The sequence below is a fragment of the Mandrillus leucophaeus genome, unplaced genomic scaffold (genome assembly GCF_000951045.1).
Source record: "Mandrillus leucophaeus isolate KB7577 unplaced genomic scaffold, Mleu.le_1.0 Scaffold938, whole genome shotgun sequence".
Lineage (NCBI taxonomy): Eukaryota > Metazoa > Chordata > Mammalia > Primates > Cercopithecidae > Mandrillus > Mandrillus leucophaeus.
In genome coordinates this window covers 517,195-640,304 of record NW_012110230.1, presented here as the reverse complement: position 1 = coordinate 640,304, position 123,110 = coordinate 517,195, and the positions used below count along the sequence as shown (strand labels likewise).

General features: G+C 34.5%; 1 protein-coding gene across 1 annotated transcript; it reads right to left on the bottom strand.

Annotated features, from left to right (window-relative positions):
* Positions 1 to 2,970: 2,970 nt before the first annotated feature.
* Positions 2,971 to 99,156, bottom strand: NEK7 (NIMA-related kinase 7). Its single transcript, XM_011970250.1, has 10 exons — positions 98,560 to 99,156; positions 78,208 to 78,292; positions 66,681 to 66,821; positions 56,823 to 56,885; positions 55,253 to 55,363; positions 41,581 to 41,689; positions 40,589 to 40,696; positions 26,229 to 26,323; positions 22,071 to 22,184; positions 2,971 to 5,972 (listed from the first exon to the last, which is right to left on the bottom strand). Exons 2-10 carry the CDS (start codon positions 78,262 to 78,264, stop codon positions 5,862 to 5,864), a joined length of 909 nt encoding a protein of 302 aa, XP_011825640.1. The 5' UTR covers positions 78,265 to 78,292; positions 98,560 to 99,156; the 3' UTR covers positions 2,971 to 5,861.
* Positions 99,157 to 123,110: the final 23,954 nt, after the last annotated feature.

The following is a 123,110-nucleotide window of genomic DNA, read 5'->3' as shown; positions in this document are numbered from 1 at the left end:
AAAAAAAAAAAAAAAGTGGGAATCAGATTGATACTGCAATACTAATATTATATAATGCTTGATATTTGTATTAATCTTCCCATTCAAGAACATCATCTCTTTCTCTATTTGTTCAGGATTTGCTTTGTGTCCTTCAACAAGATTTTATAATTTTATTCATAGAAGTCTTACACCTTTCTTGATCATTTTTCTAAGCATTTTATAATTTTAACTATCACGATTTCCCCCCATTTAAATTACTGATCATTGCAAGTAGAGAGGAAAGGTACACCTCCAAACTTACCTTGCATTACTCCACCCACTGCCCACCCACTTTCATCTTCTTTTGCATCTCAGATAGCAGAGTTACTGCTCACCCCAAGATGTTCACAGGTCTTCTTCCTCTACCTGGCACGATCTTCCCCTTGTTCGTTCTTTGGCTGAGTCCTTTTAGGAATCTTAAATTTAAATGTCACTTTCTCGGTCTCTCTCTTCCTTTATAGCACTCATCAAAATTTGTTTATACATTTATATTTCTGTTACATGTGTTTCTTCCTGACTTGATTTTTAAGTCCATAAAAACAGAGTCATTCTGCTTGAGACTGCACATGTTGGTCTAGTAGACAGGTTACTCGATAATTGTTTGTGGTTAATAGACCAATCCCTTCTGTGCATCCCATTCTTTACCATCTTTTGCACTCCCTCTCTAAAACCTTCAATTTCTTCTCCATTTGCTAATTCTCTTAACTTTTAAACTTTATTATTTAAAAAATGATCAGCTACCACTTCTGATTATCATCTGATTTTTCTCCATATGCCATCATTCCTGTTTTTACCCCAATGTTTCCTATTCTCGTCTCCTGATATTGCTGCTCTGCAGATGTTATGATGTGTTTCTCATTAAGTCCAGGGGCCTAATCTCAGTCCTTATCACTTTTAATTTCCTTGCAACCCATGACAATGATAACTTCAAAATTTTCTTTTGGTTTAGCTTGTTTTTGTATCTCTTACCTCTTTGTCCCAGTTTTTCCTGATTTTTGATGTTTTGCATCTATGTTCAGCACTCTGTGGTGCTTGGATAATGCTCATTAATTCAGCAAAAATAAACTATCAGGCACTGTGTTATTAAGTGTCGAACACCCTAGTGAACAATGCAGGACGTATTTTTCGTTCTATCATCTATCTATCAGGGAGATTGAAATTAAAGAATCACACAAGTAATCATTTGGCTACAGTTGGGGTAAGCACTAACGGAAAAGTACAGAATGTAGTCTTGGTGGCTCCTGAAAAAGGGTATTTAAAGTCAGCTTTGAAAGATTAGTTGGATTCTTTTGCTAGCAAAAAGGGAAGAGCCATTTAAGCTACACTGTTTCTAAAGTGAGAAAGAGCTTGGGGCCTTTGAAAAACTAGGCCAGTGGGACTAATGGAGAGAACAAGGCAAAAGTAGATGGAAGTATAGCGAGAGAAGTAACACACATATTCTCTTCTACATTCGTGTATGAAGAGCTACATTTATCACTATTAGTGCTTGATAAATGTAGCTCTTATTATGCGAGTGTAGAAGAGAATATGCAGCATTGCATTTAGTCATTATAAATTGTATTACAATTATCCTGTAGAGTTAGGGAATGATATCCCTATAATATATGTGACAAAGTGAGGATTCAAGCAATTAAATAATTTATACACAGGATTTCACTTTGAGAAAGGAGTGAAAAAATGATTTCCTATGCATTGTAACACTCATAGTAAAAACAAGGTACTCGCACCCCCGGTTACAAATCCTAACTTTTAATTTCCTTCGACTTTTTCTTTTTTTAAGGTTTAAAAATAGATTTAGGTACCCAAGCGAACACTGAAATTGGTATTTAAGACGACCAGAAGGAAAACTCCCTCAAATAAATCTCAATTAAATATAAATTTGAAAACATTCACGTCTTTGTCTGTTAACCATCATTAATTTTCCAGAAATTCACATGTAGTTAAAAAGAACGCAACAACTTCATGGAAGTCATTTGATAACTCAAGGGATTCACTGCAGTTGTCTTTGTTAATAATGTCGTCATTCTGATTTTAAAAATTGCATCAATTTAGTGGTACTTACAGCTGTAACAATACATTTAAACATAAATGCCTAAAAACAAGTATACTTTTTTGAAATAAAAATTCATAACTAGCCCCACTGTCTTGTGACTAAAATTATTACAAAATGGGCCATTCTTCATGATGGTATATTTGGAATATACTTCTGATGTGTAAGGTATATCCACTCACTCTACCACCAGTCTGGTAGGTTTCATCCCGCTAAGATCTTTCAGACTCACATTTTCAGGTATAGTAACCTTCATTTATTATGTGAAGATAACACTCAACATAAATCGTCTGTAACATTCTTAGCAGCCCATTACAATGACAGGAATTGAACCTGTCATGTAAATTTTAGACTCTAAAGCAAGCTTGTCCAACCCACAGCCCATGAGTCACATGTGGCCCAGAATGGCTTTTAATGCAGTCTAATACAAATTTGTAAACTTTTAAAAAACATTATGGGATTTTTTTTGCGATTTCTTTTTCTTTAGCTCATCAGCTATTGTTAGTCTTAGCAAATTTTATGTGTGGCCCAAGACAATTCTTCTTCTTCCAATGTGGCCCAGGGAAGCCAAAAGATTGGACACCCTTGCTGTAAAGATTCAAACAGTAAGATTAATATTCCTTTTTTTTTTTTTTTTTTTTTACCTTTTAGAAAACTTTTCTCATTCAAAAACAGAAAATGATGTCCTGAAGAGAACATGAAGATGTGCCTTAATTTAATGCATGTTGATAAAACTACTTTTTAGGATTCGTGTAATCTCTGTTATCATCCTCGTCTATTCCAATTCTTACGCTTCTCCAAAATGGCAAAGTTATGAAAATGTGTAAGAACTGTTTCTGTACATTAAGTAAAATAAAAAATGGAAAACTTCAGGGGAAAAAATCATAGTTACCCAGACATTTTACTGTATTCATTTTTATTTTTATGTTTTTGTTTATATTAGGATATTGTACAATTTTCAAAGCTAATGACAGAAATTCTTTTTGTATGTATATTTAAAGCATAACAAAATAAAAGTATTTCACAAAAGATGTCCATATTACAGTACTATTGAAATATGAGGCATAGGGTAAGTATGCATTTGTGGGTTAAAAACATAATACATTCATTTTAAAGAATAAACATTTAATGTGAATAACATTTTGGTTAAAATAAATATCATAGTAAATGTTAACAGCAACACCTGAAGTATATGGATACAAGAAAGGTGTTTTGTAATAGATACTATGTTGAATGGTAAAGCATTCATGAAATGGCTGTAATGTCTTACTAAATTTACAATCATTGCACATTGTTGAGCACTTTATTTATATAGAGATACCCTTCATCCACCATTCCTAAACCTTACCACACAAAATAAAGTTACTCCATATTTTCACCTGGGTAACTGGTACCAATGTCTAAATAAGGTTTAGAATAGATATAGCTTTCATTTTACTGCTCCTCAAATCAATTCAAAAGTTTAACTTAATCAATATAAAATTTACTTATGAACACATATAAAGAACATTTTACAGGTGACTATATAAATTAGAGCTTCAAATCATCTTCATAATTCTTTGAAATTATTCCATTCAAAATTAAAATTTGATTTTTACACAGTGGTTTCTTCAGGAAAAATATGAACATTTAGATTTAAAAAGATACAATATTTGAAGCAAAAAGTTTCCACATGTAGAAATAATGAATTTCCCTGATCATTAAATTCTTCCCAGCTATTTCCTTCTAGCAGATACATTCATTGAGAAGAAAAGCTTAAATCTTAGTCACTTTGAGGGGTCAAGCTAATCAATTTCAGATCCATGTATTCTTAAAGATTGCAAGAAAAAAGAGTATCTGTTCCAACCAGAGAACATTTCATCCCAATTATATTACATTAAAATGAACATGACATTAATGGTCAATAAGAATAATTCTTCTCATACTTCTAGGAATATATCTATGGATGCTCAGTATAAATGTTAAAAGTCACTAAGAGTGTGAGAAAAACAATGCATCTAGCCCTCAGGAAAAAAACAAACAAACAACAGATTTCCTTTACCTATTCCAAAATAAAATTACCCTTCAGAAACCATACATAACTGATTAGATTTCAAAAAACAAGAGTTTAGACTTTTTGCCCTTTATACATTTTTTAAGTTTACAAATACTTGAAAGCATTCAAATGAGTGTAAGAAAAACACATATGAAAAACAAAACCAGCAGTTACATCGGCTAAAGGGAAGTGTTCTTTGAACATGAGGTTTTCGCGTTGGCAGGATAATTCATCCAAGGTTGTAAGGTGGCACAGAGTCCTTTAACAGTGACTTCCTCTTGGCCTTTAGGCTTCACAATTCTGTGAGAAACTGGTCGCCCCTAATATGAAAACATTCAAGGAAAACACATCTGCACAATAGCATTTACGAAATTCTGCCCATTTCCTTAAGCTACACCAAGTGTTACCATCTCAGTCATCTTCATCAACAAATACAGTACTTTACTCAAAAGCTTCTCAATAGAAATGTTAATCTTATAACAATTCTGGCTGTAGTCATGGCCAGTTTTCATTTTATTAAGCATATTCTAGAATTACAACCTTGTCAAATGAATTGTAACTGTATCAACATTCACAGGTACAGTATAACACACATCCTTTCTTCCTCTTTAACATGACCAAACACATGCATACAGGGTGGCCCAAATTTTAAAAAGTTAAAAAAAAAGTTTTCAATCCAGGAAAAGTGTTGATACACCAAATATCTTTTAAAAGGGTATTATACTCTCAGAAAGTATGAAACATTAATGGATAAAATGCACATACAATATAAATAAGAAAGTAACTTGAATAATAATATAAAAAAATTTCTGAAGGGGACCAATCAGAACTTCAATAAAACTTATGAATAAAAACTTAGGCTTATATTATAGTGTACAATCATGAGTATAATACACTTAAATTTATAAAGAAATTGAAATATAGTACTGCAAGGTTATTCAAAGAATATTTTTCAAATGTACAAACAATAATAAAAACACACACAAAAAAGCCTTAGGCAATGTGCAACTTTAAAAATTATTATCACACCAGCCAAACAAATCCTTAACCACTTTTTAAATGGATTCATTTATACCATTTCGATGCAAAGAGAATATCAAAAATATTAAAACAAAACAAAAACTCTTCAGTGTCTGACTCACATTTTGTCCCCCAATCTTCACATTTAATAGTTGCATTTTGAATGTATAAGCTAAGAGTTTTAAATGTTTCTCAAATAGTTTGTGTCTACATTTATCATAAGAATCATATTTGAAAATTACTCTGCTAAGAACTAAAACTAGTACTTCAAAGGTTTAAAAATAAAATCATCACAAAAGTTCACAATTGTGTTCATCTCAATGTCCATAAATTACTAAAAAAGAAACAAGTCACATGTTCAGATACTTTTTCTCAGATTTGAGCCTATCCTGATGTGTGCCAAGCTGCACCTTAAATATTTGGCACTGACAGTCTATCTAAACACAATTTATCAGCAGAAAAGTGTAAGAAATTCTATAAACCTTTAGCCATTCAAAACCATCATGTTTCATTTTCTCTCCTAACATGCAATTCAATTATTCCAAAGTCATTTGGGGGTTGCAAGGAGGTGATTTAGGTGACTGGTACAAAATGAAGCTTATATGAAAACTGGTTAAGGATTCAAAGCACACTAGCTCTGAAATATTAATCTTAACACCAGACATAAATGGGGAGGTATGACTTGCACAGAATACTTTCAATTACTTTGGTTACACTCTTCATGATCTTGCATGTTTAGCTGCTTGCAGTGCACGCATGCATCCTCTTTGCTACGTCATAAACATAGGCGACGTCTGGTCGCTTCTCTGGATCTGGGTTGATGCACATATTAACTAACTGTCGGAGCTGTGAAGAAGGAAAAACAAAACCTGATTAAGACAACCATTTTTGGTTAGCTTACCGAAAGGAAGAAATTATGAATAGCTATAGATTTACAAGGAAAGTACATTTTCTGACTAAACATTTACTGTACTAGAAATATATATAAGACTGCTGCCAATGATTTTACAATAAGTAAAACGTTCTATGAAGTTCATTGAATGGACAGTATTAATGACAACCAAGAAGTATTTTCCACAATCAGAGGCTTTAAAATGGACTTTGTTTTGTTTTTTTTCAGAGTTTAATCAGAAGATAGCAGTCACTGAGGACACTAGGTTTGTAATTGTAAGTCTCCAAGTTAACTGTAAATACACACATACATATTTAGTATGTATGTGCTACATACATGTAGTAGATTTTATCAAGAATCTACTACAACAGACTTAATTCTAAGTTTAAATAGAAGGCAATTAGAGTAGACATACATTTATAATGAACCATTTTGTACAAATATAGATTAAAAGTTTTATGTTAAATTTTGTATTAGAGAAAAAAACACTCCTTTAAACTAAGTATAATAAATTATAAGGGAAGTTATAAGTATTATCCCAATCTTCAATTGTGTATAGAGTATTTAAATGTTGTCACTTTATAGATGAGAGTTGATGTTTACTATTTTATACTACTTATATCATAGAATAAAAGCAGATTTCAATAAATTAAGAAAGTACCCTCCTATATGGTCCTCAATCCATCGGGTAGAAGAATACAGGATTTTATTCTCAATTCTAATTTCCATCAGTTTACGAAACTATGTGTTATAACATTGTATATGATCTTCCACAGACAATAAACTAAGAGGAAAAACTAGATTATTTTGCTTTGTAGGACTGTCTTTAGGAACGATTTAGACATTTTCAAAAATTTACATTAACTCTTTCTGGCCACTTAGTAAATTTTAGCACTTAGTAAATTTTCAAATTAGCACAATTTCTTCATAGTTCTCCATTTCTATCATAAAACAACTCTCCACCAGAGGAAACACAAGTGGTGATTAAAAAGTGTGGGCTGAATATGTTGCTAGTGCTATGGAGAAGGCTAATGGCATTGAGAAATGTCATTCTGAAAGAGGAGGTGGATAAAAGAGTCTACCAGATGAAGGGTCAGGGTTTGGTAAAGAGTACAGTGAAATGGAAACCAGTCTTGTTGAAGGCACTTTGTAACCCTGTGCCCTTGGGTAAGTCACTGTCTCTGGAGGTTCATTTCTTCATCTATTAAATAGCGAGGTTGCAGTGTATGACCTATAAGGGCTGTTCTCGTCCTAATCTCTTACATTTTATGATTCTAGCAGAATGAAATTTAATGAATCAATTTTAGCTACACTTGGAAATTCAACAATGTTTCATGGTAATGTTACACCCACTGGGAGAGCCTGAAGATTTTAATTTATATTTCTTGCAAAAGAGCAGAGAACAGCATTAAAAACCCTTAAGGGGTACAGCAATACATACAAGGCATTTTATTATGGTGATCTAAGAGAAATTTACAACAGAAAGTGAATGGCATTTTACCAGGTTACAAAAAAACAAACAAAAATAAATATATCCAGTCATACACAATGCAGAAGAAAGTGGAAAAAGCACTTATATAATGACACATATTTTAAAAGATAATGTGTTCTAATGGGTCATCTAGCTGTCAGATATTTTCTTCAGAGATAAAAACAAGAAAGAAAGCAGAAAAGAATGGCAGGAAAAGAAAATCGTGGTACAAAAAAATTCATTATATTTAGCTAAAATACAAGTAGATGCAAGCAGTAACAATTTTCTGACTTCCTAACACTGCCACATCCTTCAAGCTGGTTCAGAAACCTTACTTTTCCTGTGTAATAATTCAGAACAGGGTAGAACATCCACTGAGAATGAATGACTGGCCCTTAAGTTCTCCTGGCACAAGGAAAAACCAAGATTAGAGATATAATGATGCAACTTTAGTTGAAGAAGACAGTGATTCTCTAGTTCACCAAAGTAAAAAGACAAGAATTGGGAATAATAAAAAGGGAGAAAGACAAAGAATAAGGTAAATAGGTAGTGGGAGTGCCAGTGAGCAGTTGCTTCTTAACTGCTCCTTTAAGGATGGCCTTTCAAAGGGATGACAGGTCAATTGAAGACCTAGGGGTAGGCAGAGCGAAAGCACCGTGGAGTCTGTTTTGCCCTCCCCCACTTATTGATTCAATCTCCACCAAATACGAAGTGTATTTTGTCATGAAGAGTTTCCTTTTCCAGAAGAATCAACAGAGATATCACCATATAAAATCAGATATGTGAAATATAGAACATGCATAATTTATGAATCAAATAATCTGTTGATAACTTTTCAATTATTTGCTACATTTAAAAATTATTAAAATATAAAAAGAAAGAAAATCTATGAAATTAAAATATGCTTTGGGAATGCTCCCACTTACCCACTCCAGTCACATTTCTAGATGGTCTACTCTGCAAGAGACACTATGCTGGTGGCACCAGATAAGACAAAGGACCTGTCCACAATGGAAGGCTTGCGGTCCAGGATGAGAAGTGAGAGAATGAATCATTTTCCTTTCTAACCACCTGACTGTTTCGTTCTTTCTTTTTGCCCCTCTCTTCCATTTTCATCCTTTCATTCAATTGTTCATTCAATAGTTTCCCCTAATGGAGTATTTATTATGTACCAGACACTTTGTTAGGTGGTAAAGATAAAGCAATAATGAAAAATATACAGCACAGGGCCTTAAACAGCTTACAATCTAGCAGAAGATAGAAGGAACAAAGAAACAAATGTGACTGTAGGAAATCATAGAAATAATTCTATTATAAACTACAAATTGATAGGTATCTCATGAGATATCTGTGAGATAAAGGTAAAAGATTACGTGTAGCTGCCCAGAGGAGGAAAATAATTACCTTTCTTTTTCTAAAATCTGTTTAACTATGAGTTGTTGTACCTCGTTCACGGAGGTATTGATACCCACACAGCTGACAGTATCTTTCTCCATTCCAAGTAATGCAACCCTCATCTTGGGTCACTTTCACGTTTATTTTATGTGAATCAATACAAATCTCTTTGATTATCTGGTTGTAATCTTCACTTTCATACCAATTTAGTCTCTGTCTTCCAAGGACACAGCCTGTTTCTTAAAATGCTGTGTCACATCAGAAATGTAAGCACACGCTCCTGTCCTTATGGGTCTCTCCCTCCCTTCCTCCAATACGGTTGTGTTTGATTTGGCTAGGACCATTTCCAAACCCCTTCATCCTGGTCAGTCCTATCCTTTTGGATTTACATCATTCAGTTCCGGCCTAGACCTTAACTTCTGTGACGTTTTCTTCCTAGTTTCTTTTGTAGGTTTATCTTCCTTTGAAAAATCTACCAAATGTTGATATGCCCTGAATATTTTCCTTTTCTTAACTCTTTTCCCGTTTCACTCTTCCTTCTTATCTTCAACAACTGCACTTATTCCCACACCTTCAATAACCACCAACATGCTGAGGAACACAGATATTTGTCTCCAGCCTAGACCTCTTTGCAGGCTCTGTTCCCATACCTCCAACTGCCTTCTGAGTACAGCTGCACGTAAATATTCACATTAAACATGTTGAAAACTGAAATCTTAGTTTTTTTTTCTCCCCTAACCAGCTCTTCCTAACAGCACCTCCAACTTCTTAAGTCAAAAATTTGGAATTCATACCAAACATCTCATCATATTTCCTTCCTACCTGCCTAACCGTCAGCAACCAGTCCTATTGGTCCCAGGCTCCTTAAATCTTGTGTTTGTTTTTGCCACACCACCTCCACTGCCACACTCTTGGAACGTCTTCCAACTGACCGCGTTGCTTTTGGTTGTCTTCCAATTTCCCTAGCACTGCCTAACTAGCCAGGTGATGCTTCAACTTTAAGCATTTCAATGGCTCCCCATACCTCTTAGAAAAGCTAAGGCCCTTAGCATGGCATAATATGAGCCACTAAAATCAGTCTCCTGCTTCCCTTTCCAGGCTCCTATTTAGCCCCAAATTCCTCCTCCCTTCCCCCACCCCACTTTATTTTCTAACCATAATAAAGCACTTGTAGTTCTGTGCTTGCCAAACTGCTTCGTGCCCCTACATCTTTGTGTACGCTGCTCCTCTGCTTATAACACCTCCCTCAAATCCCCTAACTCTCTCACCTGTCTGCCTGACCCATGCATCTCCTCGCTGAGTATCTCTTCTCTAAAGTCCTTCCTCATTACTGTATTTGCTACGTGGAACTTACTCTATTCTACTTGGCCCCCAGTGTACCCTTTACATACTCGTATTAAAGTCCTTGTAACACTATATTGAACTTCATTAAATGTCTGTTTTCTTCTATTAAACTGCAAGATCTAGAGGATGGATACTGGATGAACAGTAAGTACTCACTGGCTTGCCGAATGAATGAAAGAATGAATAGGTAACTTCTGGCTGAGGAAAAAAGAAAAGGTTTTGTGGAGGTGGCATCTGAGCTGAGGTTTGAAGCAAGACCATAATCTTAATATATAAAAGGGGTGGAGAGAATTCTAAGCAGAGGTAACAGAATGAACCTTGATTCTTGGCCAAAGAAAGTATGATGTGTGTGAAAGCATGGCAAGTACTTCTGCATGACTGCGGAGCAACAGAGATGAAATGATAAGCTGAGGTCAAAGAAAAGACCCAAGGGATTTCAAATCTATTCACATAGACAATGGGAAATCAGTATTTAAGGCAAGAGGGAGAGATCATTAGAGTTGTGCTTCAGCACATATTTTCTTGGTATAAAGACAGGCAAAAAGAGAACAATGCCAGCAGAATGCTCAATTAAGTTCCTCTAAGATTTCAGGCAAGAAACAGCATTCATCAGAAGTATTCACCAGGGTATCTGAAATGGGATAACAGAAGTGGTAACGCTAAAAGAGGTGTGGCCTGGAGAGGGCAAGAAGGACACTTTGAGTTTTTGAAGTCATCACATTTGAGATACTGACACACTGGGATTTGGGCAGAAATATGAATTCCTGAATTTTGGGTTTAATTCTGCATTCATATCGAGATAACTGAATTGTATACATTAAATAACTTTTGTGACTCTACCAGATCTAGATTATGAAGATAAAGGAGACAGCTCAAGTAAAAAGTTGTTAACATACATTAAACAATCATTTTTAATTGTATGGTTCTCTTAATACTCATGTGTTGATTTAGTCTTGCTTAATGGCAGGTATCATTCTGTATTATACCATATTTATATAGAACTTATCATTTTACAAAATCTTCCATATAATTTTAACAGCTATTTTTAAAGCACTGTAATCTCCCACAACAGTCTCATTTTATAGATGAAAAATCCAAGAATGATTTAAAAAATTAATGGTGGAACTTGAGTTGGAACCCAAGGTATTTGATTTTTTTCATGCAGGTCTTTTGCCACTTGCCATTGTTGATAGCTTGTTTATTTTTACTTTTACCTACTTGGTCTTTTGGTTTGAATTTCTCATGATGCTTAATATAGCTATATATACATGATGATTATTAGTAACACTAATTTCAAATCATTTCCATTATAAAAGGATGCCACTTGATTTAAGGTATCATCTGAGTTCCAGTCAGGAGACATGAGTGACTAGATATCAACAGGTCATCACAGAATGGAGAAAGTAACATAGTTAGTTTATTCCACTGAGAGATTGGTATGACTTTTATTCAGTGAACACAGAGGTAAGATGGCTCAAATTTCACTAAGGGTGTCCACCTGACATGTTGTTTGTTTTCCCTTAAGCAAATCAGCAGAGTAGAACCCAGGTTCTTGTCAAAGAGTATATAACCTTAAATAGTGTGCCATGTAGTGGGTCCTATCAAATTCTTCTTGAGAATTTACATTTAGGGAAGACTCTGTAATGAATAAAAGTCATCTTTACAACTTTGGATAATCTAAGTTCTATCCTTTAACTAAATTAGACCACCAGAAAGCTGCATCCTGGGAGCACATTTGTTTATCCTGCTGACAAAGTGCCTTTCCAAAACTGTGCTTTGATACTTGCTTTTGGATTTTATCAAATATCACTTAGGTATTTGCGGCAATGTACTAAGCAGTGTCTTCAACATTACTCACAGATCTTCATACGAGATATTTATACCATAACTTAGTAGGAGAAAACTTGTCTTCTGTGAGGTACTATTAATAGTATATTTCCCCGTTATAAGCAGAAACTAATTTGCTTACTATGTTTCCCTTTGTGCCATGAGATAAAGGAAGCAATAACTAAATGAGAACCTCAATCACAGCAAGTCTGTTGGTCATAACAGGTACACATTTACATTCCCTTCTATCCCTGGTTCTGAATTTTACTTAAATATCCTTTTTAACAACAGGTAAGTCAAGTCCATTGCAATAAATTATCTCAAATATTTTTAAAGAAAAGTGGATTGTAAATTACATAATAGGAGATTTATATAGGCTGAATTCTGAATCTGATGTAATTTTCCTCGGTATTTATGAGATAATGATTTATTGTTCTAAAGATACACTTAAATAGACCTGTTACTCTAGTGGGGGGAAAATAAGTTGAAAAACTCTTTTGGTATCATAAGGGGAAAAATCACAAGTAACCTACTTTTATGTTATAAACAACCACAGACTAAGTTTCATGCCTTTAATGTTAATAATTTGGTTTAAAAATGTAAATTCATATGGATCCATGAACAGTCTCCTGTAAGACTAAATAACAATTATAAACAAGGTCACATCTCACCCCTTCCTCTTTCAATGAATACAAAATTATAATACCACTTGAAGATGGTAGAGTTATTTGTGCCCCTGCCATCATGAATAGGAGGATAAAATAGTCACCTGTGTATTATAAACCAGGAATTGTATTAAGAGCTAGGGTTTAAAATTCATTAATTGGAAGAAGAGAAAAACCCATTTTTACGATGTTAAATACACGTAATAGGTTGACTCGTGGTTACTAAGGGCTCACTTTTTGCAGCTAGTGAACATATCTGGGGTTATAGTACTTAGATATTCCACGGAATTATTAGTTTTTCTAAGACTCCAATGGAAAACGGAAAATACAGTCCCCTGAACATTTTCAGATCAAAAGATATCTCCTTATGCTGAGATAACTCTAGGGTTTCAACTAAATGCTAGTTCCAGTGCTCGAGTAAAGAAAAACTATTTCCTAAAAGCTAATGTTTAATATTTATGAACCATTCTATGCATTTTACATGATTTAATTTACTCAACCTTCATAAAAACTCTATGGGGTGGACACTACTGGTATGTACAATTTTAGAGAGTAGTAACATTCCTAAGGCCACAAAGGCATAAGAGGCAAAGCCTAGATTTGAACCAAAGCAGTCTAGCTCCAGCGCCCAAGCTTTTATATACAGTACTATATTATACTGCTGGGGAAAATTCTAACTTGATCTGCAGGGCCCCTCACGGCCACCTCTGCACAAAGGTGGGGTGACCTTCCACACAGTCAAAGATAGATTGTTGGGCTATTAGATTTTCAAAAGAATGTTAGCTCTAACACCAGAGTTCCTCGGGTTTCTAAAATTAATGGATCTGCCTTCACATTTCATAGGCCAATTCTGATCAAAAAACAAACCAAAAAATTTTCTCTAGAGTTCTGCAAAACTCCCAATAAGATACAGGCCCACTTTATCTGTGAGAGATACATTTAAATGATGACACTAAAATATTCAGATATTATGACTAGAGGGATAATTTTAATGTTATTTCTAATCTGACTCATGAAAATGCCAGTAAACTCTCTCCAAATGAAATATACTTGATTTTTGTCACAGAACAATTTCTTTACTCTCGATTTTAAACTTACATAGTGACCTGATGAACATAAGAAATGCCTCTAAGTTTTTTTTTTTTTTTTTCCAGATGTCAAATAATCAAAATGAGACAAAGATCTTAGACATCTCCCTCAGTGTTTATTTTACATTTTTAAAAAGTTTCTGTTAACCTCTGGAAGGAATAAAGTTATTTTAAAAACTTTTAACATTTATCCAATACTGTGCAATGATTCTAAGTACTACATTATTAACCATGTTCAAGGACAATGTGATCAGATAATAACATTAAGAATTTCCTATCTATTCCTTCACGTCAGGTTTCAATTTCTAATAATATTAGTCAATCACGTGTTCAAAACATTTCTTGTCCTTAAATCAAGGGAGTTAGTTTTCCATTTATTGCTTTAAATTTTAGAAATAATTCCAATATCAGTAGATATTACAACATTAATAAGAATAAATACAACTAAGTAAGCATTTCATGGTTTATGTTATCTCAGAAAATTTAGTTTGCATCACTTTCTACTTGTTTGTAAAAAATGTCCACTTTGTTGCTTTTATAAAAATTGTTTTATATAATATGTTAAAAATAAGGCAAAAGTAAAGGTCTGAACATACAAAAGCCTTTGCAAAATCAGAGAAAACTGTTTAATTCAGATGCTTCACAAAAATTTAAAAAGCAACACAGAAACGCTTAAATGAAACAAAGTATATAAAGTAAAAAAAAATGGATTTTCTATAACATTCCTAAGGGATTATAGGTCATTAACCATAAGGAAATTAATGAATGTTCTCAATAAAGCAGAGAAAATACTAATATATTTTGATCTATATATTTCTAAAGAGATATCAAAGCAAATAGGTTGATACCAGAAATATTAAAAAGACGACAGTGTTAACAGTCATTGTTGTCAGGGTGATAACCCAATTACAGATCAAGTTCAGGCACGTACAGGTAATAACAATAGGGCTCTTTGTGCATTATAGCTTTAGGTCACTAACACAATTCTCAACAGAATAATAAAGACTAGTGCTATTGGTACTGTTTCTTTTTCACCCCCATCTTAATCCCTCTGAGACCAATTATGTTATGTCAGCCTCCCGGATATACCCAATTTCCATCTACCCAAGGACACATTTTAGCACCCCAAAGTGGGTCTAATACATTAAAGTACACTATATTTTGGAGCTTTAGATATTTATACAAAATGATTAGGCGTATCCAACTTGTACACCAAAGTGTCACTAGTGATTGACTTGGGGGTAAAGGGAAAGGGAAAAGAAAGTAATCTTACGCAGATATAAGGTAATGTAATGTCTACATTTCACAGCTGAAGATCATTCAGTGTCTTCTGAAAACCGTGAAAGTCTTACAGAAGTTACATGATTTTGTAGGATCCCACAGGACATGTGAAATATAGGACACCGTTTTGGATTCATGTCTTCAAGGAGCAAGTCCCCAGTGTCACTTCAGAAGCGTAGGTGAACAAAGGGACTGCTTAACTATATTTTTTAAACAAAAATAGAACATTCAAAGCTTAAAGATCTAATCTTACATGGCAACTTTCAGCAAGGTGGCCAACTGATATTGTAAGTGATGAGAATATTAAATTTACTGAAACAATTTATAGGAAAGAAAATCGAACATTATTAATAGTGTTTGAGATAACACTGTTAATTTTAATAAATAATGGCTCAATTATATATTATTGATTTTATTATATATCTCTCTCTGCATTTTAAAGTAAAATATTCTTACCTTAGAATTTGATTACACGGTTGCAGAGGCTGCAGAAATATTTGTACAGAATTACCTTCAGACATTATTTGTGCCATATAAAATAATGTCCTTCTTTTAAATAATCTTGGGAAAATGTATTAGAAAAAATCCTCTAACACCAACTTAAACAACTTTGATTAATTTCCAGTAACAACTCCAGAAAATTTGCATAGATCTATTAACATTTGTAAATCTAGCAATTAAAACTAAAAATATCTGGACTGCTCAAATGAATAAAAAAGTTTTATAAACTTAATTTAACTTCAAAAATGCAAAAATAATCTACCTGACACTTTCATCTTGTTTTTTTTTCTTATTTACATAAAGCAGTTCTTTTCATGAACCAAAACAAAGGTCATTTTTGTTACTGACTTAACTCCCTTAAAAATCTTCTTTAAATATATTCTAAATTTAAAAATAAAAATTATTTATAAATATTGAGTTTGAAATCCAGTTATATTTTTAAAGCTTTCATTTAGTGATTTCCTTTCCTTAACAGTAGACATTTGAAAACAAAGTATTAGTAAAATTATGACAAACTGTAACGTTTTTTGTTCAATATATTATGGATCAACATATTTGCTATCTTGAGATACATGCTTGGTTTTTCATAGTCAAATATCTAGAAATAATTCCTACCCTTCTGCCATTTCCTCATTCTTTCCTTTCAATGTCACATTGCCCCTGAGTTACCATGAGCCAGAAGAGTGTTCTAAGCAAATGCCTCATCGTGCCTCTGCCCTCTAACCTGCTATGCCTCTAGGGAAGGAGATCCCAGATAAATATGGTGAGTGAAAGGATTAAGAACAGAGAGGAGAAAAATAAAGAATTAGTAAGTCTAAGAGTAAAACTCATGAAATGCTCATTCATAAAACATCTGAGTTTACTTTGGGCTCTGTGTTCCTGTAACACAAACGGGGGGATGCCATGCCGCATGGGCACCATTGTGACGTCCAATGTTTGCTCTAAACATTGTCTAGGTCTCTACTTACTAATATGTAAAATGGGAATGATACCATTGCCCTTCTTTAACAGGAAAATTCATAATTGCGTTAAAGAAAACATGATTTCAAAAGTTAAAAAAAATTCGGTATTATAATTTTATTCAAAGTCACATAAATACGTTATATTCTCCAATAATCTATAAATATTTGAAATCAGTTTAGTTCAATTAAAAATTTACTATTTTTGCTATTCATACATAATCAACCATAGGAAAAAAACCCTGTACTTTTTAATCCCTGTGTTCATTTTAAATACTCCAGAAAATCAACACTTTTCTGGTTTCAACAATATAGGAAATGATTCCAGAAATTCTTAAACATTTGAATGAAGCAGCAGGAAAGATATCAGGCTGCACTGCTAACCTATTCCAGGAGAAGCCAGAAAGAACCCTCCCCTCCTGCCTTCCATTTCTCTATCTTTTAAAAAAAAAAAGAGGAGAGGGACACTGTCCACCTAAGAAAGTAAGTCAAAAATAATAGGAGATAAAACCAAAATATATTTATTAGCATTTACGAGGTAAAAGTTTGTGATTCATTCATTCTCTATTACTTATTTGATTGAATATGACCTTTCAGGTTGATATTTTATGGGATAATTTTTTTGAGTAGGCTCATTACCTGATTTAAAAAAAAATAGTTTTCTATCTGTAGGCTGGAGGTATAAAGTCATAAAATGAACAGAAATTTAGTGTAAAACAAAAGGGACACTAAGTAATGTGGAAACTGATCACTGGGTTAATAATTCCAATTCCAAAATCACGTTTTGTTGGTTTCTTCACCTACAAAAAGCATTAATGAGACTTACTAAACTATCAAGTTTTTGAAAATATAATCAGAATATAATCACAATAACCACAAATATTGTATCCTTCAACAGTCTTTTCTTATTTATAATACATTTAAAATTACTACTAAATAAACATCTGCCATAACCACTAGTTCAGATCAGCAAGCATTGTTGTACTAATAGTCTAATTATTAAAAACATTTTAACTATCTTTCCAATGTTTGACAGGTGCTTAAATTTCCTTTTCACTCAAAGCATTATTTTTAGTATTCAATTTATCTCTATTCAATTTTCTTCAATGAAGGGCACCCTTTATCCTTCCTTCTCATTTCCATTTCTTAAACTTTCATCTGTAAACCCCTTACTCAACTTATAGAACTTTCTTCCAAATCTATCTCCTCAAACCTAACATGAAAAGAAATGTTACACCTTTTTTTTTTTGAGATGGAGTCTCACTCTGCTGCCCAGGCTGGAGTGCAGTGGCTCGGTCTTGGCTCACTGCAAGCTCCACCTCCCAGGTTCATGCCATTCTCCTGCCTCAGTCTCCCGTGTAGCTGGGACTACAGGCGACTGCCACCACATCCGGCTAATTTTTTGCATTTTTAGTAGAGATGGGTTTTCACCGTGTTAGCCAGGATGGTCTCGATCTCCTGACCTCGTGATCCGCCCGCCTCGGCCTCCCAAAGTGCTGGGATTACAGACGCGAGCCACTGCACCCAGTCCAGAAATGTTATGCTAAAACAACCACTGAGATACCACTGTGTCAACTTTTCTTATGACTTCTCTATTTAAGCGAGGAATTTTTAATAACAAATAAAAAGTATTGAAAGAAACGAAGTATATATTTTGTTTGATATTAATGCCGACATTTTAACAGTATCAGTCAAATTTCTAAATAATTAACAATATAGCTATTTATCATTGTTTTTCAGAGTTTCATGAGACAAGTTCGTGAACAAATAGATAATTTTGATAACTATTCCAATATCTCTCAAAGAAATTAAATACTGAAATTGAAGGAAAACAGCATATTTATCTTATTTCCCAGTAAATGGACACCCAGCATTATAGAGAAAATGGTGCTTATGTAAAATAGGAATATCAGTAAAAGAAAACTATCCACGTCCTCTGGCCTATCTTGTGAGTAATTTTCTGCCTTACTCTACAGAGAGTTCTTTGGAGAAGTTTCTCTCACTCATTCAATTGTCATTTATTAGTTCATCCTTTAATCTAACTCTGAGATTTCCACGCTCATTCCCTCAATCAATCAATCAATCAATTACTAAGGCTTTAAAAATGTGTCAGGCCCCAGGCCCTAGAGATACACAGATAAGCAGCAGAGTGACTGATCCTCAAGGGCAGGAGCTTGACAGTCTGCAGGGGGAGGCATCCATGCAAGGAAGCTACTACAACATGGCATAACTGCCAAGGGAGGAGGCGTTGGGGAGAGAAGAAAGGAGGTCAGGGAAAACTATGCAGGAAAACTTTATGTCCAAACTATGTTTGAAAGGGAAAGAATGAGTTTCTTTGGTAAAGAACAGGAAAAGAGGTATTTCAGAAAGAGGAAACATCATCTATAAAAGCATGAAAATTCATGGAACTTCTAGTAGAACTTGCATTGATAAGAGTTAGAGAAAGAAGAAAAGAATATCCAATGATCAATAATTCTTGAGAGATGAGCCCAGGTCAGTTTACGACAGGCCTTTTGAGCCACAATTCCTTATACATAAGTAAATGTTTGCTTCACTGTCACCAACAATACCAAGTTTCATTTAAACTAAGAGACATCTAAGGAAAGATATCTATCTTTTTAACCCAGGACTCGTGTTAAATATAGTAACTGCCCATTGATACATGGATGAGATCACTACTAGAAAAGGAAAAAACAAAAAATACCAAAAGAAATCAGAAATTAAAATATTTAAGCCATAAAATATAGATTTCCTAATATCATTCATGTGTAGCTGAAATAAATCAATCTAGAACCCTAATTATTTGTATATACTAAGACTAGCATAATTCAAAAGAAAAGATTTGACATACAGGCTTATTTTTCTAAAACTTCTCATTTTTTGTTTTAATGTTTAACTGTTATATATGTTTTAGAATATAAGATAGGAAATTAAAAGAAAAATTCCAAGCTTTTAAACTCTGGGTTCTTAAATAGAATGATTATATCTAGAAATAAATTGTGCAGGGTTCCTTAGGACTCCTATCAACTGAGGCTGATTGGCAGGTATAGCTAGTATTCTCATGAAATCTTCCCTTAAAATCTTGTTTGGGCAGTAACCTTAAAAATTTGGGAGTAGTTACATAAATTTGGTAAGCTCTCAAATACATATTTGATAAGTTGATTTGCTTATTTTTCAAATAGTTACACAGTCTGTTATCATTTAGCTATAAAATTAACAAAATAAACTATCTTTTAATTAAAAGTTCACTGTTGAAAAACTCTGTACTTCACTTTTTATTGGCTCCTGTATTTTACCATACTAACAAATTAAATGGTATTTTGGATTTTTTAAAAGATCTAAAAAGTCTACTTTATAAAAAAAATTTAAGACATTATAGCACTACCAAACGTGGGATTTTTGGCTACCATGAATTCTGAATAACGAGTTCCTACTTAAGGACAGAAAATATTTATTAGCACATCTGCATTTCAAAGCTCTTGTTTTGAGAACTCTTCTACATAACTAAATAAAGTAACATTGTTATACAGTCTGCATATTTTTATATTCAATTCTTTACTAAGAATTATTTTCCACATTTACCTAGAAACTACAGCTTTCTATTTCATCAGGGAATGACAACAGATTTTACCAATACGAGGAATCACACTTTTTTGGAAAGTACACCATATAATAATGTGTTTTGCTTTATAGCTCTTTTCGAAACTGGTAACTATATAGAGTGAAGTAAAAAGTGGAATCTATTTTCCTTTCCCAACTCTAAGACCTTCTATCTGGGCCAGACTTTGATATTTGCCCCTTGGCTGAGAATCCGCATATCCAACTTCACACTTAGCTGCAGTGAAGTAGCCCTGCAGGCAGGCCGACTTCAACGAACCACTAGTGGTATCATCATTAAAATCCTGCTGAAGGTCACCATGGTAACCGCCTGCTGAGGCTTCACTGCTGCACTCGGCATCTCCTAATCAGCTACCATGTGAAATGCAAATTCAGACAGTCTGAAAATTAGTCAAGAAGAATAGGGGATGAGGATGCAGATATGTGAAATATTCATGCGCTTCATGGAAAAAAGAAGACAGCATGAATGACACAACAAAGAAAGGCCCCTGACATTCTTGCTATCATTTTGCATTATTGTTCACACCCTACTGTATTTCCAGGCCTATAGTTCTGAAGTTGGTTTTGTGAAATGCCATATTTATAGTCTATACCCAAAATAGTAATTAAAAATGGCTAACATAATAGTATTAACATCAAATAAAGATAATACTTTTAAATCATCATCACTGCTGTGTAACAGTTTATTCTAATTACCTGAATACGAATGTTATGCAGAAAAAAACAGGCATCACCGATTATCAGTATCAAAACTACCAGAAGAAAAAGTGCCTATTATATTATAGGAACACAAATGCTTTACATGTGGTGAAAATTCTTTAGAGATATTTATTATTCAAGTTACACGAACTCAAATTTCCTTACATAATACTAAGACCCAATGCTATTCGTTTCACAATAGGAAGACTGACATGATTACCTAATAAGTGAACATTATAATTGTTTTACATTTTTTCTTTTCTCCTTTCCATTTTCCTGAGGCAAAAAATCTGTTGCTCATGAGAAGGTGCAATGTCCTAACTCAAGACACTATTTTCTCTGGGTAGGTCCCTGATGAGTATTCCATAAAGTGCTAATATGAAACATTTTAGTTGACCTGAGATACTGCTATTCTGCATATATCCTCCTTAAATATTGGTAAAATCATGATACGTTAGGCTAAAATGGGAGATGTTTTGTTCAATGAAAGACTGGACACTAGGTAGAGCCAAAACAACTCACTTCAATGGGTTACCAAAGCAAGCAAGCATTCAGACTCAGATCTTAATAAGGTAGCCTTCTAAGATTTTCAGCCACAGCTAACACACTTTTTAAACATGTCTACAATGATAACCTCAAAACATTTCCCCAGTAGAATCTGGGTATAGCAGTGAGATGATAATAGGACAGGTATTGTCAAAGGAGGGAAGATAAAGCTTAAAGAATAAGGGTCAGAGATACGTAGTTAAGAGATGCATGTTTCGAGCTTTGGAAAACATGGATGAAAGGGGAGTCTGCCAAAATAGAAAATTACAACTGTGTGCCGGTCTAGGACTGTGAGAATAAGGAGTTAGCCCTGTTACAAAGGGCCATCAGACATGATGATTAACTAGAGCCTAGGTATGAGCATTAATTCTGCCCTTTGCACCATTCAGTACACTGTAGAGTCAGCTACTATTCTTATCACACCTAGAAAGTGGCCAATTTTACACTACATTCTGGGTTGTGGTCTACTACACATCATGAATTGCAGAGTCAACTCTTCAGACAGCAAGTCTCCAAGAGAATGAAAACAGAATAAAATGTGCTAGTTCTGCTACGTATACCATTCATTTTCATTTCTGGATAAAGTAAAATTTCTTAATAAAATAAAAATGTTAGCAAAATGGACAACAGACGAACACGTGGACTGAAAATGACTTACTTCTTCTGAATAGTGATCTGAAGGAAGAGGTGGGTAGTCACACTGTTCTATCTTCTTACACAGTGAGTATAAATTCATTTTGTCACCATAGAAAGGACTCTGTAATGCAGCCATCTGTAAAATGCTCCCAATGAAACTGATATAGTTACATGGTAACTTAAAAGGTGATTTCATCAAGTATATTATACAGTGGTAGAAAATAATTACAAATATTTTAGATAAAGTTATCTGGGCATTTTGATTTTTATGAATATCCCCGTCTGAGAAAATTTATTAAGAGTTAAAAATCTTTCTGCAACTTTTGTTTTTTTTCCGACATTTAAAATGCCCTAAAATAGAGAATTAGTTAACATATTTCTTTATATACAAATGCAACATAAAACAATATTAAGAAAAATAACACAATTTAAAAACTCTTTGTACCTATAATGAAATAAAAACAACTACTGTATCTTACAACAAAACAGTCATCACAAGGTATAGCTCAACCATATAGAACAAACATGAAACTGAAGTTAAAACTGAATTATAATCTAGCATAGGGAAGAGAATGCAGAGCATTTTGTCTTGCATAATAGTTTCTGAAGATAAAGGTTATTCTGAGAAAAAACAGTCTTCTCAATTTAAATGCAATAACAGATCCCCAAATAGTTTACAATGAATTAGAACTATTTTCTTTTGATAATGTCTCAAAAACATTAAATATGCTCAAAAGCTCTACGAGTCATAGCTGTAATTCAAGGCTTCCAAATGAGATTTTTATGCAGAAAAACGTGACCCAAAGGATGAACAACTTTAAAAAAGACATTATTGAATTTAAATTTATTTTAAGACAAGGTTCTAACTTGACATTTAAAGTGCAAGCAAGTACTGTGGTAAGCAGGGTTACAAACTAAAAATTCAATTTAAAATGTTCGCATCCTGTTCAAAACCTTCTAAATCTTTGAACCGCAGCAGCAAGAATACAACACGGAGTGCCAGGCTGCCCCAAAGTCAGTCACCCTTTTCTACATGTGCTAATAAGTTTGATTTTGGAAGGACAATGTGTACATTCCCCAGACAGGCAGAGTGTGTGTGAAACACGCTAGTCCATGCTGTGCTACTCAGTGAGCGTCAGTGGGGACAGGACAAGCTGAAAATGGCTCTCATCTGTCTTCTGTGCTCCAGACAGAGGTTTAACTCCTTCAGAGCCTTGATGAGAAGGGGATGGGATTGGAAATCAAAACTGGCAAGTAGCTCAACACATTTTTATCTTGCCTATGTTTTACAAGTATATAGAAGTACCTTAGGAAGAGTTGTTTCACATGACGAGAAAAAAGTTAAAAACAATCTGAATGCCCCTAATCATATAAAACACTTTGAGAGGAAATTTCTAAAAGAACTACAATAATAATAATAATAATAATGGTTTTTGTTTTAAATGCAAGGACACTTTAAGACAAATGTTACCTTAAAAATACACTGTATACATAAACTATAGTCTCTCTGTGTTTGCAAAACCTTAAGTAAATGTACATATATTCATTATCATATTCTAGGCGTTCATTATAGTCCTTTTCCTCAGTACTGCAGAGTGTTAAAAAAAAAATCTGAATGTCCCCTAAGGAGTTAAACAGGAATAGTATATTTTCATGCATCTCCTGCTTTGACAGATGAAAAATGTCAACTGTCCTGTTTTTATTTTCAAGCTTTTGCACTATTCATCTGGTTCATTAGTGCATCTCGATGCTGCCCCTGACAGCTGCTCGCCCTCTCCTCCCAGCAGCTGAATTTTTCAGGCTAATTTGATCCTCCACACTGAGACGATCGCTAGAATGATTGACTTACTCCCTGACCTCCAGGGTCTGACTTTCCTGATTAGTATTCTGGGGGTGTCGGAGGGACGAAAGCCCACTGTCTGTCTTCGGGGCTGGTGGCAGCTCTCTTTTTTTTTGAACTGTAAGCCACCAACCTACAACCCTGTAAGGATGCAATTGCTGCGCTGAACAATAAAGGAAATGTGTAAAACCTACTTTTCCATGTAAAGGTCCGTGTAGCAAAAGCACAGCATCTTGATTTTAATTAGTAAAGTCTACTTTGTTGCATATCAATTAAAACTGTACTGCTAGTTTTTTTTTTTTTTTTTTTGAGGTTTCAGGAATATTTGAAAGTCTAATTTTCTGAGTTTAAAATACATTTTCAAAAAAGGCTTCCTATGTCTTCATTGTTAATAGTAATTTTTTAGTGCGTACAATACAAAATATGTGCTGTTATGACCAATTTTTAAAAGCCAAACTGTTAGGTATTTCTATTAACAATACACTGAAACATAAGTGAAAGGAGATAGAACATAAAGTTAAATTACAGCTTTAGAAAAATTCTAGTTCTTCTAAAAGATTTGCATGGAGAAATCAAGAAAATGCATTGAGATGAAAACTAACGTTAGCATGATAGATACTTTAACTGAAAATCATCCACCATACATATAACTCATGGATGTAGGAATGTCCAAAGATGCTATTTTTATTTTTGTGGCATTTTAAGTCCGCCTAAAAATGGGACACCATCTCTCAAAGGCAAATTCAAAATGTGACAAATTATTTCAGTTTTGACATGAGTCTGCTAGACCTAAAATAATTATGCAAACTTCCTCTCAAAATTCAACAGAATTTTTTTTTTTATTGCTAAATTTAATCTAGTTATTGGAAACCAATTTGCTGTTTACTTTTAGGGATTTGAAGAGAAAATGTTGTTTTGATAATATTAGACTATGGACTAAAGGAATCTAAAGGTTAACTAAACAGATAATATTTTAAATGTACAGAGTGACTAACTTTTAAACATTATAGTAACAATGTAATCAATCTTGTTCTTGTTAGCATTGTACTAAATTATTAACAAAATATAAAACAGTGAGCATAATTTCTTGTAATCCCATGGGTACATATAAAAACATGTTTTGTTACATTACTGACTCATAATGTTTCATAACTAAAATTATCCAAAGTATACGTTTATTTAAGAATATTTAAAAATCCTTTCATTTTTAAGTAGTTGTTAGTCACTTCAGTAGGAAGAACAAAACAAATAATTTCAGGTTCCTTAAATTAAGGGAATTTGAATCTGCAATGAATAAAATAATAAAAGATCATGACACACATTTTTAAAAAGTCCAACAACACCTCCTAAAGCTGCTTTACTTCCAAGTAACGGTGGCAGAATTAAAATAGATGACTTCATCATATATTTCATTTAAGTCAGGAGGACAAGAGACACAAAATATATAGTAGGAAATGCATTGGTTTCTATTTATCCTCTTTAGACTTCTCTTATATACACAGAGATATGAAAATGATTCCTACACAGGGATATGAAAATGCTTCCATGTATTACATTTCCTCACTTTATTAAAACCTACTTAGACACAGACTAATTTTTAATTAACAGCTTTGACTGGAAGCCTGTATTCCTAAGAAAATTATCATTCAATTAAAAAAACAAAATTACAGAAGTCACTAGCTTGAGATACTTTTATATCAACACAGACGTAAAATGTGTTACTAACATGCTTTCTTTTATCCATCCAAATTATTACAGTGCACCATTTCTAGAGGACCTACCTACATGATTCCATCTTCCTTTGATAAATGATCACCAGTAGAACAAAAGAGAGAGCATTTCACTGAGCTTTACCACTACAAATTGTTACTCATGGAAACTAAATTGATAACCTAGAAGAACTATCTGTTTGCATACTATACTTAATGCTAAATAACACCTGTGTAAAAGTGAAATAAAATATTGATAAAGATATTTACTATGCTTTCATATATTAAATCCAATCCATTATACCTCTCTTGTAATGCATGGATCAAGATTTACAGATGTTCAAATGTATATTTTTATAAATGCAAGATATACAGAAAGGTATTATATTAACATAAAAGTTAATGCTTTTAGTTTAACTTGTCATCAAAGGAACACAAAAAATATATTAGATGTATAGGAATGTATAGTTATTAAATTCCATTACACAAAGTTATTAACCCAATGAAAATTCCTCATAATTAAAAAGGTGATTCTTAAACATCCAGAAAAAAATAAGTATATACTATAAGGATAGAGGAAATATACTAAGTAAAACTGTATCAATATTTGGAATTTATCAACATTACCTACCTCATATAGTAGACAGCCAAGAGACCAGATGTCAGATTTGAAGTTGTATCCATTTTCATGTATTCTCTCTGGAGACATGTAATAAGGCGTACCAACTGCAAAAAAACAAACCAAATAAAATAAGAGGTATATAAAAATACAGATGCAGCTGTGGTAAGAAATTACATACAAAATTTTGAATTTAAAAACATCACCAAAATAATTCATTAGGATCAGAAAGCTGTTCTTAAGAATACTAAAAACTTTTTAATTTCTTCTTTACTCCTTGACCCTTAAATAGTACATTAAAAACTGTACAAAACAATGTGCTGGGTTAAACTTTATTTCCTTCTGATCAATCCAAGAAGAATCTAGGGAGCATAACTAAGGGAAAAAAAGTAATTCTGACAAGAATACCTACTTAAATGATTCACACTGGCATTATTATTTTTTTAATTTTTTTTAAAAAAAATATGGTTTGCATATCCCAAATAATTAAGCATGATAATTTAAAAATAAATAGTATTATATAACAATTTAGTAGAGTATGCACAAATAAATCATATTTGTTAACTTTTACAGAAACATCCTTTAGAACACAGTGTGGCTGTTAACAAATGATATAGCACTTGGTGCCTTACTTCCACTTTAGAAAGAATACCACAGACTTTTGTACATCAAAGGATTATATAATAACAAATGTGAAAGGGTACTGGCATCTCTGGAAAAATGTCTTCAGTTACTGTAACTACTGAGACCTTTTAAAAGACAAGACACTCAAGATAATTTTTGTTTTTGTTTGTTGGCTTTGACGTGCTAATATTTTTTCTTTTTTTAATGACTGTTTTAGAAAATGCTATTAAACACTTGAAAATAAAAAGAAGCATATATGTTAGACTTTGAAATGTAAAAATATTTAAGTGACTTTCAAAGTGAGTATCTTTAATTTCAAACTCAGATGGTTATTTCACCATCATTAGTCTAAGGCTTTTTGCCAAATAGAAAATTAAAGTTTAAGAACATTTAGAATCTTATTTACCTGAGGGAAGGGCCACCAAAAATATGTTGCTACTCAAAGAGAAAAGGGCAGTCCCCTTTTTCTATTAATTTTCAAGATCTCCCCAGGTGTTTACTATAAATCTTAATAAGACTAACAATACTGAACAGGGGTCTTTAGTTAGAAGCAACAAAAAGATTCACACCAATAATCAAAGCACTATACTCAAAGGCAGCAGTCAGTTTGCCAAAAGAATAAATTTATAACCTAATAGTTATGTGTGGAAACTATACTAAGCTAAAGGTGGAAACATCATGTACCATGACCCATGATATCCTACCTGTATCGGAATCCATTTTTACTAATCATGGATAGCCCTAGTCAGACTGGATGAAAGAAAAGTATTTATGAAAGTGATGAAGAAAAGTTAAGAAAAAAAGTATGCAAACAGAAGGATAAGAAATTTAAATAAAATACGAACCATTAATATATGAAAATTAATGAGATGAACTTTAAGATATAGATTATTTAATTGTAGCATTTATTTGAAGACAAACATGTAAATATGCCAATTTCTGTGTCAGAAAAGCAAAGAACTTTGGAAAACAGCTAGGTTTAAAGAATCTGTGTTATTACTGTGTAAAATAAACACAAGCTATCTAGCTTTGGGAGTTCTAACCACTTTCACCTGTAGTTTGCATAAGTGACACCAATTATTGGAAATATTTACACATTCTCTCCATTTAAGGAAGGATGGTAGGTACAGTTAGAATAATAAACGGGCTCTGCTCCTGGTTTCAGGACATAAAGCAAGTGACTGGCAGTGAGGAATGTGCAGAGAGAGGCTTCACGGAATCCACAGGGGGGCAACTGAAAACACTGAGGCTTGAAGGTTCAGAGTTTACCAAAAGCAAAGGTAATTTTAACCGGTAGCTCTGGGAAACCTGCTGATACATTAGGGGTTTGATATGAGTGTGAAAGATTGATGATAAGGAAAAAGAAGAACAAATGCTAGCATTTTACAGAGATTAGCCCCAGCATAACACCTTAACTGCAACACAAACTGAACTCAAAGACGACCCAAGTGAAGGGAGCAAAGGAAAAGAATGATTAGGAATTCTACTAAGCTAAATTTGAAATGCAAAAAATCTTAATGTACAAAAATCCTTTTTCAGTGAGCTGCTGGAGGTCATTGCAAAAAGTTACACACTCAGTTAAGACTGATACTTTATATACTGATGCTTAATATTATAAATAACAAGCCTCTTTATATTAAATAAGCATGTTTTATTTCAATATTTAAACTACATATATTCATTAGTATATATTAAAATGTAAAGCTAAGGATGCTACTCAGCTCTTTGATCAACATATTTCCAAAAGTCATATAAGATGAGTAAGTTTGTATTCTGCACTATAATTATTAATTGGATAAATTCATAATTAACTGGGGAACACAGGCCTAAGAGGGAGATTCTACTGTCTCCTGACATGCTTCCTCATATGCCCCTCCATTCTGGACAACGACTCTTACGCTGACTGACACTGAGCAAAGAGGTACAGCCCCATCACGTAAACTGATTCGTCCTTACCTCTCTCTATCTAGCAGAGAGGCCTAAAAGTTTAAGTGCTCAGGAAAATTTGCAGTACATTTAAATGCAGTGATATGTTTTCAACATTTCAAAATTAATGAAGATATAATTATTTCCAAAAAACTTTTTCAGAGATTCATGACAGCTGTGTCTATGATTTCTGTTGCCTCAAGAATGTTGTGACTTCTTTTAACAGTTGTACAAGAAAAGAGAGTTATGGAGTGATATGATTAGACATTAAAATGATCATGTGAATTACTGTCCTATGTATTCAGAAGCTTGAAGACTACAGCACATGTAATTCCACTTATCTTTCAAGAATTTATGATTGTAGGTAAAATGAGAGTACATTTTGCAATAGCAGACATTATGCCACTTTAACCTTCGGACATGAATAAAAGTAGGAAATGGATGATAACATTATAAAAAACAGAGGCTGACAGAGGAAAACTAGTAACAACTAAAAATCTTACTTGACCTTTCTTTATTCTATATTAATATCACATTAAAATATACTAAGGCAGTCATCCACATGTAAGAATCCCTTTCATTACATTGACTTATTCTAGCTATATAAGAAAAGTTTTATATGGTATATACTCCATAAATATATATATACTAATCTTTATCCTGAATAAAATGAAGACTGGTATCTAGAAGTTCTGCAATATGTTTAAGAGAATCAACAAGTTCTGCTAACATGTTGTTATTATAGAAGACATAACTAAATTAATAATTTTCATCAGAGCAGGTTATATACAGAATAGTTTAGCTAACATTTTAGCATTGTAATCTCTGCAAAGATTTGAATGAAAAAAGAAAACAGAATGACTGAAGCATTCTCATATGTGGTTAGCTTTGGATTGTTTTTTTTGTGTGCTTTTTAAACAAGGGAGGCAGCACAAAACCAGTGAAAGATAAATCTCTTTCACATCTTACATTTGCCACTAACTAGTTAGGACCATTTAACTTCTCTTTTCATTTCCTTCCCTCATCTGTAAGATAAAGTCATGAGAAAGATGAGCTGATCTCCGAGGTCCCTTTTGCTTTAAAATTCTGTAGCACTTAAAAAAACTCTACAAAAATCCATCTGGAAAATAAAATGGAAAAAAAATAGTCCTTTTTAAACTATTACTTAGGAAAGCTGAGTGAGAGTGTTTTAAGTCAGAGAGTACACACAAATGAACTAAGTTTAGAAATATAGTTTATTTCTCTTAGAATCAGAGCAAACTACAGACAAGAAAGCTTTAAATATTCCTTCTTGGGAAAATTAAAAGGAGACAAGTCATCTTTCACCTCAGTTTGATATAAACACACACACACACACACACACACACACACACACACACACCCCTTCAGGGAATAGGACTTAATTTCCATTCTTTCCTTCATACTCATGAGTCAGCCCAGAAATTATGTTGGCAGACAGAATGGAGAGAGGGCACATTTATTTCATTGTAAGGAGTACTAACTGAGGTCAATATAGAATGGCTGAGTAGGAGATCAATATTTCTTCTGCAAAAGACATATATAAAATAAAATTTGTCATCTTTGAAGTGCAACTGATAACATTTAAGAGCTTTAATAATGCTGAGGTAAAACACCTAAGCATATTTTATTGTTATTGTTGCTGTGCTCCAGGCCCTGTGTTAAATGCATTCTATGTATTATCTTGCTGAATTTTAACAAACGTTTACCATGCCCTGCTGCATGGCACACACAATTCTAGGTCCTGTGCTGACAGAAGTAAACAGGACAAATCCTTGATCTTGTGGGGCTCACAGTCCAATGAAACAGGAACTATTATAAGGTAGTTTTATGAGATGTTTCAACTATTATACTGCTTTTGAGAGAAGGCATAGGAAGTCGGTCAGGTAACTTGCCAAAGATCATAAAACTGGTAAGCTGTAGACTTGGAATTCAAACCCAGGTAGTTCTTGTCTCTTGCATTTAAGCAGATGGTTATTTCAGTATAAATGACCACTGTGAAATACAACTGAAAAAAATATGTGTATCTTTCCAAATTAAGAAGCAGAGAAATCTAAAAGTCACAGCATGTACATATGAAAAACCAGGAATAAGGGTCCAAGTTCAATGGGCCACATGTGAAAATTATGCTACTCTGCAGCTATGCTGATTCAAATAAATACTTGTTATGGCGGCTGGGAGGTTAAACGTGCAGTTTAAAATTAGATAATAGCTTCTTACCAGAGCAATTACTTAAGTCAATAAGGGACTGAAAGTTAAAAATAAATCAGTGAAAGCAGCCTATAGTACTGACTGAACATATGCTGCCTTTACAGCTCTAAACCACCCTGAACAACGAAGGGGTATAAGCCAAAGATCTATCGAGAGGTGCTAGGAAAGGTGTGGGAAAAACAAGTATGTGACCACAGGTGGCACCTGGCACCAAAAATGAAACTGTTTTAATGCCTGGTTCAAGAACACTAATTTTCTAAGTTGAAATCAGAGCATATATCACACTTGGAAATAGTGTGGGGAACACGAATTGTACACTCAAGAGACTCCAGTGTGAAAATTCTGATATCTAGCTTGAATGATGGCCATGCATTTAATCTGCTGGCAATTTTACAAAATCAAAGAATCATTTGTCTCACTGCAAAAGGTAAACAGCAGTTCAAGAAATCCTATAACAAAAACAAAAACAAGAACATAATTTCCTCCCAAGGAGTTTCAAATATTTGTTTAGCACAAGGATCAATAACAGAGAGTTTTAGTTAGCTTTGTTTTTTTAAGCAAAAATCTATCTCATTTTTAGGATGTACAACAAGCACGTACAAGTAAATTCACACAAACATGCAAAGAGAAAACTTTCTCTTTCTGGGAGACAATGTAAAAGCAATTAAAACGTCATATCAATAGGTTATTAATTTAAGTGTTTTTATTTTTCTCCTTTCACTAGAACAGGCAGTCAGAGGTGAAACCCTTCACTGTATGTATTAATAAATACAATTTTGGTGTAAATAGATTTTCCTGAATAGCAGATGACTATCACCAATTACTTATATACATTGGAGTATATAACGTGTTTAGATTTTTTAACAGATTAATTATCCTAATTAAGTTTTGTTAAAATTACTTTTTATCCCCGTCTATATTCAAAAGTCCATGGTAGAGTAAGCCCCTGAGAAGCATGATTGTTAGTAGTGTGAGAGGCTCCTTGAGGAATACAAAAAATTTGCAAATAATTTTTTAAACAATTGCCAGTAAGCTAACAATGAAAGAAAATGATTTGTTTATAAATTTATATTAAGCCAAGTATGGCATTTTCTCCCTTGAAAAGTAAATGTAAATTACAATGCAATAAAGTACCTATAAAGTCCTATAATAAAAATGAGAAAATTTAAAGTCAAACTATCTCTTCAAAAAACAAAATATTTATTTTCAGTAAATGTAAACTTCCTCTAATTTTGGAACCTCTTCCGCAGAACCTCTCTAGCTTTTTGTTTGTTTGTTTGTTTTTGTTTTGATACAGAGTCTTGCTCTGTCTGGACTGAAGGCTGGACTGCAGTGGTGCGATCCACGCCAGGCTAATTTTTTGTATTTTTAGTAGAGATGGGTTTTCACCGTGTTAGCCAGGATGGTCTCGATCTCCTGATCTCATGATCTGCCTGCCTTGGCCTCCCAAAGTGCTGGGATTACAGGTGTGAGCCACTGCGCCTAGCCTAGAACCTCTCTAGCTTTTAAACAATTTCACCTAATTAGGCTTTTAGAGGAGGATATGAATGTCTCCCCAGCTGTCGCGTCTATTAAAATGTCTACTAGTCTATTAAAATTGCATTACAGGCAGAAATTCTGTCTCCATGATCTTTGCCTCTTGGTGCTATACCTGTTTATGTTATGGTAGTGGCAAGAGACTTTGCCACCATAAAGGTTGACGACTTTATAATAGGAAGATTACGCTAGATTATCAGTAAGAGATGCAACAGAAGGGGCAGGGGACATTCAAAGTGTGACAGGAACTCTCCACCACTAACTTTTAAAAGGGAGGAAGGAAGCCAGGAGCCAAGGAATGAGGGCAGCCTCTAGAAGCTGGGAATGGCCCTCAGCTCACAGCCAGTGAGGAAACAAGAACTTCAGTTCTACAACACCAAAAAACTAAACTCTGCCATAATCTGAATAGACGAGAAATGGACTGAGCCTCCAGAAGTCCTGCAATCCTACAGATACCTTGATGTTAGCCTGGTCAGAGTCATATTGGACTTCTGAGCTATGGAACTGAAAAATTATACATTTCTGTTGTTTTAAGCCCCTAAGTTTTTGGTAATGTGTTAGGGCAGCAATTGAAAATAAATACAAATGTGCTAATGATTCATGCATTGCATGGGAGAGTGAAACACTCAGTTCTATGTGGTATGGACCTACCTCACACCAAGGATTACCTAAGGACCAAGGGTGTTAAGAGAAAAATGTATATGGTTCAAAAAAATGTTTGACTTCTAAAAGCTCACTGGATCATTTTGGGATGGTGTTTTTTTTTGTTTTGTTTTGTTTTGGTTTTTGGTTCTCTTTTTTTGTCAGGGGCGGCAGGGCAGGAGAAGCCAATACATTCGCCAAAAGAATAATAATATGGTTAATAACGCAACGTATAAAGGTTAAAATTATGGTCCTTTGTAATTTAAATGAACTCTGGCTTGGTCACTAACTGATAGAAATCTAAACTTGATAATCATACCTATCTCAAAGAAATGCAGAATAGAAATCAGTGAATGTGCTACACGGCACTTAGTCCATATGAGTATTTGAAGCCTGATAAGTAACTATTTTTTATTATAAATGTTTTACATTGACCAAAATAAGCTGTTATCAAAAGCAAGTCCAGCAGGGATAACTGCAGATTTATTGATCCAGAGAAAAGTCACCAGGGATCAATACTCCAGTGAACCTCATGAATCATTCTGGGTTTAAAGATAATCTCTCTGCTCAGAATTTTCCAATTTAGAAAGATGTAAATTTCCTAATGGCTTACTCTTCATTCACCACTACCACCCATTCCCATTAAGAGAGTTAATTACCCTATCGTTGCAATAGCTACAAATATGTCACAAAAATAAACAAGTAGAAAAAGGATACAAGCAGTATTTAAAAAAAAAATCTAAATTAGGTATTTTTTCTCTATCTTAAAGCCATGGTCTATACTCACATTTCTGATTCTCCTCTTCCTGGACAAATAGGAGAATTACATTTCCCTGTCCCTTTGAGATAGTCATTGCCATGAGATCTGTTTTGGCCAACGAAATGTGAATGGAAGTAATCTGTGTTACATTCAAGCAGAAGGGCTTAATTAAGAGCCAGTAAGTGATTCTCCATGCTGTCTTCCCCTCATGGGATCACAAAAACGTATGTTGATATGAAGATAACACAAGACTGAAGCTGCCTGGAATGCCAAGTCACCACATGAAGGGATGGCAGCTACCTTAAAGATCAACATAGGTCTACAACTCACTGTGGGTGACAAAAGATTAGAACATTCTTCAGTGCTAAGCAATTGAGGAATTTTTGTGTTGTTTCTTCTGGCAGCATAATCTAACCTATACTTACTGATATACTTAGTCAAATTCACCCTTTATGTGTATAGTCTGTCTCTAAGCTTCATTCATTCAATCAGTATTTATTGAATATCTATTATGAGCAATCCCCTCTTCTAGGTATCTAGGGTACATGAGGGAACTAAATACACAAAGATCTCTGTCCTCATAAAGCTTGCATTTTAGCTGGGAGAGACAATACATACAAGGCATAGTAAGAATATTACATAGCATGTCAGAAGATACTAAGTCCTAAGAAAAAAAGAAAAATTAAAACAGGGTAAGGTTTAGGAGTTCTAGGGATGAAGTGGGGGCAGTCAGGTTCAGTATTAAATAGAGTGAGCTCAGTTTTCTAATCTGTAACACTTACAGTACCCACAACACAGAGGAACAGAGGAGAAAACATGATTTAAAATGCTCACCAATTTTTAAATGTTATACAGTACTGGTATTCATTGCCACTGTTGTTATTGTTACTATTTAGTAGCAATAGAGGATTCTCCTGGGTCACTATTACAGGAAATAAGGGAAGTTTGATATGATTTGACTAGAAATAATATACATTGGGAATATATAAAAATTGTTCTGGTATTCTGTTTATATGTTTAAATATTCAACGATTAAGATATTTAATCTCTTAGTAAGCTGCCTCTGGGTCAGAATGTTTATATTTGCTGAAAGGACATCTCAGAGTAAGTTAAGAAATAGAAATATACCGAAAGTATATGCTGCCTCTTGTGATATGAGAAAATATACTACTTGATTGCCATATTCCTATTTCACAAGTTTTGGTGAAATTTTAGCTTTCAGTCTAAAACAGCCATTCTTTAGAAATATCAGCTAAAGTTACGGGAGGACAGATGGCCATGAAGACAGATTTTGATATCCTAGAGGCCTATTTCCTGTTTACTTCTGAATCTTGAAGCAGTAATAGTAGTCAATTGTAGGAGAGCGAGCAAACTATGTCTTCATATGTAGGCTCCTAAGCAATGTAACAAAGCTGAACATAGTACTTCTAGATCTAATAAAACAAATCAGAAAACAGTATAAAGTAAGAAAAAAGGACACAAGGAACTGACATAATGAAAAAACAGACTGCATGCAAGAGTAAACCCAGACTAGGAAGCCACAGACCTACCCACTATCTTCTAGCTGTTTACCTTTCCCTGCTTCGTTTTCTCAACTTTAGAATACAAACAGCTCATGTGCACAGTTCACATGTATGTGTAAGGATTTTAGAGAGTTGAATGATTTGCAAACTGTAAAGAACTGTGATAAATATTATCATACCCCTCCGGAAGCACAAGGAGCAGTATAAATGAGCAATTTATGATTGACCAATTCTACTGGCCAGATAACAAGTCTGGAGACTGTCCAAAAGTAGGGAGAAAATGGGAATTAGCTTTTAAGTAAATGAAACAGCATGAAGGCGCTGCAGACCTAGACCAATGTTTTCCAAATTGTGGGTCATACAACCCATTAATGAGTTGTGAAATCAATTTAGTGGGCTGAAACCAGTGGGATTTCTAGTGAAATAAAATAGGACAATATCAGAATGTAATGCAGTTGCATCACTGTCAAGAAATTTGAAAGTCACTGACATACACTATTAGAAAGCTTAAGAAAGCTGTGCCCTCATTATAAATTTTAAAGATGCAGATATAGATAATAAAAATAGATATATTTTTATAAGGTTGACAAATAAAAACAAGGCAAAATTCATAAGAGAGAGTGTGTGTGTGTATATATATAATATATCCTACAGTTAGTCTCCCTAGTCACACCTCCAACCAAATTAATACAAAAACAACAAATGAAAATCTTCCTTAACATAATTTCGTGTAAAAACAAAAGTGAAGATGGGAGGAGGATAAGGAGACCAAAAAAACCAAACAACTGTTTAGATCACAGATCACAGGCAGTGTAAACATTCTGTTTTATGGGCTAATGAGTTCCAATGTGGTGTACTCTGCTCAGTTCTGGGTAGCATATACTAAGGGGTCCTCTGAGAGGAAAAGATAGAGACTCGCAGGACACAGAAGACCCTGAAAATAGAACACTATCCTGGGAATGCTTAGCCCAAAGAAGAACGAAGAGGTTTGTGGTTGCCGCCTTCAACCCAGATCACATCGCTCTCCTCATTACATTGAACCTTGTGAAAGCTTGCCACTGCACTTAGAATAAAATGTGAATTGCTCCTACATCCAGCCCTGTCTTTTCTTCACTCAGTTCCAGCAGACAGAGCTTATCCTGTATCCACCCTTTATATGAAATGCTCTTCAGTCTACCTGGGACATTATTTCATAGCTGCCCCTTTTACACCCTTTGCATCTCAGTTTAAATATCACCTTCTCAGAGGGGACTTGCTCCATCTCACCCTCTCCAAATTAGTTCCCCAACTGGCCATTTTCTGTCATATCACTAATAATTCATCTTAGTTTTTTGTTTGCTTTATTATCTATTTCCTCCCACCATAAGGTAAGCTCCCTGAGGACAAGGACTTGTCTTGCTCAGGCTACATTCCTCGTCTCTAGAATAGCACCCGCATATAATAGGTTTTTGAATCAATCAGTTCAGGCAGAATAAATAAATTGTACATGGAGAACTCCTTCTCCACTTCCCCCTTTCTTTTTCCGCACCTTCATCACTCCACCACCACCATAAGCAAGTGAACATTTATACGGCTTATTACAGTGTTAAGAAAACACTTGCATTCATTGTATTATTTGGTCAGGAATTGTTTAGGAGTTAAGGGACAACATAAGATGGTTATTACCTGCATTTCTAGTTTTATAAATCCAGACACTGAGTTTTAGAAAAGTTAATAAATGGTTTCATAAAGGTCCCACAGAGCATGCAAATCCCAGTGTTCATTCTTTCAGAAGAAAGCAAGAGGAAAAACATGGCTGGCACATCATAAGCTGGGGAGATACAGTCAGTCAATAATCAGAGTGGAAAGTTAGAGGACACCAAACTGTAAAGGGCGCTGAATGCCAGGTCAAGGACCTTGCATGACATTCTTCAGGCAACAGGGAACCAAGGAGGATTTTGAGGAAAGTAACAAAATCAGATAGTGTCTCTGAGGAAGATAACTCTAGTGGAAACATACAGAATGGATTATGAAGAAAAATATCAGAAACGAAAGAGGATAATCTCCTAGTCCAGATGTGAAATAATTATCGAGTAAGGAGGAGGGAATGAGGAATGGAAAGTATAGATATTTTGAGACAATGTATGTGGTGGTAGCAGGGAGGAAGAAGAAAAACAGGTGAAGACCTGTTAGGATATTTTTCAGTTTTGAAGATCTGAACATAGTTTGAACATGTAACAATATCAGATTTAGTATTTGTAATTCTCAATCCTTATAATAAAGGAATTACTACTATGCTGTCATACTTTTAAGAATTGGTTCTGAAAATTAGTTGGAAATGTGGCCACCTATACAATTTTATTTGCTACAGAAGACAGAACTACAGGTTTTATTGTATGTTGATTTATCATGGAATCAAAAGATAAAAATAAGAGACACCAAATGAACAGACAATTGAAAATGCAAAGACTTGCCAATCTCTTAAGGATTGTTAAATACAAAAATAGTTTTTGGAAGTGCACAATCCTATTAATGAATTAAAATAAGTTAAAACCGTATCTTGATTTTTCAACAAAAATATATTTTGAAAATATAAATGCGTAAGACGTTTTTAAAATCCTACATATCTTTGCATTTTAAAATTAAATTCCTGAAAATACCTCCTTCCCAAAGTTAAAAGAAATTTGGCTCCAGTACAAACTTTGTTTAAAGTAAACTTATGTAGATTTTTCCTTATGAACTACATAGAGATCTCATTTATTTATAGGTTCACTGAAATGTATACCTGCTCTATGGATGAATCATGCCCTATAGATTATATCCTCAGTAAAATTAAAAAATGAATCAACATACCATAAAATCTATAGTTCTTTTGTGTTTTCTATAAGCAAAATAAATTTGCATAGGTCACCACTTTTTCAATTACTTTGCAGTGCCATCTCTGAGAAGAAAACTTAAATTTGCTCTTAAAAATATATGACAACATAGAGTAATACAATTAAAAATTAGGGTCAATTTGTCATCAAGAATGTCTGTCAGGATTTCTATCCTTGCTATTTTATATATAGTATGTTAGCAGAGAATTTTTCTTGATTCTTCTAAGTAGGATTTTTATGGGGTCCAAAGAGCCTTAGTAGACTTGAGTCCAAATTTTAATTATTTGTATATAATGTACTGTGCTTAATGAACTTTAGTTTTAAACAATCATAATCTTCAGTTCACAGAGAAGACAAGAAGGGATAAAGGAAATTTTCTTATTTTAAGGATATATTTTTTTCTCAAAATAATATGTAAAACAAAAAATACTTGTGAAAAAAATTAATATTCTATGATTCATCCATTAAGAAAACAGTCTTATTTCTATTTTTTCACTGCTGTATTTCAGGTACGTCTTAGAATGCTTAGTAATTATGGGCATGAGCATATATTTTATTTATTTATAATGTGTATATATACACACATTTATATATATAACAATATATTATATATTATATAAATATACATAATGTTTATATATTACATATATATAATTACATGACCCTAGGTGAGTTGGTTTTGATAAAACTTGGTATTAGAAACTCATAATGAATTATTAAATCTATTAAAATTAATTTTACTCCATAATTTCTACTAGCATATCACCTCAATTTGGAGATGCATATATGTTCTTAAATTCTGTTTAGAACTTTTACAAGAGGCAGTTATCAGGCAAATCAAGAAAAACGAAACTGAGTTTCATGTAACACTGGATCCTTCGGGCTGGATGACTACAGCAGGCTCAGAGACAGTCTGCAAAGCAGCATGTAAACAACACACGTGTGTGCATGAGCAGGGGAATGTGCAGGTGTGTGTATGTAATTGTAGCCTGGCATTTCTATCTAAACTAGTGACAGAATGCTTTTATGACATTCTTCTATTCAGATGAGTAACATAAAGTGAAAACGTTGTCTACTACTGACAAATGGCACTGGCTTGAAACAGTCTAAGGTTTGTTTTCTCTATAGAAATCCTCCACTCTCAACTTTCCCAATAAAACTTTATTAAAGTGCTGGGCAAATTATATGCATTTCTTATGGAATTTCATGTCAAATTTCTTTATTCAGGAAAAATTACAATGCTCTATAAAAATAAATGTGAAGTGAAAGGAGAAAAAACTATGTTATTCAGCATCAGTGCGAAATTTCATTTTCTCAAAATACTTGACAAAATTGAAATCCCGTTAAAAATGCAAAGCGTTATCTTTCCAACACTCTTGAAATTAGGATACAATATTTTGTAATTCAGCGAATACTGAGTACTTATTTACGTTTCAGGTACTGTTTTAGAAACATAGAAACATTCGATGACAGGTTCAAGGCCACACAGAACCTTAGGTAACAAAGCCGGGAAAACTTAAAAACTCTAGTCAATTAATTCAGATGTTCATTTCACTACTTTGTTATTTAGTATAACTCATTTATTCCTCATCAGGACGTTTAAAAGGTTTTTATTTCATATCTCAAAACAATTTTATAAAAAAAAATAGCTTCCAATGAAATTATGACACCAAAGATGAGCACCATTAAATCAAAGCCAACTTATTTTTAACATAACTTTTACTTAATTCTGATTGTCACCATTTGATCTAAGTCCTGTATTTACAAGGAGAATATATGATTTGAGGAGTTTTAAGATAAGCCCTATCACTCCTTTTAAGTTACCCAATTTAAAAATTATCTCTTTTAGTAATTTCTATTATTTCTAAACAACACCACTCAAAACCATATATGTTATTTTAATAAATAAAAATTTACAAACTACTATTGTATTTTTAAATGGTCCGGTGAAGTCTTCCAAGAGACAGCTTAATCACCATATTATCTATTATTAAATGTAGAATAAAAGGACTTTTCTATGGCAATAGTTACACCAGATTTATCAGTATTTTTTTTTTTACTCAATGTCTGCCTGAGGTCAAGTTAACAGAAGTATCCAACTGTCATATTAGAGGAAACCTTACACCTAATAGAGAGTTGCAGGCATCTGTTCAGGACCTGGTGATTTTCAAAATAGTTTTATTAAGAATGTAAGAGCTGGCATGTAATTGGTACACCTCTTATCTTCTAATGACACATACGCAAAGTAACTGAATGAAATTATATTGTGTCTCTTACCTAAAGAATGTGCAGCTGTGGTTTTTGAGCTGAAAAACCGGCCAAGCCCAAGATCTCCAAGTTTTACCACCCCAGTGGCTGTAATGAACACATTAGCTGGTTTTATATCTGTGAATAAAGGAAGGGATCAGGTAAAAGATGATAGACATTTTAGAAATTTTAAAGGAATTAAGAACTACTTTTCATGATAGAATTTAAAATTTATTTTAATCATGAAAGTTTGAATTATGGACCAATTAGTTTATTTTGAATAATTCTGATATATCCTAATACCTAGAAGTTCTCGATTCTCTGATAGACAGCTAATCATCAATGTACTATGATGAATGTGATTATTAATTTCTATTTCAAATGCATTTTGTTTTCCATTCTCAAAAAACCTGTGAAATTCAAAGTACAAAATACACGTGTCCTTTTGATATCAATTTTAAATAAAATATCTTACTAAAGATTAACATATTGGTAGATTTGCATAAAATATAAAACCACAACACTATTAGGCATATAATTATTTACTTAGATGGCTTTAAAAATCTTAATTGCATAAATGAATTGTATTAAAATTTTTCACACTTCAGTATCAGTGGATCAATTACTCATTGATGTAATCTTAACATACTCTGCTCAACCACTTGACTGATAAGAATGCTGAGCTAATACTGAATATTAAAAATCTAAGTGGTTATGATATACATTGTTTAACTGAAGAAACAAAAAACTCTTCCTTAAATATATTTGATTGCTGTCTTCTCTTTACCAACAGCATCTTACTGGTTTGTAAGATGCTCCTAAGAGTCAAGCAGAAGATTAATTTACATTCTTATTTAAAATCAAGTAGTGCTTTATTTAAAGGTTTAACATTCTAGCACAATTATAATTTGAAAATAATTACCTGAAAAAGTATGGTATTACGTAATGACTGGAAGACATTTACTTTAAAGAACTTATATCATTTAAAACAAGATTAAAAGTTCTTAATGATTTTATCTTACCTCTATGCATGACTCTTCGAGAATGCATGTGTTCCAATGCACTGCAAAGCTGAACAAAGTACTTCCAAACAGTTCTTTCAGGAATTAGCCTCTTTTGCTTCTTAAAATGCTTTTTGAAAATTAAAAATAAGAATTATAAAATCTAAAATTTCTCAAGACTGGATTCTGATAGGAAAAAAATCTGTAAGTCAGAAAAACACCTAATTTTATCTACCATTATCAGCTGAAAAGCATATGATCTTTATACTGAAATGATTCCAAGAATTTTATCTGACATAATGGCTTAAGTTTCTTCCTATTATAACGAAGGTTGGCGGAAACTGTGTAACGGTACATTTTTGTGACGTCCCACTATTTCAAAAAATTAACATCTAAAACAATTTCTTGTCTTAAAAGGAAGATGTCAAATTTGATTTTAAGAAGAGCCAGAATAAAAGAGTCTAGATACCTGTAGGTAATTACATTCATTAAAAGACAATTCTTCTCCTGGCAGAAGGTTTCACTACAGAATTCCTTTTAAATACTGAACCACCCTGGTGATTTGAAATATCACAATTTATTAAAAGTTAAATAAATAAAAGGAATTTATGTAGAAAGTTTTCATGAATATTTCTACTGTACAATGCAAGTCAAACTTGTACTCTGCTTTGAATGAATGAAACTAAACTCCACGGAAGAAAAACCTTACAGGAATGCCCAGGCAAAAAGCTGACAGCACCAACAGGCTACTTAGGAGGGGGGTCCTTGCACATAAGAGGGCAAATACTACAATAATTGTAAAACCAGAGGTACTTATTTATGCTCATTTTTTCTACAATAAATCTGCTAGAAGACTACACTAATAATATACTACTTCAAGGACAAAGTTCTTAGCTTTGTAAGACTTACAAAGATTCAATACATAAAAATTATTTTTCAAAAACAAAATGCAAGTGGTTTCCCATTTAACAATACTTATAAATAACCAACATGAATACTGCATTTTAATTGGTTTTCATAAAATTTTCTAATAATTTTAACTGTTTAAAAATATCTATATTAAAATTTAAATATGTACTTTAATGCAATTTATCCAAAGATATCCAAAGATATTTTGAGAAGTCCAACTAAATTGATTTTTTGTTATTGAATATGGAGGTACTATACTTGAGAAAATTCTAAAACAGCTACCTTTCAGTTTTTACACCAGTGACCAGCTGAGGGCAGGCTGAATGGAAAAACAGTACAGGAAATCCGCTGATATCCCTACTTCATACTGAGCAAAAAATTATATCTACTGTCTCATATGTACTCAACGTATGAACCAAAGGATAAATCTTTAAGGAAAAGCTAATAATCTTAGGTTAATCTTTCTTATAACACATACTACAGAAATAAATTTATTAGCAATTTCAATAGCTATTACATCAGTAACATTCTATCCCAAAGAATAAAAAACAATTAGATGACCAGGTAATTAAAAAGCAAATCAGGGTCTTACTAAAATGTTAGAAACCTCCCATATCATGTTTCAAGACTACGTCTTTTTAATTGCAGACTGTGTCAACATCAGTTTTCATTCAAAGGGGGTAATGTTGCAAAATCAGTTCTTTACACATAATTTTCTTTCAGACTTGGAATGAGTCCAAATAAACCCTGTATATATGTGCTCTCCCTGATGCTGGATTAGCATATCAGAGGACTGTTTGATGTCAACAGGAAGATGGGGACCAGGTTTCTTTTCATTCAAAAATAAATATACCATATCATGTACATATCAGACCATGAAAACAAATTTTTATGCTTTAATACAGATTTTGAAATCATCATAATTATAATGTAGTTGGAAGTTTACTTTTTAAATACCATTATAAAAAAGAAATCAAGTCTAAAAGAAAAGGCATAATTTAAAAATTGCCCCCAAATTGCACAATAGGGAAGACATTACCGGACCAAGATGATCTGATTATTTTCATGTTTTTGTATTCTTTGAGACTGTAGCTTACAAGTTAAAACTGATGACAATAAGCTGAATTCAATATAATACTACTCAGAATGACCTGGTAAGAGTTAAGTATCCAAATTAGTTATAGGCCTTTGAAGAATAACATGAATTTGATTTTTTCATAAAATAAAGGCAGTTTCATTAGGCCATTAGTATCTCTCATTATTTTTAATAAATGTCTGCTTAAACATATGTGGTTTTTAAACCATTCCTTAAGTATAGGGTTTTTTGGGTTTTGTTTTTTTGTTGTTTTTCGAGAAAACCAACACCTAAAATGAGAAGAGCCTGTCTGTTCTGATGGTGGCACTGTTGGCTATCTCTTAAAAGAGGATGAACGGCAAAAAGGCAAGGAAAATTTGAATTCTTTTTACTATGGGTAAAACGTATATTAGCACTACAAAATAGGAACTTCTATAAAGCCAAAGAAATAAAAAAAAAGAAAGAACAACCTCTTAAAATTTATTCTAATAAACACATATCTTCTTAAAAGTTAATCATCCAGCCAATGAGCATTATTGTTTGAAAATCCTGTTTTCCCTTGAAAAAAGGCAGCTCTATATAAATGGTTAGCTCTGATTAAAAAAAAAAAAAATCTAATGCCAACATGTAAAAAGTAAAAATGTACATATATTTGTTATATAGCAAGTTTTTAATATAGCAATAAATAATGTAACCAATACATCTAAAAGTTGGAACTAATATAAATATTTATAAGAAAATGAAAGAATATGTGCCAGGGTGCTTTTACCATATTTATGCTATGAAATAGAATTGCAACTTTTCTTGTAGTTGAAAATAAAGTATCCAAAAATTTATGGGCAGGCAAAAATCAACACCCATATACACCTGATAATTTGGACATAATTTTGTTTAGTCTTTTTTTTTTTAAGTAGGCTAGTCTTTTCTCTATGCAAATTTTCAAATACTAGTTACTTTAAAAGCACCTTTTCTACTGCTATCAAAATTATTCAAATAAATACTGGATATTATTCAAATAGAAAAATCAGATGTGACAAAAAGTTAATCAATTTACATACAAAATATATGTATATACAAACATCAGATTATATTATTTCTGACTTATGTGTAAGATTACCAACATTTCACTTAGGTGAAATTCAGCATTATCTGGTAAAATCCATCTGCATCACCATCTAAGTGATTTATATTAATATAAAAAGAGCTACAGCTGATCCCAGCTGTTTCCTTTCAAAGATTTTGGGAAAATAGTCACATCTTAATAGATACACTCTTTTTAAAATTATTAATCTCCAAACACCCTACTACAAATTAAACAACCAAGATCAAATCCAATTACATAGTGGACACTGAATATCTAAGTACCATTTTTGAACTCCATTGGGTAACTTGGTTCCTGCATTCTAGACATTACAACTCCAAGTAGAATATACACTGTTTATTTCTGAGTTATAGAATTATAATATTCTTCCTCAAGAAATCTCAGGAAAAGCTTCAATGATATTACCCAGCATAACCTCATCAACAGAGAAAGAATAGAAAATGATCTTATTTTACAAAAAAATTATTATTCTCTGTGGCATATCAAAACATTTAAGCATACAGTTTGACATGTTAATCTTTAAAAAAGAAAATTTCAGGCAAAATATCTGGAACTATTAGGGTCAGCTTCATGGGCAGGAAACCTGTATTATGCAGGTCTGGCACTTGGTTTAAAGCCCTGTTACTGCCGTTTTAAAAATTTTTAATATTTAACAAAGGGACTTGCAATTGTGTAGCCAATCCAGAGAATCATACACTAAGCATCCTTTAGAAATGTACTGCTGTGTTTAAAAAATATAAAAAACAAAACAAAACAAAATGCAATTCTGGTGTGCAAGGTGTGTTTGAAGAGGATTAGGAAAAATGTTAATTAAATGATGAGAAATAATGAAGTTATAAGAGAACTGGAATTACAGGCACCAGCTGCTCTCCATTTCTTTCAAGTATCTAGTAAGAGGAAGTAAGTGATTTATGTTAAATATAAGGAAGCATTTCCTGCTTGGAGTGTTGTCAAATGTTTAAATGTGCCACTAACACAATCCATATCCATCTTATAATAATAGACTTGATTATAAGGTTTGACAGTAACTGGTTGTGTGACCTTGAACAAACCATTTAACCTTGATGGGTCTCAGCTTCCTAGTTTGGAGATGATCTATGAAGTCTCCACCACTTCTGAAATATAATCTGTGGGTCTACAGTCTTAGTTTCAAATGAAACAGAAATAATAAATGTCTGTTTGGCACATTTCATACTTAAAAATAATAGTTTCCTGGCATGCCTTATCCTTCATATATCCAATTAGTAACAACAAAAAAACTCAGAGATTCCTACTGGTCCATTTAATACTATAAAAGGTCTTAACATGAGATGACAAGGAGTTCTTTGCTATAAGCTTGTAATTAGGTCAAACATTTACCATCAGAGGGGATGTTCCCAAACACAGCATTGCAATTATAATGCAATTTTATAAGACTATATTTTGTCGTGGTTATTTCAAAGAATCAAATGCACAGATACTGGGTGATGAAAAAGGATGCTTCTGGAAGTATAATGGGCAGTTCTAAGTGTGATTTTTTAATTAATCTTTCTATGGAAACATTTTTCTTTGGAAGGTACAATGAGTTATCAACAAACTAAACTTTACAAATATTTGCTATATACAATTGTGGGAAATTACATAAAATTAAAATTTTGGCATGTAATACTAATTTACAGTGCATAAGTATTTTCTCTCTTGGCACACTGAATAAAATTCAGATACCTTAAGTTGCATTAGAAGGTGTAAAGTAGAATGGGCCTTACAGTCATGAGATCACTGAGAATACTTATCACTAGCATCTTTTTATCTTCTTATCCAAGGTCTACCAGTCTTTGTCTTTTCCTGTAATGTTTGAAAACCTATTAAGAGTGCTAAGCTGTTTTTAGATTATAATAGAATATAAATATAATCAATTGATTCCCAAAAGTTAAAATTATGCAGGTTATTAATGCAAGCCAAAAATATATTTCATCTTAGGGTAGAAAATGTGAAACAGAAAATATTTTTTCGGGAGCAATTACACCTTGAGGGGAAAAAAACCTCTTAAATTATTTAGCAAACAAGAAAAATAAGTACTCATAAAGTCACAAAACTTCCCCAAAACAGTTGCCTCCTGAAAACTGGTACATCAATATCAAGGAACTTATTTAGAATATTAAAAAACTAAAAGATCAACAATAAAAACACACAAATGCAACAGAATTACTACAAAGAATGGTCCCTGCATTGCTGCCATGTGAATAATTCTTAAGAGAAGTTTCCACATTACTAAAACTGATAAGAAAATACTTGGAAATACTTAAAATGTTTTCTCTATTGCATCAGAGTACTAGTGACAAAGTGAGATTAAAAAGAATAGTCGGTCAGTCTTAGAGGAGACAAAGAAGGTCACAAAGAGAAACAGAAATATTTCCCTCTTTAATAAATTCTTTCTTGCTATGTTATACTAGGCAACAGTAAGAGTTGAAGAGATATTTTAATTTTCATAATGAACAAAGAAAACACAGCAGAACAGTAAAAGTATCTCAATTGAAATCTAAAGGAGAGAAATTAAGATGCTTAACATAATGGTGTCTGAACCCTTATCTTTACTTCAGTGTCTACAGTTACCAAAATTACTGCTCGCTATGCTATTACATGGTTTACAAAAGGGAGTTTTATATTACTATCATCTTCAAATGTAAGGAGCAATAAGCTCCTTCAAAATTATCTTCAATTTTTTCCAAGCAAACAAAGATCAAAGTTCATACACCACCTTTTATTTATGCTCACAGAATTAAATAATGGTCATTTCATGGTATAAAGTGTTCAATTTCCTAAAATCTCTAAGTTCTATACTGCTTCAATTTCAAACTACTTAAGTATCAAGGAAAACACAAGTGATATTTTATCAGTAACATTGCTCTTTAAAAAAATTCTATATAACACACCTACATATACATACCATATGTAGACAAAAATTTATACAGATATAGACACATAGATGTACATATATTATATAGGTACCTAAGTAAATGTATCTATGTGTGTGTATATATATAAAATGTATATTTTTAATTTATATATATAAAAGAACATTCAATCCTGTGTAGCTTTTTTTCAGATAGCGCTACTAACTTGTAGGACTTCAGAATAATTCTAAAATGAAATATAAGACAGATGACGATCTTATACAAAAGTCTTAGTGAGAAACTGCATTTGGAATCACTGGCAGTTCTCATAATTGTCTGACATGGGCTATACACTTTGTCCAGACGCTGAAATGGAAAGTGTAGGTATCCTGGTAAACAATAAATCAGAGTTATCAAAGAGAGATGGGACTGCTGGGAAACCTTTATTGCTTTAAGGATCCAAAGGCCAAGAGTGTAAAAGACATTTCAAAGTGATTTTATTTCCAATACAACCTCTACATTTGGATAAGTACAAATAAAAATGTGTCTGCAAATGTAAAAACAGCCAAACCAAGTAGGTGAACAAGATTTTTGAGTTACAATATTTGAAAATAACAGTTATCTCCAAAACATGGTTGACATTTAGCTAATATATTAATGTCTGCCATAAGCAAAATTCTAAGATGTACATCACTCCCCTAAATTCTCAAGTCCTGTTATATAATCCCATTCTCTTGAATGTGAGTAGGACATGTGAATATTATGAATTACTCTTCCCATTTTATATGATGTTATATAGAAGGGATTTTGCAGATGTAATTAAGGTCCCTAATCAGCTGACTTTGAGTTAATCAAGAAAGACATTAGCCTGAGTAGTCGTGACCTAATTGGGTGAGCCATTCAAAAACGTCAAGAGAGATCTGAACCCAGAGAAATTCTCCTGCTGATCTTAAGGGAACACAATGGCAGGTTGTGGAGACAAATGGGGCAGAAAACGGCCAGCAGCCTCAAGAACCTAAGGATACCCCCAGCTGACAACCAGGAGGGAAACAGGAACTTTAGCCATACAACTTCAAGGAACTGAATTCCCCCAAAAACCAGTGAACATGGAGTAAGACCCTGAACCTCAGTGAGCTCAGCCCCAGATGGCACCTTGATTTCAATTTTCTAAGACCTTCAGCAGAGAACCCACTAATCCTGATCCACAGGAATCTAGAGTTAATAAATTTGTGTTGCTTAAAGCTGCTAAATTTGTGGTAATTTGCTATGAAGCAATAAAAAATTAATACAAAATACAACTGTAAACACATGAAAAATCAATATGTAAAATTAATTTTATGTATATATAAACAAAAGGAGTTTTAAGGCTCCTAGCAAATTTAGAAGGAATGACCTACAGGTGGTAACAAGGTAGAAAACACAAAGTCAGCAATCTAAGAAGATAGCCTATACCTAAATATCCTAGAAATAAGAAACGATGGTCTTATTTATTTATTTTGCGCAGTGCCAAACTCCTGGCGGAGAACAGACATCCATTTAAATTATTTGTATTGCATATTTAACTAAAAAATATTTATAAGAATAATACTCATTTCCTCCTTAGCCACTGTGATATGGTATGACATTCTCTTGGCAGATAACAAACCTCTGAGTTTCTTCTCAAAATATTTATTAGGTTACATTTTATTTCATTGATATTCTGGCGAAACAATTTTTAAAAATATATAATATTAAATACACACATTTATAGTTTCTTCTATTTGTCTCAAATTGACTTACCAATAGGTAGTTATAAATACACGTACTTACAAATAGTTCAATGAATGAAGTATATATTGTGAAATGAACCATGAAAATTTAAAATATGTTTCAGTAACATTTCTATTGACAAGTTGAAATTTTAAAATCTTCTTATTTATATATTTTTGAGATTAATTTCCTCTACACTGGGTCTTCATCACCAAATATGTTTCTTGACATTAGAATAGCGAAATAAACAGTATAATAAGACATACTACAAAATGGAGCATGTATGTGTCCAATTTAACTACAATAAAGAAAATATATGGCATATACAGCACAATTTAACTGAAATCTGTTTTGTAAGGTCGATTTTCCTTTAAAATTCTGATTGCTGATAATGAAGAAATTATGATGAAAAATTCTAGATTTCCTTTTATCCTAAAACTCATCTGGGAAGTATTTCATCTGACCACAGCCTCAGGTATTCCTTTGTCACTAATTAGAGAAATACTGAATATTTCAACTATAAATTGCTTAATTATATTTGTCAGTCTGCTCTGAACCAATTAATTATTTACTTGTAAAAATCTTTGATGCAATGCTATCCAGAGGTTCATTTCTGGAATACAGACCAGAAGCTATATTTCCTCTTCTACCCCAATTAAGCTGAAGACTTGAGAGAATGAAATACATTGCTATGATGCACAATGATTTACAATATTACTCACTAAAAAGAAATGAATCATGTTCATTACAATTCAAGCATTCACTGCTGTCCTTTACAAAGCTTTAAGCCACTGTTCTATTCCTTCACAAAAGAAGTTCCTATGATTTTTTTCCTGATATAATCTATCTTATAAAGAACTGCTTACAGAACTAATAAGCATGTTCAGAAAACAATTTTAGAATTTCTTAACTACCCAACCCCACTCCCATAAAAAAAAATACACTGAATATCACAGCAACTCTCTATGAGACCAGAGCATAAAGCAGCAGGAAATTGTTGTGACAATTATACAACCACCCATGTTATCCACTGAGCCCTGGAACAGAGAAGTGTAATAGAAGTAAAACAACCAACTTCTATACACCTATTCACTACATATTTATCGAAGTTGGTACTATGAGCTAGGAACTGAAGACAGCCAGGCAAGAAAAGCCAGCATGGTCTCTGTGCTCAAAAGAAATTTAAGTCTAACGGGAAATACAAACACCAATAAAATAATTACACATATAAATACATGATTATATTACTAAGTCTTATGTAGGAAGGGCACTCTGGGAGCACTTACACCATAAAGTACTCTATGAGTGAAAGGAAAATGCTTGAGGAAGTGATACCTAAGAACTGAAGTACAAGCAGAAATAAAGTCAGCCAAGAATGGAGAAGAGCATCCCAGGTAAAATAAAATCACATTCAAGGAAATGAAAGGCCAATATGCCACAGCAAGAGCAGGAGTCAGATTCTATAGCAAATATATGCTGAGCACAAGCTCTGTGCCAGGCACTGCTCTAGGCACTTGGGATATGTGAATACACAAAACGGACTCTGATCCTCTCTGAGGGAGCGTATCTTCTATAGAACACAAGGCTTGCTGAATCTTGCCAAACACTTTAGTCTTTACCCTTAAAGTGAAAACCTAGAAAGATTTGATTGAAAGGAGGTTTTCCTTTTGGTTTGTTTCTCTCCCCTCTAACATCTTAAAGACTGATGGAGAAACGGATTTAAGGAATGGGTGCTGGATACTGGGAGACAGTTAAAAAGCTCTCTCTCCAAATGAGAGACGATAGGGAGAGAAATGGAAAGGGAGCCAGGTGAAGAAATTTGAATGGATTTAGAAGGAAAAATAAACAGAATCTGGTGAGATTGAAAAGAAGAGGTAAGGGAGAGTGAAATGTCAAAAAAGAGTCCTGGTTTCCAGAGTGCACAACTAGATAAATTGGTGCCAGGCCTCGAGTTAGGGAATATGGGAGGATGGGTAGTCTGTAAGGAATTTGTTTACAGGCATATTGAGCCAATATAGAGTCAGAATTTAGAGAGTGCTCCATGCTAAAGATAAAAAATTGGAAGTCAACAGGAGTATAGACAGTAACTGAATACACAGGTATGAATGAGATCAGCTATAATGTGAGTCAGAACTAAAAAAAAAAAAAAGTCAAGGACTGAAACTTAAAATTCCATCATTAAAGGCCAGGAAGAAGAGAATGACTCAGTTAAGAAAAATGATAGTCTACAGAGAGGTAGGAAGAAAATCAAGACACTGTGGGACTCAATAAGCCGGTGGAGAAGTGTTTTAGGAAGAAGGGTATGAAAAGCAGGGCCAAATGCTGCTGAGAGATCAAGCAGAATGCTGACTGGACAAAGTCCTTTGGCTTTCATGATAGAGGTCATTGAAGAGCTGTTATGTGTGGTAGGTTGGAAAGAGAGTCAGGAGTAAGTGTCTGACTGTGAAGGAAAAAAAAGAACTAGGGTAGTAATTGAAGGAAAAAGCAGGCAGAGGTGAGGGTGGTAGGACTTAAGAGCATCTTCTGAGATTATCTTACTTAACATAACAACACAGGCTGGGTACAGTGGCTCACACCTGTAATCCCAGCACTTTGGGAGGCTGAGGCAGGTGGATCACCTGAGGTCAAAGTTCGAGATCACCTTGACCAATATGGTGAAACCCCGTCTCTACTAAAAATACAAAAATTAGCCGGGTGTGGTGGTGCACGCCTGTAGTCCTAGCTACTAGGAAGGCAGAGACAGGAGAATTGCTTGAACCTGGGAGGCAGAGGTTGCAGTGAACCGAGATCGCACCACTGCATTCCCGCCTGGGCGACAGAGTGAGATTCCATCTCAAAAAAATTAATTAAATAAATAAAATAAAATAGCAACACACCTCCTCTAAAATCCTTATTGCTTTTCTTTCTTTAATTTTTCTTAATTGATTTATCAACATCTGGCATATCATATATTCTACTTGCTTTTAGCATTTGACTTCTCCACTGGAAAATAAGTTTCTTGAATGAATGAATGAATGGGGAACAGGTGTGTGTGCATGTATACATGTAAATATGTTTAAAATAACAGTGACCTGAGCATATTTAAATGATGAGAGAAGGAACTCAGAAGTGCACAATGGTTATGAATCTAGGACTGGGAACAGATAATGATAGGAATTAAGATTTCTGAGAATACAGGCAGAGAAAGGGTAGAGAACCTAGGTGGAGGGAAACATAACAATCCCTCCTATCTAACAAGAATATGGTAACAGGAGAGAAGGAGGAGAGAACAGTAACAGACACAAGTAGGTCTAGCAGGTTCAGTCATGGGAAGGTGAGGGTGCTCCTGTCTAGTGACTTTTAAATACTCTGGAAAACTGGAGGAATAAAGACAACTTTGAAGAGTAGAAAAGAGTAGATTTGTATGATGCAAGGAGGCTAGAAGCGTAGTGATCAGAGGTTTAAATGGAATAAAGAAAATGTGAATACCTATGAGATATCATACATGCATAAAGACACAGATAGATGGATGGGTATGTGTACATACATTTGTACATATGTCTTCAAAATACATATATAAACATACTACATATTATATTATTTAACCATCATAATAACACTGTAAGACAGGTATTACTGACCCAATTTTATTGATGTAGAAACTGGCTCAATCATTAAGATTAAATAACTAGGACAACTGATTAAAATCCTTTAATTGCCATCTGAATTCACCAGTGTAGTTTCAGAGGTCCTGTTATAATCATCCCTTATAACCCGCACTTTTCCTTTATATAACTTATTACAACTGCAGGTATACAGTTTTACATTAGTATTAGTCAAATGCCTGATTATCCCACTAGATGACGAGTTCCAAAAAGCCATAAACCATGTACCTGGCACACAGTAAATGTCTAATAAATAAAAAAATAAAATATAGAGATATTTTTAAAAAGCTACAAATTGGTATTAACTATTTAAGGGACTAATTTGGCAATAGCTATTATTTAAAATGTGTATACTCTTACTTGGCAATATTTATACGAATCTATGTAATAGAAATAGACAATGGAGTATGTATAGATATAGTTGTATTGATGTAGATAAGGCTTTGTACTTGAGATTTCTCTGTAAGAATAAAAATGAAAACAATCCAACTATCTATTAACAAAGTAATAAAACAAATCGTGATGTGTCTGAGAAAGAATACGTGTATCAGTATATATTTTTATATTTAAATGGGTATAAAGATAGTAAGTAAAGTTGGGAAGGTTTTATGCACGTAACGGTTAGAGGTTATTTCTGGGACATGGGAATGAGGGAGAAAAAGGAAGGACCATATAAATACAATTGGGTCAGTAATACCTGTCACATAGTTTTATTATGATGGTTAAGTAATATATAGTATGTTTATATGTATACTTTTTAAAGACATATGTACTAATGCATGTACACATATCCATCCATCTACTTAAAGACATATGTACTAATGTATGTACATATATCCAACCACATATCAATCTTTCCTACCTGCCCAGGAAATCAACTCTTTATCTACACTAAACAACACAGGAAGTCAGCGTGCTATAAGTTAGACTTGCAGGAAGCCAGACTGCTCTCTCTAGTGACAATCTAGGAAGCCAAACAGTAACTTCTATAACAATTGAATAACAACTGACAGCTTCCCTAATTTTGTCCCTGCTTCTAACTAGGACCAACCAGAGAAAGCCAAATATGTACTCCTAACCAATCACAAGGACACCCTGTTTCTAGTCAGCTGGTCTATAGCTTCTCTGTGTCAGCAGTCTCCCATCAGGGCATACCCAAAGGCTTCCCTTTTCTTCCCACTATAAACCTTTCATTCCTTTGTCTGCTTTCAATTCTCTGCCAAGATGCAAGTGATGATTGGCTGACTCCCTTGCTACAGCAAGCTCGAATAAATAGCTTTTGTTTTTCTCATTCAGTTATTCTTGTTTGTTTCTAGATGGTTCAAGTTGTGTTCCATAGTAACAGAAGTTTAGCTGGGCACACGGCCAGCTGAATGAAGACTTTCTTTTCCAGCCTTCCTTGCAGGTAGATAGGTTCATGAGACTACATTCTGGCCAAGGGAATGAAGCTGAAAATGTTGTGTGACAGGCAGCACTCAGGAATGTGCTTTAAGATAAAGCCAGCATGTACTCTTTGTCCCTTCAAGCCTAGTGTGACTTGATAAGCTAGAAATAGGCTAGGTCTCTAAAATACTCTTGATAGAACAGAGCTACCATACTAGCCCCAGACTTTTACGTGACAGAGAAGTAATAAAAATAACAATAATAATAATAGCAGCAGCAGATACATTTACATAGCCTTACAATGTGTGAGGCATTCTTCTAAGTTCTTAATAAATGTTAATTAATTCAATAATTACAACAATCCTATAAAGTAGGTCATATTATTACTTTGTTTTTTAGAAAATGTGACGCAGAGGAGTAACTGGCCCAAGGACAAACAGTTTTTAAGCTACTATTATTTAAGGGTTTCTATTAATTGCAGCTGGACTTAAACCCAATTAATATGCCCTTAGAAAAGAAGGTAAAACAATTTTTATGTGGGGTTGATATCCAAGGTCTGACTGCAAATCCCACTTTCTTTGATGGATCCCCCCCAGAAATAGGTCAGGCTGCTCTAGAGTCTCTTTCTACCTCCTTTTACTCATGTCCAGAGACACAGGAGCAAGCATGGTCTGCTCAGAGAATCAAACAGCAAAACTTGACTTACAGAAGACAAGTATCTTGGTCCCTTTCCAAGTTGCTTTTGGTTTTAGATATTTAAGCTGACCAGTGGAAACATCACCAAGTAAACCAGTTTCAGAATTATGATCACTAATCATCTACTATTTATTACATATCTACCAGATAAGTCTTGCATTGAGGTCTTTAGTTTAAAATATCTAATATCCCTATATGTTAAACAGACAATTCTATTAGAAAAAACAAAACAAAACATTAAGATGATTTTTTAAAAACTTACCTTGATCATTCTGGATAGGTCACCAGCATCTGCTAGTTCCAAAACTATGTTTAGTTCATTATCTTCAATGAATGATGCATAATATTTTATTACATTTGGATGGTTGAGTTGCTGAGAAAATAAAACAGGCATCAGAAAGTTTTCTTACTGTAAATTTCTAAGAGTCACTTGCAGTTTTGTAACTTAAGAACAAACTTAACTGTATTTTTTAAATTATAGAAATCTTAACATGACAGTATATTTTTCTTTAATGAATTTTGAAACAAATACTACAATTATTAAAAGTAAAAGGTATAATTTCACCTTAATATTATTAGAAATAATATATTTTACATTTAAATCTTAATTTAAAAGTACTGCTAAGCCCAATAAGTATATCAACAGATGCAAGAAGTAAATGACAGAATTAGGTCACCAACTGCTAAAAATTACATCCTCAAAATGAGAACTTTCATTTAGGAACACTCAATGATAAAGTAGCCCTTTTTACTCCTATTTAGAAGTTATGGCTGGTCCTAGAATAACTCCAGCTAGCAGACAAAACACAGCTGGTATCTACTATACTATATCTAACTATTGCTTTTATATCAAAAAATATACAGGACTTATTTATGTGAGCCAATTCATAAAATCATCCCTAAGAAAAATTTTACCTTGTAGAAATACATGTATCAGTCCCTACTCATTTACAGTCCTTTTGTTCAATCTTTAAACACATTAATATGAGATGCATTGTTTCTCTGAGAAATTATGCAGAAAGCATGGGTGACTTTCTTCTTTCTACTTAAAGTTTTCTCCGCAAATTTTCTATGATGACGTGCTATTTCTACAGTAAAAGTTCACATATATTTAAGCCAGCTACTTCATGTGCCAAGAAATAACTACAACTAACAAAATAGTCAGAAAACATTGCTTTGACCTTACTTTTTTCCTTTTTGCAAAAATCTGGTTCATTTTAGGCACTAACACGAATGGATGGCATAAAAAAACAGCCAAATCTTAACTAAAAGTTAAAAATACAACATAAGCCACAGCATTTCTCAAAAGAAACTTCACTATAAACAAATCAGTGCAGAAATAATTGAGGTCTCAGTCATATTTTTAGTAGATGAGAAACTAAAAAGCTAATTCCTGGCATACTCTTTAGATGCACTCTGTCTAAGTCTGGAAAAAGGTTTTGAAACATTAGAAAATGCATGTGAACCATTTCAATATAATACATGTTGAGGTAATACTAATTTGCATTTATATTACTTAACCTTTAGAATATATCTTGTTGGGGTGGTCAAGAAAAAAAATTTTTCAATGTTTTATGCCCGTTTTATCTATTTCCTAGTTTGAAATGAGAAAAAAAAAGCTGGTCCTACCAAATGTTCTGATTATATTATTTAACAATAAATCCAAAAAATAACTATATTCTTCAATATACTGAAATTCAACCTTACATAATATTACTTGAAAATCAGTGTAGTGTAAGTCTTAAAAACCTTTTTGTGTTTAAGTGTGATATTTTAGTAAATCACTTTTATCACAATGTTATGTTCAAAAGAGTCAATAGTTCATTAATTACCTTAAGAAGATCTATTTCTTTGATGCAATCAGCACGTGCTTTGGCATCCATTAAATCAAATATCTAAAAATAGAACCCAGAATTATTTAATAAAATAATAACCTATGGTTCAAGCTATCATGTAAATTCATTTTAATACTCTACATGTAATTATATGTACACTAAGGAATTTTCTTTCCGATTAGCTTTTATTTATTATGGAGGTCTGCAGGTATCTTATGTTACCAACAACACTTACATTTTCAGCAGTCAGTATTTAAAAAATGGATAAAGAGAACAGTTAGATATCCCTTGACACTAAGGTCTTAAGTTCCAAAGAACAAAATTAAAGTTGTGATTATTAAGATGATAAAGTAATAGCTAATACATGTTGAGCAATTAATATATGCTAAATGTACTGCACAACCTTATGAGGATGATAATAGTAGTATTCCCATTTTACAGATGAAGAAGAGAAGCTTTAGAAAGCTAAGGAGACTGACAAAAGGTCACACAGCTAATCAACAGAGCAAGCAGAATTCATTCTTAGAATTATCCGTCTAGAACCCAAGCAGTGAACTATTAATCTGTTCCATCAAATCATGTCTAAAAGGTCTCATGTATGCATTTTTGACAAGGGTGCTATCATTTCAAGGGGGTGAAATTTGGTTCTTTGAGGAGAAGGGTAACAAAATTTTACTCTATTAAGTATAAAGTATAGATACACATACAGTATTGCACATAAACAGATGTATTTGTGGAATTAAAATTTCATAGGTAGAGGTAATTGGGAAGAAATGCCTAAAAAGGCAGTTTGGAGGGAAGATAATGAAGTAAAGGTTGAAAAATATTAACCTACCATTAAAAACATAAAAATAAAAAATACAATCAAAAAGGTATTTCATGTGTCTCTGAAAACACAAATCTCTCAAGGTTCTAAGTGTGTGGAAAATAACATTTAAAAAAGCAATATCTTAGAGACTGAAAAAAAAAATCTAAGTCAGTACTGCAAGGTGATTAAAACTCTAGTGACATAACAAATTTTAAAAAATGACATTTTTAGTAATCAGCTTGATCAAGTCTTCCTGATTCAGCCAGCTAACATTCCAAGAAAAGGTACGATGTCAAAGGAGTGGCAGAATCCAAGTCTTTTTAATTAGAGAAGTAGTTATTAGACACCAGTAGAGAGGGCTGGCCTCTTTACACATGATGCTTTGAAATTCATTGCAATCTTATAAGATAGGTAGTACTGGCCACAATAACAAACTGAGGATTGAGGCTCAAAAATATTAAATAATAGGCCACAATAACAAAATGAGGATTGAGGCTCAAAAATATTAAATAATATGCTTATGATCATAAAACTAGTAAATGACAGAATCTTGAAGCCAGGTTGTTCTAGCTCCACAGTCAGTATTTTCTCAATGAGCCAGGCTGTCATGAAGTCTAATGCATACACAACTAGCTAAGAAGTATTAAAATACATGTGTGTACAAAATGTAGCATTAGAGACCTAAGGAAGAAATTCCTCCCATGTAGGGAGGGGGCAGCATTAGAGGTGAAGCTTGAAAGAATTACAGGGTTCTACCAGACAGAAACAAAAGATATCTAATGCATAAAGGTAAATATGGAATAAGGGTGTATAATTACAGCTTATGAGAGGCAACTTTTTCTAGATATCATTCTTACTATCCAAAGATACACAAAGTTCTAATTTCTCTTAATTAAAAAAAAACCATGAAGATATTAGATAAGATTATAAAGCAAAAATAAAATCCATAAACTCACTGCCTTAAAGAATTTTAGCTTTGGCTCAGTCCCTTCTATTTCTTGTACAAAGGCATGTGCTTTTACATAGTGAAAATAGCAGTATATAAAATGATATACAGGCTGCGCACAGTGGCTCACACCTGTAATCCCAGCACTTAGGAAGGCCAAGGCTGGCGGATCACGAGGTTAGCAGATCGAGACCATCCTGGCTAATATGGTGAAAATCCATCTTTACTAAAAATACAAAAAAAAAAATTAGCTGGGCGGGGTGGCTGGCGCCTATGGTCCCAGCTACTCTGGAGGCTGAGGCAGGAGAATGACGTGAATCCGGGAGGCAGAGCTTGCAGTGAGCCGAGATTGCACCACTGCACTCCAGCCTGGGTGACAGAGTGAGTCTGCGTCTCAAAAAAAATTAAAAATAAAAATAAAATAAAATAAAAAATAAAACTATATATATGCTTTTTCACCAACATTATTTTGGTTCTACTACTTCTAATGAAAACTTCAAGTATCAAATTTACGTTCTGCAACTTTTAATGTAAAATAGTTGAGCACTGCATACTGTTTAAGATTTGAAAAAATATAAAGCCTTAACTTAGTTAATGGTTTACAAAAAGAGACAGACTAGATTACATCAAGGTTTCTCCCACTTAATCAAATAACAGAAGAAGAAATATGTATGCCAGTACATACATTGAAGAGAGTTAACTTGTTTCTCCATTAGCAGTAATTCTAACCGTGTCAGCCACAGTGAACTCATGTTAACTACCATGATTTCAGAATGGAACAGAATGCAACACAATGAAACAACAGCAAGGAAAGGAAAAGGGGCTGGGGTTGGTGGGGGAAGGAAAGGACTATGAGTGGCAAATCACTATCATGAAGTTCGCATAAACTATCTAGTGAGACATGTTTTGGCAAACATTAAGCTGTTGTATACATCAAGTTTTGACAAAATGAGCAAGATATAAATGGACACCAATAGCAGGGGTTAAAAAAATACCAGTATTAAAGAACATACCATATGACACCATTTATGGAGGAAGGAAAAATCTTGTGGAAATTTTCTCCAAGAGCATCATAGTTTTAACTCTACACACAAATGATTAATATGAATAACCTGATCCTGAGTACAGACAAGCTTAAACTGTTAATGTCCACCCTTTCTACATATAAAAATCCATGCCGAATGCCACCTTACTATCAGATTTTATTACAGGTACAAATAAGAAAACCATCTTGCAGTCCTTTAAGATGCACAGTGTCAGATGCAGAATGCAGACAGCAACACAGAAAATTAACACGCAAATTGTAAGTGCTACTTGTTCAAAGTGATGTAAGAACCTTAATGGGGGTGAGTATAGCTGGCTGGAAGGGCTCTCAATAACTGATTTATATAAGCAGAAATGCGTAATGCCATTCAGAAAAAATATATATATATACACACACACATATATACACACACACATATATATACACATATATATGTAAAATCAAAAGTTCTTGAATTGAAGGAATAAGCTTTACATTTAGCAATTTCACATAGAAATGCCATTCATTCCCCCAAAGGGATTACTATATTAACATGTTAAACAATAAAACAAACACTAATGGAAATAGAAAACTTTGAACTTGGTATTAGTTATAGGTATGAAACACACACACACAGACTACTTGCACTTTAAATCAAAATGGCATGAGAAATAACTGATTCTTGACACATCATGAATGCTGATGCCCTTCTCAGGAAATGCTATTTACAAGGAATTTGAGATAACTCAAAGATATACTGGAAAGCACAAAACTATAAGTATATTAGATCTTGATGGAATTCCTGGTATTTTTGTTTGTTTGTTTTAGGAGACAGAGAAAGAATAATGCCCATACAGTACCAGTAATTAAAATGAAGAAAATCACAAACTTGGAGACATATATGTATCTAATCTCTCAGTAATCAATGTCTCTATGATGTGGAACATTTTTAAAAAACAAAAGAGGGTGAGTGAGATGAGAATGAATAATTTATGTATGAGTTTTAGGAAACCATAATGAGATACAACATATCAAGATAGAAACATGCTACATAGAAAATCTTTAATTCAAGCTACAAAAATTAATTTAGAATTACAATTGACTTTTATTTTTAACTGAATTTTCAATAATATCAAAAGTCACTCCTCAAACGCAGGGAGAAATAAGCATTGTTGGCACATCTAAAGCAAAACTAAATTCTGAGTCAAATACACTTAACTGGAAATACAGAAGTATCTTTCTTTTTCTCTTAGCCAACAAGTCAAGACGAAAACAAATAATGAATATTTAGATTACGTCATTCCCAAACAAAGATTCAAAGCTGTCTGATGATTTTATGAGCAAGAAAAAGCAGTATGTCTTGGGTGAAAATATGGACTTTGTAAGAATATTTTGCATATAATATGTACAAACAAGTCTTCAGGAGGCAGCATTTTCACTCAGCTCTACCAAAGTTTCTTCAGGTTTTTAAACTCATTTTATACTTGGTAAGAGCAAGGGATGAGCTGTGGTTAGGCAAGTAATGACTGATAAATTCTTGGTATTCTCTGAATCATTTTAAAGGTTTTCTTTTGTCATCTTAAAATTTTGCCAAAATTACTCATAGCTAATGAAACTGAAAAGGTTAACACTAGATTTCTTTAAAAGGAAACAAAATCCTTCAAGTAACTTAACAGAAATATCCCCTTAAAAGGGCATATGTCAAATTGTTAGAAGAAAGACCATTTAAAATGCAGAAAACAAAGTACTCAAAAATATATACTAAGCAAATTTTTTGGTGTTGTTTTTGTTGTTGTCATTTTTGTTTTTTGAGACAGAGTCTTGCTCTGTCTCCAGGCTGGAGTGCGGTGGTGTGATCTCGGCTCACTGTAAACTCCGCCTCCCAGGTTCAAGCGATTCTCCTGCCTCAGCCTCCAAGTAGCTGGGACTACAGGCATGTGCCACCACACCCAGCTAATTTTTGTATTTTTAGTAGAGATAGGGTTTCACCATGTTGGCCAGGATGGTCTTGATCTCTTGACTTCGTCATCCGCCTACCTCGGCCTCCCAAAATACTGGGATTACAGGCATGAGTCACCGCGCCCAGCTCTACAGCTGGAACCTTCCTATCACTACTCTTCAGATGACTGACTCCTTATCCTCCACCTCAGCTTAAATTTCACATTCTCAGAGAGGCCTTTGCTGCACACTCCATCTAAAATGCTCTCCTCCATCTAGTTTGTCTCTAATAACACAGTATGGTCATTTCCTTTTTGGCTATAATTATTTGATTTATTTTTTGCTATAATTATTTGATTTATTGTCTATTTCCCACACAAAAATGTCGGATTTAATTATTGTGTCCCACTATTGCGTCCCTAGTGTCGAGTACTGTGTCTGCCATATAGCAGTTTAATCCCAAAATGTTAAACATTCCACAAAACTGGAAATCTTCTGTTTCTTATCCGCTTAGAAATGCTTAAGATTGCAAGTACAAGTAATTAAAATTAAAAAGCTTTAATTTTTAAGATAAAAGCCTATTCCACCTTGACAAGTAAAAACTAACATTAATTTACTAAATTGTTCTGTATTTTTTAATGTCATTTATGAATTATTCTTACAAATACTTAGTTTTCATTTATTCAAATAACAATTGGAAATTTGAAAGGAAGTCTATAGAGTAAATGATGAAGTTCATAAAAGCTACAAGATAAATTTGTTAATCACAATGAACACTGAAAAAGAGACTGAATACAGAGCCACAGAGGTTATGAATATATTAAAATCACTCTATATATTATGGAAGTGCTATCATTGTCCACAAATTTCTGATCATATATAATCCTAATTTCTAATTATATGCAAACATGCAGAATCTAAAATTAACATGGGTAAAAAAGTAACTTATTAAAAGAAATTAAAAAGTTATTTGCTTGAAAAATACTTGAAAGCAACTAGCAAACGTAAGTAAATAAAAGGTAAGCATTCAATATCAAAGAATACTTTGGGGAAGACTTTTTGAGATCACCTGAATCAAAATGTGAATCTGAACAATATTATCACTTTATGTTTATTTGTATAAATACATAGAGTTTCTTTTTAGCTTTTCTTCCTAAAAGAATTCTCACTGACAATGGCTGCCACACAGTAAAATAGTGTTATCTAGAAATATCGTTAAGAGCAAGCAAAGAGAAATTAAGCATTAATGAACAAAGGATCAAAATACCTCACGTATTATTTAAAAATGAGAGTAACTATGGTCAAAGAACTAAGAAACAGAGACCCAAAATTCACCCTACTGTAACACTATGTCAGACTGATAAAATAAAAACCAACTTCAATCCTATACCTATAGCTCTAATCAATGAGCAAAATATAAGAGATTGTATATACCAGATCAAAAAAAGTTTTTGATAATCTTCCAACATAAAGAACGTAAGTTTTGAGAGCCAGCTCACAAACTCTGTGAAGCCTCTTTCCTAAGCTCCTCCTCACACCTGTTCTCTTCAAGGCTGCTCCTATCACAGTGCCTATCTCATTATGTTAGTAGTGTCTTTGTTGTAACCCCACTAGAATCCCATGAGTCTCATTATGTTTATCTTAATTTTCCTAAAGCCTTATCCACTGACCAACAAACACTAGGTGGTCAATAAATACTGGAGGAATGGATTCAATGATCAGCAGGAAGGGAAGCATTAAAGAAGGAGGCAAGAGAGAAAAAGTTGGTACAGAGAATTTCACAATTGTTCTATTAGTTAAGGCACCATCTTATTTTTTTTGCAAATGAACCATGACAGGATACAGGTACATTTTCAAAAAGATTGGTTAATGTTGCCATATACTGTAGGCTCTCAGATCCCTTTATGATTTCCAAGAAGTAACATGCATTTAGCACACACACTCTTCTTTCCCATACAGGTAACAGGCAAACTTGCAGTAAAATGGCCAGAGCTGAGCACATCCTTTGTTAACGGCCCTGAATAAGTGAACTAAATGGAGTGGCACAAAGTAGGGAAGGGTCTTAAAAACTAAGCTGAGGATTCTGGATGTTATCTCATTAAAACTTTGTAAGCAGATAAATGAATGATAAAACCAATAATTTAGCTTATGAACTCAACCGAAGTATTCAAGGAGTCTAGTGGACCTGGGAACGGTAATACAGTTCTTGAGACAAGTAATATAGCCTTAAAATAAAAAGTGGCATGAAAAAATTCAATATGTAATTCTTTAAGGTTTTTTGTAAAGAGTTAGGTTAGCATTCTTCAAAAGGAAAAGCATTGGTCAGCAATATTTTAAATTTTTTTTTATTTTAAGCTGCAGAAATGATTTTTTAAAAAGAAAGAACCATAGGTTTTCCTGATCAGCACAAGTGTAATGCATCACAAGTATCAATAATATGTTTAAAATGCAAATATATTTCTCCTTACAAAGATTTAAGGCACTGCTCCCTCATAAATAAGCAAAGAATATCTTCACAATATCATTTCTCTCTTCTATGAAGCAGTTAGGTTTAAACTAGAAGATGTCACAATATCAACACTAAAGCAGAAAGGAATGGGATAATCCAAAAGAATAAACTTTAACTTCCTGCAGTAATTTGAGGTTTATCACAGCGTAAACAGAGGCAGCTAGAGGGTAATATCCAATTAATACTGAAGGGAAATACAATTGTGCAAATTAACTCACACTTATCCAAATTTCCAATCAATAGAAAAATGCAGCAAGAGCTTTTTTTCTGCCTCCTTCCACCCCCTCCTCCATTCTTTCTTTCTATTTCTAATAAGAAGGTTCTGTAATGTAAAAAATAATCACTAGAGACAGAACTGAGCCCTCCTTTCCACACTCAGATTCAGAGAAGGGATCCAAGAGTCCCCAGAGACCTCCAAATGTATCTCAATCCATCCATCCTCCCATCTTGACAACCTGTGGCAGATTGGCAGCTATGTTCTCTCCACTCTATTCTGTATGTTGAGCTTGAAATGTTATTTTGAAAATAATGCATTTTGAAGATTGTTACCCTACTTGAGAGTCCACAATGCATCCTCAATTGCCTACAGTTCAAATTCCTCTGCCTGGTTCCAATGCTCACCACAATCTGGGCTCACATTTATAGCCTGGCTTAAGTTCCAATTCCACCAATTCCAACAGCTCAAATTGACATCTCCATTCTGTGAACTCTTATTTAAATCAGGAACCCATGCCACAGGGTTTAACATTAAATTGTTCTAGATAGACTCTTTTTCCCCGGGAGGGCAGGAATAATACCACTAGTTTCTTTTTTATTTCCCTGGGTGCTCAGAAATCATAGTACAAATTTAATACATTTTAAAAATGAATCGAAGAGTTCTTTTGTAAGGGAATAATTGTTCCAAAAGTAATCTCTTTCATAAACACTAATAACTACATTCCATATTGTGTTTTCTTAATAAGCTCTGAGTGGCATATGAAAACAGAGAAGACTGCAATTCTTATATGCTGCTGGTGAAAACTTACACCAGTGCAACTCTGGAAAACAATTTGGCATTAACTTGCAGTACACATGCATCCCCTGTAGCTCAATCATTTTCATTCTTAAGCACAAACAAGAGAGAAATTCTTGTATGTGTATACTAGGAAAGACATGAGAATATCAGAGAAGCATTGTTTGTAATAGCAAATAACTGTAAACAACTTAAACAGCAATCAACAAGAACAGGGGAATATTATACAGTAGCAAAAAGGATAAACTACAGCACACGCACCAACACAGACTAATTCCTCAAACATGATGCTATCTGAAAAAAAGCAGGCTCTGTGAGTGTGTGTGTGTGTGTGTGTGTGAGAGATACATATATAAAACGTGCTTCATTTATGTAAAGTTCAAAAAAAATACAAAAGTAAACAATTTTATTTTAGAAGTTCATACTAGTGTAGGAAAAACTATGAAGAAAAACAAAGGAATGATAAACATTACATTCAGGATATGGTTATCTCTGAGGGAAGGGAGTGGCACACACATGTCGAAAATATTTTTAATATTTATTTCTTAAGCTGGTTTGTGGATACGGGGATATCTCTATTATTTACATCTAACACATACGCCATATAAAACCTTTTATAAATCATTACTGTTTCATTTTTAAATGTAAATTAAAACTGTTCATCTCTATATTGGCTGTCACAAGTATACTAATCACCTTAAGAAGTTTAAAGAAAAAAAAAAAGGACATTTAGATTTCACAGGTCTCTGCAGAAAAAAGATAACAGACTTGCAAAGCAAAATAGACTGTAGCACGTGTGAAGAATAACTATTACCATAATTGAAAAAGGGAAGTAAAAGTGTATGAGTCACTGTGTGATTTATTGTTTGATGTCATGCACACTGGAAGGCAGAAAGACAAGTACTTTCTAGGCCAGAGGATCTCATTAGGGCAAGTGAAACTTACAGGGCTCTGGCAAGTGAGCATTCCAGGGTAGCTCAGTGGGACTGCAACTCCAGGGTTAGGGCAGGACTTGGAAAGAGGAGCTGGAGCAAGATAAATGAATTCAAGAAGACAGAAAAGGGTCTGGATTACAGAGCAAATCTGATTCCAGAATGACACAAATACAATAAGGGATTTTAAAGTTAGGTATCCATGTTCTAATTTTATCTGCCTCATTTTTATTTCCAAGTAAATAAAGTTCACTTCATTTTCCTTTCATTTTTTTTTTGGCTGGTATAGTTTAACTTCCATTTACTAACTTTGGGCAGTACATTTTGTGACTCTAGTTTCTGACTACAGTGCCTACAGCTGTAGAACTTCAGTGAGTATTCCACAGCTAGTTAAATGTCCAGGTAGAAGTAATGGTGATAACTCAAATCTGTCTCTTAAAATCTAGAGTTGTGAAAGCTTTTTGAGGTTCAATACCAGCTAAATTTTTAAAGCCTAGAAATAGTGTTAAAACTAATATTTCCATTCTATACTACACTTGATTCTGGCTTTTAAAATATAGCGTTCATTCTTTCCCAGCATTCTCAACTTAAGGCTATCAGTACCCAATCATTCAGGATATACTTTTATCATCTATAATTCACATAGTATAATTTTACATTGATTTACATAATTAAAATCATCTTACCTGCACTTTTTTTAAAGCTACTGGTACTCCATCCAAGAGACAGGCTGCTCTATAAACTTCACTAAATTGTCCGCGACCAATTTTCTTTTCTATTCGAAAGTTGGCTAATGTATTATAGCCCATATCTGGTCGTAAGGCCTTCTGTAATTAAAAATGTCAGAAAAATTTTCAATCACACAATATACACACAATACACACAATCACTGATCATTTTCATATATGTAGGTGACACCTAGGGTAAGTTTGCAGACATCCATTCACTCAACAACAAATATTTATTGAACTTATGCCAGGCACTGTCCTACACACTGATGATACAGTAGCAGACTAGAGAGACAATAATCCCTGCACCTGAGGAACTTACATTCTAGTGAGGGGAATAAACAAGGAATACATTAGAACATATATATAATATATATATTTATATATATTATGTGAGATAGGAAAGCCTAAAAAGAAAAAGTTAATTAAAGAAGAAGGATACAACATGAACTTTTAGATAGGAACTCCTTAGAACTTGTCTTTAGTTCACAGACTATAAACTTGTCCCACCCAACCTAGTATTTCTCTGATACTTCTTTTCTTTTGCAAAGATCTTTGAGTTGAAATGGACCTTACAAAAATATATAATCATTTAGTCCAAACTGTCAACTAATGCATGAAATACTGAACTTCCTGACAGTTATTTAACTTCTGCAAAGAATATGTCCAGCGGCAAGAAGTTTACTACCGCACTATGCTGGCTGCTAGGGAAATAGAGATGAATGAGATATGATTTCTGTCTCAAATGGCTTAAGTAAATACATAGAAGAGGCTCTTCACTATGCTATGAGAGAAATAATTATAAGATATTGGGGCCAGGAGCACAGTGGCCATCCCCATTTTGAGACAAAACTCAGGTTATAAATTTTACCGATTGTCTTAGTTCTTTTGTTCACTTTTTTGTTCATGGACTCATTCATTCAATATTAAGTTATGGGGTAAACCTAACTGAACATCTACTACAGTCAGACACTGTCTATTGCTAAAGTTGGAATATTACCTTTTACATTCCTGATGGAATCATTTTAGCATCTCTAGCTATTTAAAATACAACAAAAAAAGCCTATTTTAACTATCACTTGCCCTTATATCTTCTCTTTTTTGGCTAGACATGCCTAAGCCTTTTCAAGATTCCTGGAGTACTGATGAGCACACTCTTCCATGCCTTTTAGCATTCCCCTCACACCCACAGTCCCCTCTGTACTCTCCAAGCCAAACATGACATTCTTGTGGGGCCAGGCTAGTGCACCCTCTAATGAGACTGAATATTTAAGACCTATTAATGCAAAGATGGCACTGGTTCGTGAGCACATTACATTCAGCTTAAACTCTTAGGCCTTCAAAGAAACCTTTGATAATTATGGCTGATGGCCCCATAACCCGGACTTACGCAGAAGGCTATTTTGATATATGGGCCAAACTTTGCATTAACCCCTAGTACATTTTATCTTTTAATTTCACTATATATATCATGCTAACAAAAACTGTAAAATTCTGCCAAAGAGTGACTATAATTCAAATCCAATGTTTTCTCTTTAAAAAAAGAAGCAATAATTTGTTTTTGTACATTGTTTTCTTCTTCTAGAAGCCCAAAATACTGTCAAGAAAAAAGATCATGCTTCCTTTAAAATATGCAAAACAACGAGAGTACAAGAAACGTTTCAAATTTCAAATTCATTTCGTAAATATAGAACCATAAGATAATTGTTATAATTACTACAACAATGATAGAAAGTCCCATTTTCGTCCCCACAACTTAGCAGGCACTCTATATCAGGACTTTAAATGCCATCAAATTCAATTCTCTCACCAATCCCATAATGTAGATGTCATCAAACCAAGTGAATGTCTAGTTGATTCCCAAGTATAGCCTATGCCACACTGCCATGTTATTAGGCAAAGTCACCTTTAATATGACCCAATATTACGGGAACCTACATGATGATCCACAGATATTTTCAGTGTTAAGTCTTTTGACTAAAAAAAATAAAAAATAAAGACAAAAATGGAATAGAAATGTGTTAAAAATGAAGATGAAAAAGCATATCACACTAAGAAACATAGAACAAAAATAAAATTATCATATAAAGGGAGATAACTTGCCATGATGTTCATTTGCAAATGGATTTCTTTTCATAGCCATTGAATTTACAATTAAGTGTCAATGTGACAAAATGATATATATGTAACAAAGAAACTCACAAAGTACCACTTCTCAAATATATCCAATGGATATTTGGCTTTTTTTTTTTTACGTTTTTAACTTTAAATAAAGGTTTTTTTTTTTTTTAAAGGAAACATGTTTTAAATTGTCTATGATTGCCTAATAATTGTTTATACTGACACACTAGAATAGTCTGTGTCATCTAATAAGTATAAATCCTTCTCTTATACACAGAGCTCATTCTTTCACTTAATGAAGATTTGTCAATCTCAACAGCCAAATACAGCTTCATCATTAGAAGGAACACTATCAAACGATTCAGATACTTTAAATTTGACTGGGAATTCCATCTTCTGTCTGCACAATAACTTGACAAATATTAGCGTGAACTGCTAAGGCAGTGTGACAACCGCATGCTGAGAGCAAAGTCTCACTAATGTGTTTTGGCATGCAGGTTTGTAATCACACATTTACATATGCAATGACCTACATTTGCATGTCAGATCACACACTGTCTTGGTTTATTAAGACTGGGCACCTCCCTGTGCTTGGACGCCAGAGTGGCGAAAGAGGGCCAGAGGGCGGTGTTTTTTGGCAGTTGAGGGATGAACTGCCACCAAGGATTAGGTTGATATGGCCTGAGCATTAGACACTTCATTAGACGTAATCTGTTTAACAGTGGGCAGTGTATGTAAACTTCACAGCCCATTTGCGGCACCTTTTTCCCCCTATGGCCTTTCTTCAAAGGGCAGTGTGGGTGAGTGACAGCTTGTCTCATCTGCTCCCATGTCCTGTCACCCAGTGTAGATGTGGAAAGCTGACATGAGAAGGAGCATAGCTGCACATCTCCAACTATCCTTGGGTCTCTCTGCCACACTGCAATTTGTATAAAAATAAGCTTGTATAAGAGGAGGTCTCCTTTAGCAGATCATCAGGCAGGTAATATATACATACATATATACTTCGGTAGCGATTATAGTATATTGTTGTCAATGCCACACTTCATTTTGCTGAGTTACATTCCACTGTAGGTAGCATTAAATTAGGGGCTTTAAATAAAAAATGGTATCATCAAATGGGTTCCCACTCAAGTAAAGAACTATTTTTAGGAAATAGCTATATTCTCTTTATTGAATGATGTTCTATGTCCCATATGTTTTAAGTTACTGGGAATAAAATAACTCAGCAAAATACTGAGATTCAAATCAGCATGAAATATAAACCAAATAAAATCACTTAAATTGACGTTTTGCTGTTCTCAGTTTGGAGTGTAAACTGAGTCTCAGTTCCTTGAAGTTCCTTAATGACCCAGGTTTTTTTTTTTCTAAGTGGCACAAAATGGCTTTTAGATTTGAGATGAGTCACTTAGACGACCTTCAACTTTTATGGAAGTAAAACCCCACTTTGTTTCTTCCACTATCAAATGAGGATAATGATGCCTTATCTACGACAGAAGGCTTTTCAAGTCACTTTTGCACCTCGCTATGGCCCCCTCCACCAGCTGCACCACGTATTTCCCAAGTGCACTGTGAACTCTGGCCTCATGCCCATGGTATTGCACTTGCTTATTCCCATGCTTTCTGAATAACTTCCTTTTTCACACCCAGAAAACCACAGGTCATCTTTGGGATTCAGTTCCATGCCAGCTCTTCTAAGGAATCATCTTCAACTCGCTCAGGCAGCTTTATTGGCTTCTACCTCTGTTTCTGTAGCAATTGACAGTAGTCATTCAACTCTATCAAGACACATACAAACTCAGGCACCATGTTGGGTCCTGGATCACACACACTTTTAATTATTTGTTTATACAGCTGACTCTTGAACAACACAAGTTTGAACTGTGCAGATCCACTTATATGTAGATTTTCTTCTACTTCTCCCCTCCCCGAGACAGCAAGAAACCCCTTCTCTTTCTCCTTCTCCTCTGCCTACCCAATGCAAAGACAATGAGGATAAAGGTGAAGATCTACTTTCCACTTAATGAATATTAACTATCATTTCTCTTCTTTATGATTTCCTTATTAACATTTCCTTTTCTGTAGTTTATTGTAAGAATACATTATATAATAGACAAAACACACAAAGCATTTGTTAATTGACTGTTTCTGTTATCAATAAGGCTTCTAGTCAACAGTAGGCTATTTATAGTTAAGTTTTTAGGGAGTCAAAAGTTATATATGGGTTTTTAGCTGCACAAACTAGCCTCTTGTTGTTCCAGGGTCAACTATGTATATACATTTCTCCTTCCAGACACTGAGTTTCTCAAAGGTAGAGTCCAAAGGGTTTTTTTTTTTTCTTAGCTTTTTATAGAAACGCCATGAAGTAGAGAATAAATACTAACTCCGTTAATGTATTTGAAAGAACTAAATGAATGTAAAAGGCCCAAAATACATAGGGCATGACTATAATTATCTACAAGCTCTAAGTAGAATCTAGTAGAGAATCAGTATACTGTTCTGGGTTCTTATTAACAAACTTTTTTTTAATGTGAATACACTCTAATCACATTAACAAGAGATCTTACTAACTAATTGGGATTAACTTCTACATATTGGTCTGTGTTTACTGAGTTTCCTTCACACAGATACTTTTCATTTGAAAACAAAATTCATTCCGTTTGCCACTGGTTCTTATTTTCACAGGTGCAGACTCCTTAAACAGTAACTTCCCAGGACTAAATTAATTTCTTAATTTGCTTTAAATTTGAAGGCAAGGACACTTACTGAGCAATAAGATAATTCAGGATAACATTATGATGATAATCCTCTCTGGGGAAATTAGAAGAGTCACAGCATGAACTCAATAGTCTCCCCAGAGAGAAAATTATGTCCTGATAATTCCTCGAGGTATTGTTATCAATGATTTAATATACAAGCCAGTATTAATTACAATAATTAACACCATTAATAAGGTTTTCATTGTTACTGCAAATTCATCTCTTACTGGTGATTTTCCAGAGCCACTTAATTAAATAAACTACCTTATATTTTATATTGTTGCATTTCTCCAAAATTTAAAACCAACAAAACTTTAAAATAACTTTCAAATTTTATTTAGCAATAAAGCTCATGCTATCACCTTTTATCTTTAAAAAGGTGTTACCCACCTCCAAACTGCACAAACCAGAACATCCTTTCTACCATGTATTCTACAGACTTTCTGTCATATTTTCTACAGACTTCACTGAAAACCAAAAAAGGCAAATAAACAAAAAAACACCATATGTGCCACCAAGACCTAATTATTAGTGCTTCTTCCTATTTGAAAAATTATCTCTCTAAAATTTTTTAACTATGTAAAATGTAATCTATTCCTAAAGTTTCCTAAGTGTCAGAGACTTACATCAGTTTAGACAACATGCCATTAGTCATTAAAACTGGCCTTTTATCAAAGGAGGAAATTTTACTATTGTGTAAGAAAAATGAGTGACCAAATATAACCAGTTATCTAATTAAATTTATAAGACCCTGGTATTTGTAGCATTTAATTGTCATTAGTTATATTACCAGCATAATAATTATTACATCCAAATGTTGTAACCAAAAATACTGATTATCTCTTCTATGTTATCATGAGCAAGATAATTAATTAATGTCAAAGATACTCCCATCTCCCCTACTTCCCTATGAGCATGACCAGCTATACCTGATAAAGTTAAATATGGAGAGAAAAAGCCTTTTACTGAAAGACAGAGACAGAGAGTAAAAGTGGTTGTTAACAATTTATTCATTTATTCCACAAATATTACTGGAGGGGGATATAGCACAAAGACACTAAAAAGGCAATGAACAAATATATAATAAAAAAAAGTGGTTACATGTATAATGAAAGACAAATTCTGAAGATATTTATATATTTTAATACTCATTTTAAAAACAGGGCTCATAAAGAAAGAGGACAGGTTGATTTGAAACCAAGTTGTTCACTCAACAAATATTTATTGAACGCGTACTATGTGTACCATTCTGGGACTACTATGTGTACCACGCTGGGACTAGTGAGAAAGCTTATACCTAAGAGAAGAAAAATAATGAACAAAATAAGTGATAAGGTGATACATTCTATGGAGAAAAATATGGCAGGTTGGACATACTGCGTGAGTGGGAAGGTTCCATTTTCATTGAGTGATCAAGAAGGTGATATTAAAGTATATACTTGAAGAAGATGAATGAGCAAACCAATGGGAAACTACTGAAAGGCTTTAAACAGATGTGACTGAAATATTGCTGTGTTGGGAATAGATTAAAGGGGAAAGGAGCAAGGATGAAAACAGATCAATTAGGAAGATACTGCAATAAGATAGGTGAAAGATTAAAGTAACTTCAGAGTAGCAGCAGTGGAGAAGAAAAGAAGTGCTTAAATTCTAAATGTATTTTAAAGCTTCGACCTATGGTGAATGCTAACATTAAATATGAGATCAGAGAAACAGGAGGAAGGTAGTAATGGCTCTAAGAGTTTTAGCTTCAGCAACTGGAATGACAGACTTCCTACTGAGAAGGAGAAGATGGTGGGTTGTCAGTCTGGAAGGAAATATTTAGAGTTCAGTTTGGGCCACATTAGGGTTGAAACATGCAAATTTGATGCCAAGTAGGCAAATGGATATATGAGTTTGGAATTCGGGGCAGAGGTCCAGGTTGAAATACAAATTTAAGAGTCACCAGCATAGAATCATGAGACTGGAAGAGAACACAAAGTAAGGGATATAGAGAGAAAAGAGCTCTAAGGAACTGAGCCTTGGGGCACTCCACTGTTAAGTGTCACCTTCTCAGAAGGTGAGAAGAAATCAATAGAGGGACCATTAAGACAAGAAAACAACAAGATTCCTGGAAGCCAAGTGAAGAACAGGTTTCAAAGAAGAGAGCATAATCAAGTCTACCAAATGCAGCTGCTAAGTAAAATGAGGCCTGAAAACTGGTACTGGATAGAGCAGGAGAGGTAACTGTGACTTGACAGGAGCAGCTTAGGTGGCACAATGGGGTAGAGAGCTTAATTAGAGTAGATTTTAGAGAGAAAGGAGAAATGGGAGACTGAACTACAGAAAAACCTTTCTGGGAACTTTGCTATGAAAGGGAGCGGAGAAATAGGTCAACAACTGGAAGGAAGAGTAACTTAGACTGTTTAAGGGGTTTTCTTTTGTTTCATTTTGTTGTTTAGAGGGGAGAAATAATAGCATAGTAGCACAGACTCAGTAGAGGGGGTGCACATGGGAGGGCTGGCCCTTGAGAGCAGTGTGGATAGTTCATCTGGTAACAACAGAAAAGGCAGACAGTGTGAATACAGACTCTGGGAGGAAGATAACTATGGTAGGAGACTGTGGAGGTTCTCTTCTGACTGGCTGGTTCAGTTTCTTCAGTAAAATAGGAGCAAGGGCATCAGCTTAGAGCTAGGACCAGGAAAGGACATGTTATGGGTTTGAGGACAGAAAAGATATCAAGTGGGAGAGTTTGGAGCCAGGAAAGTAGGGAGTGGATGAGTTAAGGATGATTGCTGAGCAGCATTAGGCTTTACTTGAGTTTCATGGCCATAAATTTAACCTACAGCAAGAGTCCTCTTCCCTCAAAAAAGCTATTGTTCATTCTGTACCATCAATAAAGTTATTCAATGAAGGAAACTGTTACTAGGAGAATGTAACATCTAAATTTCTGTAAAGACTTCCAAAAATAGAAGCACTCTGCTCAATGCCTATGACAAACACGCTGGTAAAATCAGTTGACCAAAAGAAACAAGTTAAATGACACTTATTTCACAAAGAAAGTAACTCCAGAAGATAAGCTAGAGAAAAAAGAAGGTAATATAGTTATCGAGACTAAAATTCATACTCAATAGGGTGGGATACTTTCTTTCTGGCTGGCCTACAATGAACCCTGATTACTACCCTGAACATGCTACTCAAGGTAAACTTTATTTCATCCCTCCACATTCACTTCACAGAGATGCAAAATAGTAAATGGATTACAGTCTGAACTGCCATGAAGCTTAAAGGAATGGTCAGTCTACCTTACAGGTTAAGTTGCAAGACTCCAAGATAAGATTTTCATACTTTCCACACTGTAAGAATAAGGAATATTTGTTTTTCTACCCACAGATCTGAGTGACATGTCTTTTCTCTATCGTAAGTAGCCAAAGTATTACACTATCTTCAAATTTAAAAAAAACATAACTTAGGCCTCTGATCACATCACAATGAAAATTAATCCTCCTTCTAATAACTCATAAAAATTCTTAAAATTGTACTCTGATTATAATTGGTTTATAATTAACATTTTGGAAAAAATGTGACTCTACCATAGCCATCTTCAGCCAATAACCATAAATCAAAATACTCACAAAATGTTAATTGTAAACTTCCATTGTTTAAAATTAGTCTTATAGTAAAGAGTAAAAATTTTACTATTTCCCAGTCACCACCTTTTATATAATTTGAATTTTTTTTTTAAACCTAAATCCACTGTTCCACAAACAAGAGTCCAAAGGCAATGAAAATATACAGAACAAGAATCTAGTCAAAATATCCTTTCAATACCTTCTAGATGCTAGTGGAAGGAATCAAGAAAGGAAGAAAGGAGGAAAAAAAGGGAGGGTGGGAAAGAGTGGAGCCGATAGAAAAAATTTCAAAATACATTAATAAAGAAACATAAATCTCACATTCTAAAACAAAACAAAAGGAACTTATACTGTACTAAAAATGAGTCCACATATTATGCATTATGGAGTGACAGTATTCACTCTGAAACAAGAAAAAGAATGGATATGCCAAGATATCACTTATAATTATAACAGGGAATTGGTATTTGACACTTAGAAACCTGACTTCCTTAGTTTTCTGTTTATGCCCAGACTTCTACTACAAAAGTGAAAGAAGTCACTGGGCTAACCAGATGTTGCCATATCACCCCCATTACTCAGGTCAGTGGTGTGGAACAAAACAAAAAAAGGTTGTCAAAGCTGAGCAGAGGCTGTCCTTTCCCAGTCTTCTAAAATAATGCTACTGAGAGCAGTAACGTTTTTCAAAGACTTAATAAGCAATAATGCCTATAAGCTCTTGTCAGGTAATCTTTCTTTCACTGTCTCACACCATCAGTGTGAATGCAGAGAGGAGGAAAAAGAAATGTATCTCCCTTCCCCCACCTGCCACAAGGCAGCTAGAACCTTGGATGACACTTGCCTGTTTCCAACAGGGAAAGAGGTCCACCCACACAGGAGCAGCAGCAGGAGGCATAAACGAAAGGAACAGTGTGAAAAGAAATGCAGAACTGCTTCTATAATTTTGAAATTTATACTGTGGGGCAGCCCAGTGTCTCACAGGAAAACAATCACTTTTATTTTTCCCTCCTACTGCCACTCCGACCTTTCCTGGTTGGTGAGTCAGTAGGAGGCAAAAATGAAAGTGCTTATTTTTTTCCTCTTTGAAACAGAAGGTTGTTAAAAACTGTGAATCTCAAAATCTCAAAACATGAACTACCTAATTTTTAGAGGTGTTATTTTATTGTCTTTGCTGGAAATAATATAATATGAAACAATAATGTTTGCATATGTGTGTAAAATGAGTCCTAAGAGGTCTATATTTAATAGATATGTTTATTATAATCTTGATAATATAATTTATGACCATAACATAAATATATATGGGGACTTTAAAAAAAACTTCTTGAAATTAAAATATTGGCCTTACTTTAAGCTAAGGGGTCTTTTTACTCAATATAGAAAATTCAGACAGGTATAACAAAGAAAAGCAATGTAATAGTGCAATTAAGTAAAGGACTCATTTCATTGAGTCCCTGGTTGGTTTCAATTACATATTCTTATTGAGCCCTTGCTACATGTGAGAAACTAAAGTACCACAGGGCATCCAAGGTAAGTAAGACACAGTCCTTTCCCTCAAGGAGATTTTAATCTAATAAGAGAGATAAGAAAAATGCCCATATAAAAATGACACCGAAGTATCAGAAATACCAGAAGAGAGATGCAAAGAAGATACCACCACATTTCCAAGGAAAGATACTGCTTTCAGAGGATCAGACAAAGCTTTATGGTAGAGACGGCTTTGTTGATGGTTCTTAAAGGACGGGCAGGTTTTAGAAAATTGGAGGGGAAGATGGAGGGTACAAAATGAACAAAGTCACAGAAGCAGAAAAGATCTTTTTTTATAGATGGTTATTCTCTGAACAGTGCTTCTGCGAGAAGTCAACAGATGTACTAAAAATAAAAAAAGGATTCCATAGACAAATTAAGTTTGGAAAACACTAAAGCCTATACCACTCTTCAAAATTCATTCACAATGCATACTAGTGTAGGAAAGGCTCTGAGGAACTACTGCCACAAAGTTGCTGTTTTCCCCAAGTCTCTTAAACCTATTTGACTACAGAACTCTTGTGAAAGAACACTTATCAATTGCCCAAATGTTTTCAGAAATACTATCCAAACAAAACTGGGACAAGGCTAGCAGAGTATACGTGAGACATATTGTAGAATGCCTCAAACACCAAGCTGAGAAATATAGTCTTCAGGAACAACAGCAATAAAAATGAGGTATCGCCCTGACATGGGGTGGCGACTGTTATTTTAAACATGTCATTACACATTAGCTTTATGACAAGCATTCACACTGAATGCAGGATGCTAAATAATGAATATATGTACATTTTTTACTAAAAGATTTTTTCACCTCATTTTATGTTATTAAATACAAGAAACAAGCAAATATATCACAGGAGAAATACACTACAAGTGAGAGGGAGAGAAAAGTAATCATCATGGAAGGCAGCTGTGGGCAAGGCAAGATCAGCCCACTAAAGCAGGGGCAGGTACAAAATGTACTGGCACTCCCAAACTTAGGCGCAGTGTCATCTTTTTTTTTTTTTTTTTTTTTGTCTTCCTTCCCTAAACCTAATACTAATGTTCAGAGCTTACAGGTCATTCAAATAAAGTTAAAAGCTAAAGCCGCCTTTTTGTTTTCATGTTTGTCAACGGGAACTAAGCATTATCAAACAATATTTTAAAATAAATATTTCTATCGAAATGGCAAACTGCACCCCAAAACTATGTGCAATTGTACTGTATCAATTAAAAATAAATAATATATTACACCTAAATAATTATATCTAAAAAGTGTACTAATTACACCTAAAACAATTATACCTAAAAGCCATAAACAAAACTGAAAAACAAAGCAAAAAAAAAATGCTGATTAAAACTTGGAAACTCAAAATTAGTACTTTTGTGCTACTTTATTTCCTAAAGCAACTGTAAATGTACTACTTGCTTACACATATTTAACATAGATTATATATACTTCTGCCCACCTTAATTAGGATAAATTACCTGTGGTTGGAACTGAGGAATGGGCGGCCCTTGCATTCCTTGTGATTGCTCATCCATTGTCTGAAGCAACAGGAACTTTAGAACTCTGCAAAAATGTAAAGTTAAAATTTAAATAATGTAATCATTACCAATTCACATCATTTATCATACGCCTGACGCATGCATTCAAATACTAAATTTACCTGATGCTTCAAAAATTCACTGAGATACACCACACTCTTCTGCCATTTGCTAAATCCAAGCAATGTTAGCTCCCACAAATATTCAGTCTCAACCATTTCCACTTCTTCAAAAGCATTATTTGCTTAGAAAATCCCGTTTCCTGAGATGAAATTCTTTCTTCTCCATTCCGCCTTTTAAATCAAAGATACTTTCCTCTATCCAGCCACTATTAGAAGTATCAGAGTACGCTCCCTATAAAGTTCAATGTTTTACATCCCTAAAATGCACCTTATCCTAAAAATGTTAGTACTTTTATTCTTTCATCCAACTGTTTACTGTGATTTTTTTTAATTTAAACTTCAAAGGCCAGTCCTCATATGAGTGTCTCCTCTTTTATGCATACTTTGTAATTATAAAGCATTCATCCATTAATTCAGTAAACTAGGCTGAAGGTAATTACGTGCCAGGTATTGCACAAGACTCAAAAATTGAAATATTAATCACACACAGCCCTTACACTCCAGGAACTACATTTGCACCGATTCTACTCAATACTACGTGTTTCTAGGTTCTTTATAAATGTTACTTTATGACTAAAATCTGAGACTCAAAAAACTACGGTCTCTTTTAAATGGGATTAACTGATGGAACAACTAAAACACATCTTCACTTCATCATACTCTTTAAAAACCAATACAAATATTCTGGGCATGGTTCATTTGTATTACAAATTTCTTCTTCTACTCTGTGACTTGTCTTTTTAAAACCTTTCCAATGGTGTCTTTCCATGAACTAATGAATAGAAATTCATGGCTGGGCGCAGTCGCTCACGCCTGTCATCCCAGCATTTTGTGGGGCTGAGGCGGGTGGATCAGGAGGTCAGGAGATCAAGATCATCCTGTCTAACACCGTGAAACCCCGTCTCTACTAAAAATACAAAAAACTTAGCCAGGCGTGGTGGTGGGCACCTGTAGTCCCAGCTACTTGGGAGGCTGAGGCAGGAGAATGGTGTGAATCTGGGAGGGGGAGCTTGCAGTGAGCCGAGATGGTACCACTGTACTCCAGCCTGGGCTACAGAGCTAGACTCCGTCTCAAAAAAAAAAAAAAAAAAAGAAAGAAATTCATAATTTTAATGTGGTCTAAGTAATTAATCTTTTTCTTTATGATTAATGCTTTGTGTACTATTTATGAATTATTTTTCTACTCTAAGTTCTCATATTATTTTCTAATGTAAGGTTTATTTTTTTAACCTTTAATATTTAGATCTACAAACCATCTGGAATTAAGTTTTTTTAATGATATAAGTCAAAGTCAATCTTTGTTTTTCTTTACGGATATCCAACTGACCTCAAATGATATATTGAAAAGATTATCCTTTACCACACTGCACTGCTGCTATGTCATCTTTGTCATATACCAAATGATCATGTGTTTATATATATACACACACACATATATACACACACATATATGTATTTGCACTTTCTTTGCTGTTCCACTGGTCTATCTGCACTAACACCAATACTACACTATACAGTGTAGTACTGCCCTATAGTGTACATACTACACGTACTATTACTACTCTATATAAAACTACAGTATTAATTACTATAGTTTATTATAAAGTCTTGATATCTACTTAATTACATGTCTGATTTTAATACGAATTGTAAAATCAATCTGTTTGTTTCAATTTTCTAAAACACTGCTCAGATTTTGATTGGGATTACATCAACCTTAAAGATCAATTTGGAGAGAACTGACATGTTAATAACATGGGGTTTTCAAACTCATGAACAGAGAATATCTCATTTATTTTAAGTTTCTTTCAATATGGCTTCCAGTTTCATTATACTGGTCTTTCACATCTCTTTTCAGATTATTTACTGTTTTATATTTTTTGATGCTACTATAAATGGTGGAGTTTTTAAATTCAATTTTCTGATGGTTATTAATGTATAGGAATAAAACATTTTTGCATATTGCCCGTGTATCTTGCAAAATTCCTAAACTTGCATATTAGTCCAAGTAGCTTTTTCTGTAGTTTTTTGCCTTACTACAATAGATAGACCCTCCAGTACAATGAATAGAAGTAGAGAGCAGACATCCTTTCCTTGCTCTTAATCTTAGGAAAAAAGTATTAAATCTGTCACCAGTAAGTATTATGTTAGCTATACATTTTCTATAGATGCCCTGATTTATCAGGTTGATAATTCCCTTCTATTGTTTGCTGGAAGTTTTTACAAAGAATAGATGTTAGATTTTTATAAAAAATTTTGCGTCTATAGAAATTATTACATGTTTTTACTTTTTTAATCTGTTAAAATGTTGAATTATGTTGATTCAATTTTGAATATTAAACCAGTATTCATTTCTGGGATGAACCCCACTTGGTCATGATAAATAATCATGTTTATACAGTATGGGATTCAAGGAGGGGAGGAGGATGAAGGATAATTCTAAAAGTGAATCCAAATACCTTTTAGTATGAAATCCAATATTAAAATCAGCATTTCATACCTAGTGTCCCACAGACAGTTTCACAAGATATTCCATGAAAAAAAAGAAAAGAGTTTCTTGGTCAAAGACCCCTATGAAATACTATTTTTTATATGAATCTCTCTTGAAGAGTCATAGTGAATAGCATAGCAAAGGATCCAAGCAGGTCTGAAATTAGTAAAAGTTTTTTAACTTTCTTCTTTGCTTTGTTTTCTTTGTGTAACATTTTAAAATATCCCTCAGTCTGACTGATCCAAAGAAGACATTTTGAGAAACTCTGTGCTAGGTTATAATAAAGTGGGTTTGCTAGAGCTACTGATAAGTGACAATATCTAAGTAAATAAAATCATGAAAAAAGAAATACAAAACTCAAGGAAACAAAGTGTTTTACTCTAGAAGTCTACATAAAGAACTCACTTCTACGGTATCCTCATAAAGAAGGTCAAGGAGCCTCTGCACAGAAATAAAATTCTCAATAAATTTCTCATATTGAATTTAAACTTAAAAAGAGTGAAAAAAACCACAAACTGTGTTTTTCCTCTGCTCTCACACCACAACAATCACAATAAGACTTCTGTGACCAAATGTGTAGAGGTTTCTCTCCACACATCAAGCAAATAATCAGTTCTGCAGTGGACATTAGCTGGGTTTCTTCCAATTCAATTCCAACACTATCTTCCTGGAGATAGCACCAGATCCCACAAGCTAAGGGCTCAGTCCCACAAGACCACCGCCCCCTTTCCATCAGTTCTGGAACTTCTGACCAACCCACTTCAAGCTGGGGTTCCCATGACCCCCTCTTTGGGTTTATTTGCCAGAGCGGCTCACAGACCTCCGGAAGGGAAATACGTTTACCGGTCTATTATAAAGAATATTACAAAGCATACGGATGGAGAGATGCATGGGCAAGTATGGGGGAAGGGGTGCAGAGCTTCCATGCTCTCTGCAGACACAACACACTCCAGGAACCTCCAATGTGTTCAGTTATCCGGAAGCGCCCTGAACCCGGTCGCCTGGGCCTTTTGTGGAGATTTCATTGGCTAGGCATGATTGACAAACATACAGAAATGTGACTAGACAAAAAAGCTATGATCAAATACTAACAGACTGAGTGGGGAAACCCAGCGAGGCCTGTCTGTTCAGCTTCTTCTTGGCCTCTTTGTGCAGCATTCCTCCTCCAGAGTATGGGACAGAACCCCTTCTGAAATGAAGGTGTTAAGACCTACAATCAGACAGAGCAGGTCAGAAAATTTCTTTATGGCTGTCTCCAAGACAGAAAGGTGGGGGAAGACCCCTTCCTTCAGGAGAGAAAGAAGCAGGTGAGAGGGCAGAAGAAGGTCACAGAGAGAGATTGTTTTCTGAGGCCTGCTTCTGAGCCCTGAGGCACCCCAATATTAGAACAAAAGGCTGTAACAGCATTATGGGAGTTATGATGCAGGAACTGTGGATGAAAACATATACCTATTACAGTAAGTACAATGAATAAAAATTATTTGCATAATACATCTAACATAATTCCATGTGACGCAATCTTGCTCTGCCGCCCAGGCTGGAGTGCAGTGGCGTGATCGCAGCTCACTGAAACCTCTGCCTCCTCGGTTCAAGTGATTCTCCTGCCTCAACCTCTTAAGTAGCTAGGATTACAGGCGTGTGCCACCACACCCAGCTAAATTTTGTATTTTTAGTAGAGATAGGGTTTTACCATGTTGGTCAGGCTGGTCTGGAACTCCTGACCTCAGGTGATCCACCCGCCTTGGCCTCCCAAAGTGCGGGGATTACAGGGGTGAGCCCCCACACCCAGCCTTCAGTGGGTTCTTAATGTTATTATAGAATACGTCAATGTTTACATACTGATTTAACACCATTACTTATGTCCTCAGAAGACCAAATAGTTTATCTTGTACCACTAATCCTTTCATAAATGGAAAGAAAAATATACTTTAATATATAACATATTTTAATATGCATTCAATCTTCCAGATTGTAAGTTCTATGTTTCAGGGACACATTTGTGTCATCCACAGCTGTATCACCAGTGCTTACATCAATACCTGGTACAAAATAGGTGGTTGAAGGAATATTTATTTAATGAATGAATACATGCATGTCAAGAAAAATCAAGTAATTATTGCTACAAATTAAGTATAAAATCAATGACCAAAAAACTATCATCACATTTAACAAATCTGGCAACCAATCTTCAAACAAACAAACAAAACACTCCCCAAAGAAGGTGCTGCCTGAATTGGGTTTTAAATAATGAATAGGAAAAGATGAGCTAGGGAAGACAGGAATTCTGAGAAGAGGAAAGAACACATCAAAACAGTAAAAAGTATAGTACACACCAATTTAAAAGTAATTTCAAATTAAAGTTGGTGAGTTGTGGGAGACAGTGGGTGGGGAATTAGTAGCAAAAGATTAATCTAAAAATACACAAGTGTCAGTTTATGGAAAAAAAATTATGATATCCATTTGAAATGAGAAAGATATTGTTAGGTTTTAAGCAGCTGAAAGAGAGGGAAGTTCACTATCTTTGAAAGGCAATCTTTCTAGCAATAGGACAGATGGGCACAACCACAAGCAAGAAAGCCAGTTAACAGGCTACTGCACCAATACAGACAAGAGATGACAAGAGTCATCATGAGGTACCTCTTAATCATCCTCTACCAGCTGTCAGCACAACTAACCCACTTTCCTGAATGTTCTGTTCTTCACATCCTCCTGGTTTCTCTCCTAGCTATTCTAAGTTCCCTTTTCTATTTAACTTATACATGCTGGAGTCCTCCAAGACTTGAATCTTTTTTTTTTTTTTTTTTTTTTAACCTACACACTTTTCAAGTCGTCCAGAATAATGTCCTTTAAATTTTTTATTTTTTATTTTTTGTAGAGATGGGGTCACACTATGTGGCCCAGGCTAGTCTAGAACTCCTGGGCTCAAGTGATCCTCCCACCTCAGCCTCCCAAAGTGCTGGGATTTCAGGAGTGAGTCATCATGACTGGCCAGGATCATGGCCTTGGAATACTACTGTTATATGGTTACTCTGAAATTTGTATCTTCACTGCAGGTATCTATCCTGAGCTCTGAACTACAAATACCTATATCTAACTGTCCACTTGGTGTTTCCACAGGAATAAAGGATTCCACCTCTCATGCACTACAAAACTTGCTTTTCCTCCAATCTTTTTTTTATTTCTACATGCATCACCATCTACTCAATTGACCCAGCCTCACAATTCTCAAACTTTTAGGTCTCCACATTTCTTTACCTGAGGTCTCTAAAGACCTTTTGTTTATGTGGGTTAAATCCATCTATATTCTCCATATTGGGAATTAAAACTCAGAAATTTAAAAAATACATACTAATTTATTTACCAATAGCATAAGCCCATTTTATCTATCTATCTATCTATCTATCTATCTATCTATCTATCTATATATTTTATAAATAGCTACATTTTCCAAAAGTTAGTTAGAAGGGAAGAAGTGTCTTACATTTTGCAAACTTAATGTCTATGCTCATAGAAAAAGTTTCTGCATTCAATCTGTTGAGACACATTGTTTTGGTTGAAGTACAGACATATGTTGCTCAATGAAGAGGACATGTGCTAAGAAATATCTTCTTAGTTGATTTTGTCACTGTATGAACATCATGGAGTGTACTTCCACAAACCTAGATGGTATAGCCTACTACACAGCTAGACTATATGGTATAACCTATTGCTCTTAGGCTACAAACCTGTATAGCATGTTATTATACTGAATACCATAGACAACTGAAACACAGTGGTATTTGTGTATCTAAACATGGAAAAGGTAATGCATTGCACTACAAACATTACAACACCTATGATATCACTAGGCAATAGGAATTTTTCATCTTCATTATAATCTTAAGAAACCGTAAGTTTTATATGCAGTCCATAAAGCATCATTATGTGGTGCATGGATATATATTAAAAAATCTGTCCTTCCACAAATGTATAGGTGAAAAAAACAGAAGTATTTTAATAACCATTTTATATCACTGTAGATATTCTTCTTTCATACTATACCAAATTTGTCAGGTGGTAGGTTCCCAAACTGCAGTGTGCACACTCAAATTATTTCTATGAACCTTCATACTCTTAAAATCCAATAGTCTATCTTGCCCTTTGCATAGATCTTTATTATACAAGATTTTTTACATTGGTCATCTGAAAATTTTTAGTCCACTGAGTTATTCAGATCTTCTAAATGTTGGCTATTTCATTATACCATTTAAAAAATCACATTAGTCAAGATCACCACTAATCTCATCCAAAAAATCTTTAAATACCAAGAAGATGTCAAGGTCATACTGATGAATACAGGTTTTCCATAACTCTAATTTTCACTTTAAAAGTTCAAATATCATTAACAACAAATAATGTCAGTCGTTTTCCTTTAAAGGACCGGCAGTTTGTTTTCCTAAAAATATCTATGAAATGCCTGTCTGAATATTGTCTTGCTTTCAAGTAAACATGGTGTTCCATGAAAACAGTAGCTACTCACCTTGCTCTTCAAACAACTGCACAAATGCTTTTCCTTGAGACAACTTTGATTTGCTGCAGTAGAACTTTAAGCGCACTTCCAGTTTCACATATCATATTAAAAGACATATACTCAAAAGCTGACATTTGATAAGAATAATACTCTTTTACCACCTTCATCAAGGACATTTTAAAATGAAACTTGCTCCCCACGTTCAACACATCAGTAAGCATCATTTGTTCTACTTCCAAAATATACCTGAAATTTGTTCATCTTCCTCCATTACCACTAATACTACCCTACAAGTTATCATCATGTCTCTACCTGGGACTACCATAATGGCCTACTAATTGATCTCTCCTTTTCTACCATTCTCTCCAAAGTGATATTTTGAAACATAAATGAAATTATAACACTCTCATTGTTCTTAGAATAAAATTCAAACTCCTTTCTGAAAAACAGTAGAATTCTGTAAGTAACCTCCTGCCTGCCTCTCCCACATTACCAGCCCAGTCTCTCTTAATGAATGCCTTCCATCAGCACTAAACTCCTTTCTGTTCTTGAAATCTGTGAAATCCTTTCTGGCATCAGACCTTTGTATTTACCATCCTCTAGGCCCAGAATCCCTGAATGGCTAGTTCAAAATCAGCTGTATCCTAACTGCCCTTGCCAAAGTAGTGTCCTGCCCCGACCCTGACCCTTGCTTGATTCATATCTTCACGCTTTAGTTTCTACACAGGAATTATAACAATTTGTAATTGTCTTACTATTTACTTTTTTATTGTGTATCTCCTCTGCTATGATATAAGTAGCAGAGGATGAGACTGCCATTTTGTTCCCTGCTGTACTCATCAGCAACCAGCTGGCATATAATGGACACTCAATAAACATCGCTGAATGAATAAAACATGAAAGGAAATGGAGAATAGAGGATCGATGTTAGCATTGCTTGTTTTGACTTTTAGGACTTGTGACTGATTAGATATGGTGGGTGATGGAAAATGGAAGTTAAAAATGATTCCACGATTTTAGCTTGGGGGAAACAGCACGTGGTGGTACCACCATCGAAAGGAGGTAATAGAGGGGAAATAAACATAGGGCAGGTGTCAGGAAGGACAAAATACATAATGAGATTCACACAGAAAAACCTAACTAAGTTATTAGGAGAAAAACCATACAGAACAGTTTTATAATAGTCAAAATTTCTTTGGGGAAGGGGAGTTCAATATATTGTCTTGAAATTCTCAAACCAATTAGTTGTTTATCACCTAAAGCTTTTTAGTGTGATTGACAAAAGTTCTCTTAAGCATATTATGGTAACCCCAAATATTTTAAGTACTACAAATATTTTCACATATATCCAGAAACTCAATGCACATTAAAGTAAAACAATCTTCTTACCCTATTATTGCGTATGGTCACATATTTTATGGAAAATAAAAGAACAAAATTAGGAATCTGAATATCAGATACAAACGCTAATTAAATGACAAAACCATTTAGTTTAAAGACATCAGATCTGTTTGCCAGTGGATTGAATTTTCATAATTCATATGACCCTGATAAGAAAACTATTAAACAAAGTACAATATACTGTATATATTACAAATAATACAGTCCTCAATGACACTATACTAGGTAACATTATACTAGATAACTATCTTCATGTAAAAACTGCAATAACATTATAACAGTTCCCTAAATGAAAATAATGCCTTTTCTAGTTCCCATATTTAATAAGTTAATTTTTCTAAAGCTAAAATTTTAAGATAATTACCAGCAAATTAAATCATGCTAAGTATATACTTTTTCCAGAATATTACTTGAATTGAAAAACTACAGCTAACATATTTACCTTAGCTAAAATCTTAATCAAAACAAGAAGTTTTAATCTACATCTATAGACATCTTCAGTGAATTTCATCTTTGAAATTTATTTTGCAGAAATTGACCTAAAATAAACCAATATACATTTCAAAACATTAATTTGATTCTTGGCCAATTATATAGCATTAAAACATGCAATACAAAAGTTTTTTTAATGAGGCTTAAAAATATGTTTTTAAGAAAAATCATTGGTGCATTTTACCTGTGATCATAATTTTTGTCAAAAAAACTTTATAATTGGACTTTAGGCAGAAAACAAATAATCATATTAAAGAATGTTAAACCAAAGAAAAATTATTCATGCTATATATACTTAATGAAGAAAGATTTAAAGAGCGGTTAATCTCATAATCTTTCAAATTCAACTTTTAACTTAAAATGTAAAGTAAATCCAATTTAACCAAGAACATCCATAGATTCTATTTGTTTAAATGCACTTCCTCTTTATGTTTCCAAAGATTATTTAAACAGACTTCCTCTTTATGCTTCCAAGTAATAATTCCATGATGCTATTAAAGTTTCCCTAAAATGAATTATTGACATAGTATGAAATCTTAAATATCAAACTATGTGCTTACCAATTTGAAGAGATTTCAAATAGAGCTTCAGAAGTTTTTAGTTTTCTGATTTTTTTCAGAATTCTAAAGAGTTGACGCGTATTAGTCCCAACTTATTTAATAGTTTCCTTTTCTTGAAATAAAGTGCCTTTTCAACCTTCAAGGTTATTAATAAACTCTTCAATATTCCTTCCAGTTATATGTACCATTTAAATATTCTGAGAATATTAATAAGACACTTCATTGATTACAACTACAGCTCATAAATAACAAAAAAATCAATCATATTTAAATAGCAACACTACTCCCATCCAAAGGAAAATTATTGATTGAGCTATATGTACATGTGATACCTAAAAAATGAAAGGGTATCATGGAAACTTTATGGTGACTGATACTTGGCAGAGTCTGAACACTCAAATCCAGAACTAATATTTTTCTTGGCCCCAAGTCACCACTCAGCAGGAATATTCCTGACCTCACTTTCCTGCCTCCATTTAACTGAGTCATCCAGTACTTCCCATAATCAAGCAAGTGACATGTCTATATCAGACAACACAAAAAAATAAGTGTTTAGAGTTGATAGCTCATTCTTACATTTCTGTGTTATGATGAATGAGTTTTTAAGAACTACTAGGATAACTATCAGATCTTTGAAAAGAACGATGAATGTTTCTAGTATCCCAGTCTCAACATTTATAGTTAAACACATTAAACTAACCTACTACCAACCTTGGTGTCTAAAGCCCTTCTCCACTTAAAGGAATTAGGGTTCTTTGGAGAAATAATTGGTTCCAGGACCCAGGGTGAGAAAGTACAAGCTGAGCCTGAAACGTTTTGTTGTGCCAAAGACAAGGTAGTATTCAAAGAACAATGTGGACATGTCAAAAAGACACAAAAGCCAGCTTGAATGGGTTCCCGTCAGCCACATTTGGCACAATTTGAGAGTAACAAATCCATTGAATAAAGTAAGAACCCATGAGCTGATAACAATATAAATTAATAAATAGTGAAAAGGGGGAACCTACTTCTTACAAAAGAATGCCAACTAATAAAGAAAGAACACTGGGATTTAAAATTCAGTATTTCCCAGTCATCACAGAAATAACTAATTCAGGCAAGAATCATCAATGGATGACTACTGCAGCCAAGTTTTTACAGTGTCTCACAGTATTTCCCACCCTCCCCAAAAAAACAATTATTTTTATTACAACATTTTAATGCAATTATTATTATTAATTACAAAGGGAAAAAGAGTGATTTCATAGTAGAGAGCCTGGCAGACATCACATTAGCCAAATAATCAAAAGTTAACATCACCAGTAATGGGACATGCAGATATGTGCCTCCAAATACAATGCACTGAGCAGAAAACATCACCTCTGTGATATTACTGCCAAAAATGTAAACCCTGAATTGTTTCAACTATTTAAATTGACAAATAAAAATTCTATATATTTTATACAATAATGTTTTAAAATGTGTATATAATGGTGAAGTCTAGGATTTTAATGCACCTGCCACTGGAGTAGTGTATATTGTACCCAAAAAGTAGTTTTTCATCCCTCACATCCCTCCCACCCTTCCCCATTCTGAGTCTCCAATGTCCATTATCCCACACTGTATGCCTTTGTGTACCCATAACTAGGCTCCTACTTATAAGTAAGAACATGCAGTATTTGATTTTTGATTCCTCAGTTACTTCATCTAGAATAATGCCCTCCAGTTCCATCCAAGTTGCTGCAAAAGACATTATTTCATTCTTTGTTACAGCTGAGTAGTATTCTACACACACACACACACACATATACACATATATATACACACATTTTAATATATTATTATATAAAATACACATAAACTGTTAATTATAAACATGTTTATGTAAATATATATAAATTTAATATATAGATATATATAAAACATATATACACACGCACACCACATTTCTTTATCCATTCATGAGCTGAGGGGTACTTGGGTTGATTCCATTTCTTTGCAATTATAAATTGTGCTGTAATAAACATATACATGCAAGTATCTTTTTGATACACTGACTTCTTTTCCTTTGGGTAGACATCCATCAGTGGAATTGCTAGATCAAATAGATTTACTTTGAGTTCTTGGAGATATTTCCATACTGCTTTCCATAGAGGTGGTACTGATTTACATTCCCACCAGCAGTGTGTAAGTGTTCCTTTTTTACCATATCCATGCTAGAATCTATGACTTTTAAAATAATGGCCATTCTGGCTGGGGTAAGGTGGCATCTCATTATGGTTTTAATTTGCATTTCCCTGATAATAAGTGATGTTGGGCATTTTTTCATATTTGTTGGCCACTTGTATATCTTCTTTTGAGAAATGTCTATTCATGTTTTTTTTGTTTTGTTTTGTTAATCTTTTAATTACATTTTTTTCCTTGCTGATTTGAGTTCTTTGTATATTCTCCATATCGGTCCTTTTGGGTTCATAATTTGCAAATATTTTCTCCCATTCTACAGGTTGTCTATTCTGATGATTATTTCTTTTGCTGTGTAGAAGTTTTTTAATTTAATTTGGTACCATTTATTTATTTTGTTGCAGTTGAAGTTGTTTTTGGAGTCTTCATCATAAATTCGTTGCCTAGGTCAATGTCCAGAAGAGTTTTCTTTAGGTTTTCTTCTAGAATTTTTACAGTTTCAGGTCTCGGATTTAAATCTTTAATCCATTTTGAGTTAACTTTTGTAATATGGTGAGAGATAGGGATCCAGTTTCATTTTTCTACATGTGGCTATCCAGTTTTCCCAGCGCCATTAATCAAATAGGATGTCCATTTCCCAATTTATGTTTTTGTATTCTTTGTCGAAGATCAGTTCGTTGTAAGTGTCTGTCTTTATTTCGGGGTTTGCTATTCTGTTCCATTAGTCTTTGCATCTACTTTTATATCAGTACCATAGCTTGGATTACTATAGCCTTGTAGTACGATTTGAAGTCAGGTAATGTACTGCTTCCAGACTTATGCTTTTTGCTTAGGACTGCTTTAGCTATTTGGGCTTTTTGGTTCCATATAAACTAGAGGATTGTTTTTCCTAATTCTGTGAAAATGATATTGGTATTTTCATAGGAATTTCATAGGACTGCTTTGGGCAGTATGGTCATTTTCACAATATTGATTCTTTCAATCCCTGAGCATGGGATGTATTTTCATTTGTTTTGTTTATTTCAGCAGTGTTTTGTAGTTCTCCTTGTAGAGATCTTTCACCTACTTGGTTAAGTATATTCCTAGGCTTGGAGCTTTTTTTTTTTTTTTTTTGTAGGTAGGTATTGTAAAAGGGATTGACTCCTTCATTTAATTATTAGCCTGTTCATTGTTGGTGTATAGCAGTGTTACTGATTCCTGTACAATGATTTTGTAACTTGATACTTAATTCATTTATCAGATCTAGGAGTGTTTTGGAGAAGTCTTTGGGGTTTTCCGGTATAAGATCATATAATAAGCACACAGAGACAGTTTGACTTCCTCTTTTCCAATCTGGATGTGCTTTATTTCCGTCTCTTGCCTGATAGCTCTGGCTAAGTCTTCAAGTACTATATTGAATAGAAGTGGTGAAAGTAGGCATTCTTATCTTGTTCCAGTTCTTAGGGGGAATGCTTTCAACTCTGTCCCATTCAGTATGATGCTGGCTGTGGGTTTATCATATATGGCTTTTATTATTTTGAGGTATGTTTCTTTATGCCTAGTTTGTTGAGGGTTTTTATCATAAGGAGATGCTGGCTTTTATCAAATGCTTTTTCTGCATCTACTGAGATGATTATATGGTTTTGTTTTCAATTCTGTTCATAAACACTTACTGCGTTGAAGCATCCCTGCAACCCACTTGATCATGGTGAATTTTTATTTATTTATTTATTTATTTATTTATTTATTTATTTTTGATGTGCTGTTGAGTTTGGTTTGCTAACACTTTGTTGAGGAGTTTTGCATCTGTGTTTTACAAATACTGGTCGTAGTTTACTTTTTCAGTTATGTCCTTTCCTGGCTTTGATATCAGGGTGACATTGGCTTCATAAAATGAGTTAAGAAGGATTCCCTCCTCAATCTTTAGAAAACAGTTTCAGTACACTGGGTACTAATTCTTCTTTGAATGTCTGGTAGAATTTGTCTGTGAATCTATGAGGCCCTGGGCTTATTTTTCTTGGCAGTTGTTTTTTGGTTATTTAATGACTGATTCAATCTCATTGCTTGAGATTGGTCTGTTCAGAATTTCTATTTCTTCCTGATTCAATCTAGGAGGGCTGTCTTTTTCTAGGAATTTAATCAATTTCCTCTAGGTTTTCTAGTTTGTGCACATAAGGAGTTCATAGTAATATCAAATGATCTTTTGTATTTCTGTGATATTGATTGTAATGTCTCCAGTTTCACTTTTAATTGAGCTTATTTGGATCTTCGCTCTTCTTTTCCTGGTCAATCTAGCTAGTGGCCTATCGATTTTATCTTTTCAAGTAACCAGCTTTTTGTTTCATTATCTTTTGTACTTTTGTTTGTTTTTTTGTTCCAATTTCATTTAGTTCTGCCCTGATCTTTGTTACTTCTTTTCTTCTGCTAGCTTGGGTTTGGTTTGTTCCTGTTTCTCTAAGAAGAAGGTGTGATATTGGGTTGTCAATTTGTGATCTTTCAGACTTTTTGATGTAGACATTTAGCACTATAAACTTTCCTCTTAACACTGTCTTTGCTGTATCCTGGAGATTTTGATAACTTGTGCCACTGTTATCATCCATTTTGAAACGTATTTAAATTTCCATCTTGATCTCATGGTTAACCCAAAAATCATTCAGAAGCAGACTGTTTAATTTCCATGTATTTGTACAGATTTGACGGTTCCTTCTGGAATTGATTTCTAGTTTTATTTTGCTGTGGTCTGTGGTCTGAGAATATACTTGATGTGATTTCTACTTTTATAAATTTATTGAGACTCAAATTTTGTGGTCTATCATACGATCTATCTTGGAGAATGTGTTATACCTTGTGCTGATGAGAAAAATGTATATTCTGCAGTTCTTGGGTAGAATGTTCTGTGAATATCTATTAGGTTCACTCGTTTACAGTGCAGCTTCATTTTTTCTAGAGTGCTGTTTAAGTCCAGTGTTTCTTTGTTGAATTTCTGCTTCAATGATCTGTCTAGTACTGTCAGTGGAGTGTTAAAGTCCCCACTATTGTTGTGTTGCTACCTCTTTTCTTTAATCTAGTGGTATTGCTTTATGAATCTGGGAACTCCAGAGTTGGGTACATATATGTTTAGGATTGTTATATCTTCTTGTTGAATTGATCCCTTTCATCATCCTATAATGATGCTTTTCTTTTTTTACTGTTATTGCTTTAAATAGTATTTTATCTGATATAAGAATAGCTATTCCTGCTTGCTTTTAGTTTCCATTTGCATGAAATATCTTTTTCCACTCCTTTACCTTAAGTCCACAAGAATCCTTATGTGTTAGGTGTGTCTCCTGAAAACAATACTTATTTGGCTTTTGATTTGTATCCATTCTGCCAGTCTGTATCTTTTAGGTAAGAGGTGTCCAAGATTGGCTAAGTAAGCCAATCTTTTGGCTTACTTAGGCCACAACGGAAGAAGAATTGTCTTGGGTCACCCATAAACTAACGATAGCTGACGAGCAAAATAAAAATAAATAAAATAAAAATGCAAAAATATTTATAATGTTTTAAGAAAGTTTAAGAATTTGTGTTGGGCTGCATTCAAAGCAATCCCAGACCACATGGAGTGCATGGGATGTGGATTGGACAAGCTTGTTTTATGTGGAGCATTTAAACCATTTACATTTAATATTAATATTGAGATGTGAGGTACTGTTCCAGTCATCATGTTGTTACCTAGTGACTTTGTTCTCTTCATTTTGTTATTGTTTTATAAGCCTTGTGAATTTTATGCTTTCAGGGGTTTCCATTCTCATGTATATCAACCTTTTGTTTCAAGATTTAGAATTCCGTTTAGAATTTCTTGCATGGCTGGTCTAGTATTGACAAATTCCTTCAGCGTTTGTGTGTCTGAGAAAGACTGTTTGTCCTTCATTAATAAAAACTAGTTTTGCTCAATACAAAATTCTTGGTTGTCAATTATTCTTTTTATGGAGACTAAAGATAGGACCCCAATCCCTTCTGGCCTATAAGGTTTCTGCTGAGAACTCTGCTGTTCATCTTATATGGCTTCCATTGTAGGTTGCCTGATGTTTTTGTCTTACCATTGTTAGAATTCTATCTTTCAAATTGACTTTAGGTAGCCTAACGACTATATGCTTTGATGATATTCCTCGTGTAATAAGTCTACCAGGAGTTCTCTGCGTTTCTTGTATTGACATTTCTAAGTCTCTAGTAAGGCCAGAGAAGTTTTCCTCAATTATTCCCTCAAATAGGTTTTCCAAACTTTGTTTTTTCTTCTCCTTCAGAAATACCTATAATTCTTAGGTTTGGCCATTTTATATAATCCCATATTTCTTGGAGACCTTTTGTTCATTTCTCTTAATTCTTTGTCCTTTATTTTTGTATGACTACGTTAATTTGAAAGCCTTGACTTCAAGCTCTGAAATTCTTTCTTCTACTTGGTCTAGTCTATTGTTAAAACTTTCCATTGCATTTTGTAGTTCCCTAAATGTGTCTTTCTTTTCAAGAAGTTCTGATTGATTTTTCATTAAAATATCCATCTCTTCAGAAAATTTTCATCCATATCCAGAATAGTTTTAAAAACTTACGTTGGTTTGCATCTCTCTCTCATAGTTCCTTGAGTAACTTAATAATCAACCTTTTGAATTCTTTGCCTGGTATTTTGAAGATCTCATCTTGATTTGGATCCACTGCTGGAAAGTTACTGTGATTTTCTAGGGGTGTTATAGAACCCTATTTTTTCATATTCCCAGAATTATTTTTCAGGTTCCTTCTCAACTGGGTAAACTATTTCTACTAATTATTTTTGTATTTTATTTTTTATTCATTGGGTTTTATTTCCCCCATGACGATGTGAATTCACTGTCATCTAGCTTCAGCTCTGGGGGCTTTCAGTAGCAAAGACTGTATGAATTCCTTGGTTACAGAGAACCTTTGTGCAAGATGCTGTCTTTCTCAGATGATGGTTATAGTAGCAATGTGCTGGGTGTATGAGCAGATTCACTGGCTCCTGTGGGGCCTGAATAGCGGAGGTCTCATGAAGCTTATTTCAGTCCCCAATGGTGTGCATTTTTAAAAAGTTTTCTCCAATATTTTATTCACTGGGTTGAACAGTTCAGGCTTCAGGCTAGTAGGACATGCCCATGGGTAAAACTGGCTGTAGCTAAAGCAGGTGATAAATGCAATATCCCAACGGTGGGCAATATCTCAATGGTAGGCAGAGGTCGCACTCTTGACAGAGGTGGCTGGGGAAGTGCTCAGTGAAATCCACTGATGTCTTTCGGGGGAAAGAAGGAAGGCACCACAGCACTCCTTCCAGGCCAGCAGGAAAGCGATCCACCTCCCAGTAACACTCCTAAACCAGTGTTCTGGCTATTGAGATCAGACAGGCACCTCATTTCATCTGCAGGAATGCTGATGTTCCATGTAGAGAGGGGTTGTGACTCTACCTCTCACACAAGCCTGAATGTGTAGAGTGCTCCTCCTGAGGATAGAGTAACCCTGAAGTGTTCCAGGAAGGCTGTCCACAGATGCACCCACGCCGAGCTCCTGTGGGAGAAGCCCCAGTTGTTTCTGCAGTGGTATAACTGCAGGAGGTGAGGCAGGAGGATCACTTGAACCCAGGGGTTTAAAGTTACGGTAAGCTATGACAACACCACTGAACTCCAGCCTAAGTGACAGAGTAGGACCCTATCTCTAAAAAAATAAAAATAGGACAGACATGGTGTTCAGAGCTGTAATCCTAGCACCTTGGGAGGCCCAGGCAGGCAGATTGCCTGAGCTCAGGAGTTCAAGACCAGCCTGGGCAACACGATGAAACCCTGTCTCTACTAAAGTACAAAAAATAGCCAGGAATGGTGGCAGGCGCCTGTAGTCCCAGCTACTAGGGAGGGTGAGGCACGAGAATTGCTTGAACCCAGGAGGCAGAGGTTGCAGTAAGTCGAGAACATGCCACTGCACTCCAGCCTGGGTGACACAGACTCCATCTCCAAATAAATAAATAAATAAATATATAAATAAATATTAGACCCGGCATGGTAGCTCATACCTGTAATCCCAGGCACTTTGGAAGGACAAAGCAGGAGGATCGCTTGAGCCTAGGAATTCATGACCAGCCTGGGCAACATAGCGAGACTCCATCTTTGTTATTAAAAAAAAAAGAGAGAGAGAGAGAGAAAGTAAAAGAAAGAAAAATTAAAATTAAATGTTTTAGTGATATTTTAAAATGTATGAAATATAATATGAAATGAAAAACTAAGACTCAAAAACAAATTTCCATATTCTATGTACTCAAAAGATATTGTTCTTATCATTATCAAAATTACATTTAGTTAATTGCATAGTTATTTGTTGAAGCTATCTACCTTGCCAAAATATAAGCCAAATAAGGTTAGGAAATTCTTTTATGTATCACTTTATCCCTACAGTGCTTGGAACAGGGATAAACATATAGTAAATAAATATTTGCTGAATTATTCTAATAAGAATTTGGAATATATTAAATCAAACACAGCACTTTGCATAATGAATTGTACAAAATTATCTTAACACTGTTTTTAAGAAAAGCACATTTGTATGTGTGTATGGGTATGGAAGAGTATAGGCAATCTTTGCGTTCATAGCGACAAGATAGTTCAGACAAGTTCTCCAAGGACAGTTTTACCAAAAAAAAAAAAAGTATACATATATATACATACATATGTGTCATATGTGTATATTATGTGTATACATGTGTGTGCATATATACTTGTGTGTGCGTGTATATATATATGCTTTAATGCATCACAGAGCTAAAGAAATAGAGACAAATTAGTGGTCCAGAGTATTGAAGGGCTGAAGGAAGCCAAGAAAAGCGAACCCAACATCTAAGCATGTTTTTTCCACTGACTGTTATGCAGATTGTGGAAATGCAGTTGAGATGCTAAGAGGCTGTATGGCATTTCTTACAGTCTCTTGGAAACAGAGAAACAGAAATTGTAGTCTAGAGTTCAACAAGGGCCACCGTGAATATCCCTATGATTTGGCTAAGGACTTTGAAAGCCTTAAACATCATAAACAAGCCTTCTCACAGCATTAAATTATCTCAAATACTAAAATTATCTTAATTGAAAAAAGCTGTATATATTTATCATACATATTCTGAAATATGCACACATTGTGCAATAGCGCAATCAAGCTATTATTATTATATTATTAATGCATTTAATTAATAAATGCATTACTAGCCTGGGCAACATAGGGAGACATGGTCTCTACTAAAAATAAAAATAATTAACTGGGCGTGGTGGCAGGTGCCTGTGGTCCTAGCTCCTCAGGAGGCTGAGGTGGGAGTATTGCATGAGTTTGGGAGGTCAAGGTTGCAGTACCAATCGTACCATTGCATTTCAGATTGGGTGACAGGGCAAGACCCTGTCCCAAAATAAACAAACAAAATACATTATACTTCATACATTTATTCAAACCCTAAAATTAAAGTGATTTCTGATAGCTCCTGCCCCCAGCAGCCCAGACAAAAAGTAAAAATTATCTGAAGGAAGATAACATCTTAGGCTCCAGATTATTTGTACAAACAATTTTGCACATACAATATCCAATACATCATGAGAAAGAGCCAGGCACTCAAGCAAGTAAGACTACATGAACACAAAATAGCAAAGAGAATAGGCAGAATCAAAATGACCTCAGATAGAAGGCTAAAGATATAGGGAGAAATGTTAAATGAAGAGCATGGCAACAAGGCAAATTTAATTAAACATCTATATGAAAACATAGATAAAAGTGATTGCCATGTTAGAAATGTATCTAAAATTGAAATACATGAAACCAATACATAAATAGAGAGATAAATGAAGTTAAAGTGTTCTAAGGGTTCTATTAGGATGTCTGGGAAAAGAAAAAGTATATTAACATTATTTCATTTTTATTTTTCAGTCTATGTACCTTTTTTAACGTTTATTTTTAGAACTTTTTAAATTAAGGTATAACTTATATACAATTAAATTGCCATTTTAATGTACAATTTCTACAAGTTTGACAAACTCAGTAATGAAATCAACCACTAGAATCAAAATATAGAACAGTTCCATCAGCCCATAGAAGTCTCCTGTGTCCTTTCAATGTCAAACCCTCCTCCAATCCTTGACAACTACTAATCTGTATTCTGTCCCTACAGTTTTATTTTTTCTAGGATGTCATATAAATGAAGCCTTTTGAATGTGACTTCTTGAAATTAGCATGGTGCATTTCAGATTCATCAACGTTATAGTTTGTTCATTTTTATGGCTGAGTACTACTCCATTGAATGGACGTATCTCAATATTCATTCTCCAACTGAGGGGGGTCTGCATTGTTTCAAGTTCAGGATAATTATGAATAAAGCTATTATAAACATTTGCATACAGGTCCACACATAAGTTTTTAATGCACTCTACACTCTGGTAAATACCTAGGAATCAAATTGTTGGGCAGCATTAGATTTAATAAGTTAAGGATAAATGTAAAACAGCAGGTCTTTATTTGGTATAAGAAACAAAACAGAGAGAATGAAAGTATCTCAGACTGGCCTGAATTATCACATACCTTCTTTGCGGTCTCAGTGATGTTCCTGTCACTCATTATTTTATTGCTTCCTACTCTAATAAGATTATCAAAAATATTGCATATCATATTTGCCTACTGAATTTGTATTTTCATCAATTCATCAAATGAGAAAGAAGAAAAAAGTAATAGGATTTCTAATAAAAATTGTGACAAATTGAGAAATGTAATGAACCTTTCAATTCTTTGGAAAAGTAGACATTACCTTCCCCTGACTATTCACTGAAGTAGAATGGACTTAAAATGAAATCTTAAATTGTATGCTGAAAGCATATAAATGCCATATTTTCATCAGAAAATTAAGCCCACTATGAGGACAGTTGTTTATGAATTCCTACTCCTATTTCTATAAAATGCCTATGGTTATTAACTAATCAATATGAATGGAATACTGAAAAATGTATAACATATAACCATAGAAATACTAAAACTGTTAAATATAAGCTTATTGATATAGGATAATTTATATAAAAAAATTTTTCAAGGCACTGAAATGAGAAAAAGTTCACAGCACTTGTCTTTTTCTTTAAATCTTTCTGGAGTTGTTGCTGTATTTCAGACATATTCTCCAAAACATCTGATCATTTCCCAATAAGGCAATATACTGAGAAAGGAAGATTCTACATTAGAATGCAGGCAAGTGTCACTAAAATATCATTTTAAAGTTGTTTTACACTGCAGCATCACTAAAAAGTAATAAAATAAAGTTTGAGATAATCAGGATTAATGTTTTTTATTTTGGTTCTTGCTGATACCTGCTGGTTCAATTTTATCTTCTTCTTTACTATACATTGATATGTTAAGAGTTCTAAATACAAAGGCTTGTAGCACATAAAACAGAATCTTTAATCAAGGGACCACTGACCCCAAAACGAAATGAGCACATATCAACCAATCACTTCCCGTATCCACTAATTTTCATTGAAATCAGTGTTATGGCTATTACTGTAACTCACTCCCTAATGAAGGTACTTAATTCGAAGTCTCTGTTACCTAATATTTTGATTCTGCCTCATTACTTAATTCTGAGACTTAATTCTGAAACTAAAGTTAGTTTTTTTTTTAACTTAAACTGCAAAAGCCAGTGGGCCATATTAATAGAACTCAAAAACACAAAAACGTGGATGTCTTTAAAAATATTACACAAGGTACTACTTTTGTTTGTTTAAGCAAATCCCAAATCCTATACTGATGAAATAAGACAACAGATAACATATTATCCTTACTAAATCCTTAAAATTTTACTTTCTTCTTTCCCTTCTCTTTCCCCTCTCTTTCCCCCTAAACCCACTCTAACACAATGGAAGGGAAGTGGTACTTTCCTCTTTCTAAAAACTTCTGTTTCATATTCCTAACATTAAAAAATATATACATTTTAAAAACTGACTTTAAAGGGAAAAATGCTATAGTAAGCTGCCTTTTTACTTATATTTTTCCTGGTTCTTACTCTCTACAACTTTGCAAATCTAATAAGAAATAGACTGCATATACCATTATTAAACAGGCAAAAGGATTAGCTCAAATCCGAACCTGTACTTTAGGATGTGTATGAGAAAGCAAAAAAAAAAAAAAAAAAAAAAGTGTGCAGTGTATGTCATGAGTACATACTTTTCATTTATTAATTCATTTATTAATTACACATTAAATCTGTTTCTCCCAGAGCAAATACAGTTATTTAAACCTAATTATTTTGGGCCAGGTAATCCTGAGTGCATACTATGAACAAGTAGTTCACACCCGTGCTTGGCTATCAGAATCACCCGTGGAGCTTTTTTTATTTTAAATATAGCTGCTTGGGCCACCCAACACCTCCACCCCTGATTATGACTAGATAAGTCTGATAGAACCTACATTTCTGTATTTCAAAATAAATAAAAAGGTACAGAGATGATTATCATGCACAGTTAGGTTTGAGACTGACACAGTATTTTCATTTAATAGGAGTTCACTCTATTTTCAGTTTAGTTCTTTGCATCCAGATGTATCACTGAAAGTGATGTGCACTTGGCAATGCCTGCCAAAACTGCCACTGTTTTTGGCCCCACTAATAAAGCTGTTTTAGACTCAGGCAAAGAACATGAAAGATGCAGCTCATGCTCAGTGCCTTTCTGAGTCTAAACTGGATCCAAAAAAAAAGCAATGGGGCTTTTATTCAAAGACAATGAATGATGACTTAGTGGAAGTAGGAGAAGAAGGAAGGGAGGAAGGGGAGCAGCACCAGTAGCAGGGGCCTGGACTATTACTGGGGCATTTTAGTTGTTGTTAATATTGTTGTTATTATATGTTACATTTTAAAAGAACAAGGAAAACTGGGAAGGAGCACAAACATCCCTCCCAGGCACACGTGGATGTCTCTTGAATATCTCCCCATTCCTTTTTTAAAACAGATCTCAAATCACAGTAGTTACAAATCTATAATGAAATGTGTTTTATTCCTCAAATTGCAATGTTTGGAATAGTTATTTCAGCCAATATCTGTAAATGAAATACCTGAGTTTCATTTTCAAAATAACAAACACAGATGTAACCTATTGAACTTTAAAAACAAAAAGAAATCAAGCATCTCAATATATGCCAGTTTAGGAGCTATGACAAGATTACAGCACAGCAAAAAATAAGTGTTATGACTTGCTCTCATATTTATTTTTTATTTTTGTATTATTCTTTTGTATCAGAGTCTTACTCTGTCGCATGGGCTGGAGTGCAGTGGTGCAATCATGGCTCACTGCAGCCTCTAACTCCTGGGCTCAAGAGATCCTCCCGCTCCAGCCTCCCGGGTAGCTGGGATCACAGGCACATGCCACATGCTCAGTTAATTTTTAAGAATTTTTTTTGTAAAGGCAGGATCTCACTATGTTGCCAAGGCTAGTCTCAAACTCCTGGCCTCAAGTCATCCTCCCACATCAGGCTCCCAAAGTGCTGGGATATGGTCATGAGCCACTGCAACTGGACCCTCTCATCTCTAAAGTTTTCCATTGTATCCTCAAAATACAAAGATTACTACTTTCCCGAAAAGGATCTATGAAAAAATATTTTACAAAAGGAAACAGGAAGGAAGGAAACCAAAAAAACCCAAATGAATTCAACCTGTGTCACTTTCTAGGCCACAGGTCAAACCAATGCCCCTTTTTCTGAGCTCTCATTATTAGCAGCCCCTGCTTTAGATGTGGGGGTGAGGTTCATTCTGTTAGTTTTACTATTTCTGTCATGACTGCTCCTGTTTTTACTGATTAGGAACTGTTTTCAAACACATGATGTTACTTCTCACAGTCCTCACTGGATGAAAAGGGGCTTTATTCTCCAAAATTCAATAAGATTGTCTGAGTCACAACAGAACCAGCTTCCCTTCTCTGGAATAGATACCAATGCCCCATAGACAGAATTCTCTACTTCTCCTAGACATTAAAGTATCAGAGTTCTTGTGTGTTTGTCTTAATGTATTGCTTCTCAAACTTTTCCATGAGCAATGAAGATAAAGTCTATTCCTGTACCTGGAGGTGCAACTAGAAGCAAGTCCATGTAAGTAAGAAATTCATTCAAAATCTACTTTTTCTTTTAAAGATGAAGAGTTGTTTTTATGCTCCTCTTCATTATACAAAAGATTTTTCTTTAAAAAATCTTTAGTGGAACTGATGCTCCAAGTAGATAGTTTCAGCACCAGGTTTGAGAAATGCAGCCCTAAGCAAACATGAGATGTAACTAATGTGACACTCTACCTAAAGACTTGTGACATATCATCTATTTCACCCCCTTCAATTTTATATAAATACATCCCAATCACAAAGGTTAACAGACTTTAGAAATTACTGGCAGTGAGGAAGGATGGTTACAAACGCCATGTGAGAACTCATGAAAACGTCATAGTATTTTATTTTACTCCAGAAGCATTTGTAATTCAAATACGTCAATTCTAGGCCAAAAAGAAAAGAAGTGGTAGAAAGGTGTTTTCCCAATGTATTATTGTTTCCATTTTTTTCTCCAGCCTTCCCATCCCTGACCCTAGAGTCATTTGGGATAAGGGAGAGTTACAGGGTTTGGCTGTGTCCCCACCCAAATCTCATCTTGAATTATAGTTCCCGAAATTCCCATGTGTTGTGCGAGGGACCCAGTGGGAAATAACTGAACCATGGGGGTGGACTCCCCCATGTTGCTCTCATGGTAGTGAGTAAGTCTCACGAAATCTGATGGTTTTATAAAGGGTTTCCCTTTTCCCTTGGCTCTCCTTCTCCTATCTGCTGCTACGTAAAACATGCCTTTCACCTTCCACCACAATTGTGAGGACTCCCTAGCCACATGAAACTGTGATTCCATTAGACCTCTTTTTCAGAACAGACTAATACAGAGAGATTCTGGGAAAAGCAGCACCAGCATAGCCACTGTGATTTCTGGTAACACTCCCTAGCGAACTGGAAGGGAGAACATGGAAGCAGAATACCACCTGCCTGAGAGGCTGTGCATACAGCATTACAGAGGTGCTACAATCATTTGCTCCCATCCAAAAATAACACTTCCAACAGTAATGAGTTTCCACCCAGGATTTTGGGCAAGTTACTCAATGACTGACAGGGAATTGCTAAAGTGAGGAAAGCACCAAACCAGCCCTCTGCAGTCCTCCTTGTGACGAAAGGCTGGGTCACATTTTTTTTTTTTTAATATTCCTGACAACACCTACAATAGCACTGAAACATTAATATGATGATTGATGCCTGTGAACATTTAAATCCTAAGCCAGTGTAGCTAATGTGGATCTCTAGTGCTGCTGAGGCTACGTCTGAGTTATTTCTGGTTTGGAAATAGACATGGCTGAAGTACCTCTGACTTTTTAGGTAAAGCCAAAAACAGTCAGCAGACTAGATGTCCTGAGATGAATGATTGTAATAAACTGTCCTAAGACATGAAACTTTAGCTTAGTGCTAAATCCAAACTACAGTGCTCTTTGTGATTGCCACATAGTTTAAGAGCCTTTGCTGAACAAAGGGTTCCCCAATTCTCAAACCAATCTCGATATATGCTATATTTTTAAATAAACTTTGACTGTGACCTTCCAAGTGTTTCTTGTTTATGGTCACTATGTCGGAAAGACATGCCTCCTCCTCTGTACTTACAAATCTCTGGTACAAAAACTCCAAGTGTGTCTTGGTGTCACCTGGATTTTCCTAAAAGACTATCAACAGGGTGAGGTTCCAGAAAGAGAAGAAAATGGGAGCAGAAAAGTATAAAAATTACATAAGGACAAAAGGAAAGAACAGAGAGAAGATATATTTGTTAAGCTACAGCCAATTCCTTAGAATATTAACGATGGATTCTATAAAAAGAACTGAATCACTTTAGTTTGCTATCTAAAGCAGGAATCAGCAATCTTTCGGTAAAGGGTCAGACAGTAAGTATTTTAAGCTTCACAGGCATCAAATGCTCTCTGTTCCAACTGTTCAATTCTAATGGCAAAGTAGCCATAAAAATATATAAGGGGACATAAGTGACTATGTGCCAATAATACTTGATTTACAAAAACAGGCACAGTACATAACATTTTATATAATAAATAACCACTATATACTCCTGGCTTTTCAAATGAATAAAACAATTTTAAGAGATAAACAGAATACAGACCCATTCAGTGTATCCTAAAATAAAACTGAAATACTTTGCAGCCAACCACTGTATAAATTTAGATATGACCTATGGAGTAAATTCTGGTGGGACTCATTTTATGCTTCTGTTATCCCCCCGTCAACACAACACACAAAAACAGCACCCTCTTCCACTTAAAAAAAAAAAAAAAAAAAGTAGAAATTAAGTAATTATATACAATGAAAATATACTCCACACACTATATACCACAAAAATCACTCTCTACCTAAAATCCTATAAATCTCAACAAGCCAACATGCATAAACACATAATCTCCACAGAGAGGGCACCCATTAAGTCTGTTATATCTCAAGTAATCCAAGAAACCGAAGCAAAAGCATTGCTAACAGGATAAAAAGCAAAGCCAGACTCAGTGCTGGGGAGACAAAACTGGAGCATAGAAAGCACCAAAGGGCCTGGCAAAGTGGCTCATGCCTGTAATCCCAACACTTTGGGAGGCCGAGGCAGGCAGATCACCTGAAGTCAGGAGTTTGAGACCAGCCTGGCCAATGGTGAAACCCCATCTCTACTAAAAATACAAAAATTAGCCGGGTGTGATAGCACATGCCTGTAGTCCCAGCTACTCAGGAGGTCAAGGCAGGAGAATCACTTGAGCCCAGGAGGGCAGAGGTTGCAGTGAGCCAAGATCATGCCACTGCACTACAGCCTGGGCAACAGAGCAACATCCCATCTCCAAAAAAAAAAAGAAAGAAAGAAAAAAGAAAAGAAAGCACCAAAGAGCAGAGGTCTGTGTAAACACTCTCGTCATTCAGTCAAGACCTCTGAAGACAGACCAGCCTCTACTTAAAGGGGATACACTTATAATAAAAAATATTGACTCTTCTCTGGAGATGGTGGTACCATTTATAGCCTCAACAAGTTTTCATACACAATATCTGGTATGCTATTAGAAAAAAAAGCAAGCTGGCCAAGAAATTGGATACAGAAACCAAAATAAGGAGCAGAACAACAGAAATAGGCCGATATATGAACCAGATTTTAGAATTATCAGAAAGTAAAATCATTATGATTAATATGATCTATAAATTAGATGAAAATACAGAGAATTTCTCAGAAATCTGAAATGTATAAAAGAAACAAATGCACCGTCCACAAAACAATAAAAGTCCTAATTAAATATTGGTTTTTATAGGTCAAAGATGCACTGAAATCCTAGCGTGTTCACCAATAGAATGAATGAATGCACAAAGAGCAGGGTAATGGGGCAAGAGGTAGCAAAAAATTTAGGTAATTTTAAAAGGAGAGCAAGAAAGGCAAAATAGGACAAAGAGCAGTTGGAACAATAGAAAACAAATAGGATGACAGATTTAAATCTAAATATATTAGTATGACACAGAATGAAAAAACAGCTCCAATCGAAAAACAAAAATTATCCAACTAATTTTTTTTTAAATTCTAAGTTACTTGTAAGACGTGTCTTACATATTAGAACATAAAAAGATTTCCTGAAAGATGAAAAAGAAACACTATGTGGACCCTGGCCAAAAGAAGGCCCGTGTAACTACATATTAGATAAAGTAGTTTTTAAGACCAAAAGATTAGAAGAGGAATATTTCATAAAAATAATAGATACACGTCAGCAAGATGTAACAATCCCATATTTAAATAACATAGCCAGAATATATAAAGCAAAAACTAATAGTACTAAAAGGGGATAAAAATTCCAGCAGCAAACAGAGTAAGCAATATATATATATAATATATATATATATAAAAGCATAGTATAGAGAGAGGAGTTAAACCACACAATTAACTAATTAATTAAATGTCTGCACTAGAAAACAAAGAAAATCTGAAAATCAGTATCTAAGCATCTGCAGTGGATACTATCGTGTGCTGTGCAGATCACCCTCCAGGACTAAGGCATTCATTCCCCAAGCTGCATGGAGTGATGGCTCACACCTGTGTCTCTCTTTAAGCAGCTGCACCAATGACTGGTCAATGTGAAGGAACAAAGGCCTACACCACTTCTGAAGGGCTATTATAGCTACAGAATGTCCCCAGGGGACTGGCTGAAACCTCTACTGCAACCATCAGTTCAGGTTCTTCTATCCAGTCTTGCTTCCCTCATGGTGCTCTTCCCAAAAGCATTATACAATAAACACCATATATGCAGATCTCCATCTCAAAATCTGTTTCCTGGAGAATTCAGCTAAATGACAGCTGCTACTAAACTGGACCAGAAAGCAGACTCAAACATGGGAATTTGCAGCTCCATCACTGGTTGGCAATGAGGAGTCCCATTACTGATGGTAGGTGGAAGTATGGATAGCCCCTCGCATAAGCAGCAGTGCAATTATTAAAACTTTAACCAGCCACGAAGTGGGACAGGATACCAACTGAAGGAAATTTACTGGGAGGTGAAATATCTCAGGCATCTGAAAGGCTGACAGGAAGTAGTAATTACAAGGACTACAGAATCAGCTTTTGCTGGGGGCTACTGACAAATTGTGGGGAGAGGGAATTAAAAACTGAGAATCATTTGAGGTGACATGTGAAAGGTTAAAAAGCCTCTATGTAGAATGGAAAGAGATTCTCACAGTTAGAAAGCAGAAAGCTGAGAATCAGGCCAAGGATTTAATTATCAGGGCAACAAATCGCCAAAAAACCCTGAATACCAACATTGAATACTCAATCCTGGCAAATCTGCTATTCCAAGCACAGGATCCTGTCTGGGAAGAACCAAGACTGAGACTTTACATAGGGACATGTGGGTCGACAGGCTTGAAAACCTTGAAACCCAGATCACCTTAAACTCTTTGGGCCTGCAGAAGAGGCACACTCCTCCTTCACCTGAAGACAATACAGATGCTTCTACCTCATAGGACACACAGGCTCCATCAGGATTTATCCCCTCCTGGCCCCCAGACTAGTAACCAGGATCAAGGGAAGGAAGCCCAAGGAAAGCTTCCACAGTGCTCATAATGTCCTACATTTTCACCTAGTGTGTGGCCACATGGGGGGGTTCCCTTCTAAAACTTTATTGAGCTGAGGAGAATGCATCAAGCCTAGGAGGTGGTGGAAAGGCTGGAGGACACACCTAAACATGTAGAATCCCAATGCCAGGCAGCCAGGCCAAATCCATATCCCCCCAACGTCAAGTACCCTGGAAGTTCCAATCCCGCCCATCCACCACCTATCAATACACCCTTTCCCCCCAGGCCCCTTTCTTCCTCCCCCAGGGCAATCCAGCTTTCCCCTCAGGTGGGTCCCCTCATCCTGTACCACAGCTACGGTATCCAGTATGCTAACCATTGGGTCCCTATCCTCCTCCATACCCACCACCTGCCCCTGGAATGCCTCCTGTGAATCCCTTGGCTCCTGGCATGGTCGGACGAGGAGTTACAGTGGACGAGAAGATGCAGAAGAAAATGAAGAAAGCTCATAAAAAGATGTACAAGCACCACAAGCATGGCAAGCATTCCTCCTCCTCTTCCATCAGTGACTCTGACTGAATACAGGCCCTGGACCTTTCCTTCAAGTCTCACCAGTTCTGTTCTCCCATCGAGCTTCAGATGCCATGTTGTAGCAGGGGAAAGCAGCCCTTGTGCTCCCCACCCCTAACCCCACCTGAGCCTCACCCTGCTGTTCAGCCCTGAGTGGCTAGGGAAAATGGGAAGAGGATTGCCATGGCATGGCCATCTTCTTAATGCTTGGATAGATCATATAGCTAATGAGTTTGGCAGGGGAGCTATCTTTTGAAGATGATGAACTAAATGTTGAAAACAAATATTTGAAAAAAAATTGCTGAGCTGTACACTTAAATATGTAATGTACTATTTGTCTGCTGCATTTTGATAAAAAATGTTTCTTAGAAAAACAATTATATTCAATCTACATTTTCAAAGAAAAGTGCTTTATTAGGAAACTTCACAGTGTCTTATACTGGTATTCACATACATTAATTATTTCTCTATCTTTGTCACTGTATCTACATAGTAGGTAAAAACCACACCAGTCAAAAACTATTCTTTATTAGAAATGTTAACTGCTAAGAAACTAATGAAACTTCAATATTATACAGTAAGTGGCTAATAAAACAAATATAATTACATTGTAGAAATTTATATTTGTACATAGCTTAAACAATAAAGTAGATACCATTTGTATACTACTATGTGCTAAGTACCGGGCCAAGTGCCTTATATACTCATATAATCCTCATAATAATCTTAATGTATTAATTCACCAAAAAAATACATCTGCCAGGCCTTGTGTTAGATGCTAGAGATTCAGTGGTAAACAAAAAGTCCAAGTCCCACCCCCAGTGGTTCTATTACTATATCCAAGAGAAAAGTGAGGCTTATTCAGGTTACCAGTGGCACTCATGGTCACTGTGGCAGACTCTGTAGACTGACCAACCCCACATCCATTCCCAAACTCTTCCTTGCATTCTTCTACCTCAAACACTAAAAAACTAATTACTCATCTCCCAGCCAGTCTTTCAGCTTGACTTAACCATGTAACCTAGATTTGGCCAAAGCTATAAGCAAAAGTCTCTTGTCCTGATAAAGGCTGCCTTAGACCTTCCCTCTTTTCTCCCAGCCCACCATGTGGGTATGATGCCTCAAGCTGAAGTAGCCAGGTTTTTTAATGAGAAAAAGGTCAAAGAATCACAGACATTCCAGCCCTGGCATCACTGAACGTTACTATAACTACTGTCACTGAAAAAGATTTCTCATTATGTGAGAAAAATAAAACCCTTTGTAGTTGTTATTTAAAGCTAAATCCATTCCTAACAGATACGTCACACAGCTAGCAAGTGGGAAATCAAGATTTAAACTTAAATCCAGCTTTCAACAAAGCATCAAACTGGGTAACTTTGCTATGAACATTTACTCCAAACTGTAAATAATACTTTTCCACAAATAAGTTCTCATTCCGAAGCCAGACAGATAATTTACAAAAACATCAAGAAGTCACCTGAGAACTCTGTTCTCGTGCATCTTTTACTTGGGTGCTGCACTAAATAAGCTTGTGATGACCCTTTCCTGACTTTTAAATACAGCTTTGTAGATACTGGTCTATAAGCAATAATGCCTTTTGAGCTTCTCAGAAGCATCAAGCTTTAGAATTAATAACATTAAACTTTCCAATTTTCCTAGAATATAGGAATGGATGAGTTTGACTCACTTTCAATTAATAAAGTACTAACTTTATCTTAATCGTCATACTAAGACCAAAATCTGAAAAGAAAAATATCTTCTGGTAGCAGGAACAATAACAGAAGATATATTTATAGATAACCTTTTATTAAAAGAAATATCTCAGACCACTGGAAGAAAATTACTTATCTTCCTTAAATATAGATTAATAAATGTCTTCTATTTATTAAATTATAATTAATATAAATCATAATACATTTAAAATACTAGCGCATATTCAGGTTAAATTTCTTTTTGAGATGGAGTCTCCGTCATCAAGGCTGGAGTTCAGTGGCACAATCTCAGCTCACTGCAACTTCTGCCTCCCAGGTTCAAGCGATTCTCCTGCCTCAGTCTCCCAAGTATCTGGGATTACAGATGTGCACCACCACATCTGGCTAATTTTTGTATATTTGTTTTAGTAGAGATGGAGTTTCACCACGTTGGCCAGGCTGGTCTTGAACTCCTGACCTCAGGTGATCCGGCCGTCTCGGCCTCCCAAAGTTCTGGTATTACAGGCATGAGCTACCGCACCTGGCCCATATTCAGGTTAAATTTCAAAGACAAATTAAAATTTGATTTAAAAAGTCAATCTTTGCTCTCTATTTACATTAAACAGTTCAAGGCAATGGGGAATATATGGTTAAATGGGTCATTTTCTGGAATCCTCTAAAGTGAGCATCCATAATACATTCCTTTTAAATCATGTGTACATGACAAAACAGACTCTCTCTTGTGGAGAGTCAAGGGTTGATTCCACAAATGCATTTAAAAAGTTTCAGCTGTGCCAGGCCCTAGGAGAAGGTGACGACTCTGTCATTTTTTTTTTTTTTTAATGATAATTATTATTATTACTTTTTTTTTTTGAGACAGAGTCTCACTCTGTTGCCCAGGCTGGAGTGCAGCGGCGTGATCTCGGCTCACTGTAAGCTCCGCCTCCTGGGTTCACACCATTCTCCTGCGTCAGCCTCCCGAGGAGCTGGGACTACAAGCGCCCACCACCTCGCCCAGCTAATTTTTTGTATTTTTATTAGAGACGGGGTTTCACCGTGTTAGCCAGGATGGTCTCGATCTCCTGACCTCGTGATCCGCCCAACTCAGTCTCCCAAAGTGCTGGGATTACAGGCGTGAGCCACCGCGCCCAGTGACTCCCTGTTTTTTTTAGTCTACTGAAAGGTACTTATACGTCAATTATTGTAAACATATGCCCAAGTGTCCTAGCAATGCAGAATTTTTTTAATAACACAGAAATATAGATGGTGACAAGCCAGAAAGCTTTCCACTAAAACTTCTGAAAAAACCTCCTTTTGTCTTCCCCCTTCTTCCCACTACTCTCCACTGTCAATATCAAATATCAATACCTTCGTCTCACACCAGTCAGAATGGCTATTATTAAAAAGTCAAAACATAACAGGTACTGGCAAGGTTGTGGAGAAAAAGGAACACTTATACACTGTTAGTGGAAGTGTAAATTAGTTCAACGACTGTGGAAAACATTGTGGCAATTCCTCAAACCTAAAACCAAAAATACTATTCAACCCAGCAATCCCATTACTGGTTACATACCCAAAGGAATATAAATTGTTCTGTCATAAAGACATATGGACCTGTATGTTCACTGTAGCACTATTCACAACAACAAAGACATAGAATCAACCTAAATGACCATTATTGGTAGACTGGATAAAGAAAACGTGGTACATATATACCATGGAATACCATGTAGTCATAATATGGTTAAATATATGGTTAAATGACTAACTTCTTCTGGTTCAGTCTTGAGAGGGTGTGTGCATCCAGTAACTTACCCATTTCTTCTAGATTTTCTAGTTTATGTACATAGAGGTGTTTATAGTATTCTCTGATGGTTGTTTATATTTCTGTGGTGTCAGTGGTGATATCCCCCTTATTATTTTTGATTGTGTCTATTTGATTCTTATCTCCTTTCTTCTTTATTAGTTTAGCTACCGGTCTATTTTATTAATTAAAAAAAAAACAGCTCCTGGATTCACTGATTTTTTGAAGGGTTTTTCATGTCTCTTATCTCCTTCAGTTCTGCTCTGATCTTGGTTATTTCTTGTCTTCTGATAGATTTGGGGTTTGTTCGCTCTTGGTTATCTAGTGCTCTTAGTTGTGATGTTAGGTTGTCAATTTGAGATTTTTCTAGCTTTTTGATGTGGGCACTTATTGCTATAAAGTTCATTCTTAACACCGCTTTAGCTGCATCCCAGAGATTCTCACACTTTGTCTCTGTTCTCATTAGTTTCAAAGAACTTCTTGATTTCTGCCTTAATTTCATTATTTACCCAGGAGTCATTCAGGAGCAGGCTGTTCGATTTCCATGTAGTTGTGGTTTGGGGTGTGTTTCTTAATCTTCAATTCTAATTTCATTGGACTGTGATCTAAGAGACTGTTTATTATGATTTCAGTTATTTTGCATTTGCTGAGAAGTACTACACCTCTTCCTCTCAAATTGCCTCCAACTATTTCCACTTCAGCTGGTAAATACCACCATCTACCTGGTCCCTACCAAAGAAACCTTGGAGTAATCTTTCATTCGACCCTATCTCACCCATATCTAATCAGTTTCCACACCACACCAATAAATTAAAAAGCAAACAGCAGAAATAGAGAAAATAGAAAACAAAGACAGATTCAACAAAACCAAAAGCTGGTTATTTTTTTAAAAATTAACAAAAATAGACAAATCTATGGCGAGACTGATCAATTAAAAAAGGGAGAAAGCAAAAATAAATCATAAAAAAAATTATAGAAGAGCATAACTACAAATCCAGCCAAATAAGAAATGTGGCGGGAAGAAAGGAAGAATATAAAAAAATAAATTTTACATCCGTAAATCTGAAAATGTAGATAAAATGAACAACTTCCTGAAAAAATGTATGTGTATTTGTACATATAAATAATTAATTCTAAAATATGAAAAAAGGGGGCCAAAAATAGCCAAGAAATTTTTGAAAACCCTTACCAAGGTAAAGGGTCTTTCCTAAATAGATATCAAAGCTTACTGAAAGTGCAACTGAAGCAGAAAAAGACAGGGAGAACACTGGAACTACTCAAGCATGAAAAATCTCTTGAGAGAAGTGGCATTACAGGCAAGTGGATGAAGTATACACTATTCAATCAATGGTATCAGGATAGTTTGTTATCAATTGTTTTGAATCAATAAATACATACACACATGTATACACACAGAAACAAAGGATTACCACTTTGTACTATATAGAGCGGATTAAAGAACTAAATATGAAAAGTAGAACTTTACAACTTTTTGAAGAAAATAGACAAGTATTTCCTCATAACATCTAGGTAAAGAAAAATACACTTCAGGACAACTATTACAAACTATTAAAAAAAGACTGACAAATTCAATTACATTAAAATTAGAAATATCTGTTCCTCAAGAGAGGTAATTTTAAAAGTACAAAGAAACGTCAATAAATCAATTGATAAATAAAAAGAATATGTACAATGCATACAACTATTTCGGAATTCATATCTAGGATTTATGAAAAAAATCAATAAGCAAAAGTCAACCTAATTTTTTAATTGGCAAAAGACATTAACAAGTAATTTGTAGAAGAGCATATGAAACTATACTCAATCTCATTACAAATCAGGGAGATGCAAATTAAACACAGGATACCACTTCATACTCATCAGATGGGCTAAAAAAATTAAATTCTGTCAAAATAAAACCAGGATATGGAACAGCTGGAACTCACATATACTACAAGCAGAAATATTTGAAGGACAACGTCCCTACAACCCACCAATTCTTCTCCTAGGTATATACCCCCAAAAAACTCTAACATGTGCACAAAGACACACAAAAATGTTCAGAACAGCACAGTCTGTAATAGCCAGATAGTGAAAAGAGCATTTCACTTCTGCCAGGACCCAGCGGGATTAAAGGCCTAGGACTCCTTGATGTGTTAGTTTCCCTGTTTGATCTACTGAGTTAGAAAAACAAATTTTGTAAATTTAAGTGTTGATGTTACTACCTGTTTCAAAACACTCTAAAATATAAAGATGATACCATGAATACATCAAAGTATGAAATAAAAGCAAATGCACTAAACAAAATACTATATAAAACTCATGACCACCTCTTTACTGTTTATCTAACAGGAAGCATAGCAAAATCCTTCTACTGGTTTAGAAAAGCCAAGATTCTAATATGATTATAACAAATTCCATTTGTTGGAAATAAAACAAAAAAAATTATCATCCTTCTCTTCCAGGGCCACTCTCCTAATAAATGGTAGAAATAAAAAAGAAACAAACTATTCCTAGGAAAAGGTACTAAATTTCTCAATTTGTAATTCTATTAACAATTACTTAATTACAAATACATTTGAATTTATAAGAATGCAAACAAATGATCTAGGACCAGAATGAGTCACAGATTTTTAAATTCATAGTTACAAGGGACTTTAGAGAGTATCCTCTAAATACACAGAGAATCATGGCTTCTCTATATCTGATTCTGTTCAATTTTATTTAGTAAAACTGTATTTTTATTCTAGAAGTCCATAAAACAGTATACTCTTAACAAATATTCATTTTCTTAAAGCTTAAGTCATCCAAAAGCATTAAAGAAAAATACTGGCATAAAAATTCCACCTCTCTGCCAGTTTAGGTTGGCTTACTTGTTGTGTGAGAAAATATCAGGGGTATAGATTTAAGAACATGGAGACATGCTGAAATTTAGAGGAGTCTCTAAAAGTCTGTTGTTTGTTGCAACTGACTGAAAACTGACAACACATTCCCAGATGCATGCTTTAATATGCAATAAATGACAAGTTTTCACAGTGGATTTTGATGGCAACTCTGATAGTGTTAGGGAGATAAAATAAGATATTTTTTATACATCTTCAAGAACAGAAAACAACACTGCAGTAATATTTTCATTAAAATATTTCTGTTTCATGTGTTTCAAATAAAATGCAAGCATTTTTCAAAATAAAATTACTCAAAGTAAAGGAAATAATTATTCAAGATGCTGCATTAACATTTGCCTATATGACAATACAAATTAAATAATGAAGTAGCCACAAAATAATCACCCTCCTCTCTTTTTAAAAATATCATTGAAACCTAAGTTTAACTTTTTAATCAATTAATACACAAATTCTTTATTCACATCCAACACCTTCTTGAGATTAAATGCTGTTTTGATTCATAATGATTACAATTTAATACTTTTTTAAGTTTATCACTCAAGCTTGGTAGCTATTCTGAGTTTAACACTAAAAATAAAGCAGCCCCAGAAGGAATGAATGAAATAACTTTAAGCTGTTTGTCCCAAAAGAACAAATACTTTGAAAACATATTCTAAAACATAAAATTTGCCTTCATCTTAAAAGCCCTTAACATTAATCCAAATGTTTCATGAGGCCTGTAAGTGGGTCATGACATATTTGTTCAACCCAGGCCGAAAATTTGTATACAAATTGTTCCTTGGAAAGAATTTTCAACCAAAAGTTATAAATACCAAAAGAAGGATTAATAATGGAAAGTCTGACCTAACACTAGCCTGATTACTATGATCTTCTACTTAGTAGTATCCTATTGCTTACTGTTCATACCACTCAGGGTTAGAATGAATCTTTAGTTCTTTTATCTTGAAAGATGCAAATAAATATCAACTTTTTCTCTCAATTGTGCTTTAAATATAACTTACCAAATTGTAAGATGTCAGTTCATGCAACTGGGGACTTATGACATCAAAATTAAGCAAAAATAACAACGTTTTAAAAAAATCCTTTCAAATAGCATTCTTTTCCACTCTCTTTCCTATATGACACTAATACCAGTAAAATCTTAATTCAGACTTATATTCAAAATATCTAATATGCCACACATGCACTGAACTAAATTTTAACACCAATGTATTTCCTAAGCAAACTGTTAACTTAGGATTTTGAAGTGTCAACAGAGTAACAATTTTACTGAAATATTCAGATACGTAAATATTATCCATAACCTACAAATCATCATTTTCTACTCATTCAAGCACACTTGATTCAGGATAGTAAAAGAAAACAGATGAGGTTCAATGCCTGGTTGCACCGCTTTCACATATAATCTGCCATGTGCCACTTACCCTCTCTGAGCATCAGTTTTCTTTTCTCCAAAATGGAGACGATCAACTTTCCTGGCCTACTTCACCAAGTAGTCAGGATGACTTAGTGACATAAATTATACAAGTGTTTTATTAACTCTGAAAGCAGAACTCGAATATAGTATTACTATACTATTTCATGCACATTATTTGAAAAATACCTATTCTTATAATATTTTAGGTGTTTCATATTGATAATAATATATCAGGAGAGTCAAGTGTTGCAGCACAGCCTCAAGAAGCAGACAAAACTACAAGGTCTAAGTATCTTCTGCCCCAAGCCCTTTCTAATATAGCTAGTGGCACGCACAGGTCAAGATAACTACAGGGACTTCAGTACAACTGCTCACTCCCTGGCCAAGGGTGTCAGGCTTGCCTGCTAGCTGCTACAGAAAGTACTGTGCCCTTAGCTCTGGGTTCCTCAGCTGCCACACAACTCATGCAAGCATAACCACCATGCAGGGCCATCACTTCTCTCCACTGAACTTGTGGGCAAGAAAACTGGTACTACTATGTTGAAACTCCTGCTGTTTGCTGTGCTTTAAAAAACTGTCTGGCTTTGATCACTAAGTCTTATCTACTTTTATCACCTATGAAGTTGTGGTAAGCCAATCGGCTTACTTACTCATTTCCTCTAAAACTGTGTTATTCCTTGCATTCTCTATGAAATCCAGGTTCTCACCTAAACAAAACAAAACAAAACAAAAAAAGGTAGAGCGAGCAGTGTGCTGAGATAGACAATGACTTTTTGGAAAGCCAAAAGGCAATGTGACTATGACTATTAAAACAAGGATTCCCTAAGCAAATACAGATGGGATCAGCACTCAAAAAACTGGTGCCAAAAATTGAGCTATGGGAGCCCTGAAGCAGGTAGCTGGTTGAAAGCAAAGCAGTCTGATTAAAACCAGAAGTGCTCTATAGAGCCAGATTCCTCCATGGAAATCAATCCCCTCTATTAGAGGAACTAAGAAGCTGAATGGCAATCTTAGAATAAATTACTCCTTCATTGCCTCCATTACAAAACCTTGTACCTTTGTACCCTGATTTGCTATCCTTTAAAGATAAAGGGGACCACAGATGCAGCCAAAGTCTTTCCACCCGCAGGGAAGGCTTCAGGAAGAAAGGTCAGGGTGGCAATGCAAACTTGTATGGTTCTTTTAGATACTGATACTAACGAGAGCTGGCAGCCTACAGTGGATTCTCACCAACTGAATTCAGTTGTTGTCCCTGTTGCTCTGGGTGTTCCAGACATTGTGGCCATGACTGAATCAACTGCACAAACTAATGACACCTGGTATGCCATCCTGGATATAGCTAATGTCTCTTTCTCAATTCCTTGGGTACCAGAAAATTAAGATCAGTTTATCTTCAAGTTCCAAAACAGACTTACTGAACAGTCACAGGAGTACCTGAATTCTCCTGCTGTTTGCATCAATGCTGAGATGTGGAACAAGCCCTTCTCTCTTGGCAATGGCTTTGGAAGAGATGCTGACTCACATGAGGGCCCAGGGGTGGTTCATTAATCCTGATGAGATATAGGGACTAGCCATCCAAGTCATATTCTCAGGAGCAATGCTGGCTGCCCTGAGACAGCCCCCACCTACCAAAAGGGAAGTCTGGCACATAATTGGCCTGTTTAGTTATTGAAGACAACATGTGCCTCATTTAGGCTAAACTACCCAGAGGACATGCACACTTCTCGTTCCACATAGCAGTGCAAGTACTTTTCCCTGACAGTGGAGTTCATGCCATAGAGCAAATGGTCAGAAATCTATCCTTAACTTTAGTTACCACAGTCAATGGGGCTGTGCAAACTCTGGAAAATCAGCAGGTCAGCTTAAAACTCCTTTGCACAAGTCATAATGCGTAACATACTGGCCTAAACTACATCCTGGCTGACCAAGATATGTATGAATTAATACCGCTGCTCAGATGGAACAATCCATACTTCCCATAAGGAAGGGAGCTAAATGATTATCTGAAATAAGACCTACTAGTACTCTCTGGGACTTTACTCAATTTGTTGAGTCCAGAATCCTAAGGTACATGGTTGAGGTGAATACTGCAGGTTGGCCTCATTCTGTTGATAATTGTCCTCATCAAGTGCTGTATGAGATAAACTGAATGAATTTTGTCTCAGCACCTGACAGGATATCTAATCTGAATTGCTGATGGGGTGGTACACTCATATGAAAATTTGAGTTCAACCAAGAATGTGTATGGGCAAAGGTTGGACTGTCAGGAAAGGCTGCCTGTCATGGGCCCCAAACATCCTTGTACATCCTTACCAAATATGCCAAACAACAAATGCACCAGCCATCCTCTATCTTTGAGCTACTTCTGTAGCTAGTTATGTAGGCAATTCAATAGGTCAAAGAACTACAAAGTAGGTCTCAGCATTCCTTGCCATCCTGTAGGATAACTGGCAAATAACAATACAAAACAAACAAAAACTTGCTCTTTTGCCCTTTACACAATATCCTAGCTTTTGAAACCTTTAAAGGAAATTCCAAAGGTAAAGGGAAGTTCAATAAATCTAAATATTTATTTTAATGGATTAAATATTCTATTTTGCCATACATCACATACAACCGATATGCCTTAACATCACTTGAATTCACTGCTAAACAGAAAATAAGCAAGCAGAAATATTTCAGTAGCTATAGAAATCATTTCAAATACATCCTTTCACAAGGAAAAATAATTTCTGTCAACCATTTTACTGTTCTAAACATATTTGCCATAAGTTAAGTAATATGACCATTAGAAAAGTGATCTGCTAACATAAATCTTCCAGCTAGTTAAGGGCTGCAGCATATATTATCTCTTTCTTTGCATTACATAGCTCCTTCGAGATAAGATTATCTTCTAGATCCAAGACTATGCATATGAGTTTTAGCAAAAAAGATGATTTATAGATTTTCATTTTCACTTTTAATATTTCAGAATGCGCCTACTGGTACAGCCTGATGAAACTAAAATAGAAATGACAACTAATCTGGAAGAAAACAAGCAACCAATCACCAATCAAACTGAACAAATAATGTCTTCTCTGCCTCATTTCCTCTTCTCTCGATTTTAATGAAATCATAGCTCTCAGTACTCCTCGCCAGCCTGGTACTCAGCACTCCTTGCCCCAATTTTAATAAAATCGAAAGAAGAGAAAATGGGGCAGAGAAGGCATTCCAGGCAGCATTACCTATAGATGGGAGGTACTGTTTGGTCCTCACACTCATTATAAAGCTTGCATTTCATGGATGGTCAGAGGTGGCTGGCAACTTTCAATATGTCAAAATAAGGTATTTCTTAAATTTCTAATTTTTAAAATATTAGAACACCATAACTTAAATTAGATACGTAGTTCTACAAGTCAGAGTAAGACTTTCATAGATCTATCAATAAAGCCCTACTGAGGCATTTTTAGACATGAGATAATTTACTTGCTCCCTGCTAGAGGAATATACAGTTTATATATATATATATATATTTCTTATGCAATTTCACAAATTTGGACAACATACAAAAGAAGACAGCGATCATTGGAAACGCTTCTTTAAAAACACAAGTATCTGCCAGAAAATCTGGCTTATCCCAACTGGTGGACACTATTTATGAAGAACAAAGTTCAAACACAGAATCACTAAGCAAGAAGCTTCTCTTCTGACCAAAAAAAAAAAAAAAGAGAGAGAGAGAGAGCACGGACTACTATGTAAAAGAAGTGCCTCAGAGAGGAAAAGTAGGTATCTATAATAATGTGTCCAGCAGTGTCTACATTAGATGCTCGCCTGTATACTAAAAACAACAGTGAAGACACTGTTTTTACTGTAAGTTTTCCTAGTACCTTTCAAAACTGTCTTGCCACAAGACTCTCCAAAAATCATCACTACCTTTCTATTTTGGTTAAAAATATTTTGTGGGGGATCCCAAGAGAAGAAAATGGCTTGAAGCCAGAAGTTCAACAGCAGCCTGGGCAACATAGCAAGACCTTATCTCTACTAACTAACAAAATAAATAAATAAATAAATAAATAAATTTCAATTAGCCAGGCATAGTGGTGTGCAACTTTGGTCCCAGCTACTTGGGAGGCTGAGGCAAGAGGATCACTTTAGCCCTGGAGTTTGAAGCTGCAGTGAGCCAGGATGGCACCACTGGACTCCAGCCTGGGCAATGCAGCAAGATCCCATCTTAAAAGAATATATATTGTGATTTCATTAACGGAAGTAAGGGTAATCTTGCTGTTACTGTTGTTGTCATGGTTGTTGCATTGTGTGCATGTGTGTTTTGATGTTGGTAAACATGCCTTAAACACAAATCAATTTCATTTAAAAATTATTAAATCAAACATCAGTCATAAATTCCCTAGATCTTTGAAAGATCTAGAAAAATGAAACAGTTGTATGAATACGTAAGCAGTTTGACTATTTAAAATAAAAAATATATTCTAAATTTTCCAACAATAGCCATGTAAAATTTGTCTGTCAAACAGATTGACAGGAAGTCAAGCCAATCAACTGAAGAGATAAAATTTAGAACGGTAAATCTACTCCTTCAAGAAAAATCACACTGAATCATAAACCAATTGCTATAAAGAATTATTGTGTCTGAATAAGCGAAACATTGCATATATTTATTTATGTGTTTGTCATTTGTGAAAATTGCCCAGTGAATAAAGTCAACTCCTTGCATACTACGAGGGTACCTAATATGGTGTGAAAAATTACTATTTTCACACTATACAGCAGTAATAACAAAACATTCTTCAAAAACTCCAAAATCTGGCATGTACAAATCTCATTATAAAATCATTTTAGAGAAAGCTGTTGTTAAATAAACATCCAACTATTAAATTGACCAGATACCACCAACATACATAATGTTCAGGTAAGCCCAGGGTAGGCACCTACATTCCAAGATTTCCACTTACAATATTTGTTAGGATAAAACAGAATAAAGGAAAGAAAAAAAAATTGTTTTTACATTTTCTTCACCTGCTTCAGAATTATGAATGACATTAGACCATTAAAAATGTCTCCTAGAGTCACATGCTATATTTATCACCACTGTGCTTCCAATGCTCAGAACACCATAGGCACATAGCAGGCACACAAATATTTGCTGAATGAATGAAATAATGCCTACTTAACCTTGTTTCATCTTGATAAACTTAAAAATAATTGGTAAAAAACTGTCTCTAAATGCTAATTTAGAGTCCAAAAAAAGCAGCAGAAATTTGAACATTTGTTGTATCAACCGACTAACACACATGTTTAGGACATTATTAACTATAAATGTTTATTTATTATAAGTCAGAAACATTTCAAAGTATAACATTTAGAGGGCTAGCATGCATAATACTCAATTGGCTGCAATTAAATCATCCTAGAATACCTCTTTCATTGTATCTTTCACTGTATCAGTCTTTTTAAAAAAACATTCCTGATGATTCTCCACGATCTTCACAATAAATTCCTTAGCCTGGAATTACAGGCCCCTATCTATACAACGGAAATTTACTAAACAACTTCTTTGAACCAGGCAGGTAATCAGAATGGTTCCAATAAAGAGCTCACAGCCTAGTGATGTAGTAGTATTCCGAAACGTCTTCCAGAGACATCGCCACATGAAAAATCAAGAAAAATCTGAAGTTTCAGGCTACCAATGTAACCTCTAAAGATTGGTTTTTCAGATGGGAGTTATAGGGTTGATTTTTCATTTTACAATACCACCATTTTGGCAGCTATAAAGAGAATGAATCAGAACCTCATGTCGCACTTATTTCTGCCAACCTAGCCCATTTTTGAGCTTCAGAAATCCTATTATAATTTCACCTACCACAATGGACTCTTCTCAAAGCCCAGCACAAATCCCTATGCTTCCATGAGATCTCATTCAAACGAAAGGAGACATCCCCTTCCTTTGATGCCCCTGTAGAAGGCCTATACTATGGTATACTCTTGTGGCACTACGGGCCCTTCTTATATTGTTAATGACTACTATCAATTGGGATTATAAAGTCCTTAACAACAAAGTCTGTAGTAGATTCCTCTGAATCTCCCATTATATCCAACACAGTTTTTCCCCCCATAATAGGCCTTCTCAGAGTACAACAAATAACTGTAATCAGTTGTAATATATTTTACTGAGCCATTAAAGTATGTAAAAATTATAAGTAGATGGTTAGCACGGAATAAAACAAAGAACAAAGAGTTTGAAAGTAACAGCTTCTAAAATCCGGAATACAGAAGTAATGTTTCCAAAAAACAATTCTAAAATCCCTGCATTTTTTTGTCCAGATTAATTACTTTTGATACATGTAGAAATCAATGGCCACAGGCCTGGCAGCAAGAATAAAACCAGAAAACCAACACCAGGTCGTGAACCATAATCATGGTTTTGGGCTGTAAAAGGAAAGCTCAATCTCTCTTTCTCTCACATGTGCGCGCACGCGCGCGCGCGCACACACACAGACACTCTCTCTCTCTCTCTTATTCACATCCATTCTCCCTCTCTCCAGTTTAAGGCCTAAGAGATTAAAACATCCTTGTCCATTTAGACACAGAAGCAAATAGACCTACTTAATATTTAATATATGATCTAAACAAAAGAGACAAATCCAGAATGGTGAAAACATTATTAATGTATGTGCAAGAACACCTTTCTAACTGAAAGCTGACCATCATTATCCACATCTTTAATTCTTGGATTTACAGTCTTGAAGTAAAAAATATTCATTACAGTCAACTATTGAGAAGTTGATTATTCTGATGCCCTGCTATTCGCTTCTCCCTGTTGCCTACCTTTTTTATTATGTCACTCTTTATTTCCATCAACAGAGGTAAACCTGAAGAATATCCACCCATATTTGAACATATCAAATATATAAAGCCATTTTAAATTATATATGTATCACATTTTTTTCTATTAAAACAAGAAAAAACAGAATCCTAACAAATGAAATTATTTCATTAACTGACAAAGTTTAATGAAGTCTCTCCTTCAATTCAACCAATTACCCTCACATGTCATTTTTAAAGAACTGATTTGCTTTACTCTGTCAAATGTTAACAAAATACATTTTAAATTGTGTTCATAGATTACTCCATCATCCAGTGAAATTTTTCAAATAATCATTTCTTCAGTAATGGCACTACATGAAATCTAAAAGTCATACAACACTACAAGTTTAGAATTTCATTTTTTTGTGGTTTACTTCAATAATCTTATCAATGTTATCGAGGAGAGTCTCACAGACATAAATAACATGGGGGGAAAAAGCACTGGAATATGATACAGAGGATAAACGTCTTAACCCACTTTACCAATAACTTGTTGTGTAATGTGTAATCAATCACTGAGTCTTGGTTACTTCAAATACTAAGTGAAGGTATTAGATTCCATGACAGACACCCAGTCTCAAAAGTTCACTCAATTCTAATGTCTTCTGAAATAAATAATCAAGTCATGCTGTATACATTGAGAGTTTACTGACAGGAACTTAGGGATGCTATGGATTAGTTACCACCCAGAGCAGAGCCTCACTTGTAATGCATGATTAACTCCTAAGACACCCTTACTGAAGAATCTTCATGGAA

Coding starts and splice junctions, on each gene's coding strand:
- NEK7 (XM_011970250.1), bottom strand. CDS start 78,264: ATGGATGAGCAATCACAAGGAATGCAAGGGCCGCCCATTCCTCAGTTC. Junction 55,364..56,822: donor AAGAAATAGATCTTCTTAAG/GTAATTAATGAA, acceptor TTATTTTCTCAG/CAACTCAACCATCCAAATGT. Junction 5,973..22,070: donor CAGATCACTATTCAGAAGAA/GTAAGTCATTTT, acceptor CCTTCTTCACAG/CTCCGACAGTTAGTTAATAT.